The sequence below is a fragment of the Sylvia atricapilla genome, chromosome Z (genome assembly GCF_009819655.1).
Source record: "Sylvia atricapilla isolate bSylAtr1 chromosome Z, bSylAtr1.pri, whole genome shotgun sequence".
NCBI classification, from domain to species: Eukaryota; Metazoa; Chordata; class Aves; order Passeriformes; family Sylviidae; genus Sylvia; species Sylvia atricapilla.
This window is the reverse complement of record NC_089174.1, coordinates 80,846,227-80,990,405: the sequence shown is the minus strand read 5'-3', so window position 1 is coordinate 80,990,405 and position 144,179 is coordinate 80,846,227. Positions and strand designations below refer to the sequence as shown.

The window sequence follows — 144,179 nt, the reverse complement described above, 5'->3', positions numbered from 1 at the left end:
CTGTCTTCCAGTGAGGTTACTCCTGATTTTTTGGTGGTCTGATAGACCTCATCTTTTGTGGACTCTTACTACATTTGGTATTGTGGACTCAATATATATCCAAAATATATTGGATATATTTTGTGGACTCTTACTACATCTCTTCTGCTCCTACATTCAGAGTATTTGCTCTGCGTTTATTTCAGGGTTAGGAGAGTCAGATGCCAGGGGGACCTCCCCACCACCTTTACTGCTATTTGCCGACTTCAGACTACCTGCCTCATATAACTAAAGACATTTCTGTTTATTTTTCTGAAGTATGGGCACTGTTTCCATTTCTTTATAAGTGTTTCCTCTGCGGTTTTGTACCTTCTAACTCAGAATAAGGCATATAAAGCAGAAATTTTGATTTCTGGCATTTTATTTATTCCCACTTCATTCAAAAGCCATTTCCATTAATCACTGGAAAAGAACCCTGTAGTGTTGAATCTTTTCTTTGCTATTGCAGCAACCTATCCCATTCTGTTCTCTCTCCCATCCTTCCAGACACTGGTGTGTTGACTTTTCCCCCCAGCTATTTGTGTTGGAACCTTTGGCAACAGCACTTCAGCCCCAGCAATCTTTCCAGGTTGGGAATGGCAGGGAGTTTTCCTTCTGACTGCTTCTGATAATTTCCTACAAGGTGAAAAATGAAGGAGCTCTGAGCTCCCAGATGGGCATTGGTTTACATGTTTGGAGTTACAGGTCTAGACAGCCATTTGACTAATGACATTTTGAAAGTGCAAATATGCTTTTTTAAAAACCCACCTTCTCTTAAAACAGACAATCAAAAAAAGTCTTGGAGGTGAAGCTAGCTCCCATGGCCTCTGGGAATTATTGGCTGTCAGTTATTTCTTTCTGAGATCTAATATTGACAAAGGCAAGTACCTCTCAATAAAGCTTCAGGAGTGGGCTCCTTTAGGTGAAGCTCCCAGTTGTAAATTAAAGTGTTATTTACTGTCTGTGTAGGAAATTAGTGTAGGAAGACTAAGCAAAAGACTGTGTGAACGGAGAGTGGGATTTTATTTTGCAAATCTCTGTGTAAGTTGTTTCTACCCACTGACATTTCACAAGCACATATTTCATAGCAGGAAGACATACAGTCAAGTTTCCTGGGTGTTTTCTTTCCCAGTTTTGGGCATTTGTGCCACTGTGGTCTGTTGTCCTGTTAGGAGAGCTGGAAGAAGCACAGCCACATGCACTAGGCTGTACTTGTGTTACCACCCTCCTTGCACCACAGCCTGGCTTCATCAGAGCACAGGCTGTCTGACCTTTTTGTAAACATTATATTCCTCTGTGTTGATCAGTCTCATTGCTTCCACTCAAGTCCTGTGAGCACAGGCCATTCTTCTAAACCTTGCTCTTCTTTCCTTCCTCCCCTGCTTTCACATGCATATTTTCACTTTATGTTAGAATGCACCTGCCAGCAGGTATTAGGATAGCTTGTGGGTGGAGATTTTTAAAGGATACCATATGGCAGGTTTTCTCACTAAATGTAGTCCCATGTCACACACCAATGCCAATACAACCCCACTCCATGCATCTCACCAGTACTTGTTTTCACTAAATACTAATAGTAGCATTTTATACTCTTTAAGAAGCCATACATTCCTGATACTTGTGGAGGTATTAGGCCTGGAGGAGGACTGTCTCTTCAAAGAAAAACAACCTAAAATTAATTTGGAGGAGTGTACTAGCAGGAATCCACACTTCAGGCCAATTCATTTGCTGTGTACTCACAAAACTGGTTTCTCTGCTGAAGCTTCAGCCAGTGAGTGAAGCCTTTGACTGCCTTTGAAGTGAGATCTGCCTGGGATGAGAGCATCAAAACACATTCCACATACAAGTCCCAGCAGCCCCTTGAGGGAAGGCACACTGTGCCATCTGCTGTCTCCAGCACAGCAGAGGCATGCCGGTCATTTTCAGCAAGCGGAAATGTTGGCATGGAGAAGGGGGTGGTAATATTTTCAGTCTGTTTGCACAGTTTTCTTCATTCTTTAAGAAAATCCATCCTTTTGGTTTCTTGCCTTAACCTTTTGGGAATCATAACTGGGTCTGTCTTTATTTAAAAACTCCTGTTTCTGCTGAAGAAGCATATTTCTTAAACACTGGGCTCAAAGGATCTCATTGATAAGCTGCTGAGCTTCCAGAATACTGGAATGATGAAGTCCTTGTGAGACGTACATTCCAAAGACCTTACGTGAAAGATTAATTTTCTTTTACTATGAATAAAGGCTACAGAAAATGGCTCTAAACACTGAGTAGAGTGTAAACAAATAAATTGCATGCAAAATTTTGTAGCAATATAGTTGTATATTGCATAAAAGCAAATTATCTTTATTGTATATATTGTATAAAAACATATTATCTTTATTATCTGTAAAAGCAAAATTAGAATCATCTGCAGCATTTTTTTAGTAATTCGTTTAATTTCCTGTTTTCTGAGTTATTTGACTTCCAGAGCATGATAGTTAAGACAGGGGCTGAAAGCATCAACTGCATTTCTTTGAAGATGATACAGGAAACTCAGGAAACTTAAGTTTCAAAAGATTAGCCAGTTCATAAGAGGAATATATTTTACCAACTCCATGTACATTCCAAATAGTAAACTGACTCTCAGCTGAGCTGTGGTGACCAGCAGCTTTTATCTGTTTTTAAAAAAGGAGAAATAATGTTTGTCCCATGTGTTGAGGACCTGGAAAAAAAGATGTATGTAAGATGGTTGTGTAACAGTGACAGAGAATATATACCTGCCACCTTTAATGCATAAAAAGTTACTGAGGTTCTCTCTCCTCACTGCCTCCTAGTTGCACCTCCAACCCAATGTAAACATCAGATCTTCACAGATAATTTTTTCCCCATCAAAGCACTGCAAATGTTTTCCTTCCCACATCTTAAATCCAGATCCAAAAACCTCCTCTTCAGGGACACCTGAGTTTGTTGTTGGGGAGTAGTGAAGCCATCATTCCAGGTTTTCCCAAATACCCATGGGTTAGGGCTTTGTCTCTCAGTATACAGACCTTGGGCAGCTCTGCCCTGTCCCTGGGGGATCTCTGGGCCTGTACAGGCTGTGGTCTCACTCCCAATCAGGGAACTCCACTTAATATGCCTTACTCTGGCCTCCAGAAATCCTCAAAAAACACACAATGAGAAAGCAGCAGCATGAACTGGTGATGGGAAAAACTGAATCTTGATGAAAAATGTGGAAACATTCATATGGATTCCTCTTCAAGGCTAGATGAAGAAGAGATGAATGGTAATACACATGCCTTTATTCTCCTGCCACCCGCTCCCAGGGGCCCATGACACCACCCTGTGACCTCCCCAAGTGTCTGGGTTAGCATCAAGGGCATGAGTGCTATCTTATAGAAGTGATTCAAGATCCCCTTCAGACACAGGTTCAGCAGCCAATGCCTTTCAGCAAAATCTTTCTGAGACTTAATTCAAAAATTATCACTTGTTGCCATCACTAGATGTCAAGGGAATTCCCTGGCTGCCCTATTCAACAAACACCAAACTCCTGCACAGGCTGCTTCTTTGTTCCTGGGGAAGAAAAGCAGCCAAGTAAGGGAATAGAAAGGCTCCTCAGAGAAAAGCTTTTATCTAACTTCAAAGGCAAGATCTTCAGAGAGTTATGGATTAATGAGCTTATTAGCAAACAAGTTCCATGTTTCTACAGATAATAGGCATATCCGATTTCTGGCACTAAAACCTTTTGATTCTTCCCATATTTGCAGTCCAGATCCCTTGAGCTATCTACTTCCAGGACCAAGCCCTAATTGTATGGCTGAAATGCAGGCCTGGTGCATACAGATGAAGTGCAGTTCCATGACAAGTGGGCCAGGGAGGAAGTGTCTCAGGGCTCAAAACCCAGAAGAGATGCTGTGACCATCCAGTCCAAGATTTTCTAAAACTCAGGCCAGAAATGCATCCTGAATTCATTCCACTTTATGTTGGAGCAGACCAGTTGCAAAAGTAGCCCTCTCCATTTTAAAGTTTCCATGGAGGTGGAATTCCTGCAGTTCTTTACTAGAAGGCATTTTCTGATCTATTAATATTCCTCATTCTGCTCTGCTTCTAATTTACTGACACCCTTTTTGAACGGCAGGCATAGGAAACCCCCTGAGCACTTTGGAATTTGCACTGATGTCAGAGACAGACATGGCAACTTCTTTCCAACTGGATGCAGGCCCATTTTCACGACATCCTTTAGCTGTTGTGGGCCCCATGTCCCATGGAGGGCTTACAATTTGCTAACAATCTGCCATGGACTCTCATCCTCCTTCAAACTTCTGGGATGAATTCCCTTATTCTGCAAACATTCACAGAGCTTTGTTGTCTTCAATGGATGATTTGCCATTTAGCTGTATTCAGATGTACTCTGTTTGCTTACCCCACACAGCCAGCCTGTCTAGGTTCCACATGGTTATATCTTTATTTTGCACTCCTTTGCATTCAGGGGTATTTTTTACCATCTGTGCTGCTAACAGGCAGTGTGATAGAAGACAAGAAGAATATTAGTTATTCAGTCCAGGAACTGCAGGGAGAGTGACTACTCTTCAGCACCCTCCTTCCCTTTTCTCTCTCTTGTGGCTGCTGCCATTTTGGCTGACCATAAGGACTGTTAGAAAAGAGGACAGTGCATGGTAACACAGATGGAGAAGGAAGGGCTGCTTTGGTTTACAGTGAATGTGGTATCTGCTCCAGAGCCTCTCCTCAGAGCCCACTCCCACGCAGTCCATGGGAGGCAGGGCATGGACACAGGGATAACCCTCTCACACAGCTGAGGCACTCCTGGCAGGCACATGGGAAGAGGCCCTGAGCTGGCTATCCAGTTATCCCAGCAGCCAGCCATGGGGGCTTGCCACAGCCAGCTGACCCAGCCTCTTCCATGAACCCCAATTCCCATGACTGCTTTGCCAATGGTATCCAAGACCACCTCTGCAACTGGCATGGCCTCTGCTGTGTGGTATGTACTCAAAGTACATTCAGTAATGATTAACTTTTTCAGGTACTTTTTAAGGACACCTTCCAGAATTGGAGTTTGTAAAGTATAACTCAGTGTCTTTTCTCAATTGCCTTTTGACTGCCAAAGGGAATTAATTAATATCAGCATGAGTGTAAGAACTGCAGGAAGCAGAACAAGCTATAGAAACTTTCTTGAGCCTATTCAGCTCCCAGAGAGCTCTCATCAGACTTCATCCAAATGTCGTCCTTGGTTCGCTTCTTTCTGCAACCTACTTCTCCTGTGTATTTAAAATTATTCTATGGATATACTGTTCATCTGAGCTAATTAAAACCTGTAGACTAATAGGCACATTTTGCTCCTTATTCTCTCTACTGATGCTGGAGATGCTGTTCGTGCAAAGATGTATGGTATCTTTTGGGGTTAAACTATGACAACTTTAAGTGCAGTAAAAGGGATGTATCTGAGCTGATACTGCTTATTGCAGAGTTGATTTTTTTAAGTGTTCTTTTTTTGTTTTGATGTTTCAATAATAACCTAATAATTTTAATCCCAAGAAGGAGGAATATATAATATACTCATTTTTTAAAGTAGTTTCACTCTTATATGAAAGTTAGTAGTAAATAGGTTAATGTTATAGTTTGGTCTATTAGCTCTTTCAAATATTTTTGGCCAGCTTCTGATAATACATTTTAAATTAAAATCTTCTGATGTAATATTTGAAGAATGATGGGTGGAATTTATTCTATATCTGCCTTTAGAATTGATAGTGATTCGCTAACTAAATCTGTGGCTTTAAAATTTTGCTTTTTAGTCTGTGTAATAGGCTATTAAGCAAACAAAACAATGGAGAAATTTAATCTGGAACATATCACTGTATGTCCTATTCTCATTTTTTATTGTTGTCACTACATTCATAACATATTAAAAATTGTAAGACTTTGACAGGAAATATATGCAAGGCTATTTTAACAGGCAAACCTAGAACGATGCACAGCCACACTTCTGTCAAGATTTACAAACAGTGTTCTTTAATTTTTCTTGTGTTTTGGTATTGGTTCATCTGTGATCTTTTATTGTTGTCTACAATTTGCCCTGGTAGCTGCAACCCCATTTCAAACACAAGTGCTATTCTCTGCTTGAATCAGCAAAGGCTGTTCCCATAGCATGCATTAAGACCCTTTTGGAATGAAATGTCTGCGTGGCAAAGTACATTTATAGACAGATGGATAAGACAGGCAAATAGATGAATTAGATAGAGATCCAATCCCAGCTGACATTTGTTGAATCAATATTAAAATAGCTATGTTAAACCGCAAGGCTTTTACATTGGGTATGTTGACAGCAGTTAATGAGTGGAGAACAAGAACAAGCTTCTTCCAAAGCAAGATAATGGGACAGCTTTTTAATTTATGATCTCAGTAAACCAAGGGCATCGCTATCTCCACATGGACCATGTTTAAGAACTTATAGTACTGGTAGGTCATGGAGTAATCCAGATGAGGAGGATGTTTTAAGTACTGGATGAAGGGGAGCGTAATGCAAAGAAAACTCCATTGCTCCTAATGCCAAGAAGAAATCCTGTAATTAGCACATTAAGCCTTCCACATCCCCTGACTGGAAGACAAGGCAGAGGAGTGTTGAAAGACATATCCTGGGACAGTTAAACACTGTTAGCCTAGCACTAGCTGTTGGAGGGGTACTCTTTGCCATGTAATGACTCTGATACTACTAACAACCCTCACATATTTTGGTCTGTGTGTCACTTAATCAGAAACTGATGCCCCTAACTGCAATGTTACTCTTTGCATTAATGCCTTGAGTAACTACAAGGCTGGTGTCCTTCCACAGGATTAGAAAAAACTGCAGCAAATTCTAATCCCTGGGACTGATGGCTCACTCCTGTTGCATTCAAGGGAAACTTTACTTTTTGTGCAAGTAGGAGCTGCAGCATACCTTCCCATGTTAACCCTTGTATATCCTTTGTAGTACAAAACTCCAGTAGGAAAGCATTGCCTGAGGTGTGATCTCAGTAAGGTAGGCAAAACCTGCCATGAGACGTAATGGGCTCAGTGGTCATACTAAGATAAAACAACCATCTAAATGGCAAGAGAAGAAGCAGTAGGTACCTGAAAAGGAATTTCAACCACTACCACTACTTCTGCATTCACCATAAGCCTGTTCCATTAGCAGAGATTCACACCTCGCTTACTACATTTTTCTAGGGTTAAAACAGACATACAAAACAAAACCCAAACTACTGAGAAGACATGGATCATAATGATCAGTTTTTCGGATAGAGGGTTGCACCAAAAAAAATTGTTACCGATCATTTTTATCACACAAACCCAACACTGGTCAAATGATTTCCTCCTTTCCTGTTCTTCATGAATGCAAATGAGATTTTAAAAAGCAGAGGCACACTGCTATTTAAGTACTTTGAAAACACTTAGTGGTGATTAGAAGCCTCTGTGTCAGTTAACTCATCTTATAGCTGGATTATTTCTAAGAAAAATAGTATCTTCCATAGCTATTGTTGAACCCCTGAGGAGCTGGGTAGAAGTGAGGAATATTACTCTTGAATTGCCTCCTGTGTTATCATCTGGCTGTGCCTTCCAAAAGAAACAAATCCTGAGTGATGAGGCTGAAAGATTCTTGTTCTGGGTTTAAGCCTTCAGTGGTCTGGAAATCAGTCCTGTACAAGTGTAGTCTTGATATGCCCACCCTTATGTAGAGGCAGGAAATATTTCTGGATCTGGAAAAGCAAAAGGCAGGTCAGCTCACTCTATATACAACCATCACACAGGAGAAGTGGATCTCTCAGGCCAGGCTGTTTTGAATAGCCAAGCCTGGAGTGGGTGAGTATTAAGATGGAGTTATGACCACTAACTATCAACAGCTGACAGGTTTGAGACTCCTCTATATTGCACAGCTTGGGGGGTGGTTGGGTTGGGAGAGGGTGGGGTCTCTACATTCAGCCCTTCTCAATATTAACTGCTACTTCAATGTTGTATTGAACAAGGACTCATCACCAGCTTCTTTCTCATGCTTTGTGAAATGCTGGGATCCTGCAGACCAGACTGCTCAGATCTGATTTCATCCTACCAGGGTAGAATTGATATAGGGACGTTCTTGAAAAGCTTCGCTTAGCTTATGATGCCAGGCTTAGCCTTGAATCACCTCCAAGAAGAAGTTCCAAGCTACTGCAGGTTATGTAAACTCTGCACCTGACAGAAGACAAAGTAGGGAGGTATCTTGACAAAATGGGAGAAAATGTTGAACTGCTGTTGACTTCATCCAAGTGGCCCACTTGGGGCTTCATCTAGTCAAGAAGCAATGCCAAGTGGAAATTCCAGAAGAAAAGGGCATGAACTTCTCTTTTTGAGGCATCTTGAGTATGCAAAAACTCTCTCACACTATTTTTTTGGCCTACTTAATTCTGGGGAAATTCTAGAGACATAGTGCTGTCAAACTAAATAGAGCACACAGAGCCTGTGAGAAATCCTAGTGCAAAAGGGTAGCACACAGTCCAGTGTAGGCAACATTTTACAGGTGTGTGTCTCCTTATCATTGCAATTTCTGGAGCAGCCAGCTATTTCAGGAGGAGGTAATGCTTAAATGCAGAAGTAGATGGAAAAGCTTGTCATACAGTCATGGTGATTGGGGAGGCTCTCAATCTAAAATCTCATTTTTGTCCCCCTCTCTTCTAATTTGTCTTCCAGTTGAGGATTTTAACAATATAAGAAGTAATTAGAAGTAAATATGGAGGTTTTCTCCATCTGCTTATATTTTAAATCCACAGTTGGTCAAGCCTAGCACAGTGAATCTGCAATAGGTTTTACTCTCTGCTATGTACAGTACAAGACATTTAGACCCCTGGGGAGGTTTACAGGTGGACACAGTGAAATTGCTGCAGCACTGATCCCCAGATCCCATTGTGCTCCTGCAGGACACTAACAGCAGGACAAACCCCAAAGCTTCCAGCGTGTTTTCTGGCAATGAAGACAGAGCACCTCTGCTCCAGGAACAGATGGGAAGCTCTGGGTGGGGAAGATGTGCAGGGAAAGGGCTGCTGTGGGGTATAGCAATCCTAGCCAGGCAGGCAGGACACCACCAGGAGATCTGCTGCCCCATCTTCCTTTGCTGCTGAAGGACTCACTGTCGTCACCAATTATAAATTCTCTGTAGTTCTACCCAAAGCAATCCTTACCTGGAAAAGAAGAATATTTTTCTTTCCTTAGTTGTATGACCCATTAAATTAACCAAATTGGAAAGACAGGTTTATCGAAATGAATAGTGGCCAATTGTTCTGTTACAGAAATAAGACATTATGCAAAAGCATATAGTTAAGATCACTTTATGAAAACACTTAGATTTCATTTTCAGCTAGTGTTAACCTTCCAAAATGTAAAAAAACCTGCTGATGTTTGAGAGGTTTGGTGTGTTTGTGGCAGGGACACAGCTGAATGCTTTTATTCAGAAGGAAGCAAAATTTGTCAGAATATATTGCATGCTTATACAACAATCAGGCCTGTTCAGATGACACATCTGTTTTTTCAGACACTGGCAGAAATGCCATCATAACAATAATATTTTATTCCCAGAATCACTAGAAAATGGAAAGAGAAAAGACAAACCACACCAAAACCCCAGCTAAGCTAGTCACTGTCTCCACCTGGAGGCAAAAGGCTGTCTGAAATAACCAGTTTGTCCCATGAAGAAGAAACCATATAGACAAGATGGAATTCAAAATATTTGCCAAAAGCTCCTGAAAAGCCATGTGTTGGCAGCTTCAGGTGTAATCTCAGGGCTTCTTTTTTCTTGTCTCAAAGATGAATGGAAGAAAAGCACTACTGCTGTTAAAATAAGAAATGTTAACTTCTAATTGCTCTGAAATACTTCTGGTTTCCAAAGACTGTAGTAGGAATATAGTATCTGTACTCCTCAAGAAGTTGTTTTCCTTGTTGATGACAATAACTTCCTCTATTTCTTTCCTCAACAGTTTCTTTTTCCTCTCTTTTTTAGTCCATAGGATCACTTAAGAGATCTTTATTACTTCACATCAGAGCACAGTTAGCCTGAAGCGAGTTTCAGCCTGGGGTGCCAGGAACACGTGCCAAATGACTGCTTACTGATTCTGTGGACTAAAAGTCCTCACTAAAAAAACATGACTAAGTTCACAGATTGATGTTAAATGCTTATTTGACACCAGGTCATGTTTCTCTGTGTGGAAAAGGGTGACAGGAGTCCTGTTGGGTTTCTCAGAAGAGGTCCAGTATGGGAAGAGGGAGAACCCTGCTCAGTCAGTTAGAACAGCAGTTGCTGAAGAGAATCAGGTGAAATAAAACGTGCCTGAACTCCCAACTTGACAACCATTAAATATATCCTTCTGCAAGTCAAAGTGTCACCCAGGCCTCTCTGATATCACTGGGCAGTCCAGTTGGTGAGGCAGAGACCTTCTATGAGCCACGAACATCCTGGGTTCAGCCAGCAAATTCAGTAGAGGGTTAGATCAGTACTTGGGTGAACTTGAGCTTTTCTGGAAACAGCTCAGAAAAAGATGAATATGATTCTCAGTACAGAAGATGTGCTGTCCCTAAGGAGAAGATGTCACATACTGCAGTGCTTTCTGTGCCCTCTGAGAGGCCCCGGGGGCCTCACTAGCAACCACAGGAAAAACAGTATTCTCAAATGAAATATGAAACTTGGTTTGTTTTTTATCGCTGTGCTATCTAGGAGATGGTTTGTCTTCTCCATTTGCCCAATGGAGGGAGGAAACTAGGAAGACAATGGAGCACAACAGAGACAGGGGTTACAGACAATTTTTTATCTCTCAGGAGGAATTCTACTGTGCAAAAATGTGTGAAACTAGTGAATTTTAGCCTGCAGTTTCAAAGAGAAAAACTAGAATGACAGAGCTTGTCATACTGGTTTTGAAAAGCTAAGTCAGGTCATATCTCTGGAGGAACAGTTGTGCAAACAAGAGGCTTGGTCTCACGGAAGTGCACTGGTGAGCATTGGCTGGGTAGCCTGGAACTGCAGCAGGAAGGACTCCAGTGTGCTGCAGCCTGGGATGTAGCTCTGTGAACAGCCCCAGTCTGTGATCAAACAGTGGGCCTTGGTTGCCAGTCTGGTCTAGCTGCCAGTCACTTAACCATACCTCAGATTCCCACTCTGTACATGCATCTCATGGCTTTCAGCCCCACTGAGAGGTTGGGATGGGGCTTCCAGGGCTGTGAACACTGTCTGTGCAAGCTACCATGGGTATCATCTAGATGTCTCCACCGTCAGCTGGTGACGAAAATTAAAACAGAGGTTTGTCTTGGGTTGCAATGCAAGATGTAACAAAAGTATGTATTCCATTACTAGCTGTTGAAACCATTTGGGGAGGTGTTTTTCTCTTCTATCATCCCTTCCTCGTGACTCCAGGGTGGAGGGGGCAGGTGCTTTATTTAAATGAGCCAGTTGTTAAAACCAGGTGGATCAGTGTTTCTTTATCTCTTCCACAACCCATTCTCCCTCCAGGGGATATCTGCTGTTAATGGGCCATCGAGGCTCACTGCATGGCTGATGCAATTACATCATCCCATTGGGAGATGCTCCATCCAATGGGATGAGCCAAGCATTCCTACTTGGATAAAATCTGAGATTCAGAACAGCAGCACAGCCTGTTTCCACTGGATTCCCAGAGCACCAGACCCATCTCACCCCCACTGGACCTTTAGAGAAAACTACTGTTCTACAGGATCATCTCTGCTCCAATAGAACCACATCTGTCACTCCAGAAGGACTTAATTGGTCTGCTACCAACACCCTGACCAACAGGGTGTCAGGTTGTAGTCTGAGTTGTCAGTGTTTTCTCATTTGTTTGCTTTCTTTTTTGCACTACATTTTTATTTTTAATATTCCTAGTAAAGAATTGTTATTCCTATTCCCATATCTTTGCCTGAAAGGCTCTTAATTTCAAAATTATAATAATTTGGAAGGAGGGGGTTTACATTCTCCATTCTAAGGGAGGCTCCAGCTTTTTTCCCTGGCAGGCACCTGTTTTTTCAATACCAAGATAAGGTGAGATGAAGGTGGGATAGCATCTCAAAAAATCCCAGCATCAGAAAGGAAGTTATCTGTATACTAAGCATCGTCTCAGAGGGTTATCAGGCTGGACACAGACATGCTGGCTCAGAAGTTTCACCATGTGGGTATTCCATTGCTCTCATGAAGACAGGATCTGAACCTATGTTCAGCATTTCAGTGTGAGGAAAGCCCAGGTTCATTTGGGTCTTTGTGGTTTCCAGAAGGTAATGATACAAATGTTATACCAAAAGATGCCCAGTGTGATGAGTATTTGGATGAGAGCTACACTTTGAAATGGTTCTGGGATGGGTTCACTCCCGCCTGCCAGAATTGCTCCAGGAAAAGTTCAGTGTTTAGTAGGTGTCAGAGCACAGCTGCCTAAGGAGCTTTGGGCTGCCTTTTGGACATCATGTTACATGTGTGTCCAGACACAGACACCCCCAGCAATGCTGCCCCAAGGCAGTGCCTATGCCTAGCCTCTCTCCAGAGCAGGACCTGCTGGAGCTTCAAACTGTGGAGCTGGGCTGTATCTGTGCCAGGCAGTAAAACTTATGCCAGTGGCAAATACCACATTGTCATGTCCTGCCAATGAAGCAGGACAGAATTTGGGTGACAGTCCTCCAAGGGTGACGTACATGCTGCAGTTTGTGATGGCACTGGCTGACTAAGCAAAGTCTGCTTTTAAAAGAACATAGCTGGAGTATGCTGCAAGCAGTGCTGTTTTTGACATGAGGCATTAAGGAGAAGTCTTCTCTGCTTACTGCTATTCCCATTTCAGGAGTGTTTTTGTGTAGGAGTGAGTGTCTAGTAAGGCTCTTGCATCAGGATACTAGCTTGGATTTGCTGGATGGATTCCAATTCAGGCAGTAACCATTTATCTCTGCAAATTTTCCATGATGTTTCAGTTGGCTACAGAATGATTTTTCATTTCATGTTCAAATCTGACTTTAATAGTCACTTCATACACTTGAGCAATTCCTTTATTTCACACTCAGTGGTGGGTGGAAAGATGTTAAGTAGCATAAACTTGGATCCACTTCATTGGAAGCTATTACCATCACTACTATGGTTGCAATGATAAATAAATCCATGCCAAAGGGATCAAACCAGCAAAACTGAGAATATTTCATTGTAAAACCTACTGTGGGACTTAGAGTACCCTACTCAATATACCAGCAGCTCATGACAGAAATCTATAGTAACTCCAACACCTTACTAAGTGTTTAGTTCTTGAAAAGGTTATTTGTGTTTATGCTAACCCTAGGAAATTACATCTCTCTTCACTGAAAACAAGCTCAGTCTCTGTGACTGTGGCCAAACTCCATCCTAGATGCCTGCAGTTTTACTGGCATCCCGAGAGGACTGACACCTTCTTGGCTACTCAAGTTTCCTTACTTCCCAAGTAAAACTTTTTCTTCTCTTATATTCCAGTTGTTGAAATTATTTTGTTACCCTCTGCTCAAAACTGCATTTATCCTTTTCTTCACACTTTTCACAACTGTTGGGAATATCAGCTCAGCAATGTGCAATGTAGATTCTTGAGATCTGATGTCATCTTGCTTGGCATATGTTACACATTCAAATAAGCTGTTGTGGTGAATAATGCACCATATGTATACCTCCCAGATTCCCCCACCATTGTGAGGACTTATCAGTGCTCTAATTGTGTACCACTTAATCCAGAATTTTATTATTTAGAGCTTCCAAGTCTAGTGTTGCCAACGGAAATAAAATCCTCATCTCACCCTTTCTTTTCTGCTCTGCATACCAAACCCCAAAAAAGTTCTAGGAAAAGCCTACTCTTTTGAAGACCTGATCTTTTGAAGATACTGTGGGGAATACTGTGGGGATGCTGCGCACCAGAATCTGAGATGCTGCAGACCATGACCTCAAGCCTAGGAGAAAGACACTGATCCAGAATTTCCAGGCAGAGTGGTACCACAATGTTATTGTTCTAGCTGTAGGCCATGCCCAGCCCTTGGATACTCTTTGAAAAGACCCAGCAGGGAATGGCACCCACTTGGAGACAGCACAGCAGGCAGGTAGTCCACCAAAGGGCCCCTTCCTCCTTTTTGCCAGAACCTGGGCATTCCATTACAGAGCCTCCCCTCAGCAAGCTGTGAGCATGACCTTCTGGCCCCTGCCACAGCCTGCTCCCATCATCACCACACGACCTTGATTTAAAAATCCCCAGCAGCCGTGGGCACACACAGGCAATGAGGGAAAAGTCATGGAACTGCTAATCCCAAGCCAGACACACACTGGAGTGCTGGACTCCTTTTCTGCCTTCTGAAAGAACTGTGTAACAGCCAGACCCAGGATGCCTCTGCAGGCAAGGAGCTGCAAGTGGTGCCACAACACATCAAGCTCCTGCTCAGATGCTCAGAGGTCTCAAAAATATTCCATTTTCTGGGAAACTTCTGTAATGTCCTTTCTTGGAGGAACAAAATAATTAGTCCACATAAAGCAGAGCTGTCCAAATGGTGCTCATGAACAGAAGCGCTTGCTCTAGTGAACCACGTTTTTTTTTTCAGCTTTATTACTTTCTGTGTGCATGTTACTGGCATCATGTGTTTAAGTTTTCAAATTTAAAGACTTTAAAGCTGTTAGAGGGAACTGGAGTCTGACCACCATTATGATACCTGATTTAGAGTTAGCAATACATTCTCTTTTTCCTGGATCCCATTTGCACCCTGGGAAAACACCAGGAACAGATGGTTTACTATCCAAATTTTATAAGCAGTTCAAAGAGGACTAGGCACCCGGCATGCTGCAAACATTTATAGCATAATCTGCTCCTGCTAGCCACAGCCAACTGCGTCAATAAAGTTAGCAGTAAGTATGGGGAGAAAAGCCTGAGGCAACACAGTTTTATGAACATACTACACTGTCTTGCACAATATTTAAGATTACAGCTGAAGAGCTGACACAGGTGAGAGTTCCTTGTCTAGAGCAGAGACTTTAACATTTGTGTTAGGTTATTCATCCGTACTGGTGGCTAGCAAAATAAACCTTTAATTTCATTCTACCTTGCAGGTGTGAAAGGCTCTTACAGCAGTTTTTGGAGAGGAATACTCTATCTGGAGTGCATTTTTTTGTTAATGCTGATTCCTCAACACAGATGCAAAAAGTAATGGGAAGGTTTTACTTATTTAATGGTCTTTGGGCAATTGAAAAGGTATCTTTGGTGGTCTTGCTTTTGTCCAACAAGAGTTAAACATTATAAATCTGCTCATTCTTTCTTTGAGCAAGACAGTGTGAGAGAGATTCTGGTCAAGATTCTCAAAGCTCAAGCAGATAGAGAAAGTTTAAATCCCATCTCCTATAACTACATCTGAAGTGCAAATCAACAAGAATGTCTGTCTTTGTTTTATGATTTCTATGTATGTTTGATTTCTAGCTGGTTTTTTTTAAGTTTATCAAGAGCTGTACTCCAGCAGTTATCAACAATCAATAGAATATGCAGTTTAATAGTTTCCTATCTTGCTTATGCAAAGTGAAAAGTCGAATGAGTGCAGCACACTCTTTCTTGAAGGTGAAATATTTCTATATCTTTCTCTTGATATCTGAAAATAAGAAAAGCTGTTACAATCAGCATAATGACTCATTTAATAGCTCAAACAGATCTGCTCAGAGATCGCTACTACTCATGAAGTATAAGGAATAGGTTCTGTTCCATTAGCTGTAGGAATAGTGGCTTGCAAGAAAAGATTTCATGTCAAATAAATGCTATTAGCTAAAAGCATCCATGCTATAAATGAAGTTTTAAATTTAGAATTTGGAGACAAGTAATGTAATGTGCTCTAGGTTGCAAACAGGCTTTGTTACACAAGCTTTATACTGCATTTTTAAACCAAGACACAGGTGCTAGTTGCTGTAAAATGACCTCTGGTTATCTATAGGGTTAGTGATTCAAGAGTAAAGAAGTCTTTTTTCAGAGTCAGTACTGAAACGGAGTGACACTCTGGATTTTTAGGACACAAAACCAGGACTTGATCAATTGGCTTCATTTACATGTAATAGATTTTAGTTTAATATGTATTGAATTTTAATATGACAGAGAACTTGACTTCTGGAATCTGAAGGGAACTGAAGTGCATTTTCTGCTTATACTGTGACAGCCAGCATTTCATTTCCTGGAAGAACCTGCAATCACTCTGTTCAAGGTCTGCTGAGAATTGAGACTAATTGTGGTGACAAGGCATCATCAAGTTTGGCACCTCCACAGCAACTAAAGTTCTGCTCTTCTTTCCAGAGACCTAAAGGCTTTAAAATATGTTTTGGAAAAACCCACAGCTCTGCCTCATATGTTTGATTCCTCAGGAAGACAGTTTTCAGTGAAGAAATAAGTTTGGAAAGGAAGGAAAACAAAATTCACTCATGCCTTTACACAGCAAATGTTGTTCAAAGAAATTCAGAGGGTGAGTATTACATCATTATGAAGGAACAAGATAAAAATCTGTTTCTATCAAGAATTTTTTTCTCCCCTGTATCTTTTTGTCAAGCCTCAGGAAATTCTCACTCTTAAATGTTCTGGGATGGAAAAATTACTGGTTCTCAACAAAAAGTGAACACATGATTTAGAATATCAACCTGCCTGCTCTTTTGAGGAATCATCCAAAATTGCACTCTCTTTTCTGGGTACCTTTGTCTTGTACAAAAGTACTGTAAAAGAATGCACTTTTAGCATGAGGTGCTATAGAACTCCTTGGCAAAATCAGGCAGTGGGATTATAGACTGCTCTAAGTGATGAACACACTAACAGGTTCCCATGCAGGATCCTTGCTTTATCTTCCTGGACATGTTTCTTCCTGCTCCAAATCCTTCTGTGGCTGCCAGCTCCCAGTACAGTACCCTTCTCAGGCTGTTGTCTTGTGACTTTTGAGTTGTAATACTGTAAGAACTCTTTTGCTTTCACTTTTGATAGGTTTGACTCCATCAGCAGCTGGGGTCTCTAAGGGCATCTTGGGTGTCAGAGGTGATGCAGCTGCACATCAGGCTGGGATATATCTGAGCACTAAAGACACTTTGTCTCACTTCAGCATACAAGTGCATGACTGAGGAGATATTAAAATACAATAAAAAACCACTTAGATAAGTCCTAAATGCATACTGTTTTTTAAGAACAGTTTTTTAAGCTTCAGGCCCCCCCAAAATAATATTGTCCTTTCATAAAAGCTTTCCTAAAGGTTTGCCCCTGATCAGTAATCTTGTTCTGTGAGTTAAACGAGAGAAATGCATACACGTGTTTGCCAAAATACTTAATTCACTATATCCATCTTCATATGGCACAGGAGACCCTAGGAACATACCCTGTTTTCTTCCCAAAAGGTAGCATCCTTTTTGTCACACCAGACACCGTGGATGTACCTGAAGTTACCAGAAACTTCTTGCAGAATTCAGCTGCTGAATAATTGGGAAGGTCCTGGAAAAAGGAAGAAGAGCAGAGAAGCAAAAGCAATAAAAGTGCTTGTGTCAGGTCAAGCCACCTCATCTCTTCAGTGTTGGTGTTTGACCTGTGACAGCATTGGAAATGCAGAAATGCACCAGAATAAACTGATTTTGTAAAAAAATGGAGAGAGAAAAGTGAGAGTACTTTAATAAATCTGCTATCAAATGTAGTCAGAAAAAATAAGGAGGCAATCTAAATTCACCTATATCAACTTAAATTGACTGTATATATCAGTTCCTTCCCGGGTGCGTCAGCTTCATATGAAGAATTTCCTAACTTTTTTGTAGGGATTATCTCAAATCAAGTTGCAGGAAGATATCTGGTAAAATCTACAACTAAGGGAAGTGTTATTAAAACTGAAAACACACAGAAGAGTTATTAAAACTTCAGGCCACACTAAACTGACTAAAAAATAATGAAAAGGATATAATTATTATTCAAAACTAGCAGCTAATTGCTTAATGAAAATCAGATGGTTTACATACTGCGGTAATTTCTGAGAGGATAGCCTATTTTATTTTGTTCAAATGGCCTTTAGAGGAAAAGTGGTCTGGTTTTGTTCTGTACTGGCCCATTTATGGCAATATGCTATTTCAATAATAGCTCTAACAGATCAGCAGATGCAGTGAAGCAATGCAGGCTCTAAGGCTGTCAAAAACCCTTCAAATAGCCTGACAATTTAGGGAGCAGATGTCATTCTGGCACTTACTGTTTCTTACTCCAAGAATACAATTTGTGATTCAGGAAGTAAGATATTGTCTCTATGACAGCGGACAATTTTCTTAATGGTGAACAAAGAACCTCTCAAAACTGATTTTTCGTTATGTCAGACTTTGCCAAGCACAAGAAAAGAACAGAGTACAAGAATTCTGTGCACCAGAAATGTGAATTAAAAACTCGAGAGTGGAAAATACAATGTTATGCAGATGAGGGCAGGACTTTTTTATGAACACATGCCCTTGCTGTGAAGGAGGTAAGGAAATCTTCCTTTACTCTGCCAAATAAAACAGCAACCTCATGGTCTCCAAAGATTTTCCAGACTACAAATCACTTTATAAGCTTGGCGAGTACTTTACCCAGCTCTGGAAACCAACCCCTTGTATTTCTCAGGAACACCCACTTCTCCTGCAACCGGATGAGTCAGATAGCATCCAGGAGCTTCATTCCAGGAATCTGGCCCACTCAGAAACCAGGAGAGAAGCGCAGAGAACTGACATTTTCTTGATGAAAGGGAAAGCACAGTGAGCAAACACTTTGGACAAAGTCTAACCTGAACATTGAACAAAAGGCCCTAAACATCTGCCCCCACTTTTCTGTCATTAATATCACACCTTCCCTCATTTAAGGTGTTCATCAGACTTCTTTCAAAGTCAATCCTTGTCACAGCTATGGGGGAATTTCTCATATTGATTTGCCTTCTCTCTTAGTACCAACCAGTTATTAAATCCTAGGACAAAAGCTGCAAAAATAGGAATGGTAACATCCTAACCTGTTGGAACTTCCCAAGCTAAACACGACGAGCAATTATATGGACAGCTGGCAACTTCAGGTTCAGTCTTCCTCCATCTGGTAGAACTGCAGGAGAGCAAACTGACACATGCCAGTGTCAAGATACACCAATATAAATCAGGAGCCTTCTACACCAAACTGACATAAGCATACCTAAGTGTGACCTGAGGCAGACCCAAGAGAAAGCTGAGCTGGTAATCTGAGGAGAAATGTGGGTAGTGCCCACTGTCTCTCACTGGGGGACTGTCATTTCAGCTGTCCTAGTTCTTTCTGGAGTCTCCGGTGGAAATTGGATGTCTACTGATCAGGGCTGCAAGCAGCACAGAGCCCTGGAGGATTGCTGTCATGACTGCCCATCGTTGAAGGCAGTTATCTAGCAGATAGGGTGCCTTTCACAAAACATTCTTCAGGAAAAAATAAGTAAGTATTCTGCCTCCTTCAGTCCTTTTGAGCATGTCACTCTGTTGCTATGTTCTCTGCACTGGGTGCCACTGATTGCCAACACCATTTCAACACTTCATCTTCCCTCTGTGAAGACAGCTACCTGGCTCAGCTAAAATAAGGACATCAGATAAACAGAATAATCCTTGTGTGCCGCTAAGAAAGCAAACAGAACAGATGGGAAACTGCTTTCTTACCCCATGGAAGCCAAGGGGATTTCTGAGCTTTTCATATCCTGCACCAAGGAAACAGGACCTTTCAGGGATTTTTGTGAAAAATAAGGTACCTCTGCCCACTGCAGAGAAGCTACTAATCCACTGGCTCAGACACTTGCCAAGACCTGTGGAGCAGCCAAAACGAGTTCTCACTTTCCTTAATTCAGAGCAGACAGCTGAAATCCCTTTCCCACGTAATCACAGAATATCAGCTGTTCCAGGAGAATTTGTGCCTGTTCTGTATCCACCAGTTCCCTTCCCTACTCTCCAAATTTCTATCTGGGTCTGAGCAATCTTTCCTGTCCAAATCACTACATTTCTCTGTAGAGCATGTAGGTGTAGAAAATTAGCTTTTCCAGCCGCAGTTTCACTGGCCATGTGTCACTGGCCATGGATGTGCTGCAGTTCTTCCTCTTACCATGGCTGCTGCTGAGCAGTTGTGTGTTGGTCTTGCATGGCTTGCGTGGCAGAAGTGAATTTCTGTGGGAAGCTGCTAGAAGCTTCCTCCATCCCTGGCAAATCCAATCCTTGGCTGGCTCTGAGGACAAGATGTGCTGCTAAGCCAATTAGAGAAGCTGGTAACGCCTCTGTGATGACACATTTAAGAAGGAAATCAAAACTGTATGCAGCTCTCCCGAGGGCTGAGGAGGCAGTGGGGCCATCCTGCACCACAAGTGTCCATGTGGCCGGTGTGACCCTGCAGCCAGTGTGCTTTGCCTGCCTGGCCTTAGCCAGATCCACTGTGGGCAGGAGGGCAGGGGAGACAGCAGTGGCTTCTCCTTTTCTGCAGGGTGAGAGATGCAGAATGGCACAGGAGCCATGGCTGGCAGGGCAACATGGTGGGAACAGGGTGAGCGGCTCCTCGGCATAGACCCAGATGAGATCAACCTTTCAGCACTGAGAAACCCTATAAAAACTTTTCAGCTGGTAAAACTTGAGAACAACAGCATCTATGTGTGGAGGTTCTGGTTTCTTTTTTTCCTTGCCAAGGCTCAGGTTAATACAGGGGAAATGAAGGTTTTGAGTCCTGACTTGGATGTCTGTTATTTCTTATCTATTTACAGACTCACGAGCTATGAGCTCTAACTAGCAAGTTAGAGAAATGAGGTAAAATGGAGTGCTTCTAACTCTTTCCAAGGCTATTTAAGCAATAATTACCCAATAAAGAGGTGACACCTATATTATTTATACTTTTGACCCAATAATGACTACCCAAGGCCCACAGTGCAGACCTTTTTCACCCAGTTACAGAAAACCACCCAAACCCATGAAGAAGAAGGAAGAAGGTGAAGAAGAAGGACCCAGATAATGCTCAAAGTCCTCCATCTTGACTCACATGTATTACTATAGACTAAAATCTCAAATCTAAGTTTTTCACCCTGTGAGATCACACAATACTATTCAAACCACACACCTGCTATCACCCAATCTCAGGAGCCTGTTCCAAGGCCTCAAGTCAAATGTGGGCCTTGCTTGACAGTCAGCACCTTTTAACACAGAAAGCCTGAAATTTTCAGCCTCCAGGGTTCCAACACTTATGGACAACAATTTTCTTTCAAGTCAGAGAATAAGAAAAGGTGAAGACATGTGAGGAGAAGCGACACGGCAGCACTAAGGTCAGTAAAGAAAGACGAAGTGCTCCAAGTGCCAGAGCTGAAATTTTCTTCTGCAAACTGTGGTAAAAGACTTACTTAAGTAAGCTGTCCTCCTGCAGCTCCCTGGGACATGCAGAGGTCCACTCGCAGGACAGAGCAAGTAGATGCCAAAAGAAACTATAAAAACCTGCACTCAGGTGGAGAAGTGACTCACATGCAACATTTTCGGGAAGCCTGTTTTGCCCATGAGAAGGACTCACATTTGCAGAAGATCGGGTGAGACTGCTGCTCACCAGAAGAGAACCAAGTTGGAGAAGATCACAGAGAACTGTCTCCCATGCCGGGACCCCACAGTACAACAGAAGAAAGATCCCTGAATGAACAGAATAAAATCAGAAGTGATGAACTGACTAAAAAACCCCATGCTTTGTCTCCCTGCTCTGTCAGTGGGAATGAGGGAGGGGCTGGGAAGAAAAAGTGCTGTAAATGTTTATTTTATTTCTCATTATCCTCTTTTAAATCTGTTAATAATCAATTTATCTTTATACCTTTTAAATATGAGCCTGTTTTGCTCTTAGTGTTTTCTCCTAATCCTTATCTCATCTCAACTCATGAGCCCTTTGGGCTTTTTTCCCCTCCTCTGCTCAACTACAGAAGAGGAGAATGAATGAACAGTTTTCACAGATGCTATTTCAACCAGTGTATTTCAAGCATGGCATTTTTGTCAACCAGTGTCACAACAAGTTGTAACATACTACTGAAGAGATTTTCAGAGGTGTCTTTCACTAGTGGTCACAACTCAGAGCAAAACTCACTGCGAACATACACAGCCCAGTATATGTTCAGTGTATGTTACTTTTCACCACAGCAAATGACAATGCAAGCAAAATGGACTCCACCTCTATCACTTGAACGTTGCTTTGATGTAACCCAGAGCTTTGCAGAGACTTCCACTTTCTTTTGTTTGTGCTCTCCCTCTCTCACCTGTCTGTTCCTGAAAACAAAAACTGTGAGGTGTGTTTGAGTTGGCAGGCTGCCTAGCTGCCCTTGTCAAAATGGCTTGGTAAATTTGATCAGAGCACCAAATGTTTACACAAGGATTGCTTCTATTTAATGAGCTTCTTGATCCTCAAGGCTTATAATTTCTATGCACTGAGGGTTTAAATGAAGAATTGCATTCTGAATTTTGATAACAGTAAATCACCAACAGAACCCACATGCAACACTTGAACATACACAAATATGGAACATTGACATGCAAGCAGCAATAAAACTCATGTGGTTTTAAAGATAAATGAGCAAAAGGGAGGTGAAAAGCACTGAGGAACATCCTTGTGCTATGTGCTGATTTACTGCAAGATCTTACTTGCTCTGGAAGTACAGTGATTCCTGATGTCAGCTTAACTTTGAATGAAACAGAGGAAACCTTGCTCACTTGGTCCTGCTGAGATATTAATTTTGAAGAATTAAGGACTTTAGTTAAACTAGATATTGCTGACGTAGACTTCCCTTTTACTAACTAGACATTGTTGAGGTAAACTTCCCTTTTTTAACAGAAGCCGGATTTAAGGAACAATAAATCAGGAGACCTGTCAACTTAATCAATAGACTCCAAGAACACAAACACAATCATAAATCAGGTAGTCTTGAGAAAACAGGATCCAGGTATCACCAACACTATAAGGTTAAAAAGTCAGAGCGAGGAAGACCCATCTTACTTCATCATTTTGAGACCCCACCCCATAAGAAGGACCACTGACCCATTTCAAAAAACAAACTACACATGCTTAATTGCTTTTTGGCTAATTACCATACGAAGCGGGGAATGGGATGGACCAGAGTCATGAATATGCATTTGTGTTTTGGGTATTCAACACTTTTGTACATAAAGACCCTGTGAGCATCTGTAAATTGCGTTATGTGTGTTTGGGAGCTATCCTGCACGCTGCCCCGCGTCGTAATAAACATACACTTTCTAACTTCAAACTGTTAGAGAGTCTTTGTCCGTCATAGTTGGATATTGGTATTAGATCAATATCCATATTTTTTTAACAAATCACTGCACTAAGGCAGACTTACCTAGAACATTACAAATAATTTTTTTTTCCAAGCTTGCAGCAAGCCACTGGATACCCCCTATGTTTTGTCCACAAGAGCAGTATATTGTAATTCATGATGCAGTCTTTCAGTCCCAAACACGACACTCATAAAACTGACAAGTCATTGAGGGTGAAAACAGATGCCCCAGATGCCTCTCTCTTGATCACCTTTTCTTTCCATGTCCTTCCTAGGTTCTCATTCCAATCTCATCTGATATCTTTAGGCAGCTGAGGTCTATTCCTGGGACCTTTGCTCCAGGCATAAACAACAAACCAGCATGGCACAGGGAACCCTGGACTTAGTTTTTCCCTTCTTTGCTTTAACACGTCTCTGAGATGATGCAAAACACTCACTTGCTATCCAGCTACTTCTGGTACAGAACTCAGCCCCAGAACAAGCTGCTCCTGGCCTTTACTTCTGCTGGGCAGATCGCCATAGGGTGAGGAGGAGACGACAGAGTGAGGCCTGGCCTCTGCCCTGCTGCCCAGACCAGGACACAAGGCACTACAGAGGCATTGAGCCCCACATCACCATTACCCTGGCATGGCTGCATGGCTGGGTGTCACACAGCTGCAGAACATCAGAGTTGCTGAGGAGGCCTCCAGGCCAGATACCTCCAAGCCACATACCATATGCCTGGCATGTGGCTGGGCATGGGGAGTAGCTTCTCACCAAGAAACATGTGCATGATCAACTATTTAGAACAACTTGCTGCCAATTGCACGGGCCATCCAGATTTTTGAGCTACAGTATAGTTTGTCAAGCTAACATATAAAGCTGCTCTGCCTTCCTGCATGGAAAAAAGGGGGCAGGGGAAAAGCACTATGAATGGTTCCTGCTACAATGCCAAGAATCGTACCAAGCGAAAGAAACCTATTCAAGGGAGTCTGCAGACTATATTACCCAGAAAAAAAAAAAAAAAAAAAAAAGTTTTTTTTTTTCCTTAACAGAGTGTTATGCTATGCCAGTAAAAGTGACATCATGAATGTGTAAGTGTATATAAAAGCCTAATATAATAGTATTTTCACAACAGGGAGGGGGGGAGAGGAGAAAGTAAAGGCAGGGGCAGACATTTTTAAAGCAGTCTTGGAAGTGTTAAATAGAACATATTTGTAGTTATTGATTTGTAACCTTTTTCACCTAATTTCTTCAGGAATATATATATTCTTACAACCAAGTTACACACAAAACCACAAAATAGCCCTATGGATACCTATGTACAGCCTTTGCCTGAGAATTCCTTGGGAGCAGGGGCATTAAATTTGCAACCTGTCGAAATGGTCCACTCTGCTTGGGACTGGCAGCTGGATAGGTTGCCTTCAAGCTAAAATCTGCTCCTAGCCACCACCTTTCCAGGGGGAAGGCAAGGATGACGAGGTTCATCAGCTGCTGTGGTAGCAGCAAGGCCCTGGAAACCCAGTGCTGTATCCCACACCTGCACATTGTAGGTGTGTGCACCAGAAGCCAGCAGTGAACGTGTGAACCTGAAGTATTTAGAAATTGCAGAGCTGCAGAAGATACAGCAGCCAGTGCTCTGCACAGGAAGCAGGTTGCAAACAGTGGTTCCAAGACTACACCACTGCTGCCCAGGCAGAAAGCTGCCTGACTCCTGGTGTTTCAGACCATGCACCAGCTCAAGCAGGGGAGGAAAAGCCAGTCACGGCAGGCTTTCACATTATGCTAGAGTTAGGCAGCCAGGGTTTCCTTTGCACATAGCAGATAAAGAACATGTCCAGAACTCAATTCTTAGGAATCAGCTCTAAGGAGACAAAGCACACCTCAATCCCTTCTTTCTCCCCTAGCCAGAGAAGCAGCTTTAACTACTTCAGATGCATAGTTACTCAAAGAGACCCCACTCTGGGAAGCATTCACCTCCCAGCTTCAGAACATACAAAATATGCCAGTAAACTAATGGGCAAGCCTGAGCTACCAGGCCAGGGATGACACTGCCCACACAAAGGAATCTGGGTTTGAATTTACCTTGGATGGAAAGTAAAACAAGGAAGTGAATGCACAGTCATGCACACCTCACTTCTTGCATGGGATGGTGTGCATGACTGCAGGCAATGTGTGCTGTGATCTCCAGCCCTGCTGTCCTCTGCCATGGAGTGAATGAAGTTCCTAGAGCATCGGTTTACCAAAATGTCAGACCGGCTCAATCACATGGCCCAAATCTCACATTTAGTAAGATGGCAAATGTGTGCCTCCTCATTCCCTCTTTCCCAAAAGCAGCTGTGCTGAAAGAAAATACTGATACTGGAAAGGTGTGACAAAAATTTAAAATCTCATCTCATGAATAAGCTAAGTTGCTTCAACTTCTCATCCTAGCCACCAGCACGGTTTTTATTTTATTTTTAATCGACAAGATAAACTTTTCTTCAAGAAAGAAAGAAAAACACTCAAAAGACTCAATCTACACACCACAAAAAACTCTACCAAAATTCCACTAAAAATCCAGAATTTTAATCTTGGAATAACAATCCTTTTTACAAAGAGATTTTATAGGCTGAGTGTATGTATTCACAAAAGCAACAAACTAAGGCTTGTTCTCCATAGCCGTGTTTGTAAAAGAGAAGCTCTGGAAAGCTGTGACTCCATCTCATGTAAATCTTGTCATGGTACAGACAGTACAAATTATAAACATTTAAATTACTTTTGCATGTAATGGACTGTCAGTTTTTAAAATTATCATGAATATGAGCTAAATTAGTTTAAAATAGCTGCAACAAATATTCTAGTAAGAGCATGAAGCTTAAAGATTATTTTAAAGTGCTCATTAGAAACCCAACATTTCAACTAAGAAATGTTAAAGATATTACATTCCTGACACAGCAAGTCCAAAGGTACAATGTGTACACAATCTACCATCTTGTCTTCACAAATAGGAAGTAATTTATCTGTGTATCTCAAACATGACAAGCAGCCAAAGGGAAGCTGAAAGACTATTTTGATTTGGCCAGAAAATTAACAAAATCCCTCCACTCCCTAACGGTTATCCCACAGATACAGCTATCTGAATTCTGTATCCCAGGCACTGCCATTCTGACCAATCTCCTGGTCTAATTCTCTTTTCATCTACTCATGAAGCACCTGCCAGTACTCTGCCAATAAAAAATTACAGCGTCTCTTTTGTAACAGAATTGCTTGGGTCTCTAGAACTGGCAAGGCTTCTGTTAAAGACAAAATATAGCGGAACAGAAGAAATATGCCCTGCAATATACCACAGTTTGCAAAGAGAAAAGAACCTTGAACTAGACAATCATATAACAAAATTTTTAACAATTTTTAGTTTAAATTTTGAATCAACTGTAGTGCTTATTAAAAGAATAAGACAAAACTAATTAAAAGGCATTTGTGACACATTTAAAAGCCTACATCAGCTTTCTTAATAAGCCCTAACCAGTCCCTTTCAATCCACAGATGCAGTATATTTGCTAGTCAAGTCTTGTTCTGACAGCAACTAATCACATTTTCCATCCACTACAAGTTTTCTGTGATTCTGACTTAACAGTTTTGCAGCATGTGGTATTATTCTGTGCACAGGTTAAGCCTGTTTCACAAAGAACTAATACGAGGTACTGTGAAATGTTAGCATTGTGCATCATTTTAATCCCCATAGCGCACATGCTTTTCAATAATCCCCTTCAATATGCAACATGACAAATTTTCAAAGATACAAACAACCATAAAACACAATTCCCAAGTTCGTTAAAGCACAATAAAAATATTCACCTTCCTGTCATTTTTTTTGTTTCTCAGTTGCCATGAACATTTTGGCTTTTCAGAGTTTGCAACTGGACTTTGTCCTTTTCAGACAGAGTATACCCACCCATATACAGTAACATGATTACAGTAAAATCAAAACCCACAAAATAACAGTGAACATTCCATAAGCAGATTTTTAACTTTAGGTAAACATTTCTGCTAGGCTAAAGGCAAAAATATGCTGTACAAAATCACGTTAACATCTGCAGTAATAAGCTTGGTTTAGCTTAGCTTAGCTTCAGAGTAGTGTGTGGCCAGCCTGATCTATGCAATGTCTTAAAAGAACAGGTAGACAGAAGATTGTAAAGCTCTATTTCTTCTCTACTCGTACCCATTAGCATATTCTTCCCTTGCAAAACATTCATGTGAAAAAAATTTACTGTGGCACTCAGTTGAGCTACAAAACAGTTATGTATGGACAACAAGAGATGTCAAGGTGATAAACGACTCATTGGACTGCTTTCTTCTCCACCTGCAGCAAGCTTGAGCGTTGTGAGCTTACGAGGGGGATGCTGAGGACTCCTCCGAAGGTTGTCGTCCATCTGCAGAGAAACAATGAGAGCCGGATCTGGCAACAGCAGAATATAGATCATACAATTAGTCTTACTTGTCAGGGCTGCCATCATTAATATTGGGTTGGTGTATGCTTACTGTCAGGACCAGCAACAACTGGTGGTTTGTTTTCTTTCCACTCCAAAATATATGCCTGTGTTAGAGCTGCTAATCATCCCCTTACATATGGTGCATTAAACCCAGGGCACCAGAATGTGCTTCTGCTCAAGTTGTTTGGTCAAAATTACTGAAGGAAGCAACACCAGTTCTAAGAGTTCAAATACTGTACAATAACCAAATGCTGTGAGAAGGCAGATCAAGAGTCAAACTGCTCACATCAAGGGATGTTTCTGTATATTCAGCACCATGCAAGAATAAATCTTTTGAAATCAGAAATGTTCTGGAGATGCTGAGTGCATTTGTATTAGTTACACAAAAGTACTTAATAAAGCACTTGTGTTACGACCTTTTCAAAGACAGGTTAAAATTAATCTCGGAATATAAAAAAATTTACATTTTCATAGGAAATCACTCTAACGCCCTATATGTAATGTGGTCTGGGAAAGTTTAGTTTGTACAGAATAAAAGCACAGGGGAGATCTGCAGAGGCTGCCTAGTCTATTCTATTTCTTCAAGGCAGGATCAGATTTTCCTCAATCATGCCTGAAAAAATGTCTATGTAACCCATTGTTTAAATGGGTTAAGAGCATCTTTCTCCACAGCAACACTTCAGTGCCAGAAAGAGCATCAATACCTAATGCTGCAAAAGCTGATCATAATTAATGATCTATTTCAGACACTGATCTTTTTCAGGAAGAAATGCCTTCCACCCTTTCAGTCAGAGTGTTCTATCTACATGTAGAAAAGGCTAATTCTTCACAAGTATTTTTTAGGTAAGTTGTATAGTCTTTGATAGGTGCTGAGTGACAGCCTTAGAAACAAAGAACATAAGAAAAAACATTTAGATGTAGAATAAGCAGGAGCAGAGAGACTGTCAGTTGGTTAGTTACTACAGCATGCAGCTAAGAGCAAGAAAAGCTGGAGATCAGTCTTAATTTGCAGGACCATTTCTGAGTTTTGACCAATACATTTGCCACCTTCCTTGCTGAATGTACGCTTGGAAAGACACCATTCCTCTGTTAGTGCACACACCTGCAAGACAATGTTCTTTTGGTTGTATTAAAAATACTTTTTTAGAGCAAGGCCTCATTAATTCCTCCTTCCAAATGATGTAATATTCTTCTTGCCTCTCTACACAATGTAACTCACTAGAAAAGAAGTAATTAAAATAAAGTCCACTGATCAGCTGCAATTGCCATGCAAGGATATCTGTGAACAAGTAACCACAACAAAGCAGCAAAATGAAAGATACTGAAGCAAAAGTAACCTTTTCAATCAAGTTGGACTCCTTATTTACAAGCTGTGTGAGTTTCTGCAGATTAGCATCTGCTGTATCCTGTCCAGCTGAAGAATGGCCTGGAGAGTGAAGGTAGAAAGATGAAGAGTGAAAAGGTATTTACAGAAGCTTTTAAATTCTTAAAAAATAAACTCACATTGGAGAGAGAATTCATGCACTATTTTTTACGCAAAGAAGAATTTAAGTGTAAAAGCCATTCCACATGAGAAAATCAGGAGTACTAAGTGTGAGCCTTAAAATTTTGCCAATGGTTGACAGAATCTAAAACCGAGTATTAACACTTGCTTTTAATTTTGAATCCTTTCTGCCCAAATTTAGAAGTTTCTTCATTTCCCCACAGAAAATCTAGCATAAACAATATGAAATCTAATCTGCCTTGGTTCACAAATGGAATTCTGGAGTATTAATCCCAACAGGAGTACAGATGACAAAAAGGAGAAAAGAGACACAACTTACTTGAGACAGTTAACCTGAAGTAGCAAGTTAAAATATCATCACAAAATCGACACAGATTGGGAAGTTGTTTCAAATGCTCTTGCAGCTGTACCCTTGGGAAGCAAACTTTATAAATCGGTGCAAGGAAACCAAACACAAAGGCATCCAAGGTGGTAGGCCTAAAAAGAGTGACACAAGAAAACACTGAAGTGACTCGAGATAAAACATTTAAGACTTCCACAACCTAGTTTTCTGTATATGTCAAATACAACTCAGGACAGAATACAGTCAGTTTTGTCATTCCACTTCTGCCTATCAACCTGGTAAATGCTTTGTATCAACTTTCAGCATCCAACCTTAAATCCTTTCAGCATCTCTTACCTAGAGATATGCTGGCAAGCTGAAACAATAATGTCAGCATTACAATACAGTTATGCTATCCCATACATTGATACAAAAGCCACTTTAAAACACTTTTCTAAAACACCACAAAAGTCATGCTGGGGACCAGGATCCTCCCTCATGGAGTGGTCCAAAAGAAGAGATCATGCTTTTCAGGACCTGCTAGCTCTATGTTGTTGGCCTTATCTGCTTCCTATTCTACACACATACCACAGGAATACTGTTCCCGGACCTACGCCCTTCCCCCAGGAGGGCAGTAGCAACACCTCAGCCTAAACCTTTTTTTTTTCTACATACAAAGCCAGAAGGTGACATTCAGTGGCTAGAAAAGTGTTCTCCAGTGCACCTCACATTTTCTTAGCAGCTATGTGCAGCATTTCCCTCTCTGTGGAAAAAAGCAGGATAAGAGAGACACCACATTGACTCAATCTGATGATCTCATCTGTGCCCTGTTTGCTCATTCAGATTTACGTGAAAAGCAAAGTGTGAGACATAAAACTACTGGGAAGCACGTTTAACATTCTGGCAAGTTAAAAAGAAAAAAGAAAGTTCAAGTGTTCACAGAGTGGTATGGTACCTTTTTTATTAATAATTTACCAAAATAAGAATAAGAATAAGAATAAGAATAAGAATAAGAATAAGAATAATATCACACTCACATATCTCCAAAGAAAAACTGAGATGTTCCCAATCTCTTCGACAGGAGATTTAGGCACTCCTTGGCATCCCTGTATATCTGATGAGACACAAGACTGTCTAAGAGCCGTAAGTGTAGCCAGGCTGGTATGCACAGCACCATTTCACAGTTTGACAGTGTGCTAGACTGTTTCAGTTCTTGTCTTTGACAGAACCAACTTACAAATTTCTTACTGCACAACACATACCTGTGCTTCCACTTCAGTGAGACTGTAGAGTGGAGGGCCTCCCTTGGTCAGCAAGATCCTGTTCAGTGCTTCCCTGGACATCTTTCCAGGCAAATACAATCTCAGTGGGAAGGCAATCCTTGAGGCAAACCATGGCTTTGTCACACTGCAGTAATTTTCAGCCTCAACCCAGAAAGTGTGCAGCTGTATCAACATGAGGAAAAATATAACTGAAATTTGAATGACATGAGTAGACACCTTGTGACACTTGATATGCAATACCTCTCTCAGAAAAGTAGAACTAGGAATTATTGTTATTTAAGGCTATCAGGCTCTGATGAGGAATATACTAATATACTGTAGGAGTACATGAGTAAGGCAACAGTTACCTTCCAAATAAAGAAAGCCATCAGATATTACAGAGATCTATATGCATCTGCATAAAATACTATGTATGTACAGATACACACACACCCACACATAGACAGAGTATATTGAAAATAAATTACAAAAAACGTTACAGGTATACAGCAACAGGTTTGAACTTCCTGGAATTTTGCTTTGAAATTTCATATAAATCTTAAAATACAAGATATTATGAAATTATTAATTTGAAACCATGGTCAGCTGAAAAGCTGAGTAGCTTATGATACCATCTGGTCAGAGTATTTTTCCCTGTACAAACTGAAGCCAAAGTCATTCAAGAGACTCAATTCAATGCAATTACACTGAAATAGTGAAGGAAAATGGCCATAACTTACTTAGAACTGAAAAACTAAGCTAGTGATGGACATTTTATTAAAAGTTTTAACTCAACAATTCAAAAGGCTTTCAGTTGTGTGTCGCACATCAGACACATCTCCATCAAGGGTTTTTCAGAAAATCAAATGAAACAAAAAATGGCCACAATAAAGTGTTTTCAAGATACAGTTTCCCAAAGACCAACAGAAAAAAAAAACCCTAAGGATATGTCCTTTTAAAATGTCTTTCATAAATTACTTCTTGACACTCCACAAACACGCACTTATTTCCTTTTGAAAAGCTGCTAGGCAGTATTTCCAAAAACCAGACTAACAAAATAACTGTGTTCCAGCTATGGCTGAGAGACTTTAATGTCTCTCACATTGAGCACCTCTTACAGCATTCAATTCCAAGTATTCTGACCATTACAAAGTATTTATTAATATTTACCAGAGCAGGAAGCAGTTTCTCTTCAAGTAGTGCAATATATGCCAGTGTATCAGCTCCTTGTTTTGCAGACAAATCATAATCAGCATTGTATTTCTGTGAATTAAAAAAAAAAAAACAAAAACAAAAACCAACAGATATACACTGAACTTTCAAAAAAACATTATCAATGGAAAGTTACTGCAAACTTAACACCTATCAAGGCAGTAAGCACATAAACAATTTTTGGAATAGAAAGCATGCACTTGCTAGAATTTTCCTCTTTCAGGCCAACTCTGCCAAACCTTTTTTTTCTACTTCTCCATTTCTAGAGCTTTGGGCCCTCCTATTTCCAAAATAATTTTTGTGTCTCCTTCCTATTTGTTTCCAAGCAAATGCCCACTGATACAGAGGCAATTTTTCAATACTCAGGGATGTAGCATCTGGTGAAAGAAGCATCTGACACTTCAGCACGTGTAAGCATAAAAAAAAAAGTATGCATTCTGTATTTTGCTTTTAATGAACATTCTAAAAGTTAAGAAATTGGATGGTAACAATGTAAGGAAATAAATACATGGCTAAATTAATGCAGTTACTGACTGAACCTTTAATTCTAACACTGGATTCTTTTAAGAACTTTTCAATTATAAGGATTGAAAAATTTGGGGAGAAGAGTGAGTAGATTTGCTTCATTAATTTATAAACAAAGGACCAGTGCTGACACTTGAACATCTGGAAAGCAAGCATACAATTCTTGTACTTTAACCTAAAGAGAGTTTTTTTTCCCAAAAAAATTATGAAACCTTTGTTATTCACATGAATACCAAGTACAAATTCAACCCAAATCAATCTGAAACTTCAGAATTTCAAAACAACTATCTAAAATTCCAACTCAAATGCAGTTTTCAGATTCTGTTTTTCTCCTCATGAAGCTTTAAGTTTCACTAACATGGCATTCAACAGATCATCTGACCACAAAGGAACTGCATTTCTAATGCAAAAGGAGAATAGTGGGCTAGAGGTCCATCTCTTGAATAAAAAGATTATGCCATGGTTTACTAGATATCGTTATACTTCGTGGAAAGAAGAAATTGTACAGCTTTATTCTTTGTGTACAGAACATTAAGAGTCCTACAAAAGACAAGCAAGAGGCAATAATCTGGTGTGCATCAAGAAATGCCTGCAGACGTCTTTAGGTTACAAGCTATAAAAAAATACAAAGATTAAAAACTATCCTGTATGTATTATCTCTCAAAAAAAGAGCACTGGGAAACGACCCATTTAAACTGCTAACCTAAATTATGATATCCTAGGTCTGCAAAGTCATAACGACATTAAAAGTGTTATAATTACAAGCAGGGTGATCAGTAAGAAACTGCTTAATGAGGGACAGCTTCTTGTCCTTTTCAAATTTTTTTTTTTCATGCTTGTTTTTAGATCTTTCACACAACTCATGATCAGACCTTTAAAGAGCAATTTCTTATCCACCATTTTGCAATTCTCATGCATGGAGGAGAAACCGAAAAGCATGTAGGTTTTTGGAAGCCTGTATCTGTGTACAAAGGAGACATACATGAGTAACTGCAAGTCAAAGAAAACAAATCTTTTTGAAAGAGATCTACCTTCTTTCTTAGGAAGTTTAGTATTTTTGCTGGCTGAGAAATAACAATGTCTTCTGATACCAGGACTGGCAGATCTCCTAGAAGGCATAAATAATACAGTCAATAATTTTTATGCATTTATACTTTTCTTAATTAGAAAGCACTCAGCCGCTGTATATAGTTTCCTTTTCTCAATAGCATATTTGGATTTTCCCAACATGTAAACATAAAAATTTACATAGCAGGAGAGTTCCACCAAGGTTACAAATACTCTTAGTCTATTGTGGCCATTATTCATAATAAACATAAAAAAGGGCAACATTAAATCAGACTGAAGTCAATGTTATTTGCTAGGTACCCAATACTTTGAAAACCAGGCTACTTGTCTGTATTTCAGATGTTCATCTTCAGAAAAAAATTCCAACTCAATCCAACTGCTCTCTCAATTCATCCACCTCTGAGCCTCTTCAACTTTTTTCTTCCCTTCCCCTCCAAATCCATTTTAGCCATCTTTTTTCTCTTAGCCTTGCTACAAACACTGCCCAAGCTACGACTGCATAACCATGAATTGCTCAAAGAACTAAGTATTTTCCCTCTGCCAGAAGCTGACAGGACAGCCTTTAGTCATAAGATTGCAGGATCAAAGCCTGCAGAATGCAAAGTCTCTGTAACAGGGGCTACCTTACAGCACATTCACAACAGAACTGCCAGAATGAACCAAACAGGACAGTCCTAAATAATATTAAAATATCAATTATCACCAACACTTACGATTTAATCTGCTTTCTTAATTAAGTGATTTCCTTAGGAGGATAGCCACCAAATTTCTAGCAAGTCCACCCAGTTCCTGGTATTTTCCCCTAACAGAAAACAACACACCGAAAAGCAAGAACCAAAGGCTCAACTTTTATATGAATACAGTACTGCCTGAACTGATAATGTGGTTAAGTATACAACAGAGGACTTAAATTCTGCAGTGATTTTACCTTTCTTAAATACACCATGACAGTAATTGCTGAGCAAACAAATAAGCAATGAATAGAAGCATTCAAAAAAACTAAGTCCTCTCTGACAGCTTACCTTCATCGTTTCTCAGTCAAACCCTCTAACTCAGCACGATACCAAACATCCCAGCTACTGTAAGCTGTACTTGCTGAGGCTCACATTCCACTTCCAACTGTACCAATCCATTAAGCTACAGGTAACTAAAGACATCTTCCATATACACGTCTTTATAAATATGCAAAGTGCAAAAAGCTTTGCTTTCACTACACCATCAATTCAGACTGCCTGACTGAAACAGTTATGTTGGCATTACTGCTTTGTTAACTGCCTGTTGCCTCACCCACACACATTTTAATAAACCGTCCTCTGGAGCACTTTATTTGTGGCTTCCACTATTTCATTCTCACAAATTCATCACACTTGATCCTGCGAAGTCATTTAATTGGGGTAGACTGCACTCATGAATACAAACGCAGTGAAAACACAGAAACTGGGATCTACATTTGTAACACAGCTGTGATAAGAGTAATAAAGGCTGCAAAGATGATACCTTTTGGCGGTCTCCAGGAGTTATTTACAGTATTCACTGTCAGGGGAGCACCAGAAAATTTGGCGTAAGCCTGCAACAAAGATTGGAGGACAGGGGAGAAAACCTGTCACAACGTGTAAGAAAAGCGCAAACAGAGCTTTAGAAGTTGTGTTAAACACCTTAGCGCACCGAGGACCAGCCACCAGCAGGTGAGCGACGGGTTTCGGTCGGGCTTCATTGCCCTAATGCGGCTCCAGGGAATGCCGGGCAGAGGCGCCGCAGCCCCCGGCAAGGGCGGCAGCGCCACGGGAAGGGCTCGACGCCGCCGGCAAGGGCGGCAGCGCTGCCCGCGGTTCCCGTGGAGAAGGAGCCGGGCCGCGCCGCGGGCCCAACATCCCGCCTCCCACCCCCGGCCTCTCCCGAGGCAAGAAGGCGCCCCGCCAACGTCCGTACGGGCGGCAGGCGAGCCCCGGGGCGCCGCCGCTCCCTCCCTCCCTCCCGGGCCGGGCGGTGGCCGCCGCCCGTTACCATGACGGTGAGAGACTCCGGGTGCAGGGACGGCAGCCCCCAGTCTCCTCCCCAGCAGCTCAGCTCCATGGGAGCCGCCATCTTGTCCGCCGTGCCGGCCGGGCAGCGCGGCGCCGCTCCCCCCGCCTGGCGGCGCCAGAGCGCCCGCGGCCGCCAGCGGGGCTCGGGGCGGGCGGGGGGCCGGGGGCCGTGGGCCGTGAGCGGCCGGGCCGGGGGGACACTGCACCGGGGGCACTGCATCGGGGCGCTGCTCCGGGGCCGCTGCTCCGGGGACACTGCTCCGGGGACAGTGCTCCCGGCCGCCGCTCCCGGCAACTGCCGCCCGCGCTCGGGAAGTCACGGAGCCACCGAATCGGTTGGGTTCGATGAGGCCTCTGAGATCATCGCCACCAACTTGTGGCCGAACCCCGTGTCAACCGGACCGTGGCACGAAGTGTCACGTGCGGATTTTCCTTAAAATTGCTCTAGGGATAATGACTCCACCATCCCTAGATGGTGACTCCCTGGACAGCCCATTCCAGGGTGTAATCACACTTTCTGTGAGGAAATTCTTCCAAATGTCCAGCGGAAAGCTCCCCTGGCACAGACTATTTGCTCATACTACCTATGTCCCTTCCCAAAAGTACAATCCCTGCCTGGCTACAGCCTCCTTTTAGGTAGCTGTGGAAAGCAGTACAGTCTCCCCTGAGGCGCCTCCTTTTCACCGGGCTGAACAAACTCAGCTCTCTGCCCTTCCCCACAGGACTTGTGCTCCAGGGCCTGTCACAGTTCCGTTTGTCTTCTCTGGTCTTGCTCCAACACCTCAATGTCCTTCTTGAATTGAGAACTATGTCATTTTGTCACTGCTTGCCTGGGAGAAGAGGCCAGGCCCTACCTGGGAACAGGGTCCTTTCGGGCTGTATCCAGGTGGGGGTCAGCCTCTTGGGAAGGGGCACAGGTGGCCAGTACCTGTGATCCTGTGGAGAAATATTGCAGCCATAGTCCTCTTGAAATGCTTTTGGTACTGTCTGGCTCAACCCTCACCCTCAGGCCCTAACACTGCACACAGCGTTGTGACATCTCATAGAGAAAAAAAAAAAATAAAAATTGTGGCACTCAATCAACTGTAAAGAGCAGCCATCAGCAATTTAGCTCTAAAAACAAGGAGCTCTAATCATATGTGACCAGTTTTGACCAGGTTATGATGCTAACCTATTCAGTGTGGTTTTAACTGCAGATCTTTAGAGGCATCAAGTTGTCAGCTGTTTGTTCCAGAGCTTGTGCAATCGTGCCGCAGCACATCTAAATGCTAAGTCAAGTTTCCGTCCTCCCCACAAAAGGAAAAAATACCACTCACTGACTAAAAAAGCACCCCTGCACTGACCACCTTTATTCAGGTCTTCTATGCATAAGGAGGAGAGTAAGGGTAAAGCTTAATTTTTCCTTTCACTCTCCCAGATCTTCAACAGATTCATGTGAAATTTGTGGAAGAAACTGTCACGTTGAAAATTTATGCCACAAATCTCAGATAATTCTGCTCCATTCTACGAGGAACATGGGAGAAGAAATGAGAAGAAATACATAGCATTTTTCCTCAGAAAAATATACCACAGGCAATGTTAACAGAAGCTTTTTTATTATTATTACATTACATTTTTCCTTCCAAAGGCTTATTTAATATACATATTCTAAGAATATTTTTTATGTCTTTTCTGCCCTACAGGCGCCAGTCTGTCCAGGTACTTTTCTTTGGTCCTTTCACCAGCTGAACTGAGATGCACTGACATGCAAAGCTCTGAAAAGGGAATTGTGGATGCTAGCAGCTGTGATCCCACAGATCTGTTTCTATAAGGAGTATTTTACGAAGGGTTTAATACTTATATCAGTCCTGTTTAGTATCTTTGTTGATGACCTGGACAAGGGATTGAGTGCACCCTCAGGCAGTTTGCAGGTGACACCAGTCTGGGTGGAGTGCCGACCTGCTGGAGCACAGGCAGGCTCTGCAGAGGGATCTGGGCAGGCTGGATCATGGGCTGAGGCCAGTGGTGTGAGGGTCAACAAGGGCCAGGGCTGGGTCCTGCCCTTGGCTCACAACAGCCCCAGGCAGGGCCACAGGCTGGGACAGAGGGGCTGGAAAGGACCTGGGGGTGCTGGTGACAGTAACTGAACATGAGCCAGGCTGTGCCCAGGGGGCCAAGAAGGCCAATGGCATCCTGGCCTGGATCAGCAATGGTGTGGGCAGCAGGAGCAGGGCAGGGATTGTCCCCCTGTGCTGGGCACTGGTAAGGCCACACCTCAGATCCTGTGTCCAGTTTTGGGCTCTTCACTAGAAGGTGGTCATTCTGGTGTTGGAATGAGTCCAGAGAAGGGCAGTGGAGGTGGTGAAGAGTCTGGAGCACAAGTCCTGTGAGGAGTGGCCAAGAGAGCTGGGGGTGTTTAGCCTGGAGAAAAGGAGACTCGGGGGGACTTTATCAAGTACCTGAAAGGACACTATAGATGTGAGGAGTTCAGTTTTTCCTCCCAAGGAATAGTGTTAGAACAAGACAAAACGGCCTCAAGTTGCACTAGGTAAGGTTTTTATTGGAGATTATGAAAAATTTCTTCACTGAAAGGTTTGTCAAGCACTGGAACAAGCTGCTCAGGAAAGTGGTTGGAGTCACCATTCCTGGAAGTGCTGAGGACGTGTTTTAGTGGTGAATATGGTGGTGGTGCTGGGTTGATGGTTAAACTTGATGAAATTAGAGGTTTTATTTTAAGAAAAACCTAACCATTCTGTAAGCTTTTCTGTCATACGGCTTTTCTTAAGGCAGGCTGCAAAAAGGCTTAGAAGGTAAATAGGCAAGTAAGCTTTGCACTACCTTCAGGCCCAGTTTATCTCTGTGTTGTGGAGTTTTGAGTGAAAATAAAAAAAGAGGCAATCTGTGCCTTCCCTCCCCCATGTCAGGAACTTTTCCTCTTGGTTGCATACATGGAATTCCTATCAGTGTAAATGAAAAGTAAATAAGTGCATTGAAGATGGATATATGACTTGACTTGAAGAATTGGAGCTTCAATTTGTGTTTTGGAAAAGCAAAAATTCTTTTGAAACCTGACTTTGAAACTTGAAACCCTTGAAACCAACAGTTAATTTTTTTTAATGAAGCAGGATCAAAACCAGGAATGTTGACATAAATATGAAAGGATGTGTTTTAGAGCTGATACTTCACTTGCCTTAAGATTTCTACATGTTAATTGCCCATGAATCCTGATTTTTAATTTCACATAATTCTGTGAAAACAGTGAGTAGTCTGCTGATGTGTATTAGGAACAAAACATGTAAGGTGAATTAAGCAGCAGGATTCTTTTCTATTTCCCTTACCCCATTATTTGGAATTTGAACAAGTTACAGACACTTCTGTAAAGCAAAATTTCTAATGTTTGCAGCTTCTCTGTATTCTGTATGCTTAAAAACACATCAAATTACATAATCAGGGCAAACATTATAGTGATTGAGGTTTTCTTGCAGATTCTATATAAAAAATTGCAGTCACATACTTAGGACTTTCTTACAAAATGTGATGACATTATAAAAGTTTATTGGAAACACAACTGATTAATCATGTTAAATAGTTCTTGCTTCTTACTTAACCTCCCGTAATTTAAGCAGGAGTTCGTACTTCAGAGAATACACGAGAGTGAAAAGGCAGTTGCTAGTATTCCACTGTTTTTTATTGAAAATGTTGATTAAAAGATCAAATAGTCCCTTCCAGACAGAAGATAAACTTTGTACTTTGTGAAATCCCTTAAAAAAGGTTGTACTTGAGCACAAAATCCCCTTTAGTCTGTTACATATTCCAACATAAAACTCAGAATAGAAATGAAAACTGGAAAAATTACAGTGACCTTTACATATACCAAGTTCTTCTAAACATGGACTTAAGCTTCTGTTTATACACATTGTGAACCTGTTCCCTTCTGTCATGTTGTATTGTGCCTCATGGGCTATTTGCCAAACATTGCTTCCACGTGCATTCTTTGTGAGTAAGCATAAAGAATAAACAGATACAGAGCAAGAAAAGAATATGGCCCTCACAAATCTAACACTAATGAATAAGTAATACTACAAACAAAATTCTCCTCCTGTAAGGCTGGTTAGCACAAGTGCAAGAGATTCCTGTGTATTTAAATCAGAAGTAAGTTATGATAAGTTATAATTACTTAATAAATATTTTTGTCAGATAAGGAAATCTTTCAAGAAAATATTTCATATGCTTTGATAAACTCAAAATCAATAAACTCAAAGTACATGATAAATGGCTGTGAATTACTGATGGTGTTCCCCTTAGGTGAAAGCAAACCCTTACTTACCCTTTTCTCATTTTCTCTCTTTTTATTTCTTTTTTCTTTTTTCCCTGTCCAGAACTGTAATGATTTTGCAGACCTTCATAGTGTTTTTCTATCATGCACTTAAGCATATGTTTGCAAAAAATGCTCTTTGTTGAGTCAGGGCTTTTCCTTAATAAGCAGTTGAACATATCAATGCTATTCTAGATCCATGTATTAGCCTTGCAGCATCTGCACTGTCCCCCCATGCTTTAGGCTGGGGACAAATTTTGGACTAACAGTTCTTTGTAAGGACCTTATGTAAGGACCTTATGAAAAGTTCCTTCTTTTCTTTTGCTATCTTCTTGCCTCTTCCTTACCCCTTTTAGCCTCCCTTTTCTCCCTGTTCCACAGCACTCTGCACCTGATGATCTGTTTTTCTCACTCCCCTCTGCAGCTCTTGGCCAGCCCATTGACACACCGCGTCATCCTGTCACTTCCACTGCAGGGGCAAGGATGTGGGAGTGAGGCTGAGGTGTGTTTCTTCTTGTGTGGAGATGTATACAGAAGAGCAGTAGGGTGAGGAGGAGGAACAGCACCATGCTGTGACACAGTGGATATGGCAGAGTTCCCTTCTGCCTGGCAATGGGCAGAGGAAGAAACGGGCAACTTAAGGAGCAGGTCAGCACTGCTAACAAGAATAAGCTAAGAAGTAAGGGTTGTGTTGCAGGGTATGTGCCATGTGGGGAGAGCAATTAGAGGACATGAAAATAGGCCAGCTGAAGGTATCTGAAAATCTCAGTGGGCCTGTGTTGGCGAGCAGCCCACAGCCGTGCTCTGTGTGGTGTAGAGCTGCTGGGGCAGCCCTTTGGCAGCGCTTGCAGCCCCCGCCCTGCAGCGTGCTGTGTCTTGCCTCACACACAATGAGCTCCCCAAGGGCTGTTCTCTGTGGTGCTCCTTAGATGTATGCACCAAGCCTGATGAGACTGAACATTAATCAACACTACTTTGCTCACTTTAACATAAGCTTTCCCTTCTATTGTTGCTCTACTTTTTATGATGTAAATAATATCAGACAGCTCCAACTTTTCCAGCTGAGTGTGGAGAGCAAGCTGCGATGGGGCCAAGCAGGGCTTCCTGGATTTCTGACGTGACAGAGGTTAATCAGCAGAACTGATACATACAGAGATGTAGAGGTCAAAGGGAGCTGTGCAGCAGGATGGGAAGCTCATGATGTGTTTGCATTTCTCACTTGCTCCCTTTCTCCTGTACTTGCTTAACATCAGCAGTGCAGAGGCTAGAATTTTCTGAAGTAGAAGACAAACAATGGGATAATGATATCCTAAGGGAACACACAGTGCTGAAAATTGTTGTAGTTGAAAGAAGAAGGGTTTTTTTAAAAAATTGACTTTGGCTAAGTTATTGGGTTTGGGAATTTGCTAAGACAAACAGCCTTTTTCCATAGTCTCCATCTGGTCAGTCTGAGCACTCCCAATGTTTTGAGCTCTTCAATGAAACAAAGGAGAAGATGATACATTCCTCAGTTTGCCAGTCAGTCTTCTAGAAACCCAGTCTGCCCCAGTCTATTAAAAAAAAAAAAAAAAAAAAAAGGCGAACTATTTAAATTCCTACCAAGACCAAGTCTGCACACTAAAGCATCTCCATTTGTTTTGACTTCAGATATGAATGAGAGAGAATCTGTTCTAATATATTTAAACCGTAACAGTTGACACCAAACACCTGACTGCAGAGCAGGCAGAGAAACTTGTGAGAGGGCTTTGCAAAGACGACAGCTGTATTGTTGTCAGAAGGCAGAAAGAAATGTGTGGTCACCATTTGCTGAACATAGAAAGGGAGGCAAGAAAGGTTTTAAAGTAAAATCGTGCCAACCTCAAAGTTAAGCATCCTGCAGTCATCAAGACTAGGTAAACAAGGCTGCATTATCTTTGTGCTTCTGACACTCCTCTACATCCCTCACCAGGCTGGTGGTTCTCTGAAGGTCTGTTTGCAACAGCACTGGACTTGCTGTCCCTCCTGAACCTACAGAACTCTTACTTGCCTCTTAAAGCACACCCAATTCACTTTTGGGGCCATCTTCTCGTGACTGGTAGTAAGCATAGAGGCTTACTAACCATTGCACTCCACGATCTTAAAGGTCTTTTCCTAACTAACCAACTCTGTGATACTATGAATTTAATGCCATTAAACACATTTCAGTTTCCAGGGCTCGTCAAAGGGCAGACTCCAGACAGGGTCCTCACAGGTGTTGATTTCGGGGGGCGTCGCCAGGATCTCCGGTTCTGTCCGAGCCACGTCCAGCGGTGCCAGTTCCCGGCTCGGGTACCGACGGCGCGCTCGCTCCTGGTCCAGCGCAGCGCTCGGCTGTCCCCTGGCGCGGCCCCCGCCCGCCTCCGGGGGGGAGCCCCGGCCAATGGCCCGCCGCCTGCCGCTGGCCGTGCCCGGCCCCGGGGCCGCCCCCGTTAAACGGCGGGGCCCGGCGTGGAGCAGCGGCCGTCCCTCGCCGCCCTGCCCGGCCCGCGGCCGCCATGGGGTGCGAGAGCGGCGCCGCGCTGCTGCTGCTGCCGCTCGCCCTGCAGCTGTGCCCGGCCCGCGCCGCCGCGCCCGCCCCCCGAGGTAAGGACCGTGCATGGGGCGCGCTCTGCTTTTCCCTCTAACGCTGAGAGGGTTCTGGGCTCGCAGCGTCCCGTCCCCTGCCCTCCGCCGGGAGCCCTGCCTGGCAGCGAAAGGGAACAGCTCTGCAGGTGCTAGGGAAGCCGGAGCCGCGGCGGGCAGCGGGAGCCGCCGCCGCCCGTCGGGGCACAGAGCCCGCCCGCGGAGCCGCCCCGCCGCCGCGCTGCCCCGCCGGGCTAGCGCTGGGCGCCGGAGGAGATGGCGATGTGGCCGCTGTCAGCCGCCCCCCATGCAGCCTGCAAAAAGTGTTTTTGTAGGTGTGCTGGCAGGTGCGTGTAGCATCTCGATAGCCCTTTGTCGGCTGCAAGTTCTCCTAAATGAGAAGTGAATTTCTAAGCCGTGAAAACTCTTTGGGAAAACTCTACTACATAGTAAAGTTGGTAGGAAAACTCGTACGTCTAAACCCAGGATTGCCGTGGCAGTATTATGCGCATAGTAAGTCCGGAGCTGCGGTATTTCAGAGCTTGAGTTAGGTGGGTGGTATCGCTCTGCGGTAGCAGCGTGTGACTGGAGCCAGCTCGGCTGCCGAGGGCAGCAGCTAGTGCAACTTCGTGCTACTCCATGAGCCTTAAAGCTGCTTGTGGTTTTCGCTACGTTTTTAACTCCCTCCACTGTCTCAAAGAATGATTTTTGACACTTCAACAGGTTATTACTTAAGCAGATGTAGAAGACAGTCAATCAAAACAATACAGCTCGTTTGCAAAGCCTTTGTTGAAGACCTTTACAATGTGAAGACATTTCAAAGAATTATTGTAATGACAAATTGCGTATTACCGAGTTTTTTAAAAAAGCCAGATTTCTAACTTGTCAGGGGCGGTGGCCAATGAGAAACACTCAACAAGGGATGCTTTCAGCTTCTTGGGGTCAGTGGGAAATTATTGTGGTAGGGGTTAGGATTTCACTCCAGGTGTCTGACCTATTAATAATTACCTCGAAGAGTGCTGAACAGTAGTGGAGCAGTGTTTACACCTGCAGTTATGATTAGGTATGACCAGAAAAAAGCTTTGCAAGGTCTTAAAAAGCTGATGTGATATGGCAACAGAGTTAGAGGACGAAAGAGGTATTTTAAGTTCCATGCTCTCCTGTGTCACTGATTTCACTCCTCCATACCCCCCCATCCTAGCACTTCCCATCATGTCTTCTAGCTCTCATCTGAAGAGCTGGCCTTAATGGGTTTGGGCAGATTTCCAAAGTGTGGTTTGCCACTGTCTCACTGTGTAGCTCATCCCTTGTTAGCATTTGGCTAGAAAGGTGAGCAATTCCATTTTAAGAACCACGGAAGGAAAGCGGAGGAGAGAGTTTCTGGTCTGTCCCACATGCAGGCTCAGTTTAACCCAGTGGGTAAGCACACTCGTGCTTGAAGGCACAAAGACATGTTGGAGTTTTCAATCCATTGCATGGATTAAAAACAGCTGCTTGTGCCTTTCAGCTTTGGCAGTCCTATTCTATACATTTGTTTTCAAGTCTGCCTTTCCACAGAGAGGATCAAAGAGACAAGGTTCTTCAGAAAGTGAAATGTGAAATCTTTGCAAATCTCTTTTTCCCTGTTTCCCCCCAACAGATAATTGTTTCTATAATGGCCAAGAGCTGTCTCTCTCTGCCAGCTCTGCTAAAGATATAAAATGAATTTTCATACCCCTTCATTCTTCTGCTAGCTGCACTTGCTAGGATGTGTGTAAGTTGTGATTAAGGGTGGGTCTGATAATGAGCATGCATCCTCATGCTCATCAGTGAAGATATCTTGGGAAAGAGTTTGGTAAAATGGTTCTGAAGGATCTGGCTAAGGCACTGTGTGTTGTGGAATACAACTGCCAAACCAATATCTGAGTATTAATTTAAATATGCAAATTACAAAATTTTCAGTTAATGTTTTTTGTAATGTTAGACAGATGTTTTACAGTGTTTAGTCATTACTTTTGTAATATTTTTAAGTTACTCTAGCGTAGATTAATGAGTATCACAGAAATTGATAGAAATTCAGCCAACAGACCTAGAACTGAACAAAATGTATAGTTGTATTTTGTGCTCTCCAAGTCTTTGGTATTGTATTGCATTGCTCCAGCTGAGAAAATACAGCTGAATTTTATGAATGGCTATTCCTTGCAAAACACTGTTGTCCAGAGTAGTGAGTTACATTTCAGTGTCTCACATGGGCAGTTGCTTTGCTCTCTCTGCACTAAATGTGATGAAGTAGCCAGCCTGTTGCTGCTGCTTTCCATGTCACTGGTTTCAGTGGAAGTAGTGGTTGTCCTGGGATGCTGTCAATCTGAACTGAATGAAGGAGAAATCTTTTGTCCAGGTCCACCGTCCGTATATGTTTCTTAGTTGTTTGACAGTAGTATTACTAGTACATACAAATCAAGACCCTGATATTTTTTGTAGTATGTCCCAAGGGCCTGATATTTTTTGCAGTGCGTCCTGAAGATTCTCTGTAGTCATGAGATCCTTATACCCAATACAAGTGTAGACGTCAGAGATGATTTCAATGACTTCATGAAGTGAAAGGGAAAAGGTACTAATTTTTTCTCTTTTTTGGAAATAACATTAGTGTCTAAATGAATGGAGGCTTCAGAATGAGTGATGGGAGCAGCATGAACCCACTGTATAAGCAAACAGGGTTTCCACATATCTGTGGGAAGGTCTGTGTGCCTATGTGGTTGTTCTTTGTGTGCTCTTCAGTCTTTTCCTATGTGTAGCATATGGAAACACTGGAATGGTGTGATGACCTCATCACCCTATGGACAACAGCTCTGGGGTTGTGCTGCATAGACAAGGCTCATCTGTAAAGGTCCACCTGTGTTTTTCAGCTTGGGAAACTAAACTTATTAGTACAGCCATGGGTTTGAGTCAAGCTAAGGCACAATGTACTGTCATGTGCCTTTGCTGTCTGCCTGGTGTTACAGCTGTGGTGATAGCTCTGCAGTATTGTTCTGGTGTGGGACAAAAATACAGCGCAGCTATGGTAGGCCTATGGAGTGTCTGTGATATACACTGGCTCAGTGTGCTCTTATATAAATATAACACTTGTACATAATCATTTATCAGACTTTACTGCCAAGGTATAATATATATATACTGCTTTAATTGTGGAGTGTTGGAATAGGAGGTAATCAAGAAACCTAACGGAAGAGTTTATTGAATTTGGAGATGTTGTGGATTTAGGAACATTGAGGAAAACCCCAGTTTGTTGTTTCAGTGCCATAAGGGACATAGGTGACGTATATATGTGTAAAGTCATAAAATCTTTGCTGATGCATTGTGGAAAAACTAAAATAAAAATTTGAAACAACTTTCACTATGCCTTCAGGGTTTGTGGGTTTTGTGTTGGTTGGTTGGTTTTTGTCAGGCCTCTATTTCTTTGTTTTCTGTGCTAGAAGGGAAAGATGAGTCTTATTTGTACAGTATATATTCTGAAAAGCCGGTGAAGTGAAAAGAATGTTGTGAAAATCATATTGCTTACCTGGCTTCTTGGCATTTTAATTGGTGCCCTGCAAATGCTATCAAAGGATGAACACTCTGGAAATCTGTCTGAAAATTTCAGTGCTGAATCCTTATCCAATTGATCTGTGAACACAAACATCTGAATTTATGAAAGCAAAAATAGGTTACAAAGCTTTCTGTTGAGGTGAATCCTCAGAAGAACTTTTGAGATCTCCCAAAAATATTTGAGTGCCTCAGTTTGAAGACCAATTATTTCTGGGTTAGCTACTTATCAATAATTCCTTTGAAAAATAAAAGTAAGCTAAAATAGTATCAATTGCAACAAATTATAGATATTTTGATAGAATCATAGAATAGTTGTAGCTGGCAGGCACCATCTAGTCCAAACTTGCTGCATGTATGGGGATATATTTCACTAGATCAGATTGCTTAAATATCCCTTCCAGTGCCAGGGATTTGTACTTCATGATCTTTACAGACAATCATCGTATTGATAATTGTTTTTTCATTTATTTTGGGTAGGAAGAGTGTATAGTGTCCAATATGTGGCTTCAGATCACATTCTTCTTTGGTCATTATTATATTTAATTTTCTGTTGAAATTTGTTTGTTTTTTTTTTCTCTCCCCAGTTTTTGATCTTCTTCCTTATTCCAATAAGCGAGTGGTACTGAACTTCTTGCAACAAGCATTTGGGGATCCTATGCCGAATGAAGTGTACTTGCTTTCAACATTCAAATTACAGCCAAAGAGCACAGCCACTGTTTTTGGCCTATATTCATCAGCTGACAATAGCAAGTATTTTGAATTTACGGTAATGGGACGGATGAGTAAAGGTGAGTTGTTTGGAATGTGTATGGTGGAACTGGTGTTGGATCCGTAGTTGGTGGTGTGTGACAGATGAATGTTGGCAACTGTGTGATTAACCTTTGTGCTTGAGTCATTCCTGTTGCACTTTTCATGTCCCCTCTCACTCCTTCACCTCTTTGCTTCATCTCCTTGATGCTGTGCTCTCCTGGCTGGGAGAGGCTGGCCTCAATCAGCTGGAATCTCAGCTGTGATGCTTACTCTAAGCAATGCTGAGAAAGGAGGAAAAAACCATGGAGAAATGGAGCAAGGAGTCAATTTGGTTTGGTCTCTTTTTTTTTTTTTTTTTCCCCTAGGGACAATCACTGGTTCCTATTACTCAGGAATTCGAGGGACACACGCACGTTCTCCTCATGCATATGAAAGGCAGGTTCTTGTTCAGCTGAGGTTCAGCATAGTCACATCTAACCCTGGAGGTTAGATGTGACTATGCAAGACAAATATTCCTGGCACTTACATGATCAGTTGGGTGAAGTGTTTGTTCTTTTTTTACGGGAATTAGTTAATCAGGAGTCAGAGTAGAAACTGCAGCAGTTTTAGAAATAGTTTCATTGATCTGTAAACCAGATTTAGGATATGCTACAATTTTAAGGTTCTGTAAAAATTGTTGATTTCTGTACATTATTGTTGCTGCATTGATTTCAACACTGCTATAGTAATTTGCTACTGAGTAATTAGCTAAATCGAATATACTGTGAAATTCTACTGAGTTTATACATAGGAAAATCATTCAATATGCTGCAAAAGAAGAAAAGCACACCTATTCATTAAACATTGCAGGGGAGTGAGTTAGATAAAAATTGGTAGTTTTATCAGGTCTGCCAAAATCCTTCTGAGGTAAGGGAATAAGAACTACGTGTATATTGGGAATGAGTAATGCGTGGTCATATAGCCTCATCAAAAGTGTCATACAATTCCTGACACTGACTTACTTAATTGCTAAATTAATGATAGATTACACATACTTGCTCTCTCTCTCACACAGGCACAATTATATGTGTAAATGTTGTACATATGTATAGGAACACATATGTGTACACACAAATGTGTCTGTATACATACAAGTTTGGAAAAGCGAAACTGATTTTCAAAAATATCTGGGTGCCTGGTGGTTAGTGACAGTCTCTTAAATCTGTCAAAGTGTTTCTGGTGGAAGGTTACATGGTTTCTTTTGGTTTTGTCCCTCAGTAGGCTGGTGTTTGAGAAGCATCTGTGTGACCGGACAACAGTGGCATATGTGTAGGCAGCACGAAGCAACTTGTCCTGTTGGTGACCAGTGTTGAGTAGGTGGGGGACATCTGTAACCTGTCTGGTCTGATGTAAAGGACTGACCTTGGATTGATGTAAAGGATTGGCCAAGGAGAGGGAGGCTTTTAGCAGCAAGACTATTCACTGGATCTCTTTGCCTCCCTATTACTTTAGAGCACCTTGTTCAAGGCATATGGCAGTGAGCAAGTGGTAAGCAGTATTTCTGCATGTGATTTCTCTGGAAGTCTTAGGGATCCCATATGGCTACTTCATACAGTAAGTTAAACTGCATCCAGGAGATTGCCATGTCAGCTACAACTATGGAGTGTGTGAGTTGTGTATAATCCCCTCAAGACTGAACACCATTGCTTAAGTGATGAACCAGTGTTGGCATCTCAGTAAAAGACAGGGTCTTAATATCTGTGGTTTTGAAAGAGTGGATAGTACTTTATCTGCATGGTATTTCTAGTTATCCACCCAAATCTGATCTAAGCAGCTCAAAGCAGGCCTTGCTTATACTTTATAATGTCACATTTAGGAGTTTTGTTCCCAATGCTTGCCTCACATTCTGTTTTTATTGTGCTATAATAATAGTGACATGCTTATAACAGCTAAATAGTAACATGTTTATAACAGCTAAGCGTTTTTAAAAGCACAGGTCTAAATTACTGGGTTAACAGCTAAACTTATGGTAGACGATGGTACCTTTCAGAGACAGATAGTGTCCATGGATTTCTTATCCTTTTAAAATTATTCCTTTATCCACCAAGCAGCAGTTAGTGCATAAGTGTTGCAGTTAAACAGTTCTGTGAAGCAACTGCTATTTTAATTGAAAATTTGTTTCTTAAGCAGTTTAAGTTACACGTTAATGAATATCTGTAAAATATTCAAGCAGCAAACCTACTGCAGGGGCTTAGATGAGTTAAATCTTGGAGGTGGAGATTGCGATCCAAGAAAATCTCTCTTCAAAAGCCTACTCTGGTTTACCAGATGAATATTTGGCTTTGGCTGAGGAAAGAATGCTTGATCCTCCTTCCAAGCCTGATTGCTCCTTGTCCTGAAACTATTCTGGCAGGGTGTGTTCTGGGCCCTGCCTCCATCTCCTGTTTCTTTCTCTAGGCTACTGTTGTGTTTGGTCACTCTGAATGCAGGGCCCAGATCCAAAGACCTTACTTTCATATGACCAGGCGTGCATAATATTCACAAAAATAAAATGCCTGCAATGTACTCTGTGTTGCTGTGTCTTTGAGTTTGCCAAGGAACGCTACCTTTTAGCGAGTCACCGGTGACCTCATGCACCTTTGCGGAAATCTCAGCTTTGGCAGTGTTTTGACATAGACAGTAGTGAAAACATTCCTGATATTGATCACAGCTGCTGAGGCTCTAGCACTAGTGTAGACTTCAAAGACGGAGACATACCCTGGCCCATTCATGCTGGTATAAATCCGGGGGTTTTTTAGTCATTAGGCTGAGGAATAGGAAAAAATTTAGGGGACATGCGCGCAGTAAATTGGGAGGTCACCAACAAACAGGTATCATAGCATCAAAGCAATTATATTAGTATGTTATGGAAAGATGGGAAGGTAGTTTGTTAAATGAATAGAAATGGATGGTTTCAGTAAGTTGCTGTTATTAGGTCCAAAGCTAGTAAGAGCTTTTACCTCTACTATATCCACAATTTGTGAGCTTTCACTTGATGCAGCTGTAGCACCCATCTGTGAATTTCAGATTTTAGCAAGAGCTAGCATGTAAATATTTAGATGCCTGGTGTCTGTGCAGCTTGATTCCTCATGCACATGACTGTTACGATCAGGAAATAAGTGACTGTTGGCTGGTGATCAGTGGGATCTTTGAAACAAGGTCTGTCTGAAATTGCAGGGTAGTTAAACCCTGCCCAGATGCGTTCAACTCATTGCTTCTTCAGATATGCAGTTGGAGAGTCAGGGACAGATTTTGTGAAGAGAATGAGCTAGCTGTTCTAGCTTACTGATCCAATTTCCTTAGGAAAGAGACTTTTTTTTTTTTAATATTACTCAGCAGATATTTATTGTAAGTGTATTTGTCTGCTGTTGCAGTTTTTTTGATGGTGCATTTTATTTAATGAAATGAGGATTTTATCAGGTAGGTCAGTCACTAATGCTTTTAGAAAGAGCTGAGAGAAGGTTTAGTCATCTCTAGGACTGAACTGTGCCTTTTCTGCATTATACCTTGGTTTTACTGAATGTTTGTTACAGATAAGTGCAGGTTACTGGTTTGGAAACATGCTTCCTTTGGTTTTTAATTATGCGTTTGAATAACTCTTAGACAGCTCCACTGTATGCTGTATGCATCACTGAAATTGGTTTTCTAGTTGTACACTTCTGCTACAGAGTATTTCTGGGTCTATCAGATCTGTACCTGCCAAAGTGCTGACTGCAGGCTGCCTGCTACACCCTGTTACTTCACCACTTGCCTTTTAGCACATTATGGCCTGTAAAGTGACTTTGATTAAGCCATTTAGAGAGGCCTGGGCAATGCAGAGGAAAATTCAGCATAGGCAGCAGACCTTTACAAATAGGGGGTCACGCAAGCATCGTGCTAGTGCTGCTTTGAGAGTCAATGTAACATTTATTATTGCCATTGTGTCTGCAGATGGGATGCATTTACAAAAGCAGACATGTGGAAAAATACCAGAGCAATTGCAGATTTCCACAGGATGTTCCTTGATCAGCCTTAGGCTATCTGCTATCCTCTGATAGTCCTTCTGTGTGTTTTTTCTTAGCGGTGCTGCGCTATCTGAAGAGCGATGGAAGACTGAATTCCGTGATCTTTAGCAACATCCAGCTGGCTGATGGGAAACCCCATGCTGTCATCTTGTGGCTGAGTGGCCTGCAGCAGGGATTGAGCACAATAGAGTTGTATCTGGACTGCCTGCAAGTCGGTGCCATTGAGGACTTGCCAAAACCATTTTCAGCACTGTCTCAGAAGGTGGTGGCAGCTGAGTTGCGCACTCTCCAGGAGAAGCCACAGGTGAGCATGGAAACTGGGAACAGCCTGAAGACTTAGAGGGATCACCAGTGAACCTCTGGATCACTGAATTCAGACCTCTGTCCTCACAGCAGCCAAGCTCTGTACAGTAATACTTTAGTAATAAATTGTGAAATCAATGTAACTAGAAGCTCCCTTATGGACTATGTGAAATCTTAGCTCACATGAACCCTGTAATAATTACACTATTTGTTTTAAATACAATTTTTAGGTTTTTAAATAAAATCAAAACAACTACTGCCTCCTTCACTTCAACCTAGTTTTTTGAGGAGTGGACTTTTTTGTAAGGACTAAGCTAATGCAGTAAGGGCAGCTTTTCATTGGCTTCTTACAGCTGTTATGTATGAGCAATGCTTGTCTGTGCATGTGGCCTTTCTCTTCATGATATGCCAGGAGGCTAAAAAAGACAAAAGAGTGAAACCCTCATCTGTTTGACTACAATAGCTTTTCTTCCTCTATCTGCCAACCAGGAGTTGATAAAGCTTCCTGTCATGTCCCTATCAGCAGTCTGAGATAAACAGTGTCTTCCACAGCATCTTCCATCATCATTAATCAAAAATACTTATTAGAAGGTGCAAGGGCATTCTGTCCTCAAGGTTGCCCGCTTACTTTGTTTCATTGCAGTCTTGAAAGTGGGCTGTTTTTATGGAGAATGACTGAGGTGCCCATATTCCTGACACAAATATATGTACCTGTTAGAGAGGAGAGGAAAAAAAAAGATTGCTTTGGGTGCACTTAAAAAAGTTATATGCCACAGAGACATGTGAACTTCCTAGTACGTGAGATCGTATTAATTGGAACAGTAAAAAAAAAAAAAAAAGTTTAAAATAAAACAACAGTTATGTGAGAATCTGCAAGGCAGAGATTAGAGATTTTATACAGTTGAAATGATGATGGATGGTCCTGAAGGGAGTGGTGTAGGACCTCTGCATGTGTAGAACATGGACCCCTCTCTTAAAAAAAAATAAATTTACTTTGTCTGTTATTTCATATTTTTCCCATTGTTGTACTAGAATTGTGAGCTCTGTTTTTCTTGTGAGCCCAGGATACACTAGATGAGCTAAAGCTGGTAGCTGGAGGAACCCTTGCCGAAGTGGGAAACCTGCAGGATTGTTTTCTTCAACAAATTGAGCCTGTACCTCAGTACACTGGTAAGGCCTGCAGCTGGGAGTTAAAATTATTCCTAATGATACCAGTGTAAGGAAGCTAACGCAATGAATATTGAAAGCATGAAGAAGACTATAGTCAAGCAATAACAATTACTTGACCTAATTATAGCTATGACAGTTTCCTGTAAATGTTTTAGAAATAGCTCTGTTTGGAGAGATAACTGCTGTTGGTGATAAAGCAATGAATGGTTGTTTTAATGAAAGACATGTCTGTAATGATTGAAAGAGATTTTTTAGCCTAATTTGGAAGGAAATTTTTGTGAGGAGGATCTGTTTGTGTCAGTTTAATAATATTGTAAGTATTCAAATTGCAAACAATTGCACATACAAAGTAGTGCTAAGTGGGGTTCGTTTCTACAATCTGTATGAAAGGAAGATGGAGTACCAAGATCTACCCATGTACTTACCCACACAGACGGTATTTATCTCTTGTTGAGCACTGGACTGTCACCAAGAAGGAGCAAGGTGTGATGAAGCTCACAGGAGACTGAAGAAAATGTTTGTGCTGTGGCTACAGAGCCTTGTATGTCTGTGTGGGAAAAGCCATTGCAGAGTAGCCACTAGTCCTGCCACAATTTAACCAAGGCTTTTGTCACCTGCTGAAGGGGGACATTGATTTAAAAACATTTCCTTTTCTGCCTATGCTGAGCATTGTGGAGACTGAGCTGGGAAGAGGGAGGAAGAGAAGGAGCTGAGGTGACTGAGATCCCTGCAGAGCCTCAGGGACTTAATGCAATCCCCTATGTTAGATGAGGGTGTTTCCTGACCCTGGACACAGAAAACCTATGCTAGACTGTCCCATCTGTCGTCATTCTAGTCCCTGTCCATCTGCCTTTCTGCTGAGGGTGTGAGGGAGAAGAATGAGTTCACACTGTGCATGCAATATGTTTATATATGACATCCATGGGAAGGAAACTCAGTTCAAGGTTTGAAATAGAATGTGTGATATGTTCTCTATCTTTTACCCTTTCTTGTCCCCCGTTCCAAACCCAACCCTGCAGCATTGCTAGTCTTGGTAGGAATGGAGGCAAGATACAGAAATTTTATGGGAGCATCCTGGGTATGTCACCTGAATGTGACATACCACATCACACATCAGTGGTGTGCAGTGCTAACAAAATCTGGTCTGGTCTACCTTTGAGCTATGTGAATGCTTAGTTCCAGATACTTATATTTCCTTACTTCTTAACATATATACACTTAGATAAAAAAAAAAAAAGAGTTTTATCCTCAAAGCTCTCTCTTTGAGATTAAATCAACAGGTGTTTGAACGTAGAACTGAAGGGTAATTCAGTGTTTGCTTCTGCAAAGCTGGCAACTCTCTTATGGCAAGTTTCCAAATTACAAACTTGCAGCTTCCTCATTTGTAACTTTTTGCTCGCTAATCAATAATGCAAATGGTAAGATACTGACAGATAGTATCTCTTTGTGGCCGCCTCCACCTGGCCTAGACTCTCGAGCTGCTTTTAACTTTCAAGTGCAATTATTATTAATAATAGTAATAGTAACAACAACAACTACTCACATAAATGCATTCGAAGTCTACATAGTCAAATCCACCAAAAAAAGTGGGTGTTCCAACAGCAATTTTAACTTGTCTGCCTTGAACTTTGTGTATTACTTCATGATGCCTTTCTATGGCAATAACATATCAGATAACAACAATTTGCCTACTGCCAGGAAAAGGTAGAATGCAAATGCTCAGCTATACAGGGGGATGAGACCTAATATCTTGGTAAAAATGTATGCTTTCCTATTAATTGGAAAATCCTTGGGAGTGCTTTGGACCTGAATAACTATGTGGCTTTGACTGTGTGCCTGGTTATTTCTCATTGCTTTGCCAGCAGCATTCCCTCCATGTTCAGTCTATGAGGCTGAGACACCTAAGCAGTGGGATGAAATTATGATGATCAGACATACACTGAAGATGTGTATTTGGATTTTTGTGTTTGGGTGGGAAAACAGAATGCAAGGTGCACTGGGTTGGTAGATGAGATTGGTCCTCTGCATGTCATCATCATCACAAGATCATTCCAGTCACAATGGCTCTTTGGAGTTGTCTAGTTCATTTAGGGTACCGGATGCTGACAAAGTATATAAAAAAAGCTATGTTGCACCAGAGTGCAACATGTAAATGTTCTTTTAACCAAGTTGCAGTTAGAGACAATATGTCTCTCCACGGACAAGAGTATGATGGAATGGAGTCTTGGTGTGGCTTTCTCTGGATGCTTCACTGTTCTCCAGTTCATATTCTCCAGAGCTCTTGACTCAGAGGTGATGTCTTCATGGTTTGTACTCAATATATATTTTTTTCCATTAATCTGTCCAGTCAGTTTTGAATGCATAGTGAACAATGTCTCATGGCAAGAAATTTATCACGTGTCTGAGGAGTATTTCCATCTTTTTACTTGGAACCTGCCTCTTCCTAATTATTTGGTGAAAGCTTATTTGGTGAAAGATTATAGGCTGTTCAGAAATGCTTCTTCTTGTCAGCCATCATCTATTCTATTATCATGGTTTACTCTCTGGACAAGAAAACACATTCTTCCAGAGTTCAAGAAGCTGGACAATGTTCTCATGTGCATGGTGTGATTCTTGGGATTGTCCTGTGTGGGGCCAGGATTTGACCCAATAATCTTTATGAGTCCCTTACAACTCAGGCTGTTCTATGATTCAATGGGTATCACTCTCTTTGACTGACAATTCAGGGTTGGAATTGTTACAGACAGACAGGAGCAGATGTGCTGCTTGAGCCAGAGAGCTGTTGTTCCCAAGAGAGGTGGAAGCAATAGCTGTGAGATGTCTCACTGTGGCTGGTGTTTGTGCTTGCCTGAGCCAACTGGCTGTGCAATGAAGCTGGTTGCCTGCTCGAAATTTAGGGCTCTGTATTTGAACAAGTTGCCTAGAGAAGGTATGGGTGCCCCATCAAGAAATGTTGAAGGCCAGGCTAGATGAAATTTTTTTTCATTGGAGCATTCTGGTCCAATGAGACATGTCCCTGCCATGGCAAGGAGGTTGGAATAGGTGATCTTCAAAGCTTTTTTTCAGTCCAAAATTCTGTGATTCTATACTGCAGCATCCTGGCAAGAGAAAGATGGGGTCTTCAGTTTCCTGTTGGTCAGTAATACCTTAGAGCAGTCTCTGAGCTTAGTTTTTACTGTGAAGACCATTCTGTTAATCATATTGTTAATGCCCCAAGAATATAGAGCTATGGAGCAGCTGAACTGAGAAGTTGCCTTATTAGATATTAGGGGTATGGATGAGAGCTACATGGAAAGGACAGATTACTGTATAGCTTCAGGCTGGTACCTTTTGCTTACCTGCTTTCTCCTGGATCCACTGTATTGTGGACTGACAGTTTCCTTAAAGGCCTTTGTGAGTACTTATCCCTAAACACTGGTTATTCTGCCTGCTGTTGGAATTGCTTTTAATGGAAGAGAAAAAACAAACAAACAAACAAACAAAAAACGCCAACCAGAAATCAAACAGGTGTATTGAGCTATTTCTGCTCTGCTGTCTAAATTTGCACACAGGACATGTAGTTCACAACAGTTTAACCTGTTTAGTCCACCTTTAGTTCAGCAGTCTGAAAAACTTAACTACAGAATAGATCTGATTTTGATTTAGATACTTGCCAACAAACACCATCTGAAGTCTTGAGAATTTTTTGAAGATTTCAATCAATAAAGCCTAAATAAGTCTTTGTTTTAAAAATTATACAAGAACATCTGGCCTGACAGCCTGGGGGCCAGGTTCCAATATACCCATGATATTACGTCCTGTTGTTGTCACCCGAATAAAAATATGGCAAGGTTAGGAGTAGAACAGAGGCAGGCTCTGGAACAGGTGATTCTTGACTCTTCAAACTCTTTCGGTGTTTTGATGAGAAAATATGAAGTGAAGAAACCATAGTATATGAGGAGTTGGACAGTTCCCACTAGAATATTTGGAAACAGTTAGACATGCTTTGAAGTACAAAACAATGAGGTAAACATTAAGGGAAGCATTTTTCATATAAGCTTTCAGTTCTCACAAAAATAACATGTGAATAAACCTCCCTGAAGCTATCAGGCATAATATCAAAATATCCTGCCTGCCTAGACTGTGGAAGAGCATATATGTGTGAAGCTTGTTTTTGGATACAGACTTAGAGAAGTAAACAAATATCTTCTTCTTGAGAGGTACAAATTCAGAAGTAAGCTGCAAACAGAAGCAGCCATAAGCTACTGTGCTAAACACGCTCTCTGCTTCTTCTCTCTCACTGGCTCAAAACCAGTATTTCGTTCACGAGATTAAAGTCTCCTGTGAAGATCTTAGGTTTGATCTGCTCCTTCCTTATGGCTCATTACAGATGTAACTTCTGGTCTTGCCTTAGAAGTCTTTAATTTATTACTTAATATTGAGGATTGACTTCTGGTGTGAAGTCGTAGTGTGTTGAGCACATGTTTCATGAGTCCATACCAAATCTGCACCTGTCAGAAAAAAATGCAGCCATGAAACTTAAGTACCATGTGATGAGCTGCTTTTGAGAAGAAAAGCCAGGTGGCTGTTGCGGTTACCAAAAACACTGTTTTGTCAGAGCAGGCACTGTTGATGTCTTCTCAGAGCTTCAGTGATCTTGCTCAGAAAGCTGGGTAACTTCACTTTGAAGAATATGTATGAATCAGTTCGTGGTTACACAGTAACCACACAGTAAATAAGCCCCTGTACTCGGGATTGGTGAGCTGCACCAAGGCCACACCTCAAATCCTAGTTCACTTTTGGGCCCTTCGCTTTAAAAATGAGATCCAGGTGCTGGAGTGTGTCCAGTGAAGGGCAACGAGACTGGTGAAAGGACCAGAAAATATGTAATATGAGAAACAGCCAAGGGAGCTGGGTTTGTTCAGTCTCAAGAAGAGGAGGCTCAGGGGGGCTTCACTGCTTTCTACATCCACCTGAAAGGAGGGTATAGTCAGGTGGGCACTGGTCTCTTCTGCCCTGCCTTCAGTAGGAAGACAACCAGAAATGGCCTTAAACTGAGACAGGAGAGATTCAGCTTAAGTGTTCAAAATATTTTTTCATTATTAGAGTGGTCAGGGCATTGGAATAGGTTGCCCAGGAAGATGGTAGAATTACCTAGAGGTATTCGGGTGGTGTCTGGATCTGGTCCTAAGGTGATGGTTTAGGGGTCACAGTGGTAGTGCTGGGTGGATGGTTAGACTGCATCTTGAAGGTCTCTTCCAACATTGATGATTCTATAATTTTGATTCTATGACATGGAATGCGCTTACATAGGGTGTCTTCCCATTGCATGCACATATGCTTCATGACCTTACCTTGCCCTCCTGCCTCAAACAGGTTATCACAAATACCCAGTTCTGAAATCCTGTGGTTTTACTTAGGGTTGCTGGTCTCAAGCCTTGGAGGAACCAGTAGCACTGGTGGTGTTAGTTGCCTAGGAGAGCCTTAACATTGAAATAATGGTAGAATAATCATGATCTTGTTTTTCTCTCTGTGGAGAGCTTTCTGCTTTGCCCATTTCTGTGCTATATGAGGGGTTCAGAAAAAGTCCAGAAAAGCCTTGAGTTCAGAAAAATCACACTATAAAATTTGAGATAAATACTGTTTGCTCTCATGATTTCTACAGGGCTTGCATGACAGCAGTGTCTGCCCTCCATGGGTCTTCATCAGAAATTACCATGACAAATGAAAAAGAGTTATGTTGTGCACTCTTTTGCATTGCTGTTTCCCTGCAGGTGATTTTAATAGGCAGCTGATGGGTCAAATGATGCAGATGAACCAAATACTGGGAGATGTGAAAGACCTTCTTAGACAACAGGTACTGTATAGAGGCTTTGGTGTGAAATATCCCAATTTTGCCCCTCTGACAGAGTCAGCACAGACTTCAGGTAAGCAGTAAACTCCTGTGTAGAGTTATTGCCTTGAAGGCATGGCACAATCGAGAAGAAATAACCATATATGGATAACTATAATAATAATTTAACCATATAGGTCCTAGCACACTGTGTTTGCAAGGGAGTGTCATTGAATGTGGGAGTGTATGGGGCTTGCTTATTCAGATCCAGAAAATTTAGTGTCTGGTGAGGGAGTAGCCATCCTAGCCCACTATTGGATAGTTGTGGGTCTGTTGCATGGAGCTGAAATTGCATTTGTTTCACTTGCTGGTGTGTGTCAGAACCAGAATTGTTAGTGGCACATTCCATTGGTCAGACAAGGACGTTTGGACCTTTAAAGGTCCTATTGAGGAAGGCTGAACCTGAGCACATCCATTAACCATATCCTTAATTTTATGGAGTACAAGAGCATCTCATTTAAGACCAATTACCTGTGTTGCATGGTTTGAGTGGGATCTTGGGGACCAATGGTTCTTCTCTCAGCCAAACTGAAACTGGAACTGGAAACTGCAAACTGGAACTATCTGTACCTAAATTATATTTATTTTCTATATTCTCAAGGTCAAAGAAACAACTTTTCTAAGAAATACCATAGCTGAGTGCCAAGCATGTGGTGAGTATTCCTGTTATTGCTGTAATCTGGAAGAGATGGGGGTTGTTTTAAAACTAGTATTGATCACGTTAAATTTATGTGGTTTCTAAAAAGTACCTTTTAAAAAATGCTGTGTCCAGAGTTTCAGTTGTATTTGTATTTGGATACAAATTTAAAATAGATTTTCTATAGATAAAAAGCTTCCACAGATCCAACAATCACCTGTTGGGGGTTAAAATGCCACTAAACCAAGCAGTACACTCAGGCTATACTGTCAGTTCTCGCTCTGCCACAAAGCTGTGCCACATGTTCCTGTGGAAGGAGACACTGTCTCCCAGCTTTCTCCTGCACAATCTTTGTAGAAGGACAAGGGAGGAGTCATGTTCTGCTCTGGCTGGTATTATCAGTCTGAGGAAGATCCTGTGCAGTCCACCTGAAGTTTGTCTGATTCTGAATAGGCAGCCACTAGTTAACAGCAGTAAGACCCAAAAGGTGGTCTTCATCTTTTCTGTAAATGAAAAAAATGCATACTTTTCCAAAGGCTGCTGCATGGCCCTCCTGCATCACACACAACTGGCAATCAGTACACAAGTGCAGTCAGTATAAAAACCATTATACTTCCTTACTGTGTGAGGTGAAAGGTCTTAAACTCATCAGGCCTTTTAGTTGATTTCTTCTCTCAGTCTGTCAGTCTCATCAAAACTCAAGTTTAACTCTAGGCAGAGTAACCTTTATGTATAAGTGCCAAAGGAAAAGTCAAAATCCTGCATGCATTTGTACCAAGGTTCTGTACCTGCCAGAGTCTCAGAAAGACTTGTCTTTGGCTGGTCTCTGTGCACCTAAGCCTGTGGACTTGCATGGTCCTGCTGTGTTTGTAAGCTGCCAGTTGCTCCTTCTTTATTCTTCTTATTTGTAGACTGTCAGAGATACCATTATGAAACCAGAACATTGTTTTTCTTATGAAGTGGTAGTGCTAGCAATTTAGCCAGAGAAATGCCCTGTGTTTGTACTCTTATACTTGAGTCCCTTGGTCTGAGGTCACAGGCTTTTAGGTTTCCTTCCCTGGCCAGCAGCAGATATTTTAGGACTAACCTAGGAGGAGGACTCCCATAATGTAGCCAGGAGAAGCAGATGGACCTAAAAGAAAAGCCTCAATTTCCCCTTGCTGGGGACACAGTAAGTTCCTGGGCCATTCCCACATGGAGTCTTTTCAGCCACAGCACAGCTGGCAGCAGCACAGTGCAGGGACATGAAATGTCTTGGGAATTTCTTCAGAATGCTTGCCAGCTGAGAGCCATGATGAACATTTCTTTCAACCACTGAAACTGTTGTTCTTTCTGCATTAAAGGTTTAGGCACTGTGAGTTTTCCAACTCAGCTTCCTAGGCGCACTAAACCAAAATGTGAAGTTAATTCCTGCTTCAGGGGAGTGAGGTGCATGGAGACAGCAGAGGGATTTCAATGTGGGCCTTGCCCTGAAGGACTCACGGGAAATGGAGTTACATGCTCAGATATTGATGAGGTAAAAGGGTGACTTTCACTGAATTAAAAAGGAAAGCTAAAAAGCAACTGTTTCATACATATCAATGGGTTGCTAATACTTGCTGTCTTTAGCATTTACTGACTGCTTGCACAGTGAATATTAATTCCTTCTGATTTGTTTTTATATCCCTGTTTTGCTGTTTCTTCCACTTTATGGAGGTTATGTGTGTGAAAACTTGAAATACTCTGGTAAGTTGAGAAGTCACTTAAAGGAGCTTAATGTTTGGGAAAAAAAACCCCAGAACCTAAACGAAACCAAAATGAACTTTTGATGTTGTCATTTTTATTTCACGAGAAGATCCTGTAGCTTCTGTTATAGGCTACAGAAGCACTTTTTTTTTTTTTTTTTAATAGGCTTTGTTTTTTTAAATTGTGCTCCTGAACCAGCCTCAGAGGCCAAAATCTTCTCTTCAACCCAAACTGGAGTGATGTTTGCATCCTTACCTAAAAGGTCTATGAAAGAAAATAAACAATCATTGTCATTGTTCCTTTTGCTTCTTTGTGTTTGTGTTGAAATCCGATAATGTTGACTTAAATCCAGTTATTTTCTTGTGCTGTATGTTAGAAATTCAGAGCTTGCTTGTATTGAGGACTGAATTAATAAATTTACAGTATCTTAAGTGATAAAAGGACTTGTGTTAATTGGAATGTTACACTTCAAACAGAAACAACAAAACCACTTACAGATTTACTGCATTTTTTCTGTGGGATGATTTTTACAATTACTCTTTTGTCTTTTTTGTGAAAAAGCACCTGGATGTAGTAGACCAAGGAACCAGCTGAATTAGGTCATAAACTGTGCCTGTGGATGACACAGTACTACCACTGTACCTGTTTAATAATGTAAACCAGCAAAAGCAATTCACTTTTTCTCCTTCCTAGCCAGCAGGACTTTGACTGCTCTTTTGATTTACACCCGTCTGTAGATGATCAGGTGAGGATGTGATTGTCCCTTACACTTGCCCATGAAAAACGCTGGGGAGAAAAAGTGAGTTGAGTGTGGTGGTTTCCTGAGGCGTTGGCCATGTCTCTTGTTTTGCCTTACGTGGCATGAACTGTGTCTGCTGCAACAGAAGGCACAAAAAATGGAAGTGAAGCTCTGAAATGTGAATGCAAGTGATGGATCCAAGACAGCTGTGGTACATGTTTTGTGCTACAGACAGGCAGGATACAAGGCTCAAACCAGCCCAGGAGGAGCCTGCCAGTATGGATGGGTTTCACCTCCTGAGCTATTTTCAGACTGAGGCAAAGCATGGCAATAATCTCCTCCTTGCCATTTTCAGGACTGGAGCAACTCTAGCCATTACAGCAGTGGTGGAAAAAGAAACAGAGACTGGTTTATGGTGTCTTGATATAGCAGTGGTTGTCTGTTAGCAGTCAGGCTCTAATCACTGGAGATTCATGTACCTTCATCTTCCTGCCACCACTCCACATGACAGACCTGCTCTCATATTAGAACCAGCAAGGAATTTTTGCCAAAATTTTGTCATAGAGATACGGTCTTGCTTATTATGAAGTCTTTATGTGGACACTGCCATTAAAATGCCACCTTGTCAGGAGCAGTTTCATTCACCAGCAAATACCTACTTCATCAGTTGGATTTTTACTCAGACTTGCACAGGGAGAAATAAAGAAGGAATAAATGGCAATAATTTTGAATTGTTCAGTGAGAGGGAACATATAGTATTACTTGTTTTCCTGAGTTAGCTGATATGCAGGAAAGTTTTTTTGGTTGGCTGGTTGATTTGGGTTTTTTTAATTTTTAAAGCCTTTTATGAATGAGCTATTTCTGTACTTCCTAATAATAGTATTTTAAAAAGAAGTTATCTTTATCAGAATTTGTACAGTAAGTCTGGAAGATTCCTCACTAAGAGCTGTCATAATCTTTCCTGAGGTTGTTAGCATCTCTGCAGTATGCTCCCTAATTCATTACCAGTTTGAAGACATTACTTTGGTATTCTGGTGCCCATCATCTTGGGATCGGCAGCTCTGCTCGGTGTGCTGTGTAGTTTGGGTGCCCTCTGCTGCCTACAGTAAAGAATCCACAGCAAAATAAGGAGGCACAAAATGTCTGTCCTAGGATTGAGGTTTTCCTTACATTACTGATTGATGTACTATAAACAAATCTTTCTGTCAAACACACTTTGATATTAAACCTACCTTTTCTTGCTTCTGTGTATGTGTGTTTGGTTACAAGTCGTGTGACTCTTGTAGGTGGATGTTGTCAGGTTGGTTCTCCCTCCATCTTGCAGATGCTTTTCTGTTAGTGATGGAAGGAGAAAAAGAAGGAATTTTTTTAAAACTCTTTAGTATTTATTTTTAACGTTTCTCATTTATTGTTGTCTTTGAGCCCTGGGCAGCAGGATGCCACATTGATATTTTTGGTATTTGTATAAATATTACTTAGCAGCTAGTGTTGATTTCAGAAAGGCAGCAATGCAGGATGTGTTTCCCAAACTGGCACCCACTAGACCAGTGAAATTGGTCACAGCTGTTTTGTAAAACTGCATAGGGCAATGAAGTGAATGGTGCCTTCAGGCCAAGGGTGATTTTGTTGGACATGTGATATTTTGGGAGAAGTTCCAAGGATTGCTGTGGGCCTCTGGTCTAGAAATGTGTGAATGCCACTGACACATCCCTGCTTATCTGGCTTATGTTTAGATTCCTTCTGGCTATGAAATTTTTCCAAATATAAATGAAGGAAAATGCTGCTGGCACTTCTGTGTGTACAAAACACATTAGAAGGGTTGTTTGGAGGCTTGGAGTTATGTGCCTTTCCTGATACTGTGATCTGGACTCTTCCAGGAGCCTTTCAGCCTCCAAGGGATCTAAATCTGCCCAGCTAAAGGAAGGATTCAGGATGAGAATTTAGGACATCAGCTACAGGCTGTAATGGCAGGCAGAAAAAATTTTAGTTTAGCTGAAGACTTACTGAGGTCAGAAATACCTTCAGAGAGGGTTTGCTCTCTAAGCCCTCTCTGAACAGAGGACCTACATGTGTTGCATGTGAGAGGTCTCACATGGTGAGGGATCTGTAGACACAGCCAGGGCCTGGATGTTACTGAAGCACAAACACGTGGTTGGTTTGTTTTTCCTTTGCAGTGTCGTTACAACCCATGCTTCCCTGGGGTGCGATGTGTGAACACTGCTCCAGGTTTCCGATGTGAGGCCTGTCCTCCAGGATACACGGGACAAACTGTGCAAGGGATAGGACTCAGCTATGCCAAGAGCAATAAGCAGGTGAGTTGGTAGCACCTCCGTGACAACTTCCATGGCAAGGTGCTGGTTTTATATTAGCAGTGTGTCTGTATTGCATTGTATTTATTTTTCAGTCGTTCCATAATTGCCTTATGCTGTTAGGCAGAGCTCAGAGTATTCCAGTTAGAGATCTGAATTGTGTTTGCATAGGTTTAATGGGAGTATTAACAATCTAATACTCTTGACTGGCATAGAGACAAGAAAAAATGTCATTATCTTTGTAAGTATCTCTGATCAGCTTCAGGGGACTCTGTTGATTTCTGTAAACTGGCTTTGAACTAGGAAGAAAAATATTTTAAATGTCTATCATTCTTAATTTTTTTTTTCATATTTCTTTACGCACCCTAGAATGGGAACGCAGGTTTTTTTGTAAACTCTTCTGGGTGAACCAGACCAGTTGAGATTTTGTTTTCTTCAGCGTTTGGAAAGTTAGCTGATGGATATGTCTGTGACATTCTGAGAGCAGTTTCAGGAGAGGCTACATCTCTTTACTAGTCTTAAACTGTGGTGTTGTTTCTTCATCTTCGATCTCAATAAATTGACATTATTTTTATTATTTGTGGATTTGGTTTATTGCTAGGTCTGCTTAGATATTGATGAATGTCAGAATGGAGGAGTTGGGCTCTGTGTTCCAAATTCCCATTGCATAAACACTTTGGTAAGCGTCTTTTCATTTATGGCTTTAAAAAATCAATTGTTTTAAAACTCCATGAGGCTAGGATTGGATTTATGGGTCTGATGAAAGAGCAATTAATAATATGATGTTTTCTTTGTCTTCTTATAAATCAAAAAAGTCTTTCCTCTTTTCCTAGCCAATAATAAAAAAATCAACACTTGATTTGTCATGAACACATCCATCTGAATTGTATCCTTATTCCTTATCACTTTCTCTGAAGAGCAGAAGCTCTTCTCTCCATACTATCCAGTGCTTTGTTTTTATGGGTATGTTATTCCAAGAAACCTCCTTTGAAAGATTAAACCTCTGCTTTCCATCTCTCCTGCCTTCTGAGAATTGCTGCAACAAGCCATTCCCATGGGTGCTGTCTTTATAGGAGTTATGCATATAGTAACAGCTATCCCTCTAAATAAATGAAACAAAGCTGCAATTGGTGCAAGACTGTTAATGCCCATAGATATTAAACCCATGAGAGCAAACATATAAGAAGTAAAAATGGTTTGAAAGATGTTGGGGTCCAATAAAAAGGGCATACAACCATCTAGTGCTATGAAGGACGCTGGACATAGAATCACATGATCATGGAATCATTTATAATAGAAAAGACCCCTAAGGCCAACCCCAACTCTTAACACAGCACTAACAATCCCACTGCTACACCATTTTCCCAACTGCCACATCCACACCTATTTTAAACTTTCAAGAACAGTGAGTCCACCACTTCCCTGGGCAGCCTGTTTCAATGCTTGACAGTCCTTTGTGTAAACAAATTCTCGCTAATATTCAATCTTAATCTCGCTAATATTCAATCTTAATCTCCCCTGACCCAAGAGGCTGATCCCCTGGTTGTCCTGTACATGCCACAGGCTTTCTTCATAGCAGGAGAAAGGTTAAAAGTATCCTTCAGGTGTAAAGGTGGTCCTTTCTGCAGCTAAGTACTGTTGAGGCTACCATTTGTGATCAGTGTTAGCTTTCCTTGAGAATAAGCTTGTTTTCTTAGGGCTGCTTTCACTGTTCAGGATGGTTGTATCTTTTTTTTAATATCTAGGACATTTACTGTCACGTTTTGTATCCTGCTGCATGACTAGACATGCAGCCTCTTTGGGAAGCCATCAGCCCCTGTCTGCAGAGGGCAGGCACCAAAGTGTCCTGCCATCTGTCAAAACAGAGCAGTGTGGGGTTTCTAATCCTTTATCCCTTTAGAAACAGTCTGGTCTGGAAATGCTGCCTTAGAGGCTATTTTAATGCATACATGAGCTTGATATAGGACAAAATACACCACGCAAATTCAGCAGACTCCAGAAGATACTATCCTGGCATCCATTAGGATAAAGTGCACAGGCTGGTGTGTTTTAAATAAGCCATACCATATGCATGGCCCAGTGATTATTTTACTCTTCAGTCATCTGTTTATTTTCATCTTCATCCTGAAAGTATGCAGACAGAACAGAGTTAAAATTTGTAACATATTTAGGAATAGAGGTAAAGAAATAATGCCCATCTGGGCAGTAGGTAGATTCCTCTATGATGGTGGGCTACAAGAACCCTGACAGTTTTATGTCAAATTAATTTGTACATGAAGAGTGAAATTTTATGAAGCACCCCCATTTCAGCAATGGTTAGATACACGTCTGTCAGAGATCTGCCCATTTCTGTCCCTTGACATGTCAAAACCTAATTATTCTCCATAAGATAGAAAGATTGTTTTCAATTAACTTTTATGTTATAAGTTATAGGTCTACACAAATGTGAGACAGAGATAAAAGCCACATTGGGTGCCTGAAGAAGACCACACCTTATCAGCATTTATCTGTTTATATCTCATATGGTGATTGGGCCACCACATAATGAGATTCCTTTGCTTAGCTCCTTTGTGTTTGTTTACACAAGAGAGTAATACATAGGAGATACATATGCATGTGTCATGGTAAATTATAGCAAAAACTTACATGGGTGTTCTTACTGCAGTGTAAATGAGAATGGCTTTGTCTTCAGATACAGAATCTTTTTCAGAAGAAAAAGATTTGAATCAAATTGGCTTAAAAACATTTTGGCTTAAAGAATAAAAGAAGACAAAGACAGGATGAATTTCTTATCTCTGTTTGACTAAAATTTGTGTCCAGTTGCCTTTAGATAAGCTGATAGGTGTGCTTTACAGTGAAATAAGATCATCCAGCCAGATTAATCAGCTGCTGCTTAGAGTTTCAGCCTCCTGGAAGCAGCACAGGGTGATGCTGGCAAGGACAAGGCATCATAAAGAAGCTTTTGCTGCTACATGACTTTTCTCTGGCTTAACAAAACACTGTTCTAAACAGGCAAGAGTTGACTATGTTTTCCAGCATGCACTCTGGGAGCCAAATACCATTTTCCTGCAGAAAATAAAGTTTGTTCACAGTACAAGAGGCCTCAGTGGATGAAAAACTACACTTGCATAGCATAAACAGTATGACTTGAATCTTGCTCTTGTGCTTGGCTTTGGATAGGAAAAAAGCACCATTGAAAGGCTGGCTGGTGACTTTTTGTTCTTACAGGGGTCTTACCACTGTGGCCAGTGCAAACCAGGATATACAGGAGACCAAACCAGGGGGTGCCAGGCTGAACGGAGCTGTAGGAATCGAGCCCTCAATCCATGCAGCATCCATGCCCGTTGCATTGAGGAGAGGAGAGGAGAGGTGACATGTATTGTGAGTTCATTAATTCATGCATTTTTGTAGTGAAATCCAGCCTTTTTTAGGCTGGAAATGAGAAAGGCTTTGTGGTCATTCTATGCAGTCGGGTGTTTTACCAATTGCGGCACACTGGCCAAGACCAGCTGTGAAAACTGGCTTGGAATTGTTTTGTTCTTGCCACATGTCTGTAAAGCAGCCTTATTAATGTATCATATTCACTGTGTCTGTGTAATTAGATCTTTAGGGATCACTTTTGTAGACTTTCTGTACTCTCCTCAGAAAAGACTGTCAAGTGTCACTCTGGAAGAAAACATCACAAGGACAAATTCCTCTCCTGGTTCTCAGCTACATAGCTGTGAGTAAGGATCCTCTCTGCATAGCCAACATGCCTGTATTTGCTGGCTCACAGAGACAATGTTTTTTAAAGTGACATGACAAGTTCCAGGCACAGGGAGGCTGTTCTGTGCTTGCCAGCTATGGAAGCAGAGGAGCACAAGTAGCATATGAACATATACTAAGAGTATACTGAAGTATATTACTTAGTTTTTCCATCTTGCAACAGAAAGCAAGAGACTAATCCTGTGTCCTAAATTTGGATACAGTGCATGCTTTTGCTGCCACTTGCTTTGGTCTCATTTTTAAGTACATCTGTTTCAAAGATAAATAATCTAGGATATTTTAAGTCCATGCTGTAATGGGAAGATGCCTAGATACTTGTAGTAGGCAAGTCCTGGTTTTAAGGGAAGGCCAGATTTTGACATGCAGTTCTTTGCTTATGTCTTCGACAAAAATGATGTGTTGGTTTGAAACAGTAATAATTTAATTGGCTAGGAGAAATTTGTGTGCATATGCATTTGTTTTGCAGATGCAAAGTTAGTAATTGCCAACACAGTTTTCTCTTAAAACTTCCTTTAGTTACAGATGTGTTCTTGAGACACTAAACAAAACACAGTCATCCCACCTAACCATGTGCTCTTTGCCAAGATGCGAGGTGCATACTCTACCCAGGTCTCCTCTTTTCTTTTACTCACCCTCTCAGTAAGGAGCCAAAATGAGTTCCTGGCCAGTGTCTGTAAGAAATCTATAGCTCCAACTGAAATCATTAGGTGTGGCAGGCAGACATTCCAGTTGACACCAAGTTGTAGCTCTTTCTAGTTGTGTCTGGATACACTGCAGCATCTCTCCATGTGGAAAGAAAACCTCTGTTTCAAGCTCTCTGTACCTCATTGTACTTCAGTATCTGGCCATGACTTCCATAGGCTGCTGTTTTCAAGACTGGTGTGCGTTTTCCTTCTTGAATATTTCTACAGTGACTCATTAAGCTTTTAATAGTACTCAATGATGTTTTATTGATAGTGTGGCATTGGCTGGGCTGGTGATGGTTATATTTGTGGAAAAGATGTTGACATTGATGGCTACCCTAATGAGGAACTCTCGTGCTCTGCTGAAAACTGCAGAAAGGTAAGAAAGACTTTCTTAGTGCTATAATAATTCAGAGCATGAAGGGATAAAGAGGAAGACTGTAAGAAACATGACTCAATGTATTCATCTTTTATTCAGATTATTGAATTCTATTTAGTTTGATAATTCATTTCCAATTACTTAATAATAGGAAAAAGTCATTCAAATTATGAAGGCACCCAGTTTAACTACAGAACACCAGACTTACCTCCTTTTTTGTCTAGGACAACTGCAGATTTGTCCCAAACTCTGGACAAGAAGATGCTGATGGTGATGGGATTGGAGATGCTTGTGATGATGATGCTGATGGAGATGGCATTCCCAATGAGCAGGTGCTGTGTATAGATCAGGATGCAGGGGTCTGTGCAAACAGAAGGATTTCCCATTGCTGCAATGGAAAATGATCCTGAAATATGACTCATATCTGTTTGCCAGAGAGTGTGTTACATACCTGTCACTGCCAGTCTCATCTTAAATCCTGTCTTTTATATAATCGTTGCTCTTACACGACTTAAACCACACAGCCTTAAATCCTACCTGTGTATCCTCTGTTACTACCTTTTGTCATTTAATTCTAGAGCTTTTTGTGTATAGAACTTGTCTCCTTCTGTCACACTGTCCCACAGCATGACCTTCATGAACATTACTTGCATTAACATCTTTCTATTTAAGGAGCAGGTTGACCTGACAACACACTTCATCAGGGATCCAAAACCCACATAAATGAATGTGTATCTTGCAATAGCTTGAAAAAGCTTTGAATCTTGCCCTCAAAGTAGAAGAGTTTCCATGTGGATAAACACAGCAGAATACATCAGAGGATACATTCAGATTGGAAAAGCTCTTTTGTTTTCACCCTGTATTCTTAAAAGCCCAGTGTTGTTTTTATTGGGATTGTTAACTGATACTGCTTAATGTGCTTCCAAGTCAACAAGAACATGCTACCAGGGACAAATATCCCCCCTGGAGCTAGGGCAGACTAGCAGTCACAGAAAGTCTGGGACAGACTAGCAGTCACAGAAGGTCTCAGGCTGTTTTGCCACAGAGTTCCATGCTAAATTCTGCTAGCTTAAATTAACTGGTTTTATTAATGTTCTAAAATGAAAACATTAAATCCTCCTACAACTGTAAATCTATTTGCTGGTTCAGCACTTTCATAATCAAGTAATTTCTATATTGTTTCTAGTCTCGTTCTTCTCCATGGGCAACAGGACGAGGTCCTGGGTGTGCTAGATAGGTGTAAAAATTTTGTACTATTTGGAAATAAAATTTTGTCCAACTATCTTCTTCTGGTCAGCATTAAAAGTCAATAGCAGCTTGCTTTTGAAACAAACACACCCACCATAGCCAAGCAAAAAAACAGTACCTTTTTGCATCTAGATGTTCTTTGCCTAGTTTCCAGTTCGTCTGTACCAGAAGGGGGCAATGTCCTTTCACTGGGAGCGTCTGCAAACCTTGCCAGAATCTCTGAACTGTAGGTTTTGAAAAAGATCATGTGAGAAATCTGCAGTATGAGACCACGTTCCTGACCATGCACCCATGCAAAATGAGAATCAGAAATCAAAGTTATAAGTAAAGCCTTATGGTGCTGGCTATTTGTGATTAGGGTCCCCTAATCACAAGCAGAGCTTTGAGGGAGCAAGTGAAATATGATCCAGAGCTATTATTGACAAAAAAAGTCAAAATTGCTCACAATATTTTGTTGTTTTGGGCTGGTTTTGGGTTTTTTTGTTTTTTTGGGGGGAGGGGGTTTGCCGGTTTGGTTTCAGGGGGGTTTTTGTGGTTGTTTTTTGTTTTGTTTGTTTGGGGGTTTTTTGTTTGGGTTTTTTGTGGTGTTTTGTGGTTTTTTTATAGTAGAAATAAATACAAGAGTTTTATAAATCAACTAAAGTAGAAATTAAAGATTCATAGCCTGACTGATGTCTGATTCTGTGTCTCTTGCAGGATAACTGTGTTTTGGTTCCCAATGTTAACCAGAGAAACAGTGACCAAGATATATTTGGAGATGCTTGTGACAACTGCCGTAATGTCCTGAATAATGACCAGAGGGACACAGATGGTGATGGGAAAGGAGATGCTTGTGATGATGACATGGATGGAGATGGTTGGTGATTTTTCACTTTCAGCTTCTCTGATGTCATTCAAATTTGCCCAGAGTGTGTGCTGCACGTTAGGAGATTTCATGTCACCAGCTGTAACACATAGTCTTTCTTCATGAAACCTGTGTTTTTAATCCTTTTAATTTAGTTAATACATCTCGTAGGCTGCATTGGAAGCACTGTACACTGTAACAGAGAAACCAAGCCATGTTTCATTGTAGAAGTTAAGGTTGTTATCATTCAGCATTTCTTTAAAGGTACAAACATTCCAGAGCATCCAGCTGCTGCCAGTCACTGGTACCCAAGAGCTATATAACATTATTTTCATTGCTGTAGGAGGCTTGAAAGAAGTGAAAAAAAAAATCACAAGCTTTCAAACGTAATTTAAAAAAATGAAATGTCCCATCCTGTAAGTTGTGATACAGGAACAGGATAGAATGAATTGTGTGTAATTAAAGGGTGTGATGTGGTGGACAACTGTGCTTTAGCAAGATGTTCCTAATTACTGTTAAATGAGTGATGCACACATACGAAAGATTTACTGTGCAGGCTTATAATTTCATTGCAGGGTAAGTGGTCACTGAAAAGGAATAGTGTCTTTACTGTTTTAATGTTTATATTGTCCAGTAAGGACAAATACAGGAATTGTCTTTAATACACAATACATTTTACTGTAGGTGTTAAGAACCTTTTGGATAACTGTCAGAGGATCCCCAATGAAGACCAAGAGGACACAGATAATGATGGTGTTGGTGATGCCTGTGACAGCTGCCCTACAATCAGCAACCCAAATCAGGTTAGCTTGCAGAAAGAAAAATTACTCTTGTTTAGGGAGAGGCACTGCTGAGACCTAAAAAGGTGCAAGAGAATGAAGCAACCCATGCAGCCACAGTGTTTATATTTTAATTATAAAGTGTATTTCCTGGATAATATAATATAGTATATATCTAGGTATTCAGGAGAGTTTTACAGACCTGCTGACTCTCCTGATGTGAGAAAGGGGAGCCACCAGCTGTACTGTCACAGTTTGGGATGTTGTTAAGACCACTGCTCAGCATATCTTCTACTCTCATGCTCTGAAATGGGCTCTACAGAGTTCAATGCCAGACTCCACACAGGGATGTGATTTAGTTACACTTGATATTTCTTTAATAAGGACAAAAATTCTGGTGTTCTTATTTATCAAAACTTTCAGTGCTCCTAGGTGAGAAGTCATTGAAACTTTTAATATGCTGGAATTCTGATTTCATCCCCTGTGACCGATGAAAAATGTTGGAAGCTATAGAGAAACGTGGTAGATTTTTAAAGATGCTTAAGAAATAAACCTTGGCTAAGTTTAACCAAGTATTTATTCACTGTCTTTTCTTTTTATAAAACTGAATTTTTGGTTAGATGAATAATGCAAGAGAGAAAATACATTCTGTAAAACGAGTGCCTTTTCATGCTTCTACTTTAAGTTGTATTTGATTTGGTTGTGTTTTGATTTAATCCTGCAATTTAAATAGATGCTCTTGACCACTGATACTGGAACTTCATTCTCTTTTGCAGTCAGATGTTGACAATGACCTGGTTGGAGATTCCTGTGACACCAATCAGGACAGGTATGCTGTGAGAGACGCTAGTCCTGAGCTGAAGCATGCTGCTAATTCCTGGAAAGCTGTAATCCATCAGGCTAGCCTGGATATAATTTTGGAGAGATGTTATTTCAAAAACAGTGTTAGGATTTATTTGCCTTGTTTGTTCACTTCCCTGTGGTAAGACACTTACAGAGCCTTTACCCTTAGAGTCATTCACACAAGCTTCCTCTGAGTTCCTGTGAAAGCGACATTCAAGCAGTTCTCTGGCTGTAAAACCTGAACCACTGCTCAGAGCTCCTTAGTGAGAAAATGTCTTTCCTTTTTTCCTTAATTTTTCATTCCTCTTTTATTTCTCTGTTTTCTCAGCAGAAAATTCGCAGTTAAGGGTTCTGTGTTTTTCCTTAAGGACCTAGTGTTGCAGAAACAGAATTTTATTATCAAGTGTAAGACAGTTGCAGAGCAGGCCCTTTGCTTTAGCACAGCAAGACTGGCAAGGATGCTCTGTCTGTGGCCATCATATGCCTTGGGCATTCACAGGAGCACATCCCATGACAAATCCCATCACTTGTCTGGAGGCAGCTTCTGCATAACCAGCTTAAGGGATGGCAGGTCCTCCCATGTGCACCTCACTTATAACACGAGGTAATGGAAATGATAAATCCTGTGCTGTCACAGCATTTCATCAGCCACAGACATCTGCAGGGCCCCTGGTGGTGGGTGCTACTCTCTGCAAAGAGACCTGCAGGGAGCCCACTTCCCTGTCTCTGCAGGCAACATTTCCAGTCTTGGGCCAGTAGCTGCCAAGGCCGTCAGCATTTTAGTCTTAAATTGATATGTCTTTGTTTCTTTTGGTGTTTTAAAAAAGGACTTTTTCCCTCCCATAAACCTCACTAATGTGTGTCAAGCATTTCTTGTGTGAAGCATGTTTAACCTTGCAGTAGGTACACATGCATGGTGCTCATTGCATTTTATCTTAATGTTGTGCAACCATTGATTACTACAACCTAAAATTAAACCACATTTCTTAAGCAGGGGGAGGTGTTTGGGAATATTCCTATGTAATAGCCATAACATGACCTTAATATGGCTGCAAGTCACTTCTGCTCCACCTGTGCTAATTAGAAGCGACTAAAGGAAAACATGCCTGCTAATTGCTAAAAAGCAGTCTGGTTTTGGTGCGCATACAAAACACATCACACTTCAGGCAGTTTTTTTTCAGGGATGCACTTAACAGTTGGGATGGAGAAGTTATATAGCCACCCCATACAGTGGCTATATAACCCTCTTGAACCCTCTTCTGTAGTCTGTATCCCTGTGCCTTTTGGGAGTTACAGACTTTCTCCACTATTTCTTACTGCATACCCCCCCTTCAGGATGGCAATCATTCATTTTGGAAAACACCTTCAAGACCATTGAGTCTAAGCACTAACGTAGCAGTACCAAGTCCACCACGGAAAAGTTGCTGTGCAGGAGGCTGGGAACAGTATTTTTAAGTAAGTCTGATTTCAGGTGCTGATGCAGGGTCCCTCATAAAGTTTATTTAAAACTCACACTTGGATGTTCATGAGCACCAAGACACATGTGCATTTTAGACAAGGGACACAAAGTGTCCACTCTTGCTGTCCCCTGAGTGCCTCTTGATAGGTGACACTGCACTGGTTGGATGTGCCTGACATGCCCTTTAGAAGTGGATGTTGACTGGGGTCTTGGGCTCCTGTGTGTTTCCCACACCATGTAAGGATTGTTTTTCTTTTCTCTGAGAGTTTTTATAGCTCCTGGCTTGGTCTTTGCTTTCCTGCCACCTTATCTTATCTGAGACTCTTTGTTCTTGCTCTCCTTGCAGTTCAACCACCTGAGCAACCACAGGTTGTGTTCCACTGGTCTGCTTCCAGCTCCAGAGCTGCCAGTGGTGTGTTTCCCCCTCAGGTGTCTGTTCCCTGTGCATAGGCAGGAGCTGATGCTGCCATACCATTTCTTTTTTGTTTCTGTGCTTGCAGCGATGGTGATGGGCACCAGGACAGCACAGACAATTGCCCTACCGTCATTAACAGCTCCCAGCTGGACACAGATAAGGACGGGCTGGGTGATGAGTGTGATGATGATGATGATAATGATGGCATTCCCGACCTCCTGCCCCCGGGCCCTGACAACTGTAGGCTGGTCCCCAACCCAGGGCAGGAAGATGATAATGGTAAGATGAGCCTTCAGGAGCCATTCTGATTCTCAGATCCATTTCCAGACTGTGTGCCACGCAGTCATTACCAATGCATACACTCATCCCAGGAGCAACAGCAGCACTCAGGGGCTCTTTAGCCAGAACAGAGGCACTTTCTCGGGCACTACAGCCAGCAGGGCTGATGCTCCACCTGCTTTTTGGACACCCTAATCCCATGGCTGGGCCAAGTGTGACTATTTGCTGCACAATAAATTTCCTTTCCCTTCTCTGATGCATTTAGGTGATGGAGTTGGCGATGTCTGTGAGTCTGACTTTGACCAGGATACAGTGATTGATCGGATTGATGTGTGCCCTGAGAATGCAGAGATCACCCTGACAGACTTCAGGGCTTATCAGACAGTGGTGTTGGACCCAGAGGGGGATGCACAGATTGATCCCAACTGGGTGGTTTTGAACCAGGTAAAAATACACTTGGTCTTTCTTACCTGTCTGAGAGAGATAATTTGAAATCCACAATAAAATTGCCTCTGTAATTGCTGGACCTCTGGCAGACATGAAAAGTGGAAGCTGTTGGTGAGTAGACTATTTTCAGGAGTAATAATTAAGGAATTTTCCTTTTGATAGCCTCCAAGCTATCAAAATTGATGCTCCTATTAATCTAAAACAGCTATATGCTGGCCAACTTATTCTGGATGGATTTCACTGCTGTCAGAAGGCAGATGTCTTACCCTGTTGAAATATTTCTGTAGCAAACAAGTTTCATTAATCCTTACCATAATTTAAAAGTCTGACATGCTAAAAAACAGAGCATTTCATAGAATCATAGATGGTTTGGGTTGGAAGAGACTACAAAGGTCATCTCATTCCAACCTACCATGAGCAGGGACAAGCATCACTAAACCAGGTTTCTGAGAGCTCCAGCCAGCCTTGAACACTTCCAAGTTGGGGTCATCTCTGGGCAACCCATGCCAGTGCCTCACAACCCTCACAGTAATTTTTTTTTCCTCATACCTAATATAAAACTACTTGCTCTTACTTAAAATACATCACCCCTTGTCCTATCACTGCATGCTCTTGGTAAAATATCCCTCTCCATCTTTCTGGTAGGCTCCCTTCAAGTACTGGAAAGCCAATTAGGTCACCCCAAAGTCCTCTGTTTTCCAGGCTGAAAAAATCCAATTCTCTCTTCACAGCAGAGGTGCTTCTTCCCTCTGATCATCTTTGTGGCCTCCTCTGGACTTGCTCCAATAGGTCCATGTCTTCCCTGTGCTGGTACTCCAGAGCTGGATGCAGCACTCCAGTACTCCTAGATGAGTCCAGTAACTTATTTACAATAACAAATTTTAGCCTTCAGGAGACTAATTTGTTATGAGTCACAGTGAACAAACAGCTTTTTTCCCCTGTTGCAAAAGTCTCTGCCAAGCCAGTTGGGATGCATACATTTCCCTTAACCCAGTCCTGGCAGTCAGTTTAATCCTGAACTCTGTGATCCAACTGTATGAGCTAAGCCTAGGAAAAGTTCTCTTCCTCCCACAACCCTCTTCCCTTGCACCCCAGTTTTGGCCAGATTTAGATTTCCACAAGATTGTGGTAGGGGAAAAAAGCATCAAAATACCAGTATGACTAATTCTGCACTAGGAAAATTGACAAATTGTTCCCTCAGCAACTCAGGCTATGTAAGCAGTTGAAACATTCAATTCTAGTTCTCACTGATTTTAGTTCAGAGCTACAAGTGTCACAGATATGTTATGAGCAGACAGAAGAAAGGTGCTAGAGGGAGACCAGAAAAGGCTGTCAGGCTTAGCTAATCCAGATTGCCACTCATGCTAACCACCCTGAATTTATCCTTACAGGGGATGGAAATTGTGCAGACTATGAACAGTGATCCTGGCCTTGCTGTTGGTATGTAGCTTCTTCTGAGATTCGTTACACAGCAGAAAATGCACAGAATATGAACGTGTGTTCTGCAGTATTGTTTTTAACTCATGTGTACCCTTAGGTTACACGGCTTTTAACGGCGTTGACTTTGAGGGCACTTTTCATGTGAACACAGTGACAGATGATGACTATGCTGGCTTTATTTTTGGCTATCAAGACAGCTCCAGCTTTTACGTGGTAATGTGGAAACAGACAGAACAGACGTACTGGCAAGCCACTCCCTTCCGAGCTGTTGCAGAGCCCGGCATCCAGCTAAAGGTACTGGTGCTGGCCCCTGACTGAGGACACAGTGCTCACTGAAGCCTGGCTGTGCCATCTTGCCACATGCTGGCCATGGGATAGGTAATCATGCCATGGATAAGCCAAGCCACTGCACTGCGTGTCAGCTGTGCTGCCCAACTGCTGCTCTCTTGGCAGCTGCTGCCAAAAGGGTCATCAGGCAGCTGCCACACAGCCCTTTTAATAGCACTGTTTTTTAAGGAACTTTATCTTGTATTTCTGATCAGCTACAGCATTTAGTCTCTGCAGTGATTGTGCTCTGCCCCTGACTGGTCAGATTGCCTCCTTTTCCTTTGTCCAGCTACCCAGCTGGTTGCTTTGTCCATGTAAGGCAGTGGCTGCGGCTGTAGAACAGAAGTTAGGGGCCTGTTAGCAGCAGAGGGGATGCTTCTACAGACCTGCTCCTCACTAAAAAAAATATGTTGGCTCCTGAAAGTGAGTTTTCTCTGTGGTCAGTGTTGGAAAATTGTATTTTTGCAGGCTGTGAAATCCAAGACAGGTCCTGGCGAGCACCTCCGCAACTCCCTGTGGCACACAGGGGACACCAATGACCAGGTCAGGCTGCTGTGGAAGGACCCCCGAAATGTAGGGTGGAAAGACAAAGTCTCCTATCGCTGGTTCCTGCAGCACAGACCTCAGATTGGTTATATCAGGTAAGAAAGAAAAGGATAGATAAGGTGAGTACAGACACATGTCTGTCTAAACTGAAATTTCTCAACACCTGATTCAGATGATAACCTGAGAATTTGTATTATGTCTGTACTGATGAAGCCTTATAACCAATTAGAGTTTTGGAATTCTGCCTGCAGCTCTTTTCCTAGACCATTCCACATTAAATCTCTTTGTATGGACCATCTGTCTCTTTTAATTGTGCCTTACCCAGGTGAGCTCTTTTCTGGCTTTAATACCTTGTTTTCCAAGCTACTGCTGGCCACTTATTTGAAAAGTGATGTATTTCAAATTTTCTTAGTTTTGATATTTTAAGAGTATTTTTGTTGGAATTGGGATAGTTCCTTTATGTATTCTTGGATAACAGAATAAAAGTTGTCCACTTAGAAGTTGTGATTCTAACTAATAAGTAATTATACTCATGTGATAGATTTGAGATTACTCAGCATATAGTCAGAAAGTTTGTCAAAGCTTTGTAATGCATGTTATATATTCTTATTTGATGAAAAGACACAGGAGCTTTCATTCCCTTCACCATTTGCTCTTTTCTTGTATGCAGAAATGTATCAGCAGTATTCTCATCCACAACAGAGCCCTAAAGCCTCATCCACCTCTAGATCATTTACCCACTATCCCATAGGCTGAGGACATGATGTGGACAGTGCTGCAACAAACAGCTCAGCTGACTCCAGCTGCTCAAGCCCTAAATACAGAGCACGCACTGGGAAGTGGTGGGGCACAGCTTTCACAGAACTATTTGGGAATTTGCTGATGGGTTTTCTAACAAGAAGATGCTATATCAGCAAAACTCCAGTTCCTGGAGTTCATCATAATCACATTTTTAAAGAAACCTCACAGACAAGTTTAAGATCCCAGTGTTTGAAACTTCCTATTACAAAATAAAAGTTCCACTTCAAACTGTGCAAGACAATATCCATCCAGCCTTCTTCAAGTGATCTAATCACGTTCTCCCATCACTGTTGACTGTGGAAAATTTCAAGAGCTAAAGTGCTCAGCTGGACTGACTATAGGGGAAAAAAAACATTCCAAAGCTTTTTTTAGGATATGTAGAAACCCCTCCAAAAACCCTCCCATGTCTAGTTCTTGCCAGCATGCAGCATTGCTCCAGTTCCCAGCACACAAGAAGATACCTTAACTCCTTAACTGCTTTGTTCTACCCTGTGCTAGATGGGAGGGACAGCATGTCCAAGAATAGTGTCTCCATGGAAAAACAACATAACTTTCAGGAATGTTGCAGCCTTAGAAAAGAACTAATAGAGCTTCTGTTTGCTTTCATTAAGGGCAAGATTTTATGAAGGCTCTGACCTAGTGGCAGACTCTGGTGTAACTATAGACACCACGATGCGTGGAGGACGGCTTGGAGTTTTCTGCTTCTCTCAGGAAAACATTATTTGGTCCAACCTGAAATATCGCTGCAATGGTAATGTTGCTCTTACACCATTTTAGCTAACAACTAGCAAGTGACAATAAAGAACCGGTAGTAAGGCTGTTGGATTTAAGCCACTTAGTGGTCTTTCCTTTGCCCTTCCTTTACAAGTTATTCACAGCTGTGAAATGCCTCCCCTGACACCAGCAGCACACCGCAGCCCAGCCAGACAGGAACTAACACCTCACAGCTGCTCCTTCCAGAGCAGTCACTCTGCTACAGAGAATGTGCCATCTGAGAGGAATAGCTGTCATCAGAGAATTAAGAATGCTATATAAAACCAACTGACTGTGAGAGCCGTACACACAGAATAAATACACTGACGTCACCATGTATGTAGGTGCCTTGAGCTTTGACTACAAGGTGAAATACACCTGGAGAGCCAGTGAGCTCAGGCATCAGGCATCACTGTCACTTGTGTACTTGCTGACTGGTCCTGTGGGAGGGGGGATAAGATCATAAGATGCCTTTCCTCCCTTGTAGGAATGCTCCTGATTCTGTGAGAATGTGCTGGCTCACTTCTCCTGGGGCAAGAGCCTTTTAGCTTAGCCCTGATCATCCACTATATAGAGTAACTTGATCTTTCAGCACTCACAGAGAAGCTGATCATTTTAGTGTATTTCTGTCCCAGCAGCAGTTCAGGTAACTTGAACTGGGGCTGAAGGGGCTGCCCCTCCTCCTCTCGACATCCATACCCAGCCTTTGGAAAATATTCTACCAGCCAAGTTGGAATAGTTTCCTTGCCTGCTTTCTGTGGATCCAAGAAGCCCAGCACTGCAAGGGACATGGCCACTCTGTGGTGTGTTATGCTGATATACTCTTAGTACACTTAGGCTGGCTCTTGGAGATCACAGTTAAACAGGGAATTTCTAGGCAGTAGTGCTTACAAATAAAAATTACTTCTTGTTTTCAACAGTATTGTGGTTTTTCAGAAATCACATATCCAAGCTGCCACTGAGTCACAGTTATGGCAGTGAGCAGACAAGTGGTGTTGCTGCAGGAGCTACACGGTATCACTCAAATTGACTCTGAAGTCCCACAGTATCTCTGTTTTCATATCAGAGAAGTTCCTACATTATGCAGAAAAGGCTTGAAAGGAATTTCAAGCCTTTTAAAAGTGCTCAACAAAAAGCAAAGGACTTATCCTATGTTTCTACATACTATGTATGGACGTTTATACACGTCCTTTTGTTGAGTTTAGAGCTAGCCTCCCTGCATCAGGGTGGAAATAATAAGAGTGAAGTTGAGGTCATGCAGTTGAGCTTTGTTACTGTGACTCCATTGCTGGCTGCAGCTTTAAGTCTGTGGTTCTCTGTGGCTCTCCAGATAATGTTCTGGGATCTGGCAAAGGCAGACTGCAAATAAAGCTTCAAGCAGCACTGTAGCTGCTCTTATGACACTGATCCATCTCCAGCCTCCCTTGTCCAAGTCTCAAGTCTTTATGCCAGTTGCCGTTGGTCCTGGGGTTAATGCTTTTTGTCCCTTGTGGCCTGGGAAACCATCACAGAGACATTGAATTAGGATACATGAGAAACAGAGATGCTGATGCTACAAATATGTCTGGCATGCAGAGCAAGACAAGCACTTCTCTTGTCTTTCTGGTCAGTGTTTATTGATAAAAATTTAAGTGTGCTAGCCACAAAGTTTTCAGAGATATGTAATTTGAAGATTGATAGTACTCCTTTGTGAGCTGGCACTGTAGCACTCACTGTCTTGTTAGCCTCTTCGTGTTTTCCAGTGGTATACAGCTGAAACTGAAAACATTCCATGTTCATTCTTAATATGTAAACAAAAGAGGAGCATGTTACCTAAAAAGAGAGTAGGTGGGTAATTTAAGTGCTCCTTAATTTTGTCAGAAGAGACTTAACTTTTGCATATTTTTCTGTTTTCAGACACCATCCCAGAGGACTTTCAAGAATTTCAAGCGCAGCAATTAGGTGTTGGGGATATTTAAAAAGTAAAAGCAGACTAACATTGCTATTGCAAACAGTAAAACAATGTATTTTAAATCCGTATATGATTTTTGTTGTCAGTGTGCACACCGCAGCTTTGTTCTCATTGATGTGACTATGTCAGACTTTTTTTTTGTATAAAAGTGAAAATTAAAAGGATACAAAATAGACTTGGGCCTCACTTCTTTTCAAATTTCCCCTAAAATCTAAAGAGCAGCATGTAAATGGAGTGGCAACTTCGTTAAAACACTCTCAAGAAAAGTTTCAATCTATTGCCTTTTTTGATTCAGTATTAAACAGGATGGGGAAGAAAGTGACATTTTCTCTATCTTGAACGTGTTACAAACAACAGGTTGCATCTGGTAATGAAGTGGTTTGGAGCTGTTTGGCTAAGCCAAGTAGGACCTTTCCAGTCCTCCTAGGAATAGGCTGTGTCTCCTTTAGGACATTTTAAGGCCTTTGGAGACTCTTACCTTTGGCAGACCTCCTCTGCTTAAGCAATGTATTAGACCTTCCACTCCAAAAATTGTAACACTATCACATCCTGGAAAAGCAAAATAAGCTGACAGCAGAGCATTGTACTCATATCTTATGACTTGCATGTGACTAAAATAAACAATAAACAAAAAAGACCACAAAGATAATAAATGCAGAATCACCCTAGATAAAACAATCCTAACTTTCACATACACAAAGCCAGGCTTTGGCCTGTCACCAGAGACAAGCTCTCTAGGCAAGTACTACAATATTATGCAAAGAAGTTACCAAACTAAAATCCCAAAATATTGCATTAAGCATTAGTAACCATCAGGAAAGAAATGAAAACAGAAAGTCAAAGGAAACTGTATCACACTGCACTCCCTAATTTGAGGTGCAGAAAGGTGTTACTACAATGTGCATTTTTACTACATACTCTTTCAAAATGGAGCTAGGAGGGGAGGGAGGATAATCTACAAGGACTGTTGAATAGATAGGATAGTTACTTTAAAAATAACTATATATTTTTAAAATAACTGTAGGACAATTACTTTAAAAAGACAGTCAGAAACTTCAGCCTGGAGGGAGGGGGAAGGAAGAAATACAGAGGGAGGGAATACAGTGAGAGTTTTAAAATCAAAAGTAACCCTGGGAAAATGAACAGTCCTAGCTCTTTCCCAGCACAAGGATACAAAGGGAATGCTGAGTTAAATTATCAGGTAAGAGCATCAAACAGCAAAAAATGTTTCTTGCTCTCAATACAATAAAAATACCCTTAAGCATATTACAAGCTACCAGAGGCTTTGACTACTGGCAGAATTTTCCCATGGGCTCCTCAATCATTGTCAAAGTTTCTGGAAGCACGGTGGTCCTAGGAGCTGTCCCATGAGGATCCCAGAGTCTCACTACAAAAAGCGCAATGCAGAAGTATTCCTTTGGTTCAGTGCTTCATGATGAAAGGTCCTGCAGTTTCAGTCCTCCTTTCCCCTTGGCATCACTAAACCAAATCACTCACCAGATTTGTAAGGACTAAAAGGCTATTATTTACTTTGGAGCAACACAGAAGGCATTTTCAAATTATACTTTCTCAGGTTTGGTTCTCTTTGCTCACCCAAGATTTAGGTGGTTTAGAGTTTTTTGCCCTCTAAAGGCCTTGAGCCAGACGCGAGAATGAAATGGAGTCCCTAAGAACCCTAAAACTTCCACACTGTGATAAACTACACTACTGTTTTCACACCTTTGAGACTTGTAATTCTTCTCTCAGTGTTAGCAGCCTTTTTCCACAGACTGAGATCAAAGACTGTGTCCTCCTGGGTTCAGTGCCAGGGTCTACAATCCCCCTGTACAGCTGCAAGTTACCCCTGTACAGATGCAAGACCCTCTTGCTTGAGTCCCAAACCTCTCTGCCGAGGTCTGTGACCTTCCAGGACGTCCAGAGGAATGTCCTGGGCTCAAATAATACTTAATAGATGACAAAAAAAAGTTTTCCTAGCTGAGCATGTAACTGCAGTATTGTTCATTTATGAAGGAGAACACACTCTGCAAAACGAATTTACATCTTCCTTATCATACATTTGCATTTCACCAAAAGCAGCCCCTTCTCCAGGCAGAAATCCTCTCTGAGTGGTCTGGACACAGCCTGAGCAGAACGCAGTCACTACACCCACCCACACCACCACTGCAGAACACTGCAGTGCTCACATTTTGAGCACTGGAACCACTGTGGTCTCCTCACAGTGGATGAACAGACCTGGCCCACCCTCACATGTCTGCAGCACACACCAGCTCAATCAGAAAACATGACTGCACTTGACTTTCAAATCCTTGAAGGCTCCAAAGCTCTGCTCAGCCCCTCTGTCCGCAGCCAGAGCCTCTCCTTCTACTACAATGGCTGGGAGGGAGCATGAACAGAGCTGGCCCTCTGCCTTATCAGCTGGCTTATCACCATGGATGGAGCTTGCCTGTTTCCAGGCTCTCAGGCAGTCCACAGCCACCGGAGGCTGGAAGGTGAGATACAGGCTCTGGCTCTCAGGCTGCTGCCAAAGGCAACTGTGAAACTGTGAGCCTCTAACCACCCCGATAGAAAACCTACTGGCTTGCAGTACAGATAGCCACAGATAAAAGTTGCAAGTCAGACAGCCAGAACTTTCATTTCAGAAGGTGCTTCTGGGACCTAAGGATGGGATGCTGGAGCTTACACAGCTGGAGCTGTGTCTGTTATATTGATACACCAACTGCTGGGCAGTCTATAAGCTCAAGAGTGAAGCTAGCTGTAACAAACATTTGTCCCAAGAAGATCACAGTGTGGGCTTGGGAAACCTTCTACCTCTCACATCCTCATCATATTGTGCAGTCCCTGTTCAAAAGTGTTTAAACAAGCTTCTCTAGCATTACAACCCCTTTCTGGACTATTGTGCAATGCAGACATAGCTCCATGTGTGGCCTTTGGCAAGTGAAGACATTGCAAACTCAGATCTTTAAAGCTGAACATGTAGCTCACTCTTGACCCTACCGCCTGCGCAGCAGGGCTGCACTCAGCTGGAGCAGCAGCTGTAACTACTTTGGAATTCAGAGTACTGCAGCTTCTGCACCAGGATCCACCCTCTCAACAAAGGTTAACTCTTTCCTGTGTGCTGCAAACACCACAGCAAACACACTTCAAGCACTTCTGTTCCCTGTGGAGCATCTGGTTGGAATTGAAAGGAGGGAACATCCTGCCAGGATGCTGCAGTGTTGGCTGGGGGCAGTAGTGGGCAGACTGGCAGGAGGCTGTGGAGCAAAGGCACTTGACTGTTTCAGTCCTTGGGCACCACCCAGAAACCTGTCTCTGCCTTGCACCTAGGTCCAAACACCCAGCTCCATGCACCAGAGCTCCCTCATGCACCAGGAGCTGCACAGAGAATAGCAGCCACCATTGGAAGCTCGGCCAGCAGTTTCTCAAAACCACAGGGAACTGTGTCCTGGTGTGAGTCTAGTCAGCTCTCTGGCACGGCTGCCACCAGCACCAAGAGGCAGCCTGCAGCTGGCACGTGCTGAAACAGGGCACAGATAGTGAGAGGGAAGGAACCACCACCTCGTGAAGACAAAGCACTCTGCCTGGTGTGGATCTCAGCATGTCCAATTCAACAGCTGCCCACCCCATCATCTGGGCAAGTGAGGGGAAAAGAAAAAGAAAAAAGAAACAGAGATATGTGTCTCAAACAGCTGCACAGTGCTTCAGTGCTGAATCAGCCTCGAAGATATTTTGTTTGCACTGCCAGGGTATCTTATCTTGCACATCTCAGGGAGCTGGATTGTACAGAACAGATGCCACAACTTTGTGCAATCTGCCATCATCTAGTATCACACACTGGAGAAATACCAAAACAACACGGACATTGAAGACCTCTAATATTCCACAAAGCAGCATTTTTTTCTTAAAGATTGAGATTAAGTGAAAAAAACAGATCAACCTATTTACTTTTACAGGCTCAGTAATGTCATAGCTCATATATTTAGATTATTTTAGTTTTTCTAGAATGAACTTACTTTGCAACTTCAATGTATCACAACAATTCATTTCAAATGTAAGAAAAAATTTATTGGTCCATTAAGCATTAAATCTATAACAATACATTCACTCAGTATACAAAAGGAAGTGTCCATAAAAACCATTGACATGCTAAAAAGGCAAAGCTGTTGACTATTTTACAAGTAAGATCTTACAATTCTGGAATCTTTACCAATCCTTAAAAGTCAAACTGTTACAGTTACTAAAGACCACAACACTTGCAAAAAAGTTAAATAAACTAGCAAACTTCCACTTCACTGGGCTACAGCTTAATAAAATAAAACCACACATACACACCAAAAAGTTCCCTTGAGATATTAAGAACCTTGAAAAAGACTAATTAAAATCCCCTCACCATTAAGAAAATGTGTTTTTATTTTGACTGTTTTGCATCCAGTTTTTGAACATGGCATATATGAGACTGAACACCACACTTCAGTGGTGAACAAAAAGCACACACCGAACCCATATGTTCCTAGTAAATCCTTCTTCAGCTTGTATATTACAGAAGTAGAATTATTTTATCTGGAAGTAAATCCTCTGCACTCTAAGTCTGCATGGATGTCCAAAGGACACCTAAGCACCTGGACTTGTATCGGTAAGAGGAAAACTAAAGCCATGGTATATCAAATGATCCATTATTTCCCTGTAGTTTTCCAAAATTCTTGGCTTCACACTTTCTTCTTGGCATCACGCTGAGGCTTCTTTGGCAAAAGCATGGCTGCAGTGCTGCACCCTGCAGCTCTGGTGAGCAAAAGCCCTGGAAGCTTTAGGCTGCTGGAGTGGTTTCAAGGCTGATGAATGTGGCTCTGAACAAGTCTGTGAAAATGTCTGTACACTACACACCGGGAACTATCAGAGACTGGCAGGCAGTAGGGAAGCCAACATGGCTTAAATCTGAAATAAATTCTAACTTTTTAAAAAACGACATTATTGAACAGGTGTGGAAAGAATCAAATCTGGACTTGATTAAAAAAAAACCTGAACAAATGGGATTTAAGGTCTACTTGAAACTACAGAATTTCCTTGGGCATTTGAAAGCGGTCATCATGCCAGTCTCCCGAAACTGCTGCTTCAAACTTAGTACAATGTGTCTACATCCCCATCCTAGGGCACTTGGGCACCCTGTCATGAGCATGTAGAAAATGCAGAGACATACCAGTTCCCAAGCTACGTATCCTGTTCCAAGTAAAAAAAGCTAAGGCTTTCTAAGCACTTGACCCCTGGCATTCACTTGTACAGTCACGTGAAACACTGAATTCTAACTACTGTTTACAAAACTGAAAACACAAGTAAAATGTCATGGTGTTCATTATGTGTTTCCGTCCCACAAGAACTCATAGGCCACTTCGGAAAACAAAGAAGCAGTTTTAACAGAGGAAAACCGATCCATGTAATAAACTATGATCCTTGACACTCTGCTTCAGTGCTGCAGGTTGTCCTGCTATGAAAAGGAAAGGATCCGTAACACTTGGCAAAGAGGGTTTTTTAGGAGTTTCTAGCACCAAAGACATCCCATTTGACAGGCAGCAGATTGTCTGGGAATGAAGTAGGCTTACACTGCCTTTAAAAAACAAATCCAAGGAGAAAAAGGCAAGTAAAATGAGGAGATACGACCTCCAAGCAAAAGATACTGCTTCTAAAGCCCAGAAGGAAAACGAGAGCGAAATTTTAGCTGCAGATAATCTCAACTCATCTAGCCACAGAGGTATGGTCTTGTGGTATTTTGCTTCATCAGCTTAGGAGAAAAGCCTAGCAGTTTATAAAACACTTAGAGCACAGTTTAAAAACAGTCAGTGGATTACTTTGTTGCTGATCTGTTCAGAGATGCCCAGGACACTGTGGGCTGTTAGCCAAAGTTCAGGCAGCACTAACCTAAGTACCCACATTTTCCTGATGCCATCATTCAAAGCCAAAGAACTGTTAAAAACAAGCTTTTTCACAAGTGCAATGGTTGCTTCATTAATATCAGTGTTCTAGCCCAGAAACGGCTGCAGCAGTAGCTGACAAAGCAGTTACACATGCGTAATTTATAATCTCAAAGCGCTTATAGATTCATAAAAAGGTGCTAAAACACAAAATAAATAAATTAATAAACATGCAGTGTTTATGATTCTGCAAGGGGAAAAACCCTTACTCCAGACTATGCCTACATTAGTAACACTGAATTCTGCATTTTAGAGGAAAGCAGCCCAACCCAGCCAGGATTTACCACATTAGCTGGGCACATGCAAGCTTTTTGAACCTCAGGAAAATGCTTGAAGGAGAAAGCTGAGAGTATCACAAACATGCAATACCTTTGATGGGTGATTGCAGTGGAGCTACTTACTTGGCATCCGGCTGCAAGGACTGAATACTTTGAGGAACTGTGGGGCAAACAGCAAACAAGCATACCCATCTGCTTTCCACACATCTCTAGAAAAGTTTTAATTGTCTCATTTGTTAGTCCAGTTACTTGGATTCAGACACTTGCTCTCCAATTCTGTCCCACTTATTTTACCCCAAACAAGAACCAGTCATGATTGCAGTTCTTGGTTGGTTTCATGAGGAAATTAAAATTGTTCTAGTCTCAGATGACAGTGCACCTGTGAAGTTCCAAATAATCTTTATTATGGCAAATTTGAAAAAGTAGAAAAAAGACAATAAAATTGTTTCAACTTCCCAGAAGGACTTCTGTCAACACTGTCTGTCTTTCCAACAGTCTACTAAAGATAGCATTAGTTCATCAAATTTAAATAGAGGAAATTTAACAATAAATTTAGGAAATTTAGTATAGGACATGTTCTCTGGTCTTGCTGTCTTTGTAAGCTTCCTCACTCCACACAGCTCAAGACCACTAGTAGCCAGAAGTAGTGCACTGCTTTCATCTAGGAACAAGTTCAATGAACAGTCATGGTACAAGGCAAGATAGACACCATGTCAGCAGACAGTCACCTGCACTTTCAGGTATGGGGAGAGGAAGTTAACTGTTTACAGCTTAAATGTAAAACTAATCATTTATTTACAAAAGCATCAGGCTACTTGTGAGTTTTCCCACTTAATTTTCCACTGCACAGTAACACCTGAAGCAGTCTTATCCCCAAAGGTTTGACAAACACAGATTGTTTGGTCTTCCACATGTACTCCGGGTCTGATTGTGCCTTGTACACACTGGTGTAAGGTACAAGGCAGCACCACCCAGCCACAGGCTCAGGCCAGGTTTTCCAGTTCTAGTGCCACCTGAATTAATAGTTATCACAGCAGTAGGTATGAAGGCACTTCTTTAAAAGTTTTTTTCCAAAGCCCATTTGGATGAACTGTTTGGAATCTATGGGCTGGCAATTTGATTCCTTGACCCGAGCTGAGAATTTTATTATGTAGTTGCACATGGAAGTTCACAGTACAGATTTTACAGCAAACACAAAGGCTGTAATGTTTGCCTGGCCAGCAGGAAGCCTTGTCTTGGTGAGGAACTAGAGTCTTTGCACACCCAAGTGCTACTAAGTACTGATTCTATAAAAAGGCCTGGAATTCCACAGCTGCATCTGGGGCACCATGGACACACAGGCCTTTAAAGTCATTACTATTTGGGGGTTTTCCCCCAAACATTTGCTCAAAGTAGACAAAACTGTGTAAATAGGCACTGCCCTATTCCCACTTTATGTATACCTGCAGATCTAGATGCTTAAGGTCAATAGTTGGCAGTAGGGAAGGACGAAGAAGCAGGTCAGTGAGGCGAGTGCTGCATAACGATGGACTCATGCCTCACTTTCTTTTTATAGCCTTGTTTCCTCTGTGCAATTTCCCTAAACACAAACTGTAAAAAAACCCAAAAAACACAAGGAGGTGCAGAAAGCCCTGAAGCAAAAACTACATAAAATAAGTGTTTCTGTAAACAAAAACAACTGAGGACCAATATCAGTATTAAGATCATCCATATTTGTGACCGGGATGCCTGCTATCAGAACCAAACAGGAGCCTTTTCCTGCCTTATAACTTGACATAGAGTGTGCCTTCCTCTGCAAAGCTCCTTTTCCTGATTGTTCTGTTGCAAAATACATGGCTAATTTAGGAAAACAAACAAACAAAACCCACATATACAAAATGCAAAAACCAACAAACCAATCAACTCCAACTTGGTTTCTCATAGTATAGCATATATGGCACTGGAAGGCAAATCTTGCACACAAGGCATAAGCCTTGACTGTTTCAGCTGAAGCACTCAACTACAGCACTGGATGAAGACTGTCAGAATTGCTGCTGTGAGTTAGGTGGGACAACTGTTAAGTCATCATTGCACAGCCCACAAGGTCTCATCTTAGAGACTGGATAGATAAATGCTTCTGGATTGAAAAGGCATTAATAAAGGCCTTTTTCAGCTGCAGAGGTATCTGCATAGCGAGATTCTAAATGCAGGCAGAAGTGTTCTGACAGGTCCCCATACTAGCAGAGCTCTTGGCAGGATCAGAACCTCCCAGCAGAAGCAAACAGAAAGAGAAAAACCTGCCTCCGTGTTCAGAAATATCAGTTGCTTTTCTCACTCAGTGTCAAAGCCCAGCTACTTTAACTCTTGGTGCAAACAAGAAGAACAACAAGGCAGTCATTGCTGGACAGATCCTCCTTCCCTCAGATCTCAGGACACATGTTTTGAGCCTGTAGTCACTGGGATGGGTGTCATAAGTAAGACCTGAAGATTTTCTTTCAGGTAGGAGTGCACAGGGTGGGGAAGATCACATCCCTAGAAAGTTCCAAACAGGACAGTAGCCTTGGTATACCATAACAACAAGGCAGCTAAAAATGCTAATGAAAACAAGACCAGAATCAAGACTCAATATGTTAAGATTACTCACCAGTTGGGCATTAGCCATTAATTATTCCAACAGAAAAACTAAGGCATGCAATTCTTTCGGCCAACCCATTGGCCTCCATATTGTGCTTTTCTTTGATTTGCAGAAAGCAGTGGATGAAGATTTAAGGCTCAATCACAGTTTTTAAAAAAAGACAGCTGCTAAACTGGTTGATATTTTACACTGTACATGTGTGTGATAACACATGTTGAGAGAGAGAAGACAAAAACCACCAGGACCAGCTCAAGTCATAAATTCAACCCACCAGAATGCAGATAACTATAGGGGGTTCAACCTTTTTCAGCATTCAGGGCATTTGAGCTTTGTTTTATCACCAAATAATCTGCTTCAATTAATAGAAAAAAGGTGATAAGATAGTGTTTAGTATCATCAAGTCATTTGGACTAAGGCAGCTGCTTGTTATATTTGTGTCTTCTGGTTTTGCTTTTCAGACTGCTTACTCCAGTGCTTGGAATAGGAGCTCTATAAAAGAGTTTCTGTTTCCATTAATACTTTTGTTGGCTAAGTCCCATCCCAACAGCAAAACTAATATCGACAGAGGAGTATAAAAATATAGCAGTTAGAAAAAATACTTTCCAATTAACACACAAGCTGAAAAGATGACACACTATAGTCCTTTTCTGACCATCAATGCATCTAAAGTATTATACAACAGAACTGAAGACCTGGGAGACCTTTAGAGACAAGCTGAAACAGCAGGACAGCAAAGCAGATGAGCACCCCCCACTTTTAAATTTAACAGCAACTAGCAGTGCTCCCTTAACTGTCAATTTCTCAACAGTAAACAATATGAATAAAGAATGTACCTTATCTTACATCCCCATGCAGCACACTCAACTTTTGAGTGACCTGGCAAAGCAAACTTGGACAAAATTCAGTTTGAGAATTTGTGTGTAAAACTCCCCTTCAGTTATTACGGGGCTAAATTTGAATTGCGTAAAATATCCAGGTGCCTTTAAAGTATTAATAGAATAAATACTTTACTATCATTGGTACATTCCTTTCTCTCTAGGTATAAAATAATTTAATATATTTAATCCTTAGATAAACAATTTTTAGTAGATGCCTTGGCAGCCAAATTTTATATATTCTCTTATTTCTACAGAAGTATTAAGATATGTTTTTGGAAAAAAAAATTATCTGGATACTACTTACAAGAGTTATATGCTGTACAAAACAGCAATCCAAATCATCACTGCAAACTGTAAAATAAACAGTTAATGAAAAAGTATAAAAAGGAATGAATGCATATTTGCTGGAAGATACCAAACATTCATAGGAAGTAAGAAAATACCATCCGCACCATAAGTCTTTCTTTTCTTGTCAATGAAGCCAGAGAAAGATTGTCAGTTATTTGAAGAGTATCTCACTTATTCCAGTTTATGCAAAAATGTGTTTTCTACACACCACACCTAAGCATTGTAAAGTTTCAAAACAGATTTGTTCCCTTAGGCAATGCTTGTTCATGATAATAAAAAACGGTAAAAAAAGTCTTCAATCATTTGTTTAGTCTGACTAAAAAGGTAATAACTGGTACATTATGATAAGTGGGTAGTAGGTGTTTCCTCATTCAAAAAACCAAAAAAAAAAACCCCAAAAAAACCCCCCAAAAAATCAGGAGAGAAAAACTTAAAATGACCTTTTGACTGCTCACACTGAGAACTCTCTGGTTGGGCAACAGAGTGGAGCAATAAGAGTCCATAAGTACAGAAAGACGCAAAACCAACAGGAGACCATCTTAATCCAGAAGATAGACCAGGTTCCAGTGAAGAATTTTTCAATCTGAGCACTTTCGTAACTGTTAATGAGAAAAAAGAAATAAAAAAGGAATGACAAAAAATACTTTAACTAGGTTAACCCATAGAGGAAGAAAAGGAGAGCAGCCTTTTATAGAGCAAGACTTTGCTCAAGAATGCCCAAGAAAGACTTGTAATGTCTCTTCAGACTTCTACCATCAGGATAGGAAACACCCAAACAGCAGAACTTCCCGTTCACATCTTCCCCCTCTACAGAGTCAAACACTAATTTCTCAGCATTAAAGAAACACACTTACTGGAACCAATGAGTTACGGTCATCATCACATAGAGAGAAGCCAGGAAGAAAACAAAGTGGAAGTAGGCATAACTATAAACTGTGCCCTTCTTCTCATCGTAAACCACAGTCTGGCCTCCCCTTTTTTCAACATGCTCTTCAGCATCAGCTGTAAGAGACAGGAAACAAAGTTTGGCAAATGTAACGAGAACTGAAAACAGCAGCTGCTTTCACAGAGAACACAGCAAAACGTTTACAGTGTGCTTTGGGAAAGCGTGATTGACACAGAGTAACACTTGAACATTTCCGCAATCACAGGGCATGGGGCTAAACCTTGAGTCAAAAACTGGACTAACTGAAATCCTGCCTTGTAACAGCTTCCTAGCTTACTGAGTAGATTTTGAGCATTGAGAGCATACAAATCGCTCTACGTCTGCAATATTTTCCTGGCAAGTCCAGAAGCTGATAATCCTGATTGTACCAGGTCTGCAAACAGGACATTTCCCTTCCTATCTCACTCCTGAACTGCAGTCCCTGCAGAGCTGCTGAGCCTAAAGTCCAGCAGCCAGTTACACCCACAGGCATGAAAAAAACCGAGATTACTCTTTCTGTGTTGCAGGAATGAAATGTACTTTAAAGAATTATTAACTAGCCTAGTCTCTTTGAAATGGTGCTGTGACATCTCTTGCTTCCCCTCTTCTGTAGCCTAACTTGGGAGCACTTCCTCTGCTTCAGTTTGCATTCAGTACACTATTGAATGAGGTTATGAGCAGGTCTCCATCCACAGCTGTGTCCTTACTCTCTCGGCTTTGGTCCAAAAGCCAAAAATAAGGTAAATTGTGCAATGAAAACATAATTACCGTCTCCGTCAGGTGCACAGCAAAAGCAGCAACGAGCTACCTGTGGAAAAGACAACAAGAAGGAGGTAAGAACTTGTGTTACAGCTGGAGAAGGAAAGTCTGATATGTCTAAACTACAGACAATAATTTAGCAAAGTCTGGCTTGTATTTTCAACCAGCACAAAACTCGAATTGGGATTTGTCCAGTAGCTCAGAACATCCGTTTCGAAGCTTTGGAAAAACCTGCTCAGTAAATTTGAATAAATGAGCCAGTCTTTAAAAGTTAACTCATTTTACATGACTCTAGGTCCAACACAGATGCAAATTATGACAAAATGGTGGGAAAGCTGCAATAAAGACATTGTCATTTAGGGGACTTATCTATTTAGATGTACACACAAGTGCTTTTTAGGACATTTCTGTACTAATACAAAAGTAAAAGGAAATTTTAAAGCTCTGATGCATGGGTTGGAAATCACAAATGTACCAGTGTAAGTCAAAAATGTACTTCTCTTTGCAAGATTTTGCTGAAATGGAGCCAGAATGAGCACAAGAAGAATAAGTAAAAGTAGAAACCTGATTTTACTATTTTATTTAAATGACGATTTCCCGTTTTTTTAACCTGATGAAGAAAGAAAAGCTGAAATCAACGCCTTCTGTGTTGAATGGCAATGTAAATAGAGAAAAGGTGTTGACCATCCAATAAACAAATTCAAGCGTATTTCCTGCACCGAACTACAGTAAAAGTCAGCATTTTCTCTAGTGCCTAACAAATACTATTTGTACTGATAATATCCTTCTCTGAGATTTCTTTTGCTTGTGGTCTGATCAAGACAATGAACCCTGTTAGGAAAACTCACTTCCTTATTACATCACTCAGTCTTTATAGTATGAAAGTGCATTAACTTTGTTTACTTTTATTTGTTCACAGTATACTGTACAATGTAACAAGGCACTGGAATTTTACTGAAGACTTTGGTATTGTTCATGCTTAAGTAAAACAAACTAAAGGACAGCCCAGTCCTGGAAATACGGACATTGCTTCTTGTAATCATAGAGCTGTCTATCCATAAAACATGGCCCCAAACAAACATAGCCAAGGTAAGGCCAGCATCCTAGGGCCTCTAAAACACCTTTGGAACCACACCAGCATCACAGATAAGTAGCTGTCTCAAGACTGCCTTAAAGAATTTCTGGCAAAATAAGCAGCAAGACTGCTGCAGAAATATAGTTTTTTTCAAAATATTATGATTAGTAATAATGGTGTAGATGCCAGTGATAAGTTATGCTTCTGAATGCCTGAAGGGTAGAAGACCCTTGTGTAAAACAGTACTTGGGGTGCCCCAGTTTGCTTGGGACACCACATACACATGAATAAATATATATGCTTTGTACTTCTAAACGTTATGTTTTAGCTTATCCCCTCTTACAGGGACTGGTTACATGTTTTTGCAGACACTAGATCTTTGAAGTAAAATGTCCAGCAGAAACATGAAGTTTCTGAGAGGTTTACCCTGCATATCCCTAATTACTTGTACTCACTGGGTTTGTAAGCTCAGGAAAAGACAAAAAGCTCATTGTTTTTCAAAAGACTGTCTGAGACTTTACATAAACCCTTTATTCTCAACATCCTTCTAGTCTTGTGCCAAGCCTCACCTGCAGGGCTGGCCTGAGTTATGCTGGGGCTGCATTCACATTCTGCAGAAGCAAGCACCGTGTTCCCTTCAACATTTTAACCAGCTGCAATTAAGCCGTGGCGAAGAGAGAGTGATGAAATTAGGAAAGCTGGCACACCCAGCCCTAACCCCTAACCCTCAGCTGCCTCCAGCAGAGCCGACAGACCCTCTCCGGGCTGGGAGACAAAGGCCCTTTGCCACAGGAAAGGCAATCAGAGTGCAATTAGTTGCTCTTCACCAATCCTCCCTTTATATTTACATTTAGTGGCTCTTGTGCACTCTTTTAAAACCCAACAGCCCAGAACTAATCCAGTGGGCGAGTACTCTGGCTGCTCTGGCTGACGAGATGGATCTCCCCGGTGAGGGGCCGGATCCCAAACCCACGCTGTGCCACAGGCCCCGGCCTTCCTGCTGCTCCTCCACAGGGATCCACACCTCTGGGAGAGCCTCCTGCAGCGCACGGCTGCCAGAGGAGGAGCAGGGGCACAAATGGAGGGTGTTTTCCCTCACAGGCTCCCTGTCCTGTCCCTCAGCACAGGAGGGCAGGCACAGGCCCCGTCAGGAGCTGCCCCAGACAGCCCATGCCCGGTCTTGGGGCTCCATGCCCGGCTGGTAGCGAGGGCTGGGCTGGCACTGGAGCCCTGTCCAGCCACAGCATCCTGCCACAGGGAAGCTCTCCAGCACTCCCACACTGGAATATGCCTCCCCACGCCCAGCTACTGCAAACACCAAAGGCCTCAGCAGGTACTCTGCATTTATTAACTCTCACACTCTGATTAAAGACCTGTGAAATAGAAGCTAAAACTGCAGATGCAAGTAACAGCAATGCAGAGAGAGCTAGGGATGGAGACTTTATCTTCCAAACACACGCATGTGTTTAAAGAGCATCACTAGCAAGCCTAAGAAACTGTTACTTGGCAAAAGCCCACTCATTTCTCAGAGTTTTCTGGGTGTTCCCAGGACAAAGACGTCAAAGAAACAGGCAGGTGGAAGGAAGAAACTTGCACAGCTGAAATAAGGACAAGAAATATGATCAGAGATCAAATTACAGGCAAAAAGAACTACTTATGTATGGAAATAAAAATAGGAGATAAGAATTGGGATCTTAATTGCTATGAGTACAAAGGCAACCAGGACTGAAAATGTTCAAGAATGCCTCTACTTTTTCTTCTGGTAGCTTTCCAGCAGGCTTTTCCCTTAAATGAGAGGGCATGAGCTCATGTTGGACACAAGATTTACAGGAAGTCTGCAGGATGCTGAATAAACTTCAAGAGCAGCAAATCATTTCAGTACATAAAAGCACATCCATGGGACCAGCAAGACCTGCAGAAGGGCCAGTGTGGACAAATGATCTGAGGAGTCCATACCCAGAGGCACATAGCATACAAGCTACCATGAACGGCTTCTGTTTTCAGATTACTGGCCACAAAAACAACAGCAATAAAAGCATGGAAAAAAGTCTGTACAAAAATCCTGTGTGAAGAAGCAAGAACTCACTTCAGTTTCAGCTGTTGCATATATTCCTTTCAATGCCTCTGAGCTTGCGCGTGTTGTTGAGGTCAAACTAGGAGGAAAAGAAGACAGTGTCAAACCCCTGGGCATAACTATAGCCTCAACAGGGTATCTCTTCAACATCACAGCAAACATAGTCTACTCCTGTGTCTTAGCTAAGCATTTGCCTGGATACAAATCAAGCACTAAGTATGTGAGAAGTTTGTCCTGCACTAGGTATAAACCAGCCTGGCAGATGGCCACTAGCCAGCTCAGACTGAATCATGAGCTTAAAAGTAGGTCACTCCTGAAAGGTGATGAATTCACCTCCAATAGCAGCAAAATCTAAGTGCTCTAATTTGTAAGCCAGAAGAGATCTCCCCTGCTGTGCACAACCAGTGCTTTTATACTCAGTTCACAGCATCACTTTGGCTCAGCTTTTCTGTAAAGGTTTTGCCAGCAAACTCACAGGTCTCTGGCAGCAGTCAGTTTTCAAAAGTAAATAACCAGCAAGTGTTGTCAGGGTACCAGTTCCTAGAAATTACTTTCTTGCATGACTAGTTATCTGGGGGTGAATCCTTTCTACTTTCTTCTGACAGGAAACACTTCTTGTCCAGTCCTACCCCTTTTAGGATATGAAATGCAAACTTCACATTACCCACCTCCCCACCCAAAGGAAGGCTTTGCTGTACACACTGAGACTTGGCAAGCTTCAGAACACTCCCCTTGTATTGTCTGTGTGCTGAAACATCTCTCTGGGGCACTGGAAGTGCCCTTCTAATGTGAACTAGATCCATGATGTCCATATTTATATATTTTATATCAGAAAAAGAAAAAGGAAAAAAAAAGATTGGGTAAACAGAAGAGTAAGTCTCTTGTTTTCATGTCATAAAAACATGAAGGAGATTCTGTATGTGAATTTTGAAGTGGACTGATTCAGAAGCAGAACCTGCCCAAAAACCTGCAGCAGACAGACAGTGCTGTCTCCTGACAAGCTGCACAGCCAAAATAAATGACACACCACCTTTTAATCACTGGCAACTCCCTGTCCCAGAGCATAACTTAATTTATTGAAGCGAGCTGCAGTAATACAAGATAAGCACCAAAGGTGAGCATCATGAAGGGTTTTTTTAGAGCAGATCAATGGCAAATCCTGATGGCAATACTGTGCTCATCATCTGTTCAAAGGAAGCTCTAAACCCTCCCAAACAGTTTGTTTAAAAGACCTTCGAGGACACTCATAGCCTCTGCCAGGAGGCTACAAAAAATTCAGATACATTTTTTAGGTGAATGTAACTGTATAGAGTAAACTTTAGAGTTTAACATTGAGATTATTTGGGATTTTGGACAGGTGGAAGTTTTTCCTTCTGCCTCTAGATCTAAATTGCCCTATTTGATTTTAATGAGATATACTTGTTTCCAAAGTTGTATTATCTTGTTGAACATTTTTAGCCAAAATGTCTAAAATTCTGAAGCTGAGGACAATATGAACCTTCCAGCTCAGCTTTATTCCACACCTCTCTGTGATTTTGCATGAGGCCTGCTATAAGCCTTCACTCTTTGGGCCACAACATTGCATTTTACAGAAAGGTAACTGCAAACTCCCAGACTTACCAAGAGTATAAAATGCAGCCAAACAGAATGGTGGTACCCAAGCCAGTAACCAGGTTTTCATCTCTGTGCAGACCTTGGCTGAATTCAGGTACACAGATTGTGATATTCCGGTTGTTTTCATCCAGGACTTCACAAAACAGAACAAACAGAAAGAACAGTTTGCAGAGCTCATTTCATTGCATTTTAAAGTACTCTTCAGACTGAAGGCTTTAATTGAATTTTTATTATCTGACAGTAGGTAAGTAAATTTGAATTCTTTCTTTCTATCTTTTAGAAAGATCACACAGAAAAAATGGGTAAACCTGACCTGGCAGACTCTGTGTTTCAGACAAAACAAAAATGGAACTTAGTAAGGTACTAAAATTTCCTGTTTGACCACAACAGACAAAAGAGGTGAAAAAAACCCCTCCTGTTTTGTAAAACAAGAAATATGAAGTTGGAAGTCTGCCAACACTTCACCCAAGGCTACCAAACCATATAAGACTAAGGTAGTACAGACCTCAGACCAGAAATTTCTTTGAGAGCAAGTGTGCCTTGAGGACAACTATGAAATCCATACAAAGTAAAAAAAGGTGGTCAGTGGTTACCCTGTTCTCTGACTCACAGAAGACCAAGGGAAAAAAGATGCACCAGTTACACACAGGTTTTTATCTTGGCATGTAAGCAAATTGTACTTCTAGGTCCCTGAAATGAAACCAGTTCAGTCCTTGATATTCCAAGTTGCATCTGACTTTTTATTATCTCCCTGGAGTCAAGGCAAGGCATAGAGTAAACTGCAGCATGACCCCAAAGCAAGAGATGACAGCTACACCTTAATATCAAATCAAGAGCTTTTTGAGTCAATGCTGCTCAAGGCATTTCCTTTTGCCCTCCAGCAAGCACAATACATCCCTATTGAGCCAGCATAACTGTTTCTAGGGGCAGAGGCAAAAATGCTGCAAAGACTACATCTAGATTAAAAATAAACTCAAAGTCAGTCTACTGACCGAGTGAGAGAGGACTTTGTATGGCCCTGCATAAACAGCTTTATCAGCAGGCAGCAGGGACAGCATCCAGGGGAGAGCAAACAAATGGATGACCAGCCTTTACAGAACACCTTGGCCAGAGATGTGCAGATTCTCACATCTGTGTCCATTAACAACATGTGTGCAGCCAGGCAGGTCCATTGTTTGGCAGGTGTTTTAGCCAGCTCTGGCACCAAAAAGCTAAGGCAGGCTATAATTAGCAGAGATTCAAGACACATCACTTTTTGGTTGCCCATTCCTTCCAAAGACACATGCAACTCTTTCAGGGTGTTGCAAATACCTGTAACTTGAATTTTTTTTCAGGCCTTAGATGCAAGACATCCAATTTGGAAATCCCTCCTTGACAAATTGGTCAATGTTCATGGCAAACCTGAGTTACAGGGCCTGGGATGCCACAGTAGGTGCCAGGGCCTCAGACTTTCTCTAGCACATGCCACTGTGAAAGCTGAGAAGCAAATGTGGAGTCCTTATCACACAGAGAGGTGAGGAAGGAGCATCTCGGAGAGCAGATGACAACCGTGAAAATTCTCAGGCGTGGGAAGACAAGGAGGTCTAAGAGTGTGCTTGATGCATATTCTAACAAATGCAGTAACCACACTTGCAATATATACAGGAAGAATTAAAACATTCACTTCACTGCTGAAGACTTTGTCTGTGACAAGCATGAAGGCAAGACAAATTACTTAATCCCACATATCACTGTATTCCCTCTTATTTTCCTTTTAACACTGTGGCAAGACTTTTGAGTAACTCAGATGCCTTCTAAATTGAACTCTATATTAATTAAAAACATTGCTAAAGTTCCACAAGTAAATTTTCGTCCTAAATACGGTCTGGTTTACTTCCTAACTCCAGAATACTCTTGAATGAATAGAATACTTTTTCCTCCATCTCTCTTCCCTTTCTTCTTGAGAGCTGGCTGCATAAACTTTTCCTTCCTCTCACTGGACTTATTTTCCTCTAGCTATTGTTTCAGCTATTGAACACTACAAGTTGGGCAATAATAAAGAAATGGTGTTGTAATACTAATTCAAACCAGAAAAATCTTCTCTAAGTAAAAAGAATACTTCCAATGCAAACATATGGATCTGACATTTATTTGGGTAAAGGACAGTTTGAATTGTGTTGTGAAGTCTTGCTCTGGTTTTGTAGTGTAAAGAACTTTAAACTCTAGCAAGTTCCGTAATTTTGAATTGCAATACTGGTGGCTGAAAGGCAAGTGGAGTTCAAGAACTCTGCTGAAGAACAGCATCATCTCAGCTGCAACATAACTCTGAGACATAACTCCAAGTCCTTTCTTGGAATACTTCCTTTGAAAACAAAATACAAGGGGTACTCAAGTTTTTGCTCCATCAGGAGTCCAGGCCTACCTAGCAGACTAACTGTAGGAGAAAGAAGTGTCATATCAGTATCCAGTTTGATGGTCAGCACCTAATAACTGGATCTTGTAAGCTTTCACATGGAGTTCACCACCCAGCATCTTCCAGAGGAATCCAAGCACCATTTGTTTCAATCCTTTCCTATCACGTGACCCAACACATTAGTGTTTGTCGTATTTGTAGTAGTAGTTTGCCCTATTTTATGAGGACATGTACTTGTCACAGGAGGAACAGACTACAAGACATTTGGGAAATATGTTCACAGGAAATAGGGAACAGTGCAGCAGATGCAACTCATCCCAGATAAGTTAAGTACCCTTAGACCAAAGCATTTAACACACACACAGAGTGCCAGTTGCCCATTCTCTTGGTTGCACAGGTTTATTTGTACCATTTGAATTTTTTTTCTGTAAAGACCAAACACAGCATTTCTATATCCCTGAGTCTGTTAATCCAGGTTTGCTAAATTCTTGCTTTTAATAGACACCATATTTAAAAGAATTTACGTAAAGCATTAAATAACTTACTAGTTTCTGGTGGTTTGCTGGACAGTGCTGAGAAAGTGAGGTACATGACATAGCAGCTGATAACTCCTGACTGCAGCAAGCCAGAATGGGGCTGGCCTTTACAAGAAAGAGGAAAATCAGTTATTTTTGTAGACACTTTAGCAAATTGAAAAATAAATTTAAGTCCTTTAAAAACAGCATATTTCATTTTTTACTCAAGGCAGTTAATAAATGTTTGAAGCAGTTTAGATACAGTTCCACTGTCCAATAAAGAGAAAAAGGTCTATCCTTTAGTTCTGTGGGCTGAATTAGAAAAGTGTCAGAGATTCCAATGTAAGTAAAGCATCACCTCTGTGCTTTTGCCAAATGCAGCAGCATTTCAAAAGCTATTGACAAGCTACCACAATAATTTAATTTGCCTCTAAAATCTCTGTTGAAGTCATTCTACTATTTTCAATAGTAGAATATCTTGCCCAATGTATGCAAGACACTAGCAGCACACGAAGTATAAAGTACTGCTGGCAACTCCAACAGGCCCAAATGCTATAAATGATAAATCCCAAGAAGTCAAAAGTAAATGGTACAGTACTAGTGAGTTTGAGAGCTACCATTGCCAGACACAGGTAAATTTCACAACACAGTGCCAGCCATCAGCAGGTGAGCCTTCTCTACACTATGTGCCTGATGACACACCCCAAATGTCTCACACTTCTGTAGTTTTAGCAGTCAAGCTGACAATGAGCAACAGCACTTCACAGTGTAGATAGAGTCAAGAGCAGTACCGATTCTGAGCTATCGTTAGTCTTTCTGCCCAGACATGGCTTTATGCCTCCAGGCACACAATTGTGGCAGCACCAAAAATCCAGGAGAAAAGGTCAGTGGACTCACGATTCTGGACACAGGGGGATATGGCCACCAGGGACACGAAGAGGCACAGGCCTCCATTCACTCCGATCAGGACCTTGTTGTACATGCAGCCCTCGGAGCGCGTGTAGAAAAGAGCCATCAGGACCAGAGCTGCCACGGCAATGGAGTACAGGATGAGAGTGACCAACGCAAGCAAACCATTCCACATCTGCTTGTGGTTCGCACCTGCAGTCCTGGGGAAAGAGAGACAAGCATCTTATCTTTGTCCTCCCTCACCCAGCTGAAGAGTTCATATCCTCAAATACGAAAGACAGTGTATACTTTCCCGAAGCACGTGCGCGTCACTATACCAGCACAGACTCCGGCAAGGTTTCTACCCAACTGTGGTATATGGTATGAAGTAATTCGTGCTTAATGTAATATCTGGTATAAAGTCATTCATGCTTAAGAATTAAAAGTGTCCAGAGATTGTGCCGACCCTGCCAGTAACAGGGGAAGAGACCTATTTGCAATAGAAAGAAGAGTGGCAATGAAAGGAGATGAGCCTCCTCCGAAGATAAGCCCGACAACGACCCGGTGATAATCACCCGATATGCATCTACGATAAAATAATCTGCGTCATTAATGGCGTGCATCCCAATACCAGATTCCCGTAAGAAGGAACCAAGCATTCTTTCCTTCTCCGAAAACTCTTCACAGACCAACAGACCGGCAGTCAGAAAAAAGGGACATGATTACATTAGAAGGACAAGAGGGACAAAGGAATGAGAAAACCTCTGTCCAGGAGAAAAACTGTATGAAAATGGACCCTTAGAAGACAGAATTCGTGAAGAGAGGGAGGTTCGGGGTGATAGAGACTGGATCTAAAGTTCACCCAGTGCTGACCCCAGGCTCGGCACTGTGTGCTTGTGGTTTTCTCGAAACTTGTATTCCAATTATTCAATAAATTCTGTTTTTATTGTTTAATTTGGCTGATCATTTATAACACCATGAAACAGAGGGGAACATTCCTTAGCATTAGTGTTTATCTTCTGTACTTATCACAGTTGGCTCCTTCTGTAATTATAGCCCAGTGTTGACTCCTACAGCTCCCAGGAGTACTCTAGGATCAGCCCATCAGAAAATCTTAGCTCAATACTTCAGAGGTTTCCTCAGCAGCAACTCCAAGTGCTCCAGGCTGGGCTAACAACTGCTGCTCTCCACACAAGGAAACCAGAGGTTTATTTCTTGGCATGGCCTCTCTGCTCCTTGTACTACCTTGATAGTTTCACTACTCTTTCACTCAAAAAGCCTTCTCTCCATTTAGGTCTAAACACAAGTCTCCCTCAGCTAAAGAGTGGTCCATCTTGTTTTCCTTTCTTCAACTTCCAAACACCGCTTGCAAAGCCCACCAGGGTTTAAAAGGAGCAACTAAAACAGTTGTTTTGAAACAACGAACTATTTTGCAGATGGAAAGTCTTTTTCGTGGGGTTTTCTGTTGTTTTGTGGAAACAGAACTTAGTTTAAAAGAATATCTAATGTAAAGAGAACTAAAGTTAAATCTGGTGCTGGAAGTCTTTCATCATCATCAACAACAACAACAAACCAAACCAAACCAACAAACAAAACCAGCTACAGTAATTAGCACTAAAAGCATCTGTGGTGTAAGGAGTTCTCACCTTTTCCTCCCTGAAAGGGAGTTTAACAAAGCTGAAGGTTTGCTAAAACTCTTTCTTAACAGGTGGTATTTTAATTAGAATAAAAGAGAACTGCAGGAGTTTGTAGAGGAGGAAATATGAGACAGAAAGGGTGGAGGTGGAGACAGGAGAATACATGTAGGAGGACAACTTAAATATTTTCATTTGATGAGAGGTGAAGGGCTAGGACAGTAACAGAAAATATACTTGAACCAAAAACGCAGTGAGTGTCCAAATAGCGCATATCCAGGTTGATAATGGAATCTCACATATTTAGATGACAAGAAAGAAGTTGAAAACAAATTAGCAGTTCCTAATTTGAGAAGAAAAATTGATGTGCATTAAGCTGACATAGAAAAAGCAAGATTTATCAGTTCACAACACTGCACACAGTTTCACTATTAGGTTTTGCAAATCCAGTTTTATTCTTTTTCACCACTCTACTTAGCAGATGGATTTTCATATAAAATAGCTTAAAGTAAGAAAAATTTGCATCCCAAGACACTACTACGTAATGGAAGCCAAGCAGTTCAGGTTAAGAATACATTAGCAGAGTAGAAGAAGACGTGAGGAAGTAGATATGAGTAGGATGAGAGTAGAAGTGGATATGAGGAAACATTTCTGTTGGGAAAGGAGAAAGTAGATGAAGCATATATGAACAGCTCTCAATACTGACATTCAAGTGTCTTCTTTCAAAAACTACTTTCACATTTTTAGTTATGAGGAAAGTATTGGTCAGGAGTCCACCAGAATTTTAAGCAAATAACTACTTGCCCAACACATACCAATTTTTATTCCACTTGTGTGCAAACTCAACCAGCAGGATGAGCTGAATGGCAATGAAAAGGAACCCTCCTGTTGCTCCTACGTAGCGCCAGGCTGCAAGGCAGAGGCAGAAAATAGGTCAAACGCCTATCCCTTGAGATAAAATGGATTTATTGTCTATGCAGTGAAGCTGTTAATGTGGTTTGAATAACTCAACCTCACAAATGTAGCAGGGGATGAGAGATTTCAGATGAAAGGCCAGCTCAGTTAACTCAAGATTAGCTCCCTGATGAATTCAGCTTGCAACCTGCTACACTTTCAATATAATCGTGTTAGAACAGCTACTGAAGTTTCCCTAACCTAGAAAATTTTTGTGGGGACTGTGAGTTACTATATTCAGACAGAAAATACTGAAACCTTTATTTGCAACTGGCAGGAGGGAGGTGGTGTGAACGCATTCCACAGGAGTCTTAATCCTAAAATTGCACGGTACTGGAACATATTCATTACTAAAATGGGTAATTTCTTCTCTAGGTACCAGTACCTCAGAAAAACAAAGGTGGGGTTTATCTATTCACAGATGCTGTTCCCAGCCACTCCCAAGGAACATCTAGTATTCACTAACTGGTTTTAAGACAGGTTTTTTGGGTACTTAACTGTTGACCTATATATACTTTATTTAGGTTGCTGCTTGGATGCTCTGGACCACAGATTTCTGACATGCAATATCAGAAGTGTCTGAGGAAATATAGATACCTATTTTAATTTTTAGCTGTATATACAGCTTATGCTGCTCTGCAGTATACAGCCTACAAATTACTTCAAGTGTGCAGCTGACTTCAGTGAAGAAAAGACCAAGGAAATGCATCAGCAAAATTCAGCCATATCCTTCCTTTATGCTTTCCTTTTGAAAAAAGCACGTGTAAGTTAAGTGGAAGAACAGAACAGTCAGGGCTCATTTCCATTAGCAGTAGATGTAGGGATTATTTCTTTTTCTTACTTGATCATAAGCTCATTATTTAAAAGCAAGCAAAGATGTCATTGTCTGGTTTGCTAAACATATTGTGTACACTTGATAAGCATTCTGTTCTTCAAACATACAAAACAAAACAACAACAACAACAACAACAAAAAAGAAGAAATTATTCTGTAAGAAAGTCCATAAAAAATAGGCAGGGCAAAAAGTTGCACGTGTATTTGGGAGAGGGAGAGTAGGAAAAGTCTGACCAATGGAGTGAAAAATTAAATACAGACTCTCATGATCTCCCTCTGCCACTGTAAAATGCAGAATGTTTATGGATCAATCACAGATAAGGTCAGCATAGCCAGCATGGATTTAACACTACAACCCACAGTTGTAGTGGGTTGTAGTGTTAAAAACTACACCTTGCACATAGTCTTGAACATAACCCATGATTAACAAAGCGTTTAGGAAACATGGCTAGAGATTTTATTTTTCAAGGAAAAAAAAAGGTAGTTGGGAGAATGATCCCTTCCCTCTAAAAGAGCCACAAAACCAACCAACAAATCAAAAGACACTGTAGGTTTCTTGATAGGAGGGCAGAAAACCTCACAAACATACTATACCCACACCATCTGTGAATCTCAAATTCAGGAGCAGACAAGAGGTCAGTTTAGCAGAAATTGGAGGACATAGCTTTAGAGTGAAAAGTCATGAGCTAATTTGGGGAAGAAACCTTGTTGGACTGTATCTCTAGACTACATTAGACTGCTGTTGAGAATCAGCACAAAAAATTCTGTTTCTGCTTTTCTGCAAACACATCAGCTCCTGAAGACGCATGAAAAGGGTCACTTGCAACGATGACAGGCAGTCTCACCTGCTCACAAGTACAAAGCATTGAACTGCTGCATCTAATTCAAATAGAATGGGTCCTAAGGACAAATACATACAGCCATGCAACAACTTCACAGAGGAGAGGGAAGAGGGGCTCCAAGCTGAGCCAGGATCAGACAAACAGACAGCAAGAGCAAGAAGCTGAATTATACCAGTCAGATGTTTACTTGTTGTGGTTTTTATTTAAGTTTCCCAGAGTTCTGTGCTCATAGTCTGTCTGTCCACTCTATTCTCTTCCCCATGTTACCCTCTCCTCCTGCCTTTTTAAACACCCTGGCTAGAGCAGATAGGTGTTGAGGACAAGTTAACCAAGCAAGTCTTAGTGGGCAGGCAGCATACACAACTGCACCTTTACTGATGGCATTTCTTTTCACCTGTCCAGATCCAACAGTTTATTAGCTTACAAGTACCTGTAAGATGTACTTATTGCAAATGTAAGAAAACAAACTGATCTTGGTATCAACCAGGACTTTTGCTCCTAGCCCAAGAGACTCCTGTGATACATTCCCCACCCAGCTGGCACTGCAGTCTGGGCTAGTACTAGCGTGCCTGTGCTGTGCCAGCATTCCTTCCAAAACTGGAAATGCTTCTGATGTGGCATCCTCAGCAGAGCACACATACCAGGGCTAAAGAACTCTTAAGTTTACCTTACTGCATGTATGCCCTCAAAATGAAAATTAACAGCATCCCACATTCTTTTGGGACACTGCAAGTTTCCAGGCAGCAAGTGCCACTGTGCAGCAGTGCCTCCTGGAGCACTGGCACCGCTCCACTGTGCAGCCTGACTGCTGCACTATGCCAGAGCTACCTGCACAAGCCAGACTAAAATGCAGCTCTGTGTTCTTGAGTAAACAGTTCCTTCGGCACCATTATAGTTCTGTATTTCTTAAAGAATTGGCAAGATTTCTTAAAGAATTGCTACACTGGTATCATTACCTACCACCTTGGCCTGCTCTTGTTCAGAAAAACCATGCTGTTTCCAGCACATTCACATGAAGACCATCATGTAGTTTGTACACACAGTGCTCCCCCTAAACAGCTCCAAATGCTATCTTTGCATCTGACCTGTCAAGCCTTTACTTGAAGAAACAGGCAACACTCATGTTGATCAGACCTCTCAGATTTCTAACCACTCACAAGATAATAGAGAATGAAGCAGCATAACAAAACAAGAGGACATACCATTGAGGAAAGTGTCTTGATCAGGAATGAAGAATGCTCCCGAGCACATTGCTGCCAGAACGATAAGTTTAATAAGCCAGAATCTGCATGAGAAGAAAGAAACAAACAAAAATGTGGTTGTAATGGGAATTAGAGATTTTCAACTTTAGTATCACAAGAAATCTCTATTTAAAGCATAACAAGAAAAAAAACCCCATCTTTTCATGACTGATGATCACTTTACTTGGTTTCCACTCGACCATGTTGCTTCTGATGATAAGAGCAAAGTAAAGTTTTTTGGGTTTGGGGTTTTTTTTCTGCCTAGTACTACAACCAAGTGGAAAGTTAGTGGCACAAACTTGTAAAGAGATGTGAAAATTGAGCAATCAAACAAAAACTCACCCATTATGAATGTATGCTCGGCAGCTTTTGCTGTTGTTGATTTTGATGGTGAACAAGAAGAATAAAAAGAAGAAACAGGCCATTCCAAAGCAGACTTTGTACACTGCAGAGTATCCAACCAACTTCTCACACATCTCACCTGCCTGAATACCCTTGCACATCTGCATGTAGAAGGGAATCTGAAAAGCAGAACAGATTGTATATAAGGTGTTGGAAAGGACATGACGCACACATAACCAAGCATGTCTACATCTGACTTTTCACTGGCTTCATTTAATACCTTTGACTTTTGACACCCCTTCAGCCTGGATTCCAGGGTTCAGGGGATATAACAAAATCTAAAACATAAGGGATTGAAGTCTTCAAGAGCCTTCACTCAACTCTTTACAGATCCCTCGGGTGTAAGTCCACCTTCCTTCAGCTCTCCTGGTTCATGCCATTCCTGTGCATTACTGCTTATTCCCTTAACCTGGGGGCCTTCTCCCTATGCTGTACAGCAGAAGACTCTGATTGCTTCAGTAATTCAGCTTACATGAGACATACCAGGGGCTGGTGCTGCCCTGGCTGGAAATGCAGACTGAAGCACAGTCAAGTGTCACAGGGGCAGCAACCAGCCTCCTCTTCATCACAGCTTCTGAAGGGGAGTTGTGCCAGTTGACCTGATTTTGTTTTAAATTAACAGAAAGGCGGAATATTCCTGCCTCTCTTGACTCATTAAATATTTGCCTTGGACGCCTTTCCCCACAGAGGGGAAAACAAACAGACGCACATTTTTGATTCAGTTTCACCACATGAACATGATGATGGGTGCTCAAAAAAACAGGTCTGTGTGGCCGGGACCCACTGCTGTGAGGCACCTCTGTGTAGACATCCACCCCTCAAGCCAGAGAACCATTTAGCTGCACAGAAACACAGGAATTTAATTAGAAAACCACTGTCCATTTCAAAGAAAAAAAAAAGGCCTCTCTGTATGCCTACAGCCTTCAGCTGAGGCTGGTAAAACCAGTCGAACAACACTATTAAACTCTCCAGAGTTGACTCCTGCTGTCTGTATAGGTGGCTGGAGGATAGAGAAGCCAACATGTAGCAGGACACAGCATGCACAAATCAACAGCTATGGCAAAGGAAACCCCCTCATTCAGCAAGCAGGTCAGTACACAAAGCCATAGCAATGAAAGAATAACAGGGCCTGGGTGCTAGCCATCAGGCAGAATTCCCAGCTGGGTAGAAAGCCCTCTGAGATGCAGGAAACAAATGATAAACAATCAAACTGCCAGCTTCCAGCCACCAGGCTCTGAAAGCCTACCTCTCTCAGCACGGTAGGCAACTTCAATCCATGTCCCAGGAATCCAAACCAGCCAGGAGGTCAACAGCCCTCCTAGCAGTTTCTCAAAAAGAGGAGCTCAAGCAACACTGAGTTGCCAAGCTAAGGGTAACAAACCTAACTAACAGTATGGGGCTGATCCTCGGTGGGCTAGAACCAGCCCAGGAGATGAAAACTGGTCTCAGCACAGCCGTGTGGTGTGATGAGAATGGATTCAAGCTGGGCCACTCCGAGTTGCTCTTTCAGCAGTAACTCAGAGATTAGCAACCACTGTGTAAAGAAACTGGACACTAAACAAGTAGCTGTGGCTAACTTGCACCCAAGAGTTTTTGGAAAGCTCCTGAGAAATTGTCTGGAGCATCAGCAACCCTTTTCCCAGGTCTTGGACAGGAATGAAATGTCAGACTGGGCAAGCATGCCAGCATTCAAAAAGAGCAAATGGACTGACTGGAATAATTATGAGAATCATCAATGCCACAGTGATGCCAGGGCAAGCCATGAGGCCACAACAATGGCAGAGAAAGCAATTGGGCTATCAATTAATGTTTTCCTGTTCTTTGCTTATAATAACCATCAACCAGGAGAGGTTAGAAAATGGCATAATATTGAATTAAAAATATTTCTGGGAAAATTACTTATTTGTTTGACACAGATGATAGTACTAACCAAGGAGACAGATTTTTACAATATCTGTTCACTTTACTTACCAGACATTCAGAATAAAACACAACAAAACAAAAATATCACAGAACTTGATTAACTGACTAGCTGATTAGAAACAGATCTCTGGGTAACTATAAATAGGCACCTTCTTTAATTCCATAGGTTTCTACAGAGATCTTGACAGGATTTTTGAACCTATATATTCTTTTCTCCTGTAAGTATTAACTTCATTACAGGTCTGGGTGAGAGATAATGGATAGATTCACAAGAACAATAGCTCCGTTTGCCCTACATAAGCAACAAAGAGTTTAGCCACCATGCAGTATTCACCACACTACACAGTAAAAACTGATGGCCAAAGAAACAGTCCTGTGGGACTGACTGCTCTTTTTGGATACCCATGTTCATGAAGGAACAAAACAAGAATAAAATCAAACTCTTGGAGACCCTAACAAATAAAACACACGAGCACAATAATGGGGACAATAGGACTGGTGTAATAAAAAGGGCATGTTTTTGTGAAAGGATAGTCTACTGCTGGGAACAATTTATCAAGGCTTATGTGACTTCACCAAAAGACAAAAGAGACTAATGTTTCTTTTTTTCCAACCTGTATCTCTGAAACATGTTCAGCTGCTGAGAAGGCTGCCCACCCTTCAAGCTTTACCATGCTAACCATTTGCTGGATATTTTTGACAGCTGTTAAGTCACACATTAGTTACTTGCCAAGATACAGTGAGATAGCTACTTTTGTACCCTTAAAAGCAGCAGAAGCTAAATTCTTTTGGCCTCCGAGTAGAGGACAAAGCATTATTGTTGCAGAAACCCAGTATCTGCTCCAATAACACAAATGCCTCAGCTGCTGCGCAAGCAATGATATTATCACAGCAAAGCTGGCAATTTTCCAGCACGCATGAAGCCCTTAGAGATGATCGACATTTTAGTAGCATCTACAGAAACAGGATGCCCTGAACTCACTCTCTTCTTACTGCAAGCACACAGAACCATCTGGGAGCAAGAAGCCAACACTGGAGCTTGGCCACCCTCAGGTGTGGTCTGTCAGCACCCAAAGGTGCGAGCCCAAGAGTGTGGCAAAGTGCATCTGAGGGGACGTGAAGGAAGAAAGACGTAGTGATGCTCAAGCTTAGCTTTCATATTTTCACAGTCTGTACTGCCTAGGGATGTAGTTCTGAGCCTCACATTAAGTGCCAGTGAGCTCTCTTCACAGAATAGGTAGATAAAACAAATCCTTTTCCTGCTGAGGACCAAGGACAACTTTCAGGCCCAAAAGCACAAACAATGGCGGACTGAAGAGAGAAAACAAGAAGGATGAGACCTCACAACCTGAAGCTGTGATTGAATAATTAAACTTCAATATGCAAATGCAGCAAAACTTATAAAAATGATCTCATGACTGGTCAGCCATTTTGTGACCATTTTTTGTCCACCTTGGGTGTAGCCCTGGTCAGGCCTTGTCCTGCCCAAGGTGTATCCTAAAAGGCCTTTCAATAAATATCTACTTTATTCTCTAGCTCTGTCCAGTGTCTGTTTCAGGTCAGTCTTCCCAAGGCAACAGTAGAAACAGCTGTACAGGACCCTGCTTTCACCTGCATGTCCTCATCCAAGGAGGGAGAATATGGCAGACAAACTTTGTTATGGAAACAGAGGAAGCATGAATGAGAATCTTTGGAGGTGGGAAAGCAAGGGCACAAAACCCCCCCAGGTAAAGTCGCCTGTCCTGGGCAGCTGGGAAATTAAATAAAAAAAACAAGAAACAATCAGACTAGAACACACCATCATGAATCTATAGCTAATTTTTTATCAGAAACATGCAATGAGCATCTGCACTCAGAACCCTTATTTTTGGTAGCATATTTGGAGCTTAACATGCAATAATGCAGTTAAGGGCCAAGATATATACCTAGCTGGGGAAATAAGCCTGCAAGTATGTTTTGCCAGAACATGTGACCACCTTATACTGAAATGCTTTCAACACAACTGAACTGAGTTTTACTGGTATTTGTTTTCTTGAAAACATCTTTCTTATTTTTCTTCTCATTAATTAAGTAGCACATGGATATTTTCAAACTGAAACCACTAGTTTTGAAAGAGCTTTAACATAAAAAATTTAGCTTAAAAAAGATGAAAACATTGTTTTGAGAGACCGAAACAATTCTTTCCCTTTCCGTCTCTCAATTATCCTTTCAAAGCCTGTGAAATGCAAGTTTTTCCTTCAACAGAACACGTGACTAGAGTAAAGCTGTATCTGGTTTTTTGGTTTTTTTTAACCAGCACAACAGGAAAAAAGAAATAATATATGCATCAAGGCACAGAAGCACAACATGGAGTGTAATGCCTATTGGTCTTTTCTGTATTTCTGTCCCCATCACTGGGCTCTCAAGTCTTGACTGATGAATATCCAATCTTTTGCCTTGATATGGAATGCTGCTCTCTCAGAATCTATTTTACATTTTCTATTCCAAAATTTTCCTGCAAGTAACCATCAACTTCTTCCCTGTTCCTCCACTGCCTCTTGCTTCTTTCCCCAGAGATCTACTACTGTAGACTTGAGAACTAACAGCATAACAACCAAAGAGAAAGAAACACCTCTCACTGACAAGAGATTCCTTCCATGTAAGATCAGCCTAAGTATTCGAACTCTACACTGGTAAAGGAGGCAAACGGTTCCTTGCCAAGATTACAGCTTTAAAAAGGACTGCACTACAATTTAAAATTTTAAATTCTTTACCTAAGTAAAAATATTAGAAAAAAAATCTGATTAAAATTAATCAGAATCTGTCTTCCTAAAAAAAAAAAAAAAAAAAAAAAAAGAGAGAGAGAGAGAGAGAGAGAGAGAGGGTGAGGTTGTAAAAATATCATGCAAATTATTTGCTTACAGTCTAGCTTCAGGAGCTGGGAGTGTTCCATGACCCAGGCAAAAGCAAAGGAATAAGTAAGTTGCATAGCACTTTCAAAACACAGCTCATCACTGAGAAGCTGAGACTGGTTAGTCGGAATAAGTATTTTCAAGGTGCACTCTATTTAAACTGTGCTGAATTAGCTTCAGAGGTCTTTGAACTTTTAACAGCCCTGAACATAATTATTAAATTAGAAAGCAGATAAAGAAAGCCTCATTTCAGATGGTCCATTTCCCATTCAAAGACATCAAATGCTTTAAACTAAGAGAGTGATTATCTTTCCACTTCAAACTAACAGATACTCTCTGTGCCATTTCTTCCCACACTGAGCTTTCAAGACTATGAACTGGAAAAGAAATTTGGCACTACTGAAAAGCATGTTGTTGAAGGTTTCTTGAATCACTTTTCTGTTGGATAAAGAGTATTTTTTTTGTTAGGGATACAAGCTGCATTAAAACCACACTACTGATGGAAAAGAACTTTATGAAATTTGGATATGAGCACATAATTTGTCTCCCACACACTTAAGTTCCTTGGGTTATTCACTTTGTTGCCAAGCTAAGCATCTAGTAAGTCAAAGTAATTCCTGGCAAGCAATTTTAGCATGCACATCTTAAAAATGAACAGTTTTTAAGACACAGCTCACAGGCAAGCATCAAGTCTGTACCAAGTGCTCCTACAGGGTGGTCATCAACTTCTGGTGGCCTGGGGTAAAACGTGGTACTAGGATAACACATGCTAAGTGCTATTAAATGAAAGAAAATTAGGATAGATCATATAAAGAAGGTACAGTGGGAAGAAAGAAAGGTCACAAGCAGCAGAGCACAGAAGCCCTCAATCTAGCCTGCTATAAACCCACTGGTTCATCTGTGTTGCAGGAAAGGGGATGCTGCCACCAGCTTCTCCATCTGGGATGCTCTGGAGGGAAGTGTTTCAGAGACAACTAAAATTGTGCAGAATGTCACCAGGGCATCAGCTTGTTCAGCAACTGGTTCAACAAGGAAAGAGGCCTCACTGTGTAATCTCCCTCTCCTGGGAGAGAAGCACAAAACAAGATGCTTGCATTGATGGAAGCCTTCTGAACCTCCAGGATCAGCCCATACACAACCCCAAAGCAGGCCCAATGATGCATTTGGTGCAGTACCTTCATTTTTAAGAACTAAGCAATGCAGCCCTTGTTCCCTCTAGCTAAAAGCAGAGTTTTATTATTGTAGTTTGTAGGGGGTGAGAGAGAGGATTTCTGCTACTTGGGTGGCTTATGAAACCAGACCAAATATGTGGTACAACAGGACCAGTCTGTGTGAGGACAAGCAGGCTGGCGAGCATTTAGCTTAGGAAAGTTATATTAAGACTCTGAAAGAAACTTGAGTTTTAAAATCTAGCTTTAGCCACAGCTCCTTTCATGCTTTTGAAACCCTCTAATTAAAAAGACAATTAGAGATGAGCAATATTTGCTGTGGTTAGAGGCCATGTGAACATAATGGCTCAACACACACTGAAGAAAACTCCTTGTAGAGGCTCTGCAGCATTGTGTTTTGCAGCAGTGTGTCACACCAGGAAGGCAGAACTGAAATTGCAACACTTGAAGCGTTATTTTCTAATTTGCTGCTTCTGCTGCTAAACAAGCTGTCAGAGACAAAATCAAGGTTAGAATGAACTGATATGTTCTAGTAAAACAAGTTCCCAAACACTTTTTCCCTCTCTTGTGACACTGCCTGCACAGCAAACCCAGCATGGGTTCACTGCAGCAGATTCCTGCACCAGAGAGGAAGGATGCTAGGCCTTGGCTCTTCCTGTTGTGAAACATACTCAGTTGGTGACAGGAAGACACTGAGCATGGAAAAATCAAAAGACTAAGCATGGAAAATCATCCCATCTGGGTTTAGAAGTGGATGGGTGGAAGACACTGACTGCCTCTTCTGAGGGAGCACCTCTATACACAAAGAGCTGTGGAAGAAGCCCCGTTTTCTTCCAGGGGCAGTAGTGACCACATCTGTATTACTCACGTGAGTTTTCATTTCGTTAGCTACTGTTGTAGACATCATGACACAGCAAATGATGGTCACCAGGATGAAGTAAAGGGCATACATGAAGCGGGTGCTGGTTGACTGTTTTATCTTGGGGCAGCATTTGCAGCACAAGGAACAAGCAGCAATACCACAGCAGCAGGCCAACTGAAAAGTAAGACAAAAAAACACAAGTCAAAAACCCACCAAAACCCTCCAGTTTAAGGTTTCTATTGCGAAAGTTAGGCAGAGGAGCTGGGAGACTTCCTGCAAAACTCCAGAATTTCTCAAGTCCTCTCCTCCCAGCTGAGCAGCACTTAAGTGGAAGCAGACTGTCTCGTTTATCAAAACTCACTAGTTTTAAGCACATTAGTGTCTAGCTTTCCCAGAGTTGCTGAGCATGAGAGACAGATTTCCCTGGGTATTTTAGTTTTCTACCGACAACTGAAGGTACCATAATAAAATCCATGAAACATAACAAAACCCCATGTAATTATTTTATTCAATAAGGAAAAAGGTACTGAATAAATCCTGAAGGGTATCTAGATTAAGGTTCATTTTTTTCTTGCTGTCAAGAGTGTCACTGACTTTCAAAGAACCTGGATTCAACTTCCCTGCCTTCTACTTTTAGAAAAGTCCTATATAAAATACAAAGGTAAGCCATATTTATATTCATAAGGGAGCACTGTCCATGACCAGACCCTTACTTGCAATAGGCAGCAGCTCCATATGATTCCTGCCTGTGCTTAACCCACCAACCACGACCACAGGAGGGATTTTTGGACATTAGCAGACAGCCAGGAGCAGGGAGCCGCCCTCCCAGTTCTCAGTGCTGCCAACCCAGAGTAACCTCACCCTCTTACACTCCCATTTTCCAGGGGCTCCCTCAGGCTAGGTGTGGTGCACTGCCAGAGCCCGGCGCTCCAGCACGCCAAGGCTGCTTCTTACTGGTGTTCCCTCAGCTTTTGGAGGGGCTGCAGGAACATTCAGAGGACCTTCTGCTTTCAACAAGCAGCTGTACAAGGTGGATGTTTGCTAAAGGATTGGAAGTCCACAAGTGCCACATTTGAGTCAGCCAGGCAAACTTCATTGGTTGTATGTGTCTTCAGGCATCCAAGCATCATGCATTATTTTTCTCCCAGAACTTTCTCTTCCAGCATCAAGGACTTGTCTGAGTCCTTGCAAAAAAGGATTTTTTGGTTTATGCTGAGACAAAGGGGAGAGGGTTTCTAACTCCAGAGAATCTTAATGATTTTGAAGAGATCTCTTGAAAAGACTCCCAGTTTATCACTTCCTTGCCATGACTATCTGTGCAACATTCAAGATCATGCTTCCTGCCTTCAGCCCCCAGGAAGGCAGTGGCACACAGGCCCTTCCCTTTCCCAACAGCAGCTCTTCAGTTGCATAAGACATAAAATGGGGACAGTCCAACCCAGCCCCTATGCTGCTCTTCCCTCACTTCACCACTGGATCTCCTGCCAGAGGAGAAAGCATGCAGCTGCTGAAACTGCTCTTACTGCAGAACAGAAATCCTCCCAAAAACACAGAGCTCCAGATCTGGGAAATAAACAGAATGGGCTCATGCTGGCACCCAAGCTGGAAATTAAAAATACTATGTGCAAAAGCAGATCATGCAAGTATGCTTTCAAAATAGAAGGCTCTAGTGGCTGAATGGCAATTCTATTTTTTATAGGTAGTGAAATTACATTACCTTTTAGAGCATCAACACAAGTTCAGGAAATAAGGAAGCTACAGCAAGTTACTGATTCAGCAAACAAATGGGATAACATTTCTAAACAAACGCATACCAGAAGTATAATTCACCCACTTCAGAATTGTAACAACAACAACAAAAGTTAAGACTAAAGGTCCTTTTAACATGAAAGGATTTGGTATCAGCCTAATCTAAAGCAACCACAATGAAGTTGAACTGTTTGCCTTAGCATAAATTAACAACTGCAGTATAGAAGTAAAAAGGTATGCAGCTTTAGAATTTGTAAGGAGAAAAACATTTTCCTACACCAGGTGTTAGAGGGCTCTGCCAGTAAAATCTCATCTACATCCAGCAACGTCTGCTATTCTACTCCTGGGTCCCTGGAGCAGCTACTTAAAGCAACAAATGCTTAAACAGAATATGTAAGTCATTTATGTACTTTTCCACATTACTTAGACTTTAATGTTAGTTTCTAATACTGAGCACGTACCCTATAAATAGGAAATCTTTGTGAAAAATACCAGTATTTCCATATTTTTCCACATTTGCCTCTTCAAACACTCTGAACAGCCATGGAAACTGCAGAAAGTTGGTTAGACTATTCAGCCACAGCCCCAAATTTGGTGGTTTGGGTTTTTTTTTTCGTGAGAGGGTTTTTTTTTTCCTTTCTTTTTTTAACCGTACCTCTAACATTCCAGAGTAGGCCACAATGAAATAGGTGTTATCCAAAAATAAATGAGAACAGTCTCTGTCCCAAAAACTAAGAAGCTGGCCACAACCTACTGACCCCAGAGGTTTCAAAGATATTATCTTTGGGTGACAAAACTTCAAAGCTCACAAATACAAAGAGTTCTCTGTTAAGTTTTGGTCAATGTGCAGATAAGCTACACAGATACTCTGATGCCACATCCTTTATTGCAGGCATGGCCCATCTCATTTCTCCTTTGCCTTTTGACTGCACCATGGTCTGCAGAGGGCCTCAAAACCCACTGCGAGCCAGCAATAAATTTTTGTCATGTTGTAAAAAACACACTGAGAAAAAAAGGAAGTAATGTCAAAAATCTTTTAGAGATTTAGCTCGTAATTAAAAGCTCTTCCAAAAAATGGGGTTTCTGCAGGAGGAAGATGTGTGTAAGTTTTAAGGACAGAGACAACCCAAACAAAAATGAAGGTGTGTGACCACTGCCAGCAGGCAGGTCTTGTATGTACAGATCTGTATGCACAGAACTCCTTCAGATCTCATGATCGCCCCAAGCCCAGGTTCTCCAAGAGCCCAGCACGGGGGCACCTGAAAGCCAGGCTGCTCTACCAGGAATTTGTCATCCTGCAGCAGGTTCTGGCTTCAAGTCCTTCTCAATCCAAAAGCTCCCACAAGTCGGGCAGCAAGCACAGCCAGCCCAGCACTCTGTCCAGCTTTACATCTCCTCACCGGGGTGAACACCATGGTCTGACAATAATCACAAACATTGAGGCAAATATTTACGCTTTCCACAAACACAATCAGCCAGCTCTCTCACACTAATCTCACACGACGCTTCAGTGTAGGACCAGCAGCCTGCTTTGCTCAGTGCTACTCTTTCACAGCTCACAGAGGACAGTGCCAACTTCCCTGAGACCCCAGAATCTAAAGGCCTAAAATACCCGAAAACAGACTGCACCAGGATTCTAACTGCCTGGATGATGGCTGACTTGACTTCACAACAGCAGCTGTGGAAAGCTGTGTGGGAAATATTTCTGCTGAAATATATTCAAAGCACAGTTTCATAGACATTTTTTCTGGTATCCAGGCTGGCTTAACAACCCAGCCTGTCTCCCAATAACACCATTTGTGGGTATGATCCTCATATATGCCATTCAGGCAAGAGCTGGACTCAATGACCCTTGTGGGTTCCTTCTGACTGAGATTAATCTGTGACTCCTCTGTCAGCCACTCACTCCTACCCCTGCTCCAGCACCTTATGAGCCCTGACAGTTCTGGGGGTGACCAAATAAAGCAACCCAGTAGCAAGGTGTGAAAATTACACAATCAACCCTTCTCAGCTGCTGACGTATTATACAACAGCAGCAACAGCTCTACCACTTCATGTGAGGGCACAGTGCATGGGCAGTAGGGGAAAGCAGAAGTGAATGTTTTGCAGCTGTCCTACACACCTTCTCCCTCCCCAGAACAGATGCTTCCAGTGGCGTTTTCCTACCACCTCATTTAATTTGAGTGCTGTAGGCGCCTGCCCAATCCAAGGAACAGTAATTTTGACATTCACCCAGCAAAGAGCAGAAGTAAGCAGACATGTAACAGCCCTCGTTCATGCAAACCCCTTTTCCAAGTACAGGCAGGCCTGGACATACTGAACAGTCCCATCTTACAACAGCCTGGGGAGCACCTATGGTTAACAAGAGTTAAGTTAACAAAATAGGGTAAAAGCAGGCTTACCAACTTAGGCACAAACTAACAGTTCCCTACAATAAATACTCCACCAACACACACTTAACATCTGCCACACACTCAAGTCTTGATTTTTGCAAGCTGTGATGCAACCTGATAAATCAGCGGAATGGGGTATGACAGTAATGTTAAGCACATGTAACTATTTACATACAAGACTGAGAAGTAAGAGAACCCATCTTGCCTGCTGCTTTTATAGAGACAGTGAGATTTTTAAGAACATATTTTCCACGTAAGTTTCCAAAAAGATCTCGAAGGCTTTAGAAAATACTTTGTGTAGTCATTAAAGTAAGGAGTTTCAGGATCACTGCCCAAAATAGCCTATGGTATTTTTAAATTATACAAACCATAGGCAAGTATCAAGCTTATCACAACAAAGAATTTCCTTTTTGGAGACTTCAGCAGAAATGGTAAAAATCAAAGGGGATAAGAGCACAATGGGGGAAAAACCCTGCATTCTTTAATGAAATGAAGACTTAACAGCTTTTAATTTCTTCCTTCTTAACTGACAGCCTAGCAGAGCTAGCAGAGAATGCATGCCTTCCAGCCTGTCCACGGAGCACAGGAATGTGCCTTGCTGAACCTTTTATTCATGGGGGCCTAGAGCAGCTTAGTTTTTCATGCACTGCTTGATTACTTGACTACCAGCATTATCTGGGCCACAAGATTTGCAGATAATGCAGTCACTGAGCTGTTAACAGCAGTTCTATCAAAAACATCCAAACATCTACTCCCACAGCTCCAGGCAGCATCCAAGCAGGCTGGACAGGCAAAGCATGAAAAAGATCCTGAAGGCAGGCTACACACCTGCCCTTGCTTGGACTTTTGGTTTCAGAAAAAGCGTCTAGAAGCAAGTATTTTGGTAGTGCGCTGGTTCATGAAAACAAGAGATGTCTGATGCCAGGGGTCCTCAGTGTTAGGAGCTGGTCTTAGACTTATTACTGAAAATCTACTGCTGTTACGCATATGCATTTTCCAAAAGCTTCTTCAACGGGTCACATGATTATGCAGCTGTTTATCCCTCTGAAGTAACTAAAGTCACCAAGAAGGAGGCTTTGTTTTGTCTCTGTCTGACTTAACTGGCTTCCCACTGCTTGTCATTTAATATTCAGACTCACCAAGTGACTTAAGCCAAGAGCTTTGTGAACCAGCACACTATTTAATCAACTGATGACCTATTTTGAGGAGCACATCTCACACTGCAAACTGTGCAAAATTGAAACAGACTCCAGAGAAAAGTCAGCCCAGACGCTGCCTGAGTCACGCTTTCTGGGGAGGGTTTCCTACCCTCAGCCACCACAGGGCAGAACTGGCATACAGCACCAAGCAGCTCAAAACCTAGGCAAGAAAGTTAAAACTGAGAGTTAAACCGTGGGTGAGCCACTGCCAGGCACTGGCAGAGCTGAAGTTAAGCTGGACTGAGAGAGATCAGCTTCAGTCTCTGCACAAACGTTACTGAGTGGTGACTCAGCTCAGCATGACAAAATAACATCGCTGCAAGATGTCTACATTCAAGTCTGCTCAACTGCTCTTCTCCTGATGATTTTGGAAAAATCAAGTCAATTGTTCAGTCTGACCTCAGCCTCACAGTGTATCGTATCACCCATCTCCTCTACTGAGCTATTTTCCATTAGCACAGACCATCTGGATTTGACAGCAGTATGAGGAAGACAGTCCACCCCTGTGGTTACTTAAATCTGACACTGAATAAAAAAAAATAAAAAAAAAAAGACACTTTCTAATTTGTCTGCACCAGTTCCCAGGCATTGGTTCCTAGTGAGGCTTTCTCCACTAGCTTAGACAGCCTTTTTATTTCCTGGTCTTTTCTGCCCGCTCATCAAAGAAGGATACCAAAACATTTATGCTCAGTCTCACTGGAAGGCTTTAAGAGTTCTCCCTTAGGGAGAGACATGTTTAGGGTCTTTTTTTCTGAAAAAAAAATCAAATTTGCCCAGTCTCTCCTACAAAATCATGGTAGTCCAACTGCAAACAGTCCAGTAAGTCACTTGACTCCTCTCTTCAGCACACAGCCACAAAGCGGGTGGGACTCAGCCATGCAGCACTCCACACAAGGTGGGCAACCAGCTACGTGGCTGTACTTTAAAAGTTGTATTTTATTTACAGTGGAATCATGCCACCTGGGTTACATGTGCTTCAATAAGAGTCTTCTTTTCACCAGTCCTTTCATCTGCCTGTGTGCTTCCGGGAGCAATTTTAAATATCCTCTCAAGTCACTCATCCTGAGGCTTCTTTGCATTGATCCCTTTACATTCTTCACTGACAGCAACTTCAGCTGGGTGACAGGTTCAGCTGTCCTTTTCTACAATTTCATATTTCACACTTTTCTCATCTGCAGGTAGTTTAAGCCCATGCTGCAGCCATTTCTCAAACTTTCACAGCAGAGGAGATAATAACCAACCAACTGAATGACGGAAGTCATCAGTGGCAAAGCCTCACAACTGGGGCCATCACTTCATACAGAGAGTAGATTTTCTCCAGGTTAGCTCTGATGGTTGAGACCAAGACTCTAGAGGTAGGATGGCACACGGTATAATGTGGTATATCACCAGGTACAGAGAACAAAATGCAAGGCAGTAACTGCCTAAGTCCGTGTACCACTGGAGTGAGGAAGCAGTTAAAACGAAATTTTCATATGCATTGACTTAAAAGCACATAGCTGGAACAGCTGCTTTGCTTTTGAATTAACAGACAGCTTTGAGCTGTTCCACAAACATGCTGAGTCTTTAAAAGATGGTTTCAAGACTGAGTTCAAGAGGACTTTAGGGTGTGGAATTTAAAAAAAAAAAAAAAAAAAAAAAAAAAAAAAAAAAAAAAAAAAAAAAAAAAGGACATTAACACTTTCTACGAAGTGACAAAAGTCAATAGCCAAGGTGCAAAGCCTTAACTCTTTCTCATTCCTTCATACTAAAAGAAAAAATCTACCTGTTCAAAGAATTGCTAAAGATGCTTCTGTTTACATTCAAGTCCTAACGTTCACATTTTCCAGAGCAGCAGGTTCAAAGTGGAGCCTGCTCACATCCTGATATTGCTTCTTGATAAGCATTTCTAAATATAATGTGTATATCTTCCCGATATAGGAAGGATTCCTGAACCATTGTTTTGCCAGTGACTGCAATAAGCCAAGAGGAAAACCCATGAGACACATTTTTTTAGGAAACATGAAGAATAGTTCTTGTTAAAACTCAGTACCAGAGATTAGAGGTTGACATATTTTGGATCAGTGCTACCAGACAGAAGGTAGAGCAAAATTTTACATTTTCAGACTGTTAATATTTACATGTTTAAATACTTGAGCACACACCATCTTTAATTGCTGGAAGATCCAATTACAAAACTGCAAACACTAGTTCCTGCATAGCTACCACTAATTACAATGATGGTGAGGTTGCTGGTGTGTAGGTCTCCCTTCAAAATAGGCACAGAGCCACCTCTCCCCTTATGCCATCACCCTACAAGTCCCCCCACAGCTCTGGCTGGCTCAGTCCCTGGCTCAGTGCCTCATGCTGATGCTGAAGCTTATCTCCTGGATGACTTGAACAAGGCAGCAGGTCAAATCTCATGGACAGAATAGTCAGCTGCAGTCTAAACACCTTGAAGGGCAGGCATTTTAAATGCTAAGACCTCTTAGGGCCTACAGAGTTGAGAAAGAAATGGAAGCACCATTGACTGGGGTCCTTGAGAAGGACACAGAAAGCAACCTAAGGTCCAAGCATCTTCACAAGGCTAACCAGAGAACACTGTGCAACCTCAGGATGTGTTTGGGATGAGAACAGTCACTAGCTCCAACAACTCAGGCTTTCACCCCAAATTAAGCAGGTCTTATGTCCACAACTTCATTGTGTGTGCTTCCATTGCAATGAATGTCCCAGTAATGGGAAAAAAAAAATCTCCTGGAACAACCACACTTGCAAAAACTAAAATAAAACCCGCAGTAGTATTTAGATCCTTTGGCAGAAAAATACATCCTTGTCCTTAAAAGTGAAGGCCCTGCTCTTATACTGCCTTCACTCCACAGCTCTGGCGCTATGGGTATTTAAGGCATTTATTCAAATCCACAATAAAACCAACTCATGGGATGCAAGAGAAGAAGTCTAAAAAAATAGGAAGCAATTGGAAATCAGGCAGGAATGAGAAAGATTGCCTTCTCCCTCTTATGCAGTGACAGGGAAAGGATTCCAACCTAGATATGCAATGTCAAATGATACAACACTTCCAGGATCTCCCCATCTTTTGGCCACTTTTCCTTCTCTTTCTGATCACTTTTGAATCCAGTAGTAAATTTTATCCTGCTATGGCTGGCAGATGGAACCTCTAAGATAAATTTGTAAAGTTTCCTTGAGAACAGGCAAAAGTTTTAGCGAAGAAAAAATGATCCTCAACCCTAAGCAAGGAAAAGGCTGCAACCCAACTTCGTATTTATTAGAAAGGGAATCAGCATGAGATACCAGCCTCAATGGACAAAGCTGCAGAAAATCAGGCTCCACTAATTCAATTATTCAAACAGGGGAAAAAGTCCCTCACCAGGCATTTTTCCTAACACACTGGAGTACGCTACAATATTCTACATCTGACCTCAGACAGCTAGTTTCACCTTCTATCACAATTAGTAACAGCAGTGACAGAGGTGTGGAAACACCCACAGCTAAATGTTCCGGTCAAACACTCTAAACAAACCCCTCTCACCTAAGGAATGCTGAAGAACAATAAATGGTATTTTTGGGAGTGCTGTGTGGAGTGAAACCAGAATACCACCAGCACCATCCCACAGCACTGTGGTACATCACACTACACATCCTGCAATGCCCCTGTGACCTCAGAGGACACAAATCTGGATGAGGGCGACAGAATCACCCTTTTCACCATGTAATGAAAAGAGGAGACTGTGGGACAGGACTGCAAGCCCCCTTCTCAACCTGCAGATGCGAACAGGCAGTGCCAGAGAGGCAGGAACTCCCGGAGTGCACGGGGATCTCCCTCCTTTCCCCAAAAGCTATGAGTCACAGAAGTCATAAGATGGGCCAAGGTCAACATTAAAAATATAGCAGCACTGTTTTTACCCCTTTTCTTCCTTAAAAAAAAAAATCAATTAGAATTCTGGGTAGAAAATGAAAACTTAATTCCCAAACTTGTGGCATGTCTTTTCTTTACTACATGATACGATTTCTAAGTGCAAAACACTATTAAGGACATCTCTCAAGATTTAACATACCTACAAAAAGAGCTTCATAAGCTTTAATACCTAGCAGTTCTAACTAAAAAATTCATCTTCTTCAACAACCCTGCTACAACATACTGTCCACCCACAATGAATGTTAACGATCTAAATTACATTTATTTAACTCTGGAAAAAACATATTCATTGTAATAAAGATTTTCCGCAACAGCTGCTTTCTTTAACCATGATCTCAACTTTATTCTCTTGAGAATCACTACTGAAGAAAAGCCAAATATAAAATCCTGTTTCCTGTCAATTCAAGCAGAGTTTTTATGTAATCAAAAGCATTGTGGAGGCCCAAGCTAAACTGTATTCTCACTGCATTCTCAAAATAGGTCCATCAACAAGACAGGGGCAAAAGAAACATTTAGCAAGCTTATTACAGCTCAGAAACCTAAATATCACAATTGTCTTCAAAACAAGGTTGTACATTGCCCAATAAAAAACAACCACAGAAATTAAAGTGTACAAATGCTCAAGTTCCTTCAAAGAAAGTTTTCAGGGTGTACTTGGCAAGGATGCAAGTCATACAGTAATGTCCATTAAGATAACTTTAAATAATTTTGCAAATGCAAACTCGGCATAACTGAAGTACACTGGAGTCTGGCAGCTTGTCACCATATCCTGTAACAACAGGAATCTGGGCTGCAAAACCTGAGTGCATGCATTCTGACAGGCACCACCAGCCAGACATTTGGCATGGTTTCACCCAAAAGCACCCACCACTCATCCTCTACTTCACACCACGAAAATTTTCTGGAGTGAAAACTAATTGTCGTGTTAACTCACAATATAATTTCGACATCAGCTACAGACAAACGGCAATTACACACAAACAACAACTGCACTTAAATAGCTCAGAAAGATAATACCAAAGTTCTCAGTCAGTTCTAAGAAAGCAGATCCACAGAGGCATGCACAAGACATAAACAAGGCAAAAATACCTGCCACAACAAATCCTCATGCTACAGGAGATATAAACAAGGCAAAAATACTTGCCACAACAAATCCTCATGCTACAGGACATCAAGGACATTAAACTACTGTATTTTAGAAAAAAATCAGGCACCTAACATGAGAGTTTTGTGTAACTCTTACAAAAGTTTCATCTTTCCTCAAGCACTTAATCTCTCTTTCTAAACACAGGGTTAACTTAATCTTCAGGGAAACACTGAAGGAGAGGCCAAATTCCTTGATTTTCCTGCTTAATTAACAGTACCCACAAAATGCCTGAGGAAGCTTGGATGAGAGATAATCAAGACCTTCCATCCCTTTTGCTTTTCTTGTGTATTAGTCATGTTATACAAACATGCCCTCAGAAACGTTGGAATAAAACAAGTAAAAAAGGCAAAGACCATTTTTTCATTTTAAAAATGTGACACTGCATGCTACTGAAACATGGTTTATGCTGTTTGTTATCTTAGCCTATAGAAGTGTTATCCACACTATGTTTGCTGATGTAACTCCAGCAATGAGTCATATTTAGCATAGATAAGTCTTACATCAAAAGTGTTTGAGCCAGCAGAGCAAATCTCCCGAGGGATTTCTGGCACTATGACTACATCCACCTTAGGGCCTTTGTTTCATCTCCAACAACACCAAGGAGTTCAGTTTATTTACAGTCTCCAAAGGGACACATTGGTGTCAATGAAACACATTACTATCAGGGATTACTACTACATGGGGTAGGGACAGAGGCTTCAAGAATGTATCAAAGGTTGGTCACGCTAAGGCCCTGCCATTCACCACTGAGCATTACAACAGTTTCATCCTCTTGGTGATTTAAGTTACTTCTCCAGGAGCTACACCGAAAAAAAAAAAGCACAATGAAAATACAAAAAGCCACGAACCACCGTAGTAGCAGCACCTACTAACTGCACTTCGTTGAGCTGCTCCACAACTTGTTTCACACACTGCCAAAATGATTACGAAGCAGCAGTCAGGGAGGCCCCTGCTTTAAGAAGATTATTAGCAAATGTGGTTATTGCTGTCCCCTTGGTCCACAGGACTGTGTGGAGAGGCCCAGGGCAGTTCCCAGAGGGCAAGCAAGTGGATGCATGGTCGGTAATCCTCTTGCCCCACTAAAGACTGAAAGAACCACAGACAAAAGACGAAATGTAGCCCAGGATTTCAAACTACAGGAAAGACGTAAGATTTTTTTCCAGGAAGTTCACACAAGAGCAAGAGAATAAACAGATTTTAAGGGTGGCCAGAGTGAGCAAAGGAAAAGAAGTATCAATAGAATTAGGACCATAAGGTGTTTAAATATGTAAAACAATACTAATAAGCTTGCTGGATAGTCTGTTGCAGACAGAAACAGTAATGGGTTTCTACTGCAGAAACAGAGATGTGTGAAAATAAATCACAAAGGGAGTGCCTAGAGAAGATGTGTAACATCAAATCAGAGAGATAACTATTTAGGAACAGGAGTCCTTCCCTTCAGTGCAACCAAGGAGGAGATCTGGAAAGGGCTCACTACTGAGCCTATCTCCTCCAAGTCAGGATCCTCCATCTATGGAATTGATTTAAACAGGAAAACAGGTGCACCAAGGTAAAATGAGAAGTACTGAGTCCCCACGCTACGGGTACTGAGCAACGTAGGACCTACACTGCCCTCCATCATCGCTTGCTCTCATCCCTCACTTCCTCTGCCAGCACCTGAATACGCCGAAACCTTCCACAAGCCGAATTCAAAGGAATTTGCGAAAGGATCTGAGGACTGATAAACAGCCAGTGGCTACGGGATTAGTTAGAACCATTCCAGTTCTTGCACCATGTGGTTTTATCTCCCTACCACCTGCAGCCAGCGGCTGCTGCCCAACCGCCTCTCGCGGCTGTAAAGGATCCGATTCCCCTTTGGGAATTGCTCCTTGCCGTGCAGGGCTTTGGGAAGGCCTCTCTCCATGTCGGCACCTCCACCCGCATGCCGCTGCCCTGCTGCGGGCGCCGGTGAGAGGAGCAAGCTCCCGCCTGTCCGCACGCACCTCGGGAGACAGCCCACGTCCAGCCTCCCTCCCGGAGGAGCGAATCCACCGAGGAAACCGGCAGAAACACCACTGTGGGCGCTCGGAGAGCCTGGACACCGCCGCTCGCTGCCAGGGCTGCTTTTCCTGCACCGCGGGGAGCCCGGCCCGGAGCCCGGGAGCGGCGGGGCAGCGCAGGGACGGAGCGCCGGCCGCCGCCAGCCCGGCCCCGCTCCCGCGGACAGCGCCCGCCGCTCCCCGGGGCCCCGCAGCGCCGTGCCCGGGAATGTCCGCCCGCACACCTGCCGCGCTCCCCGCGCCCCCGACCCTCCGTACCTGGCCGGCGCAGCAGCGGGCGGACATCCTGGCGGAGCGGAGCGGCGCGACCGCCTCGCTGCTTCCCGCAGGCAGGAGCGCGGAGGGCTGGGATGCCCCGGGATGTCCTGGGATGGGCAGGGCAGCTCGGGGAGCCGCGGGAGGAGCGGCACCGCCTCTGCCCGGCTGCCAGCCCGGCCCGGCCCCGCCGCCTGGCTTCCGCTGTCGTCAGCCCGTCTCTGAGCCTCGCTACCTCGCTCCCGCGGCGGCGGGAGCCGCGGCTGCGGCGCGGAGGGTGGGTCCGAGCGCCCCGCTGTCCTGCTCGCAAGGACACTGCCGAGATCGCTTGCCTGCTCCTATTCTGAACTAAAACACCTGGTTTTGAGTAGCTGGAACCTGGTAAAATCAGTGAAGAGGGAATTTAAACATGTGGGTCTTACGCGGCCGGGCACCAAATTGAAGTTTAACGCTGTATGCACCGACCCCGGTGCAGACTGCTTTGCCGCATCGCACGGCCCCATTTCCACAAGCCCGTTCCTGCGTGGAAGAGCCGTGTTTGTTCCACCGACAGCTGTAAGGCCCTGCTTTCCTAACGGGAGCTGAGACCTTTCCTCGGTGTTTCCGAAATACATTCTCCAGCCTCAGTCGCTGAAGAATCATGCGCGGTTCTAGGCAGTAGCCAAGGATTTCTCAGCTTCCCATGTGACAATAGGAACTTGCAAAGCCGAATTCAGAGATGACAAGCGTCATCGCATCAGATGAATGTGCCTTTACAAACGTGTGAATCTGTTTGTAGATACGGCCAGAGATTTGTAGATAAGGAAATCATGAGAGAACCCATTAATTTTAGAAGGCTTTACTAATTGACACAGACTGCTGCTCAGCCAAGGTCGTGCTAAACCCCTGAAATTTGTGAAGAAGAGCAAAGACTTAACTGAGTTATGAATATTACCTTTTCTGCCCGGGGTGGACTCACAGCTAATTGTAATGATCATGTATGTTGTACATGAAGGCTACATATTAAGGAGGTTGTGTAAGTGGATGGGGAGGTCTGTACTTTCACAGGACTCCTCTGTTTCCTTTGTGGACACTAACCTGTAGCAACATGAATTTTCCACACAGATAGGAATTACTACTGCAAAGCTATGACAAATAAAAAGTAAAGGCTCTTTGGAAAGACTCCCTCATCTTGGCTGCTTTGTGTCTTTCTGTGTGTGTGAGTGTGCATACTGTTATATTTAGTATAACTATTCTAAACTCTATTTTCTAGTCTTATCTGCTCTTACTTTAGGAATTCAGTGCAACTAAAAGCTATTATCCTGAATAGGGGTACATACGTGTAGATAATGTAGCAACACCTACCAAGGAAATTGATATGGAATTGCAGGATGTAAATCCCCTTCCTCTTTCCTCTTGTATGCAAACAAACGGAGTTGATGCTTCAGGAAGTGGATCATATGATGAATCAGCATTACATAATTTGGTGTTATACTAGGGACTGAAGAAGCCAGTTACCATAGCAGTACAATGAATAAAAAACAGATATGTACTTTGTTTTTAATGGTGCTCCAAAAGCTGCATGTAGTCAGCTAGAGACAAGGTATTTACCACTCTTACGTGTCCGTGTATAGATGGACATGACACACCGAGCAACAAATCAAAACTTCTCATGTATTTTCTGTGTGTTCCCTTTTTTATATATTTCTAAACAAGGAGTGTACAGAACACATTTCTAAACAAAGTGTGTGCTTAAATTATTGGTTAATTAAAACAGCTCATTGTGTTCATTGGTACAAAACAGTTACTGTCAATATATTTGGCAAGCATTTACAAAAAGTCTAAAGGCACGTATTCATTTCTGTTTCTTTAACTGCAAAACTGCAAATACCCGTTTAATTGTCTCTGTTTTATTGGTTCCTATGCTGATTACCTTCTTCCTTTCACAGGTATACATTAATCTTATCAACTTCTGCTAACTCTGTCCTTTGGCTCACAGACCTGCTGTCAGCCCCCTCTAGAGTTCCCCCTTTTTTTTGTATTTGAGCCACAAACACAGCTGCCAAGGATTTTTGCAGGACCCTTTGCAAAAATCCCAGCAGCCAGGGAAGACACAGAGCAACAATTACAACCAGCAGTAAAATTAACAACCCAGTTTTTAACAAGGTTTTAAGCCATCCAGTGCTGCCCCATCCTTTAAAAAGACCATCCAACCATCCCCATCTTTCATCCATCTGTAATTGATTAACTGTCAGCTTTGAAATGCCCTTTGTAAACTGGTTCACTGTGATCTGTTAACAACACATACCTTTAAAGTCCCAACATCCATGACCATGAGCCAATAACAAAACAAACAAACAAACAAACAAAACCCAAAAACCCCAAAAAACCAACCAAACAAACAAAAAAAAGAAGTGGCTCTATTCTGAAAAGTAACATGTCTAAAACTATCTAGATCCAGTAATAACCCATTTAAAGCTACAGATGTGTCATTGCTTTGTTTAACCAACCAACAACCAAGTCTATTCAATGTGGTTAAATCTTGAGCAGCAGCCACCCCAGGTGCCAAAAAGGATGCAGAAATAACAGAACCAGGTTCCCAAAAGGCCACATTATCCCAGCATTGGGAAGTATGTGTTGGAGTGATCATTTGCTTCTTCGTATTTTTTGATGTATCATTGTTATGTTGAGCATCAATAAGGGCCAGTTGCCCCAAAATGCAAAAGCATCCTGCTATTTTATTTGGAATGCCAGCCCAAGCATGATCACCACAGATTGAAAACACACCCTTCATGTTGCATCTGCATTCTGAGACAACCCTTTCTTGCTTTTGTCTTTCTCTGTGTGTTTGAACATTATACAAGCATCCATTTGCAATGATCTCAACAATTTCAATTCCTGTGGTTCAATTGCAACCTGAGGCAGGTGTGCATAAATGCCATCCCAACAATCTATATTATTTACAGGATTCATTCAGTTACAATTAAAGACTTGTGAGGGACAAGGCCAGTTACCAAGAGGAACACCAACAAGGTATGTAGAAAATGGATTTTCAGGATTGGCACCTGATAAACACAGCATGTCCCGATGTGTGGCATTAGCTAATGTCACCCACATATTCTGCTTTGGCTGTGGAACCATCCGTCCTGTTCCTTCCTGTGTGCTCCAAATAAATCTTAACACAGTGAGTAAGAACCCAGCGAGGGCCATTATCTGTCAAAACACAAACATGTCCCCTTCCCCAAGTTATTAATTCCACTGGACCCCAGTCCACATTCCAGTAATTAAATCCTTAACCCATACCTTAATATTTTTACCAAAATCTGTCTGTTTAGAATTTAAAGAAGAAAAATTATAAAAGATAGGGGATAACTGTGAGTCAGGTAGGGTAGGGTCGTAAGAAGTTCAACACATAAACAGCTTTATCTAATCTCACTTCAGGGGGCTCCCTTTGCATTCCACCTTTTTGGTTTTGAGCCTGACATTTTATGTGCTTGTTCAATTATTGCCTGGCCCAATAATTGCCTGGGCATGGAGAATACCAGTAGAATGATCAATGCCCCAAGCACAGCAACACGTTTGCAGTTTCTGCAAAACATATGCCAGGCCATTATCCATTTTTAAATGTGATGGAACACCTAAAATAGAAAAAGTATGACAAAAATGACAAATAATGTCATGAGCTGTTTTACCTGCAAATGCTGATGCAACCATAGCATGAGAACAAGTATCAATTGTAACATGAACATACTTTAAATGATGAAATTCGGGCATTTTTGTAACATCAGTTTGCCATTCTTGTAAAGGGAATAAACCTCTTGGGTCAGTACCATAATATTATGAAATATGAATGATGTGACGGAACAAGAAGAATTAATTTTATTTCATTGTGTGATAACTTAAATTGTTGCTGTAGTGCCTGAGCACCTTGGTGAAAAAACTGGTGAGACAAAACAGCTTGTTGTAACACACTGGCTACAGTTTTGACTGCTGTAGCAGCCACAAGGAAATCTACCTAGGAATTACCTTCAAAAAAAGTCCAGGTTGAGATATTAATTTTGAAGAATTAAGGACTTTAGTTAAACTAGATATTGCTGAGGTAGACTTCCCTTTTACTAACTAGACATTGTTGAGGTAAACTTCCCTTTGTTAACAGAAGCCGGATTTAAGGAACTGATAAATCAGGAGACCTGTCAACTTAATCAATAGACTCCAAGAACACAAACACAATCATAAATCAGGTAGTCTTGAGAAAACAGGATCCAGGTGTCACCAACACTAAAAGGTTAAAAAGTCAGAGCGAGGAAGACCCGTCTTACTTCATCATTTTGAGACCCCACCCCCTAAAAAGGATCACCGACTCATTTCAAAGAACAAACTACACATGCTTAATTGCTTTTTGGCTAATTACCATACGAAGCGGGGAATGGGATGGACCAGAGTCATGAATATGCATTTGTGTTTTGGGTATTCAACACTTTTGTACATAAAAAGACCCTGTGATCATCTGTAAATTGCGTATGTGTATTTGGGAGCTATCCCTCACGCTGCCCTGTGTCATGATAAACACACACTTTCTAACTTCAAACTGTTAGAGAGTCTTTGTCTGTCATAGTTGGATATTGGAATTAGATCAATATCCATATTTTTTTAATAAATCAAGGTAACAATGTGAATATGCATGATAAAATGGATGTAATGGATGTTTTCCATTACAAATAACAGTCCATAATTTCAACAACATCACAAATAATGGTTTCGCCTCTATATTATATAACACAGCTTGTTCTAAACGTTTAACTAAAATAGCAACATAAACAGAATCAGTAACTGTATTTATGGAATTAGGAAACAAAGTAAATGCCAAAAGTACAGTAGAAAGTTCAATCAGTTGAGGAGATCCTTGTTGAATCATCACTTCAAATCCCCAATGATCATTCTTTTTCCAGCCACAGCTGCTTTTCCAATTTTCCCTGATCCATCTCTAAAAACTGTTACACCCTCCACTGGAACAGGGGAACAAATTTGTTTTCCTTCAAAAAGAATATCTTTGGTCAAAGTCAAAAGGAGGAGAGGGTAAATGATATGCTTTCTGGCCTGTAAAATAAGATAAAGCAGATTGCAATTCATGATTATTATGTAGTGTGTCCAGCTTGTAGCTGTTCTGCAACTAGTTCTTGTAGGGCAGGAAGCTTTTTAGTAGTGAGAGGCCACTGGTCTACGCAGACAGGTTTATCTGTTAACCATGTCAGGGCTACAACTGGATGTTTAAGGCCCTGCATCACAGTGGCCCCTTTTAAAAATCCACAGTAATTTTAACACTCCATTGGGATAAACAACCTTGTAAATATCTCATAAATTATGTGGGGCATTAGCAACATAAGGCCTGATGTTAGCCTGTTGGCTGTCAAATTTTTTTACATTAATCACCGTGGCAGACAAACCACCTGCAGTTAAACCACCCAACCCAATGATTCCAAAACCTGCTTGAGTGAAGGGCCATGACTGAGACAAAAAAAAGTAGTGAAATTATTGTTGCATCTACTCTGTGTCAATCAAACCTGTTGTTGGTATGGTCTCTGGATGATGTTATTTGGCTACAATTCTTTTTCCAGGCATTGATCTGTTACTTTTTGAGCCCAAAATTCTTGGGGTGCTCCTGTGGATCCAAAACTTCCTGTACCATGACTCAGGTTCACTGCATTTGGAACACAACTCACAAAGGGAACAAGTTGAGCAATACAAGTTCTTTTTTGAATAGTAAACAGGGTGTTCACTGATGGACACCATAGCATTAATTTGTCCTGAAAAATCAGCATCAATAATGCCTAAAGGTACATGAATAGTACTTCTAGATCTCCCTACTAAAGGAGCACTCAAACCCCTTCCTATGGGACCACAGGCATCAAGAGGCAGAGGCACTTTACATATTTGTCTTGTCAAAATAGTTATTGTGTTGGTGGTGTGTGTATCATCCCTGCAAATCCACTTGTGGCCCACTGAGTGCTGTTCACAAATGGATAGCTTTGCAGTGCTGGGAGGGCTTGTGGTTGTTGTTGGGATATTTGTGTCCCCACATGCCCCTTCATGTTCCTCTTCCCATTCCCCTGCATTTGCTGTCCATTTGCATGATATTTTCATTTACACTGTTTAGCAGAATGATTGCAGATTTACCAGAATGATTGCAGTTAACCTTATTGCCTGGATTTGTTTTTGTTTTCACCTTTTGTTCATAATTTTGTGGGCATTGCGCCTTTAAATGCCCTTGCTGTCCACAATTGAAATATTTCTGTGTAAGCTTTAGGACTGCTGCCAGAGCAGCCATTTTATGCTCCACTGTAGCCATTTTATGCTCCATCATTCCAACTTTTGAGCAAACAGCTACAATATCAGCTAACAAGGGATCCCCAGGCAAAACCTCAATAATTTTTCAGCAATCTTCATTTGCATTATCTCTAGCCAAATTTTTTGCATAGAATTTGTTGTAAATTTTCATCACCTACTTGTTTCTCAATAGATGCAGCAACCTTTTCCACAAACTGCAAAAAAGGTTCCTTTGTCCCTTGTTGTATAGCAACATATCTCTGTTTTGGGGCTGCTATTTCTATTGTTTTAATTAAAGCACTCATGCCTAATTGTTGAGCCTGTGCCAAAATTAAAGGGTCCCACCTTGCCTGTAAATCTGGGTTAGAAAAAGGTCCAGTGCCCAATAAGGCATCAACTCCCACAGTGTGAGGAGGGTCCTGCTGATGTAGTTGCATATTATTTAAAGCCTTTCATTTGGCTCATTGTGGTATTTTGAAATATACCATATTGTACTGGTCGAAACAAAATTTTTGCAAGATGCATAATATCATAAGGTGCAAGCACATCAGCATTAACAACACGAATTAATTGCATTACTGCTGGAGAATTAATACTAAATTTAGACAATTTTGCTTGGAGGTCTTGCACGACTCTCCATGCAAAAATTCGATGGCTATAATTTTGCCCTGAATTAGGAACCACTTTAAAACAGGAAAAGCCATAGGATTATCAGAAACAACATTCATATTGTTAAAAATACGTATTATAAAGTTGGCTTTTTGCAAAAATTGGAATGAATGGTATAATTGTACTGTATTGTGTTTTGTTAATGCGAGTTTAGAAAGGTGATGAATGTATTTCCTGATCGTAACATAGTGTGAATAGTGGAAAGATTTGGTTTCTTCTTTGTGATGTCTGAAACTGACCAGGCCAAGAATTATGGGGAGGGGTCGTCACCTTGTGGCCCTGCAGGAAGGCTGCTGGATTTCTGGTTTTTTTTATCAAAATAAAAACAGCCAAAATCCATGTTACCAGACAGAGTGGAGCCACTCACAGATAAATCTATCAAATAAAATGATTGGGGAAGCTTGAAGCAGAAAACAATGATTTAATATCAACTGAATATGTAAACCAGCAAATCCTTAAAACATAGTAATTGAAAGAGAAGGGCGTGCTTTCTGGTGAGGCACCTCAGCTGGAACGTTTGCTCTTATGTCTCCTAATTGTCTATTTTATTTTTTATTAAACTTACAAAGTTTAAAAGAGAGTGGAACTCATTTTTCACAATATCAACATTCTGCAATGGTTTTGGTGGATCTACTTTTTCTAAAAAATCCCAGTCCTCCTCTTCAGCTTTCTTTTTAACATGTTCCCAAAATTGTAAAGGTCGTTGGGCCATTACAGTTACTTGGCAGGGGGGTGAAGTCCAAGGAGCAGCAAGCTTGGATCTATTACGAGATTTGCAGCAAACAGATCCATGGACCAGTTCAGATTTTCTGGTTACTGGCATTTCATCCTCACTATCAGTGGTAGGCGATGGGGGATACAGTGTTAATGATTTCATTTGTTTGTGCAGTTGGGAGGGAAGTGAAAGACCAGAGGGCTCAGCTTGTTTTTCAACTTGTTTCTCTTTTAAGGTCATTTCAGCTAGCTGCTGTGCAGGTGTAGCATATTTTGATTTGGCACTTAATTCAGCTAGCTGCTCTGCAGGGGAAGGATACAAGGCTTAACATAGTTTTTTGGGGACAGATATTGAGAGGCATTATCAGCTTGATGTTCGTTTCCCATAACAGCAGACCCTGGCGAAACCTCCACAGAAGCAACTCCAGCAGGCTCTGCTTCTGGGAAGGGCACATTCTCAAGCTGAACCTCCCTTTTCTGCTGTTCCCCATTAACTTCAATTTTTTTGCTCTGATTCTCCTTCCACCTCCTGCTCTCTTTATCCTGCTCTGTTTTCCATTCTTTCAAAGTCTCATAGAGTACTCTCTGGGTCATAGATAAACCTGCAGCTGCTTTATCCCCTTTTGACACCACATTCCACAGTCTTTCCCCAACTTCTTTCCAAGCACTAACACTAAAAGCAGTACTTGCATCAGTTTCAAAATCTTGTGACTTGCCCACAACAACATACTCTAAAGGGCATGGTCTGTAGTCTTAATGCCTTTTCTCTTCTGCAGAGTTTTCCATGTAGATGAAACACTCTGCTCTTTGCTTGATAAGTTGTTTCCCGTTATGTCTCTGGTGGCTCACCTTCATTCCAGGTATCAAAGCTGGGTCTGGACCAGCAGCTTCCCATGCTGCTCTATGCCTCGCCCTGTAGCCCATCACATTTATTTGCTGTGTGCTCCCTTTTTATACATTTCTAAACAAAGCGTGTACAGAACACATTTCTAAACAAAGTGTGCGCTTAAATTATTGGTTAATTAAAACAGCTCATTGTGTTCATTGGTACAAAACAATTAACATTGATATATTTGGCAAGCATTGACAAAAAGTCTAAAGGCACATATTAATTTCTGTTTAACTGCAAAACTGCAAATACCCTTTTAATTGTTTCTGTTTTATCAGTTCGCAGGCCGATGACCTTGTTTTCTTCCTTTCACAGGTATACAACTTCTGCTGACTCAGTCATTTGGCTCACAAATGCACTGTCAGCCATCCTCCCCCCCGGAGTACAAGATTAATTCTGTTAAACAGATGGTTATTAAACTGCAAAAGACACTAGTTTATGGGCATCTGAGAGGACCCTAGCACAGTGCAGGCACTGATGTGGCTGATGCTCCTGCTTTGTAGAAGCAGCAAAAGTCCCAGCCTCAGGTGAAGACTCCTCAAGCCAGGACTGGGGCTGGAGGCTCAGGTCACCTTCTCTGATTTATAACTTCTTTCCCCAGAAGCTTCAGAGATAGACTCAAGAATTGAACGATGATCAGGAAAGCAGCATGACCAGCCAACAGGCAGTGGAAACTTTGAAACACAGTCAGCTTCCCCAAGAATGTGGTTAAGACATGGGAACACAAGGATCGCAGCATAGCGAGAACTCAGCAAACTGCAGTATCTTCCATTTCTCTTCCAGACTTACTGTAAAATTGCAAGAAGCTGTCTGGTCAGGCTTTGCTTAATTTCCAAAGCTGCAAAATCAATTCAAAACATGAAGGAGAATCTGAAGTGTAATTGAAAAATGGAACTGTCTTACAGAGAGGGATTGATAAAGGTGATGTATGGGCATGGTGGAAAAGTACAAGGGGCTGTACCACACATCAGCATGTCTGTGATAGCAACAATCATTCACTGCTTGGGAAATACCATTAATTCACTGCTCTATGCAGGTCTGATAATGCCAGCCAGTGCTGTTACAAACAAATCCAGCCTCTGCACTCAAGAAAACAGCAGAGCTCTGTAATGGCTTTCCAATCAGTTAGAGCACCCTAGAGCACTGGAACGTGTGCCTTGGCTTTTCCAGTAAAAAATTCATCACCAGAAAGGCTTGAACTTCCCTGCTGTGTTGCTGGCAAACATTATGCAGACTAATGGCAAAGCAATGCGCAGATGTTACTACATGGAAAGAATTGTCACTCTCAAACTATCAGTGCATTTAGAATAAGGTTTATCCATTAAATACACATTCTGAAATCAGAGCAGGCTGATCTGATTTACTGGGCAGAAATCTTCAACCAGTAGAAATTCCTCAATATCTTCCTTTTGGCAGGGGGCCTCTTTGAAGAGATGCTAATACTGATTTAGGGATTTCAAGTGACAGGGAACCCACAGCATCACTAGGGAAAGGCAAGATGCCCTGGTGTTGCACTGTATAGGGAATTTTATGCACACAGACTTACAGAGTTCTAGTAAGTCAGGAAGAATGGAGGCATGGAGTATCCCCACAGGAAAAACAGCCAAGGAGTACTCAAGAACTGACTTAAAACTCGGACCTCCATTCAAGCGTCAGGGAGCAAAGGAAAGCACTGGGTTAGAAATTGTACTCATGGGGCAATTCTCAGGAAAACCCCTGCTCAGAAGGCAGTTGTGCCCTAGGAGCAAACCGTTCTCCTCACCAGAATGTGCACAGGTGGAGCAGCAGAACTTGAAGCCCCTGAAGCATGTCACTTTCAGGCACCTTTAGGCAGCCCACAAGGTAGCCAACCCATTTCTAGACATACTAGTTACCTCTGGCACTTCAGCTTTGCTCAGGTGACTGCGACAGCCATTATTACCCTCAGATGCCAACCACAGTTTCACTTGCACGTGTTGCACCATTACAGGTATCCACTTTTCCCTTCCCACACTCATTTCTACATGGATTATTGTTACAGGAGCAGAGGTTCTCACATCCTCCTTTACTGTGAGAAGAATGCAGTATTACTACCACTACAGAGAACTCAAAAGTTGTTTGTGGTGAAGCAGAAAGCTTTTTGGCGTAGCACAGGGACATCATAACTTACCAGGAATCCTCAAAGACCCTCTGCTTCCTCAGGATGAACCAGTCCCATGTATTTTGGGATAAGACTATTAGGAATTGCATTGTTTTGTTCTCATCTTCTGAAATAAAGCTACAACTCAGAATGATGCTTAAAATGTTATGTAATTTCGGGTTTTTGTCAGTAATTGAACAGTTTTGGTTTGTGTCATTGGCAAAATGAAGAGCACAAAATGAAGAGCACACAATGTCTGCATCTAATGAAAAGGAGAAATACAACACTTGTCTTTTTTCAGATGAAATTGAATGTGGCATATTTTTCCCAAATGTAAATGCATGCAGAAAGAAAACAAAGCCAGATTGTTACACGTGGTCACTTATGTAAATTTAGAATTTGTATGCCTGTTAAAACAAAAAAGGCTTGAAATTGCTTTCTAAGAAAATGTGTATTTTGCTTGAGCCTAGTAGTTAAGAAACCAGGCAAAAACAGGATTATGGGAAGGAGTAAAAATGTCTGTCTATGTGCACACACATGTTCTGGAAACCACAGCTTAGATTCCCAACCAGACTTCTGACACAGCCAATGACCTTACTGCTTGCTACAGTTGTTTCCTGTGGAAAAAATAATCCAGTATAGGGAAGCAAAGGTGTGATCAGACAGAAGTAACTTACTTATCATCTGTAATTTTACTTGTGTGTCACTGCAAGGTCAGCTGTGTTATACAGTCTAGGTGGCTAAAGACCATAATAAAGTCTCAGCTTCCTCCATGTGTTCCTAAGTGTGCACCCACATCTGGATTATGGACCACATCTCCCTATACGCTTGTAGGTAGCCAAGGGTTTCCAGAAGCCTGGCCTCTTCCAAAAGCCAGCATTCCCTAGGAATCACACCAGGAGCTAGAACAGCACAGTATGTGCAAGATATGCAGATACTGTCTGATGAAAAGAAAGTTGGAATATTCCAGTACTTGTTACTGCTGTGACTGGATGATCACCCTTATGGCTGTGTGTGGAGGTTGTGGAAGCACAGTGAGCAACCACAACAGCAACATGAACACCCAGGGATCTGCCAGTACAAGGCAAGAGCAGCCTGAAACTGTAAATCCCTGAAGGGGAGTGATCACAGAGACTATCAGTGCATGTGGGGCCTTACACACAAATATAACTGCTCCTTTCAGAACAATGGGTTGGTCATAATGCTAAATGGTGGTATCTTCCTCTGTGTTGTTATTTACTAGTGTTTTGTAATTCTCCCCCCCCCCCCCCCCCCATTTTCTGGCTAGTAGCATTTACTGATTTCTAAAAATATATCCATGCATTCAAATTTTGTTAGATTCTAGGCAAATGAAACTTGGTGGACTTGAAAGAAAATTGTGTAGCATTCAAAGAATTTAGTTTTAAAAAACCCACTAGGCTGGTATTTCCAGGCAAAATTGCTTTTAAAAACTTGATTTTTTTGAGAACGATAGTTTAATAAACTGGTTGCTTAGTTGTTTTTCCACTCTAATGTTAATTTAGAATGGATTAAGATATGCATTGTGTATTAAGGAAATGATTACCCCTTTATGAGGAGGTTAATTTTTGTAAGTGAAGCACAGAAGTGTAGCATTACACAGGTTTGCACTGAACTCCCCTGTGTTGCATTTGCATGCTCTTCTTTGCCCCTTTTTAGCAAAATGCTATGAAATACCACTTAGAAATGTTTTTCTTTCTAAGCCCCCTGCCACTGGATGCAGTACAGCATTTCCTTCCTTTTCAGAATTTCATTACATGATGTCTCAGATTTTCAATCACAATACCTTTACCTTAGAAACAAGTGACATGGACATTTAACTTAGGTGATGCTGAGGAAACTGTGTACTGGGAGAAAAGGAGACAGCAGTATACCCTGCATATTTCATATTTCAGACACACGGGTAACCAGCCAGCAGCAGGGAGCCTGGTGCTGACTGGGAGGCACTGAGTCTTACTGGACTTAATGAGTGACAGATGGAAGAAGGGAAGCCTGATATCCCCAAGTTACCAGATAAGGTCAATATAAAGGCTCTTATTAAAGCAGCTCTACAAGAATTATGTGGTTAAACAAGCTCAGGCAGATAGTCAACCTGGTCTCTGTCCTTACAACAGAGCTTGAAGCTTGTGGAGTGATGACTCTCAGAGAGACAAGCAAGCACTAGGTTAAGATCAGATAGTTGTTATCGTATCTGACCATCTGCCTTATTTCTCTGTCACACACAATCTATAGCAGCAGGAAAAACTGAGCTGGTTGTAAATCAGAATTTCAACTCCTTTAACTAAGCCTAATAGACTAAAATCAGTTTCTATAATCATATATAAATATGAAAAACATGGTGGCACTTTCTGGTCTGTCGACTTATTTGGGATACAGAGGAAGTTCCTGAACCTACAGGTAAATTTAGATTAGCAAGAAAAGGACAGTTTTACATTTGTCAACTCAGTAGCAGACTTCTTCAGGCCTGGCAGATTACAGTAACTGTTACTTAACAGTTATTATCTGCAATTGTTAATTAACAATAATTATCTCTTCATTTTGACAGTGAATGTTTTCTTTTGGGGAAAAAAAAAAAAAAATCACAGATAACAAGTCCATGCAGGACAGCATAAGTATTCTTTGAGGTACTTGCCTACCACTTTGGCCCAAAGTGGAGATTTCCCCAAATCAAAGCACACAGCTTCAATACATACCTGTTGTATAAATGAGCTTAGTGTAACTATCAGTGCCAAAGGAACAAATCCCCTGTGGTAGGCAATAAGCTACACAACAGTAATGCATTCTAATTAGGAGTAAAGTGTCTTCTTCCATATCTGCAGATCATTCTGCTCATATCACAGGAATGAACGCTGTTACTGTGAAGCTTTCTGGGCACAATTTGAGCTGGCAGAACAAGAAGTTATAACAATGTGGTAACAATGTGGTAACAATGTCCTCTGTGATGTCCACACAGGAAGACCCTCAAAAAGTCCTTGTGCAGGACCTGCAGCCCATGGATTTGATTCTATGGAAGGAAGAGACAGAACCCTCCCCCTCCACCTTGTCCTTTTATTTGAAAGGCGTTTTTAAAAACAAATAAATAGAAATTTTCTGAATAAGTTGCCAACAAAGAAGGAAAAAAGACTGGAAACACTAGAATGGAACACAGAGATTATGAGTTTAATAGTTCAATAGCATCAAAGCTCTTCTTAGGAAAACCTGAAAATAAGAAATTTGCATTATGTGAAGATAAAAGTTTGGCCAAACAGAGTTCTCTCACTAGCAAGATCAGAGCTGCTTCAGCAATCTTCCTGGTAGTGGTGGGCTACAGGAGTCAGTCTGGTTGCCAGAAGGTCTTCCAGAAGGTTAGGATCAACAGAAGGTTCTCCTAGGCACGTCTCTTTTGGGGCCAAAAGAGACTGCAGATATCATGTCTTTTGCAGAGGCACTCACATTACTGGATACAAGCAAGGTGTATGTCAAAATACAGCCTGCCAAAAGCGTTCAAAGCACGCAGTTTAGTTCTCTTGAGTTTTTCTGTCTCAACTTGATAAACCATATGCAGACATATCCATGGCTTATCCTGCAATTTTATGACAGGCTTGTGGAGAGAACAGATTAACTTAGAGATGAAGCTGAATTGTCTGAGTATAAAATGCAATGGGGAAGAGGGGGACTAAAAAAGAAAAGCAGAACCCAATGATAGCTTCTTTTGTAATGACCCCTTCCTTCTCTTGCAGTATTAAAAGGTAGCAGGCAAAATCTGCTCTGTAAAAGAATCATTACACTGGTGCACACGGAGCATAAACATCTGTGCACAAGAAGAAATGGCTAAGTGAGCAGTGCACATACAGTAATTCAAGAGAACAAGAACAGTAACAAAAGCCAAGAATGACTGGCAGAAATGAAGAATTGGCAGTGCTACTTGGAGCACATCAAGCCGCACCATGTATAGAAAAATATCAAAAATGCAAAACAAAACTGCAGCCAAAACAAAAAGGCTTCTTGGATCAGCACTGGCACTAATCAAGAACCGGGGAGACAGAGGAGGATATGATAGCTAGCAGTCCTTGTTCTCCATGCCACTGCAAGTAATCCTGCCATCTACAAGAAAAGGAAGTCAGTTTTGTTTAAAACAGAGACCATCCTTCTGTATGGTGGGCTGTCCTGGTTTAGGGCAAATTTGGGAGGAAACCTCTGAATGGGGCTCCTCTGGGGAGTAAACCCAAATGGCCCCTCCCCCCAGCTGGTCCAGGAAAGAATTTCCTCAGAGAAAAGTGGAAAAAACTATTTATTTAACAAATAAAATGCCCACGAGCATGAGGAATGAAAAAAAATAATTTAAACAATAAAACCTCTTGCTGCTCCAAAGAGAGATAGCAAAACTGAGGAAGCTCTTGCCAGGAGTTAGCTCAGCTCTTTTTCAGTCTTTTATCACTCCCAGTTTTTTCAGTGCTGGAAAATGCTGAGGTCCAAGCCCCGGTGGGCCACGGAAGCCAGATCCCAGTCATTCTCTGGGTTTTCAGTCCAGAGCAGATTTAAACAATCCCAAGAAAAAGGAAAAAAAAAAACCCTCTCCCTGGTCACTGTCTGAGTATCTGACGACCACACAGTCCCAAGGAAGGGGGAAAAAGGAATGTGGAAGAGTGAACACTTTTCAAAAACAAACTGTGCGAGTCTTCTTCCCTGCTCACCCCCAGAACCACTCCTAAAGGTACACAACACAACCTACAGCACACACAGAACAGATGACTGGGGATACAGGCATCACAGTCACCCCAGGACATGTGGTCATACAATGAGTTTTGCTAACTTATTGTGGCACCAAAGTGGAAGAAGAAAACAACATTTTAGTTCAATTATAAATAATATCAGTACAATGCATAAGTCACTCAAATTCCATCAAGTCTTGAGGTAAAAGCCATCACATTTACAATTAACCTCTCAGGAAGAAACAGCTGTAACTCATGATAAAAGCTGGTAAAGGCAGAAGAAATGTCTCAGCCCAAGGGAAAAGGCATTTACATTATGATCAGGTGTATAGCTAAGTGTTTTACACAAGCATGCAAGTTACATGCTCCAGACAAACTGTGCTTCATTGTTGTGGTTCTGAGCAGAAGCCAAATTGCAGTAGTTGCATATTCAGTAAATTGGTGTGATTAGAGAGACACTATCAATGCTGAAGCATGATTAACATGACAAAGTTTACAAACTAACCAAGTCACAAATGAAACAGTATTTAGATGACTAGTTGACTAATATTCACAAGTCCCAAATATTTCTTCCAGAGTTCTGACCTGTCACAAAAGTTAAATCAAACCATCCAAAATCTTGAGATTAAGAAAAAATGTTGTGCTGATCCTTTCTCTAATCTTATCTTTCTCTGTGATGCACATACATTTTATCTGTGCACGCTATCACTAAGAGCAAGGCAATTTAATCCCTGACACAGGTAGCTTCACTCAGCTCCATACAACCAAAACAATTCAGCTGAACTCAACTGAAAACAAAACTTACTACACACACTCATGGTATAAAACAGGGCCCACCTGTACATACAAGAGGACAGTCCAAATTGAAGCTGCATGGAAGCTGGAGGGAAACTGTTCTTGTACTTGTATTACATAAAAAAAAAAAAATGCACTTTGTGAGCATCTACTGTGGCATACATGCATACAGGACAATAATCTTGGCCACAAAATGTACACTCACTTTGTTTTGCTAATTGATGGGGCAATTTAAAGGACACATACACCAGTGGAAACAATGGTCTTATTTTACTATGAGTATTAAAGCAACACAAAAGTAAAATGATACATTCAATAAAACAATAAGCTTACTACCTGCTCAGCTTTAGCAACATGAAAAAATAAGCAAGATCATGCACCTCATCATAACTACACAAGAGAAAGGTTAGTGATTTAGAAAGATGTATCACCAACTGCCTAAATACTTTACCATCTCCACAGTATGAAATAGCTGAGGAGCCCCATTTCACAGTGAGGACCTGAAGAGCCCTTCCTGGCAACTGGGAAAATCCTATGGAATGCATCAACTCGTAGATGAGGTCTCCAAATTCACCCTGAAAGGGGATCCAGCTTTCATAGGCCCAAATCAGCAAGTCAAAGTGACTTCATTATATTTTTAGTGCAGAACACCTGAGTCTGACAGCACACTTCTCTCCCAGCTGGGGCCAAGGTATGGCAAGAAGTCAGGTCTTGGCTGGGAGGGTTTTCCCTATAAATCCCACAAACAAGCCATTATTAATAATGCCCCTTCAGAAAGTTCCTTAAAATTATACATTTCTTGCAGATAGTTGCACAATGTTACGTAAAAGTTTCTAAAGCAGTCAGTTTGGTGACAAACAGCTAGCATAAGCATATCAGTCATTTGCTTTTAGCTAAACAATACTGATGGTGTTAGTCACATACTGCCCAGGATTCATCTTTTAAGTCAGCTCTGGCTGAGGCCTGCTGCTCAGCCCTTAGTACATCACACTTGCAGCCCACTCTTACAGAGCACAATAACTACAATCTGTACATTAATACACTGACTGCCCACCTAATTAAGTACCTACTCTACAACTTTTGCCAGTAGAAGCTTAGAGGATTGCTACTTGTTCAGGTGGAAATGGTTGCCTTCAGGGAAGGGAACAGTCTAGACAGATACAACTTTTTTTACAAGACAGAAATGGTGTTTCTTTCCCAAAGCAGAACTGGCAGAATACTTAAGGTTGTTACTGTCATGCAAACCTTATCTGTTACATCAAATAGTAGGGATACTGCTTTTTTCAGCAATTATCTGTTTTAGGGGCTGAAGGTTTCCAGGCTTTTAGGTTAGCAAAATATGCTAGATAAGCAAATGCAAAAAAGTTTACAGTACTACTAATTCCCTCTTCAGATTAACATATTTTCAAACTTGTGTCAGTGAGAAGTAGGACTGTAGTTATCTAAATTCTCTACCCTGCAATGAGGAGGACGATGTTTGATTAAACAGACAATAAAAACTCATACAACTAATGTTAATGGATAAACCTATTCTCTATACTGTCAATTATATCTTAGGAAATCTGCCTACTTTTCAACTGCCACCAACCAATATAGAACACAGTAGGCTACTGGGAAAATACTCTCTTCTCCCTTA

At 41.7% G+C, this 144,179-nt stretch overlaps 3 protein-coding genes across 8 annotated transcripts; 1 reads left to right on the top strand and 2 right to left on the bottom strand.

Moving 5' to 3' along the window:
- Positions 1-25,811: 25,811 nt before the first annotated feature.
- On the bottom strand, positions 25,812-35,730 carry MTX3 (metaxin 3). 5 transcript variants are annotated; one of them, XM_066338896.1, is made up of 9 exons: positions 35,635-35,730; positions 35,128-35,197; positions 33,594-33,670; positions 31,996-32,088; positions 30,826-31,008; positions 30,601-30,677; positions 29,561-29,718; positions 29,075-29,163; positions 25,812-27,703 (listed from the first exon to the last, which is right to left on the bottom strand). In XM_066338896.1, the coding sequence occupies exons 1-9, from the start codon at positions 35,713-35,715 to the stop codon at positions 27,584-27,586; spliced, it is 948 nt and encodes a 315-aa protein (XP_066194993.1). In that variant the 5' UTR covers positions 35,716-35,730; the 3' UTR covers positions 25,812-27,583. The 5 variants fall into 5 exon arrangements, with proteins under 5 accessions (XP_066194993.1, XP_066194994.1, XP_066194995.1 ...); XM_066338897.1 differs by having other exon boundaries at positions 25,812-27,677; XM_066338900.1 differs by lacking the exon at positions 25,812-27,703 and adding an exon at positions 28,409-28,839.
- Positions 35,731-42,440: 6,710 nt separating this feature from the next.
- On the top strand, positions 42,441-80,736 carry THBS4 (thrombospondin 4). Of its 2 annotated transcripts, XM_066338883.1 has the most exons (22): positions 42,441-42,549; positions 46,677-46,880; positions 50,921-51,168; positions 52,232-52,337; positions 58,091-58,173; positions 58,811-58,862; positions 60,190-60,362; positions 63,485-63,622; positions 64,221-64,298; positions 66,848-67,000; positions 68,342-68,446; positions 68,671-68,778; positions 70,391-70,550; positions 71,223-71,341; positions 72,094-72,146; positions 74,120-74,313; positions 74,579-74,757; positions 76,152-76,200; positions 76,298-76,494; positions 76,996-77,168; positions 78,486-78,625; positions 80,524-80,736. In XM_066338883.1, exons 1-22 carry the CDS (start codon positions 42,462-42,464, stop codon positions 80,583-80,585), a joined length of 2,862 nt encoding a protein of 953 aa, XP_066194980.1. In that variant the 5' UTR covers positions 42,441-42,461; the 3' UTR covers positions 80,586-80,736. The 2 variants fall into 2 exon arrangements, with proteins under 2 accessions (XP_066194980.1, XP_066194979.1); XM_066338882.1 differs by lacking the exon at positions 42,441-42,549 and having other exon boundaries at positions 46,551-46,880.
- Positions 80,737-84,618: 3,882 nt separating this feature from the next.
- SERINC5 (serine incorporator 5) lies at positions 84,619-126,869 on the bottom strand. Its single transcript, XM_066338892.1, is given in 15 exon segments — positions 84,619-91,255; positions 91,511-91,658; positions 92,350-92,389; positions 95,502-95,568; positions 97,110-97,236; positions 100,041-100,136; positions 100,908-101,119; positions 103,348-103,441; positions 106,365-106,447; positions 106,746-106,924; positions 113,657-113,824; positions 126,349-126,414; positions 126,416-126,481; positions 126,483-126,802; positions 126,805-126,869. Coding segments are annotated over 15 exon segments (1,845 nt in total). The 5' UTR covers positions 126,836-126,869; the 3' UTR covers positions 84,619-91,107.
- Between the last annotated feature and the right edge of the window lie 17,310 nt (positions 126,870-144,179).

Bases quoted from the DNA above. Each gene is read 5' to 3' on its own strand.
- MTX3 (XM_066338900.1), bottom strand. From the start codon at position 35,715: ATGGCGGCTCCCATGGAGCTGAGCTGCTGGGGAGGAGACTGGGGGCTG. The intron at 30,678-30,825 runs GTATGTGTTGTG...GTGTCTCATCAG, and splicing joins TCACTGAAGTGGAAGCACAG to ATATACAGGGATGCCAAGGA. The intron at 29,719-30,600 runs GTGAGTGTGATA...CACTCTTTTTAG, and splicing joins CAGTTTTTCTTTGGAGATAT to GCCTACCACCTTGGATGCCT.
- THBS4 (XM_066338883.1), top strand. From the start codon at position 42,462: ATGGGGTGCGAGAGCGGCGCCGCGCTGCTGCTGCTGCCGCTCGCCCTG. The intron at 46,881-50,920 runs GTGAGTTGTTTG...GTTTTTTCTTAG, and splicing joins AATGGGACGGATGAGTAAAG to CGGTGCTGCGCTATCTGAAG. The intron at 76,495-76,995 runs GTACTGGTGCTG...GTATTTTTGCAG, and splicing joins AGCCCGGCATCCAGCTAAAG to GCTGTGAAATCCAAGACAGG.